This window comes from Pongo abelii, chromosome 9, assembly GCF_028885655.2.
Source record: "Pongo abelii isolate AG06213 chromosome 9, NHGRI_mPonAbe1-v2.0_pri, whole genome shotgun sequence".
Lineage (NCBI taxonomy): Eukaryota > Metazoa > Chordata > Mammalia > Primates > Hominidae > Pongo > Pongo abelii.
This window is the reverse complement of record NC_071994.2, coordinates 61,585,600-61,729,778: the sequence shown is the minus strand read 5'-3', so window position 1 is coordinate 61,729,778 and position 144,179 is coordinate 61,585,600. Positions and strand designations below refer to the sequence as shown.

General features: G+C 42.0%; 1 protein-coding gene across 6 annotated transcripts; it reads left to right on the top strand.

The window, feature by feature from the left end:
* Positions 1-36,205: 36,205 nt before the first annotated feature.
* Positions 36,206-91,395, top strand: LOC112135491 (uncharacterized). Of its 6 annotated transcripts, XR_008511212.2 has the most exons (7): positions 36,207-36,826; positions 47,380-47,832; positions 52,590-52,659; positions 55,000-55,140; positions 71,258-71,352; positions 82,512-82,594; positions 89,387-91,378. XR_008511212.2 is itself a non-coding variant. In XM_054524630.2 (6 exons), exons 2-6 carry the CDS (start codon positions 47,810-47,812, stop codon positions 89,431-89,433), a joined length of 318 nt encoding a protein of 105 aa, XP_054380605.1. In that variant the 5' UTR covers positions 36,206-36,826; positions 47,455-47,809; the 3' UTR covers positions 89,434-91,395. The 6 variants fall into 6 exon arrangements, 3 of the variants coding, with proteins under 3 accessions (XP_054380605.1, XP_054380604.1, XP_054380603.1); XM_054524630.2 differs by lacking the exon at positions 55,000-55,140 and having other exon boundaries at positions 36,206-36,826; positions 47,455-47,832; positions 89,387-91,395; XM_054524629.2 differs by lacking the exon at positions 55,000-55,140 and having other exon boundaries at positions 36,206-36,826; positions 47,416-47,832; positions 89,387-91,395.
* The last annotated feature ends 52,784 nt before the right edge of the window (positions 91,396-144,179 follow it).

Sequence of the window (144,179 nt, the reverse complement as noted above, 5' to 3'; positions counted from 1 at the left end):
TTTACTATTATTACCTTTAGTGGTTGCACTAGGAATTGCAAATTTTTTAGTCATAATCAACCGTGGATTAATATATCACTTCTCACATAATATACTAGCCTTACAAGTGTAACCTCCAATTTACCCTCATCTTTTGCTCTGCTGTTGTCTTACATTTTATTTCTACATACATTATTATCCTATAATATGTAATTAGTTTTGCTTTAAGCAGCCAAATATCTTTTTTAAGAAATTAAATGTAAAAAAAGTTATATATTTACCTATGTATTTTCCATTCCTTGATCTCATTATTTCTTTGTATAGATTTAATTTTCCTTCTGGTATTATTTTCCTTCAGTCTCAAGAACTTCCTTCAGCATTCTTGTAATGCAAGTCTGTTAGTTATGAATTGATGAATTCTCTCAGGTTTTGCTTATTGGAAAATTTTTCTATTTTGCCTTTATTTATGAAAGATATTTTGTCTGACTACAGAATTCTGGGTTGACAGATTTTCCTTTCAGCACTTTAAAGGTGTAGTTTCCATGTCTTCTAGTTTGCTTTGTTTCTGACGAAAATTTGATGTTCATATTTACTCTCAGATGCCTCAGAGTGTGTGTGTGTGTGTGTGTGTGTAATGCATCTTCATGGTGGGTATAGAGCCTCTTGAATCTGTGGGATGATAGTTTTCTTTAGTTTTGAAAAATTCTTAGCCAGTGTTGCTTCAAATACTGCTTCTTCCAAATTATCTTTCCTCTCTTTATGATACAACAAATTCTTCTATGCTAGATCTTTTTAAAAATTCCCAATATATTTTTTGCATGGGGTCATTACTTTTCATTTCCATTTCTCTTTCTCTCTGTGCTCCATTCCACATATTCTACAGATCTATCTTCTAATTTACGAATCCTTTATTGCTTCTAATTAATGGTTAATATTCTGTTAAATCCATCTATTGAATTCTTAATTTCAGATATTACTATTTTTGAGCTTCATAATTTCTATTTAATAATTTTGTATAGGTTCCAGGTCAAAGTTTTACCTTTTCACTTATATTGTTATATTTTACCTTTTCATTTATGTTGTTTCATTTATATTGTTGTATTTCATTCATATATATATTTAAACAGATATTGTGTCATATCTGTTTTAAAAAATCCATGCTAGATAACTTCAAATAACTAAATTATCAATAGGTATGTCTCTATTTCCTTTCTTCTCTTGATTTTTAGTCATTTAGTCATGTTTCCTGGAATGCAATTTAATTTCTAGTTGACACTGGACATGTTTCATAAATAAAAAATGCTAGCATTTGCTTCCTCCAGTGATTTTTCTTTCTTGAAAGTAAAGTATGAGTAAATCAATTTTATCCAATCACAATTTGAAATTATTTGAAGATGTGTTTCAGGAATTGCAAGGGTCAGTTTATTTATGGCTTGTCTTAATCCTTAAGTACAGCTCTTCAGGTGTTTCAGCTGAAAGCTTAGGGTTTCCTTGCTAAGTCTGAACTCCAATTCTTGTGTTTCCAAGGCCATAAAACTGCTGAAACTCTGCTTAGTATTTTAGAGTCTTAGCAGTCATTTTCTCCTTGTTTTCTTAGATTTGGGCCTTTTTCTGGGAATATGTGTGTCTTAAAACTCAATAAATGCTCTTAGGGGGAAGTCAGGCTCACTTCTCTAAGGTTTCTTTTACTTCTGACATTTTGGCTCCTTAATCCTAGTTACCTTGATAGCCTAGGACCCCAATGTTTGTCTTCTGGAATAATGAAACTGCCATTAGTCTCAAGCTGCCACTTGCTTCTCAGTGACTATGCTCCAAACCCCGAATTGGAAAATGCCCCAAGGGGAAAGAGCAAAATTGATTATGGGACCTCAGTGTGTTTCTCTTCTTTCTAAAGTCTTATGTGCTCAGGTCCTGACTACTTTGGTTATTCTCTCCTGCCTTCAAGTGGCTGGATTTATTTTTTGCATTTATTCTGTTTTTATAGTTCCTCTTTGCGGCAGAGTTAGTCAAATACAGGGTACTTTGTCATAGCTGGAAGCAGAAGTCTCTACATTTATTTTTGTCAAAAAATATACTTGAGCCTATACTATGGATGCATCTGTAATTATTTACTACCTTCAACAAAGATGGATAATATCTTTTGTCATCCTTATTTTACCTGCTACCACCAGCTTTAATTGGTATAATATGATTTTACCCAGTTAATTATTGTTAATTTTATAAATTAAGAATCTTCTCTTTCAAGAATTATTTATGACACTTTCATTCTGTTTTGTAACCATATTTACCACAGTTATTTAGAATAAATTATGTGCTTAAATGCTTTCAGTTGCTCATTACCAGTTCTTCCACACCATGACTTTATTATTTATGACTTTTAAATTTTGATTTATTTTTTTTCAGCTGGCTGAAGTAGATGTTGGAGTAATTTTTCAGGAAGAATGCAGGAGTCAAACACTTTGTGAGTCCTTGCATAACTGAGATTATTGGTCTGTTGACTTCATATATGAACCACAATTTTTAAGTATTCAATCATTTACCAAAAAAAAAATTACCTCAAGCAAAGTACTGTGCTGGATGCTAGAAATACAGCAGTAGCAAAACGTGCACCGTTGATGTTTTTATGGATTTTACATTTTAGTGAGAAAAACAGATATTAACAGCTGAGTCTACAATTAATTACCAGTGATCATTACAACAAAGGAGAATCACAGAGTTTTAGTTCTAATCACTGAAGAGAAATGAGTAGAGATGTGGTGTGACCAGTCCTATCTTTTTATTAAAATCACACTAATTCTGCTGTAGAGAATAACTCAGAAAGGTGAAAGATGAAGATGGACCAGCAGGAAGGCTATTTGTTATGGCAAAGGCTCCAGCAAGAGATGATACTAGCTTGAACTAGACAAGTAGCCGTGGAAATTGTAAGAGGTGGGTATATTTAAGACCATGTTAAAAACATCTTTCACTCTTCTATGTCTCACCCATTCAACATTAAATCCACTAGCAATTCTGTACATTTGAAATATATCATTTCTCACCACTCCTTTCCCTTTCACCCTAGTCCAAGTCACCATTATCTTTTGCCTGGACTACTGCAGAAGCCTCCTAACTACTGTTCCTGTGTTTACTTTTGCTCCCCTTCACAGAGTGATCCTGCTAAAACATAAATCAGATTATGACACTTGTCTCAAAACTCAAAACAGTTTCCCATCTCAGACTGAGTGAAAGTTGAAGTTCTAACAATGGTCCACAGGCCAAATATGATCTGGTCTTGTGTTTTCTGGCATCATCCCTTATTACTTTGCTTTGCTTTTATAGTCTAGCCATACTGACCCTGTGTCATTCCCTGACCATGCCCGAGGCCTTTACACTTGCTGTTCTCTTTGCCAAGAACACTCTCCGTAAATCTTTGCATGACTTGATCCCTCATGTTATTCTAGGCTCTATTCAAATGTGTCAGTTTAAGAGACATCCTCCCTGACCATCCTATTCAAGAACTCGTGCTCCACTGTCTATCTCTAATTCTCTTACTCTGCTTTATCTTTTATTGTAACACTGACCTATTGAATGGCTTTGTATTTATTTGTATTGTCTGTATTTCCTCAACTGGAATGTGAGCTTCTTGGCAGCAGATGTATTGCTATGTTGTTGCTATATTGTTACATAATCAAAAATATCCATCATTTGATTGATGTGGTTGGATGAGGCCATGAGGAAAGAGCAAGTACTGGGAACCACTCCTAGGTTCTGTCATGGACAGTAGGGTAGCCTGTAATGCCATTCGCCGAGAGAAGGAAGTTAGAGGAAAAGGGCTTTGAGAGAGATCATGAGTTCAGGATCAGACAGGTTGAGCTTAAGATAGCCATGAGACATCAACTGGAGGTGTCTAGTAACCTATTTGGTAGTTGTCATCCCTAGGGTAACCAATTCATTTCCGTTTTCTTGGGACTTTCCCGATTTTAAACAGTGAGTTTCTTGTCCTGGGGAAACCCTTCAGTTCCTGAAGCAACTGAAGTCATGAACATGGAGGATAATTCACAGAATGAGAAAAGCAGTCAGTCTGGCCAGGTCTGAGCCCTGAGAAGCTCCAGTAATAAAGGCAGAGCAAGACCACTTCATCTCCTGCTGGGCTGTGGACTCCCTGAGGGCAGGCAGTCATAGTCCATGATAGCTGCCCAATCACACTTGTTAGGAATGAAAGGAAAAAAAAATGCTTAAAGGTTGAATAAACAAGGTACAAAGGACACAGTGAGAGAGCTATCAAGTCAAGTCAAGGAGTAAAGGAGAATTTCAAATTAAAATTTTAAACATCATCTCACTCTGTCCTTTGCTCAAAACTCTTCAAAGATGTCCTCTCTCTTTCTCTCACATTCAAAGTCCTTACTTGCAAGGCTCTGCATGCTCTACTCACACCTTACCCCCACTGCACCTCACGTCTACTTACCTTTCCCTGGCTCTCTGCTCCAGGCATCTCTGCCTCCTTACACTTGCTGTGGCTTTTGCTGCCACAGGGTCTTTGTACTCTGCCTGTTATGTTCTTTCCCAGATGCTACCCACAATGCTGGCAGAAGAGGAGACTGGAATCAAGAGGGGTTGTTTCCATTTTTACCTTCTCTCCTCCCTCTCCTCTGCCCTACCTTTTCTTTCTTTTTCTTTTTTTTTTTTTCTTGGTATTATAAGCTTCTCTAATTTTAGCCATGCTAGTGGATATGTAGTGGTATCTCATTATGGTCTTAATTTGCACCTCTGTAACAAGTAACAATGTTAAGTACTTTTTTAGTTGTTTGGACACTTTTTTGTGAAGTGCCTTTTTAAGGCTTTTGTCTGGTTTTCTATTGGATTGTCTCTTTTTTGTATTATTTTGTGCAAATTCTCTTTTCTGGATACTGATATTTTGTCAGATATATATTGTAAATATTGTTTCCTACTCTATGGTTTGCTCTTTCCCTTTTTAATGTTGCCTTTGATAAATTCTCTTTTTAAAAAAAGTAAAATTTTTGATTAATAAATCATAATTATATATGTTTATGAGGTACAATGCTATGTTTTGATATATCAATACAATGTGGAATCATTAAAGTTAATTAACATATTCATTACCTCACTTTCCTATCATTTTTTAATGGTGAGACATTTGAAATTTATGCTCTTAGCTATTTTGAAATATATTTTATTGACAATAGTCACTATGCTATGCAATAGATCTAGAAATTATTCCTCTTTTCTATCTGAAACTTTGTACCTTTTGATCAATAACTCACCACCCTCTCCATTTCCACTCCAGACTCTGGTAACCAGCATTCTACTCTCTACTTCTATGAGTTGAACTTATTATTCTACATATAAGTGAAATCCCATGGTATTTGTCTTTCTGTGCCTGGTTTATTTCACCTACCATAACATCTTCTAGATTTATCTGTGTTGTCCCAAATGACAAGATTTCCTCCTTTTCAAAGGCTGAATAGTATTTCATTGTGTATATAGAATACATTTTCTTTAGCCATTCATTCTTTGACAAACACTTAGGTTGATTCCATAACTTGGCCATTGTGAATGATGCTTTCGTGAACATGGGAGTGCAGACAACCCTTTGACATATCAATGTCAGTTCCTTTGGAAATATAGCAAGTAGTGTGATTACTAGATTATGTGGTAATTCTATTTTTAGCTTTTTGAGGCACCTCCAAACCATTTTCCATACTGGCTGTCCTAATTTATATTCTCATCAAAAATGTATAAGAGTTCCCTCTTCTTACATCCTCTCCAACACTTGTTATCTTTCATGCTTTTGATAAAAACCATTCTAACAGGTGTGAAATGATATCTCATTATGGTTTTAATTTTTATTTCCCTAATGACTATGGATGCTGAGCATTTTTCCAGATACCACCAGATGCTTTTCCCCAGCATTTCTTTTATGAGAAATATCTGTTCAGGTCCTTTGCCCATTTAAAAAATATTCAGTTATTGGTTTTCTTGATATTGAGTTGTTTGAGTTTTTTATATATTTTGGATATTAATTCCTTATCAGATATATGGTTTGCAAATATTTTCTCCCATTCTGTGGGTTGTTTCTTCACTTTATTAATTATTTTCTTTGCTGTACAGAAAGCTTTCAGTTTGATGCTATTCCATTTCTCTATTTTTGCTTTTGTTGCCTGTTCTTTTGGGATCATATCCACAACTTGTTGCCCAGACCAATGTTATGAACTTTTCCCTATATTTTCTTCTAGTAGTTTCACAGTTTCACATTTTCTAGGTTTTAATCAATTTTGAGTTGATTTCTGTATGTGGTGTAAAATAAGGATCTAATATCCTTCTGAATATAGATATCCAGTTTTCCCAACATTATTTATTAAAAATACTGTACTTTCCTAATAGTATATTTATGACACCTTCCTCAAAAATCAATTGACTGCAAATAAGTGGGCTTATTTCTGGGTTTTCTAGATAAATCCTTAATTTTAAAAGGGCTCCAGTGTACCAGTCTTTATGGTTTGTGCTTTACGTGTCCTACTTTTTTTTTTTGGTCTACACCAATGTCATTAAGATATTCTACTGTATTTTCCTCTAGAAATTTTACTGTTTAATATTTACATCTATACCATCTGGGACTCCATCTTTTCCATACTGTACTACCATATCATCTTTCCTATAAATCAAGTGTGGGTCTCTAAATGTGTATATGTGTGAATCTGCTTTTAGATATTTTGTCCTATTTCGTCGGTCTATTTTTCTATATATGGGCTAGTGCCACACTTCCTTAACTACTGTGGCTTTATAAGTATTGATATCCGGTAGTGTGCTTCCTATTTGCTCTCTATTGCAAATAGGAAGTATTTGCAAACCATACAAAAATCATTCTTGAGTAAAGATGCCAAGAGTATGCAGGGAAACTGCCCATTCACCTGCATCTGAAATCAGATGTTGGCTAATGGAATGTGGCACAGGCCACAAAGGAATCTGCTCAACTTATTGTGATCCTATTGCACCTAGTGTGAAATCCAAACTCCTTACCAGTGCCTATGGGCCCATATTCTTCTTCCTATCGATAGTTCCAATCTCATGTTCTTCACTGTCCTAACTCACCACATTGCAGTAGCCTTTCCTGTTCTTTTAAAGATGGACATTTCAGTTTTAACATAATCACACTTACTGTTCTTTCTGTCTGAATCTGTCTTCCTCAGATTGTCCCAAGTTTAAGTCCTTCATACAATTCAGATGTCAGCTCAAATGCCCCTTTCTCAGAGAGCCTCCTATGATCACCTTCCCTAAATAAATTTTTCCGCCCCCACCTTCACTTGCTCGTAGTCTACCTCATTGTCCTGTGCAATTATAAGACTTATTGATATCTGTTTGTACATTTGTTTGTTTAGCATATCATAGGTCTTCCTCCCACAAAAGTGTAACTTCCAATGGTTTTGGAAGTCATCATTTTTTTTGCATTATTGCTAGAGGCTCAGCTCCTAGAACAGTGTTTGGCACTTAGAAAGTACTCAGTAAATATCCAAGAAAGGAATTCGCTTTTCCTAACTCATTGGCCCCAATGTCCTCTGGAGACCAAGTTTTTTGTTTTGCTTTGTTTTTCTCTCTTCTCAGTGAAATTTTCAAGATATCTAAGGACACCAATCACGTCTTCCTGGAATTTTTCCTTCTTAAAATTAAATTTCTTTAGTTGCTTCCACTTATTACATATGGATGCATCTTATCTCTGGCTTAGCTATTTGGTTTATCATATTGTTAGCCCGTGAACACTTTGGGTCAAATCTTGTGCCTTCTATCTCACTATGCATCTATTTCTAACATATACATGTAAATACATCTTGCCTTTCCCAATGCTGGCCATGCCAAGGGACCCAGAAAACATTTGCTGAATAAAAGGCTGAATGAAAAGTGCTATGAGCAGAGAATCCCTGGGTGCTTGGGCCTTGGGCAGTGAAGAAATCAAGCACAGCTTCTCTGCTAGATTTATGACACTCCCTCTCACTGCGTCCCATCGCCCACACTCCCAAGGCCTTTGTAAATCATTTGGTGTTATTTCTTCACGTACACATTTTTTATGACTGGCCTTTTAGGGCCACATAAATCAGATGTCAAATCAGGTTATTAGCAGGAGCTATTTTTTTCTCTCCTGTCAACAACCTGGTATTTTAATTCACTTTGGACTTCTCTATTTCTATTTATAACCCTTCTCTGGGATGTTGGATGCTGGCAGAAAGGTTTGCTTCAAAGAAAAAATAAATGTTAGGCCACAGATTAAAAAATGCATAGTCTTGTAATGATGAGGGGAAAAATGAACCTTCCACCTTTGTCACTGAAAGATGACCATTAAGGTGATCTCAGAGTTAACCTTGAGAATCAGGAGATTTTTCTTACAAACTGAGGAAAAACTAAGGATTCTTCCCCAGCCCTTAGCATGAGAGAAGCATCAACTTTAGAATAGAGATTAAAGTCATTCCTTTATTCAAACATATTTGAGTGGACTCAAGAAGAAATGTAGAGATGGAGGAAGTTACTTGTTTAAGTTAACAGCAGAGTTAACAGCAGAGATGAGTTATAAACCTAGGCCTCTTGGCATTAGCGATTTAAAAAATTTTATGTCAAAAAATTCTGTAAAATATAAATTTTTAAAAAATTCTCCATATTTCTGCCATCAACAATTAAGAGTGTAACATTTTGACATACTTTTTATTTCCTTTACATGTAGAGCCCTTTTAATTCTGAGCCCCTCACCCTCTCCACAGATGTAATACTATTGTGATTTTGTTTTATTTTTAGCCTTTTAAAATATACACTTTTACATTTTTATGTGCATCTGCATAACTCTATAGTATTATTTGGTATGTGTTTTAAGGTTTAAAGTGTGATCAGGTTTATAGCAATTTGCAGTTTGCTTTTTTAACTCAACGGTGTTGTTTTTTTTTTTTTTTTTGTATTTTTTGTTTTTAGATCTCTCTGCACTGATATGCATTGACCTAAATGTTTCTTTTGATTGCTGTATGGTTATCATGTACCCACATTTATTTCTTCATTTTTTTGATTCACATTTGAATTGTTTCTAATGTTTCCAATTACCAACTAATAGTTTTATGAAAATACAGGTAAAGGTCTCAGTGCTTATTACTCCAATTTTGTGACATTCTGGAAAAGGAAAAACTATAGCATTGGTCAAAAGTTCCATTTGCCAGGGGGAGGTGTAAAGGGGTAGGCCTAAATAGATAATTGGGGAAGTAGTTGCTGGGTCAAAGAGTATGCACACTTTTTTGTTTTAATAGAAAGAGTCGAAACTTCTCCAGAGTGACTATACACATTTACATTCCTATTAGAAATGAACAGCAGCTACTCTTTTAAAAAAGCCCTTGCAAACAATATTATCAGAGTATTTTGAAGTTCTTCAATTTGGCAAGTAAAAAATCTCATTTGTGTTTTAATTTCACTGAGCTTGAGTATCTGAAGTTTTTTGATAATCTTTAAATTATTTTATTTATATCATTTGTCTTATTTATGTCATATGTCATATCATTTATATCATGTTTTTATCTTTTTATTATTGCTTTGTAGGAATTCTGGATCTTGAAACTTGGCCGGGTATTAGGCATTAGAAATAACTCCTCCCATTCTATGACTTATTTTTTCCCTGTGTTTATAGGACATTTTATTACATGTATATTTTCCATTTTTAATGTAGTCAAATGTATCATTTTTTTCTTTATTATTTAGCACTGTAGTCTCCACTCATCTGTGCTCATTGGCCTAGGATCTAGAAAAAGCAATGGGTATAATGCAGTGATGTCAACAAGATGGTGACATAGGAGTTTTCAGAGCTCATCTTATCACAGAAACATCTATTTGAACAACTATCCATGCACAAAGTTACCTTCCCAAGAGCTAAGGAGTCTAGGTGAAAGATTATAGTACCTGTGTAGAGCACAGAAGTAAGAAAATACACATTTGAAGAATGTAGGAAGGATAGTTTCATATTACCCATGTCTTACTCCCCTCAGGCCCACACAGCACATCATGAAGAGTGATACCTTCTGTGTGGGGGAAGGACAGTGAAGTGAGCACTCAACTTTAGCATGAACCCTAGCACCAGGCCTACTCCAGTGAACCTTGGCACTATGCCAGTCTCCACAGACCTAGGCTCCAGGCCAGTACCTGTAACTCCAGGCTCCAAGTTGGCACCCACAACTATAGGCACCAGACCAGTACCCAGAGACCCAGGCCACCATCTGGGGATCCATGACCTAGTCCTGCCCACCACCAAGTTGGCCCCTGAAATTTAGCTTCCAGGCCCACACTTAAGGACTCAGGCTCCAGGCCTGCTTCAGTACCCGGCCCACTCCCATGGATTCATGCTTAAGGCCCATCCCAGGTCCAAGGCATACCCTATCTACTAAGGTTTTAGGCTCATCCCCATGGACCTCGGCACCAGGCCCACCCGAGTAGACTGATGAACTAAGCTAGCTCCTACAGCCCTAAGGTCTGCACTATGGACCTAGATTGCAGACCCACTCTTTCAGATCCAAGCCCCAGTTCAGCCCCTGAGGACTCTGGCACTAGGCCTGTTTGCTGGCCCAGATACCAGGCCAGCCTGCCCAAGGACTCCAGCAATAAGCTTGCCCACAGACCTCACAGGCAGCCTGACCAATATCTCTGTAAACACTGAAGCCAGAAGCCAGTCTTTATCGAATGGAAAAGGTGCTTACTTCTTCAGATGAGCAAATACCAATATGAATCCACAAGGATCACAAATAATCAAGGAAGCACAATGGAACAATAACTGAGCCTAAGGAAATGGAGATCCACAAAGTGCATGACAAAGAATTCAAAATAATTATGTTAAAGAATATCTGTGAGCTACAAGAGAACACATAGACAACTGAATAAAAACAGAAAAATAATATATGAACAAAATAAAAAGTCAACAAAGAAATAGTAACCATAAAAAAAGAACCAAAAAGAAATTTTGGAGCTGAAGAACATAAATGAACTGAAAAATCCCATAGCTAGCTTCAACAGCAGACTCAAATAAACAGAAGAAAGAATTAGTAAGCTTGAATATAGATCATTTGAAATTACCCATTCAGAGGAACAAAAAGAACATAGAATAAAAAATAGTGAAGAAAGCCTACGGGACTTATGGGACATCATGCAGTGTAACATATACACATCATGGGAGTCTCAGAAGGAGCAGAGAAAGGAGAAGGAATGAAAGCTTATTTAAATAAATAATGACAGAAAATTTTTTAAATCTGAAGAGGGAAATAAACATCCAGACTCATGATTCCCAAAGAACTCCAGATAGGTTAAACATAAAAAGATCTTCTCCAAGATCATAATCAAATTCTCAAAAGTCAAGACAGAGATTTTTGAAAGCAGTGAGACAAAATTGACTCATTACATACAAGGAAACCCCATTAAGACTATCAGTGGATTTCTCAGCAGAAACCTTGCAGGCTGAGAGAGTAGGATAATATTCAAAGTACTGAAAGAAACAAAACAAAACAAAAACAAACAAAAAACCCTGCTAACCATGAATACTGTACTTAGTAATGCTGTTTTTCAGAAATGAAGGAAAAATAAAGATGTTTCCCCCCACCAGATAAACAAAGCTGAGGGAGTTCATCACTGTTAGACCTGCTTTATAAGAAATGCTAACGAGGGTACATCAAGTTAAATTTAAAGGACATTAACAACATAACCTATAAAAGTATAAAACTCACTGTAAAGGTGAGAATATTGTCCAATTCAAATACCATAATACTGTAATGTTGATGCATAAATCATTTTAGCTTTAGTATAAAAGATAAAATCCAAAGAATTAAAAATCAATATAGTGGCCAGGCACGGTGGCTTATACCTGTAATCCCAGCACTTTGGGGGGCCAAGGTGGGTGGATCACTTGAGGCCAGGAATTTGAGACCAGCCTGGCCAACATGGTGAAACACTGTCTCTACTAAAAATACAGAAATTGGCCAGACACAGTGGCTCACACCTGTAATCCCAGCACTTTGGGAGGCCAAGTCAGGCAGATCACCTGAGGGGTCAGGAGATCTGACCAGCCTAGCCAAAGCATAGTGAAACCCTGTCTCTACTAAAAATGCAAAAAATTAGCTGGGCTTGGTGGTGGGTGCTTGTAATGCCAGCTTCTTGGGAGGCTGTGGCAGAAGAATTGCTTGAACCCAGTGAGCGGAGGTTCCAGTGAGCTGAAATTGCACCATTGCACTCCAGCCTGGGCAACAAAAGCACAATTCTGTCTAAAAAAAAAAAAAAAATTATCCAGACATAGTGGTATGTGCCTGTACTCCCAGCTACTCAGGAGATTGAGGCAGGAGAATAACTTGAACCCAAGAGGTGGAGGTTGCAGTGAGCCAAGGTCATGCCACTGCACTCCAGCCTGGGTGAAAAAGTGAGACCCTGTCTTAAAAAAAAATCAATGTAGCTACAATAATTTATTCATGGGTATACAATATACAAAGATATAAATTGTGACATCAATAACATAAAATGTAGAAGTTAGTGTAGAGTGTTTGCATGCAGTTGAAATTAAGTTGTTATCAACTTAAAATAGACTGCTGCAACTGTAAGATGTTTTATGTAAGCCTCATGGTAATCACAAATAAAAAACTGTAGTAGATACACAGACAATGAAGAAAAAAAATCCAAGCATATCACTACAAAAAAAATCATCAAATCACAAAGAAAGAAAGGAAGAAAAAAGCAAAGAAACTACAACGAAAAAATAGTCAATATAATTGCAAAAAGCAGCGATATTAAGTTCTTAAGTATCAATAATTACCTTAAATGTAAATCAATAAAATTCTCCAATCAAAAGACATGGCATGGTTAAATGGATTAAAGAAACAAAATTTAATTATATGCTAAATAAAAGAGACTCTCTTTAGATTTAAGAAAATAGATAGCCTAAAAGCAAAGAGATGCAAAAATATATTCTATGCACATGGTAACCAAAAGAAAGAAGAGGTGGCTATGCTTACATTAAAGTAGATTGTAAGTCAAAAACTGTCACAAGAGACAAAGAAAGTCATTAGATAATGACAAAGGGATCAATTTATCAAGAGGACATAAAGATTGTAAATATATATGCATCAATATTGGAGCACCTAAATATATAAAGGAAATATTTACAGAACTGAAGGAAAAAATAGATAGCAATACAATAATAGTAGGGGACTTTAATGCCCCACTTTCAACAATGAATAGACAGTCCAGAAAGAAAATGAATAAGAAAACAGTGGACTTGAACACTACAGACCAAATGGACCTAATAGACATAAACAATATTATTCACACAATAGCAGAATACACATTTCTTTCAAGCGCACATGGAACATTCGTCAGTATAGAGCAAAAATGTTACACCATAAAACATACCTTAACAAATTTAAAAAGATTGAAATCATATCAAATATATTTTCTGATGACAATGATATACAACTGGAAATCCGTAACAGAAGGAAAATTAGAAAATTCACAAATACTCCTGGACAACCAATGAGTCAAAGAAGCAACATATTCCTGAACAACCAACAGGTCAAAGAAGAAATCAAAAGGGAAATTAAAAAAAATATATATTGGGACAAGAAAACATGGAAACACAACATACCAAAACTTATGAAATTATGTTAAGGGAAATAAGCCAGGCAAAGAAAGATAAATACTGTTTGTTCTCACTTATACATAGAAGCTTTAAAAAATTAATTTCATAAAAGTAGAGAGAATAGTGGTTACTAGACAATGGAAAAGGTAGGAGGGTTGGTTGCGGGGACAGGGAGAGGTTTGTTAATAGATACAGAATTACAGCTAAATAGAAATAATAAGTTCTAGTGTTCTATAGCACTGCAGGGTAACTATAGTTAACAATAATTTATGATATATTTTCAAATAAGTAGAAGAGAGGATTCTGAATGTTTTCAACAAAAAGAAATAATAGGCCAGGTGTGGTGGCTTGTGCCTGTAATCCCAGCACTTTGGGAAGCAGAAGCGGGTGGATCACTTGAGGTCAGAAGTTCAAAGCCAGCCTAACCAACATAATGAAACCGTCTCTACCAAAAACACAAAAATTGGGCCGGGTGCGGTGGCTCACACCTATAATCCCAGCACTTTGGGAGGCTGAAGTGGGTGGATCACCTGAGGTCAGGAGTTTGAGACCAGCCTGACCAACATAGTAAAACCCTGTCTCTACTAAAAATACAAAAAATTAGCTGGGCATGGTGGCGGACGCCTGTAATCCCAGCTATTTGGGAGGCTGAGGCAAAAGAATGGCTTGAACCCGGGAGTCAGAGGTTGCAGTGAGCCAAGATGGCACCATTGCACTCCAGCCTGGGCAACAAGAGTGAAACTGCATCTCAAAAAAAAAAAAAAAAAAATTAACCAGGAGTGGTGGCGCATGCCTGTGATTCCAGCTACTCGGGATGCTGAGGTAGAGGTATGAGAATCGCTTGAATCTGGGAAGCTGCAGTGAGCCAAGATTGCACCACTGGACTCTAGCTTGGGTGACAAAGTGAGATTCTGTCTCAAAATCAAACAAACAAAAGAAATAATAAGTGTTTGAGATGATGGTTATGCTAGTTCCCTTGATTTGATCATTACCCATTTTATGCGTGTATCAAGATATCACTCTGTACCCCATAAATATGTATAATGATTATGTATCAATTAAGACTAAAAATGATATTCAAACTAAAATAAAACTTATGAGATGTAGCAAAAGCATTTCTAAGTGGGAAGTTTATAGTGATAAATACCCACATTAAGAAAAAGGAATGATCTCAAATAAAAAGCTTAATGTTATGCCTCAAGTAACTTAAAAAGAAGAACAAACTAAGCTGGAGTTAGCAGAAGGAAGGAAATAATAAAGATCAGAATAGAAATAAAAGAAGTTGAAACTAAGAAAGATACAGAAGATCAATGAAATTGGAGCTGGTTATTTGAAAAGATAAACACAATTGACAAATCTTCAGCTAGACTAATCAAGAAAAAAAGAGAGAAGGCTCAAATAAATTAAATTATAAATAAAAAAGAAGAAACTACAACTGATATTCTTATGATATACAAATAATCAAAAGAGACTGTTTTGTAGAGTTACATATCAACAAATGGGATAACCTAGAATAAATAGATAAATTCTTAGAAACATGCAGCCTACCAAAATTGAATCATGAAAAAATAGAAAATCTGAGCAGACCAATAATGAGCAAAGAGATTGAATCAGTATAATCAAAAATCTCCCACAGGCAGGGTGTGGTGGCTCATGCCTGTAATCCTAGCATTTTGGGAGGCCAAGGCGGGCAGATCACTTGAGGTCAGGAGTTCGAAACCACGCTGGCAAACATGATGAAACCCCATCTCTACTAAAAATACAAAAAATTAGCAGGGCGTGGTGGCAGGCACCTGTAATCCCAGCTACTCAGGAATCTGAGGCAGGAGAATTGCTTGAACCCAGGAGGTGAAGCTTGCAGTGAGCTGAGATTGCACCACTGCACTCCAGCCTGGGCTATAGAGCAAGACTCTGTCTCAAAAAAAAAAAAAAAAAAAATCTTCCTACAAAGAAAAATCTAGGACTTCATGGCTTTACTGTAAATTCTACCAAACTTTTAAAAACAAATAAATATCAATCCTTCTTAAACTCTTTCAAAAATTGTAGAGGAAGGAATACATTCAAATTCACTTTCCAAGGCTGGCATTTCCCTGATATCAAAGTCAGACAAGGACACTGCAAGAAAAGAAAATTATAGGCCAATATCCCTGAATAACATAGATGCAAAAATCCTCAACAAAGTATTGGCAAACCTAACTCAACATAACACTACATAATCAAGTGGGATTTATCCCTGGGATAGAAGAGTAGTCAGCATATGCAAATCAATCAATGTGATACACCACATTAAGAGAATAAAGAATAAAAATCATATAATCATCTCAATAGATAAAGAAGAAGCATTTGAACCTCCTTTCATAATAAAAACTGTCAATAAATTAGGTATATAAGGAATGTACCTCAACATATAAAGGCCATATATGAAAAATCCACAGCTAACATTATATTCAATGGTAAAAAGCTGAAACTTTTTTCTCTATGATAAGAAATAAGATAAGGATGCCCATTCCCACCACTTCTATTCAATGTAGTACTGAAAGTCCTAACCAGATCAATGACGCAAAAAAAAAAAAAAGAAATAAAAGGCATCCAAATCAGAAGAAATAAGTTAAATTGTCTCTTGTTTGCAGATAAAAATCTTATATAGAGAAACTCTAAAGACTGCACCAACAAAAACCCTGTTAGAACTAATAAACAAGTTTACTAAAGTTGCAAGATATAAAATTAATATACAAAAATCAATTGTTTCAACATATTAACAACAAACTACTTGAAAAAATTAAGGAAAACATTCCATTTACAATACCATCAAAAATAAATAAAATACTTATGAATTAATTTAATAAAGGGAAAAAAATCTGTATGCTGAAAACTATAAAAAATTGATGAAAGAAATTGAAGAAGAAACAAAAGGAAAGTGATCCAGTATTGGTGGTTTGGAAAAATTAATATCATTGAAATGTTCATGATACCTGAAGTATTCCACAAATTCAATGCAATCTCCATCAAAATTCAAATGACATTTTTCACAGAAATAGAAAAAGGAATTCTAAAATTCATGTAGAACTACAAAAGATCCCAAATAATCAAAGCAATCTTGAGAAAGAAGAACGACACCGGAGGCATCACACTATTCAATTTCAAAAGATACTACAAAGCCATAGGAATCAGAACAGTATGTTAATGACATAAAAACAGACATGTAGGCCAATAGAACAGAATAGAGAACCCAGAAATAAATCCACACATTTACAATCAGTTGATCTTTGATAAAGCTGCCAAGAATACACAGTGGGGAACAAATAGTCTCTTCAATACATGGTGCTGGGAGAACTGGCTATCCACGAGCAGGATAATGAAATTAGACCCTTAGCTTATGTCATTTATAAAAATCTATTAAAAATGGATTAAGGGCTTAAATATGTGACCTGAAACTGTAAAATTATTACAAGAAAAACATAGGTAAAAATCTCCATGACATTGGTCTGAGCAATGATTATTTTGGATATGCTCCAAAAGCACAGGCAACAAAAGAAAATATAAACAAATAGGATTACATTAAACTAAAAAGCTTTGGCACAGCAAAGGAAACAATCAACATAGTGAACAGACAACCTGTGAAATGAGAGAAAATATTTATAAACCATACAGCTGATAAGGAGTTAATATCCAAAATATAAAAGGAACTCAATATTAATACCAAATATCAAAACAATACTCAATGCCAAAAAAAAATAACCCACTTAAAACATTGGAATGAACCTTAATAGACATTTCTTTAAAAAACAGATATGAATGGCCAACAGGTATATGAAAAAATGTTCAACATTACTAATCATCAGGAAAACATAAATAAATACCAAAATGAGATATCACCTCACACTTGTTAGAATGGCTATGATAAAAAAGACAACAGATAAGTGTTGGCAAGAATGAGAATAAAAGGGAACACTTATACACTATTGTGTGAATGTGATTTGATACAACCGTTGTGAAAAAAAGTATAGAAGTTTCTGAAAAGGTTAAAAATAGAACTACCATATGATCCAGCAATCCTACTTCTGCGTATATATCCAAAGGGAATAAAATCAGTATCTCGAAGAGATATCTGCTTTCCCATGTTTATTACAGTGTTATTCACAATAGACAAGACATGGATTTAACTTAAGTGTACACTGATACATACACAGATAAAGAAAATATGAGATATATATGTATTTATATGTGTATATGTGTGTGTTTGTGTATATGTAAGTGCGTATGTGTGTATATATATAATACAATACTATTCAGCTTTCAAAAGAAAGAAATCCTACTATTTACAACAACATAAATGAACCTAGAGGATACTATGCTAAATGAAATAAACTAGTCACTGAAAGACAAAAACTACATAATCTCACATATACATGGAATCTAAAAAAGTTGAGCCAGAGAAGCAGAGAGTAGAATGGTGTTGGTAAGGGCTGGAGGGTGGGTAAAATGGAGAGATATTTGTCAAAAAGCCAAAAATAATTTAAAAAAAAAGAAAAAGGGAAGGTATCCACTCATATGAATAGACTTTAAATAAACAAATGCACACATTTTAAAAAATAATTCATGAGTCAGAAAATAAATTATAATAATTAGAAAATATTTAGAACTAAATCGTTCTAAGTAAGCTACATGTCAAAATCTGTGAGATGTAGCTAAATGATAGAATAAACAAAACCCAAACATTAGTAATAAAAACTTTTCTGACAAGATAGAACAAGGAAAACAATGAGAATGAGAAAGTATGAACGTAAAACGCTACAAATGAAAATGCAGACTAAACAATAAATCCAACCGAGATATAGGAAATTATTAAAAAATACAAACCCCACTATGACTGTCTGCATGGCAAAACATTGGAACACTAGGTCAGTGGTTCTCAACCCTGCTACATTAGATGTATTGGAGGCATTTAAAATTAGTGATTCCTAGACCTCTCCTAAATGAAATAAATGAGAATCTCTGAGGGCAGGTCATTAGTGCCAGTAGGGAGTTATAATGGGCAGCCAGGGTCAAGAACCACACTGCTCTTAGTTGTTACGGGCTCATTAGACAAGCTCGTCCCCTGCTGGGATGTTAGCCCGTGGAAGTAACAGTCATGGAAGGGCCCCTTTCCTCCCTCCAACAAGAGACGTGCAGCAGACTTCACAGAGCTCTAAAATCTGTCATGTGTCCTCCCCTCATCTCCACTATGGTTCAATCCAGTGTCACCATGATGCTTAAACAACAGGAGGCTTCTTTTCTATGGCCAAGATTACACCCACACAAGTGAACATCTTTTGCCTGCTAGTGGTCCTAGGACTGTTTTCTCTTGAGTCAATAATATTTTATTTTATCTGTGTGATACTAACCTCTTTTCAGAATCAGAATCAAGAAGACAAATAGTGCTTTCTTCAAAATAAGTTTAATGATAGTTGCTAAGACAGGCATATTCCAAGGACCTTACAGACTAATTGAGTATAAGGGATTCACATGCACACAAATATTAAGTTGTGTAAGACAGTCTTTGACTAAATCTGACTCTGAGTAGTGGAATCAGTCAAGGTTTGGGGGCAGAAAACAGAAACCATTCTAGCTATTTTAATTTGTGGGGTTTTGTTTTGTTTTGTTTTTTGCTTTTTGTTATAGAGACAGGATCTCACTATGTTACCCAGGCTGGTCTCGAACTCCTGGGCTGAAGTGATCCTACCCTCCTCAGCTTCCCAAAGTTCTGGGATTACAGATGTGAGCCATTACCCCCAACCCCATTCTAGCTATTTTAAAGAGAGAAATTTAATAAAGGAAATTGGGTGTTTACAAAATCAGTGGAAGGGCTAGAAGAGTAGGCTCCAGGTGGTCCTCCAAAGATGATTCTAGAGTGACAATGCCAAAGTGATCCACTGAGAGAACTGTTATGTCTGCTGTGTCATTCAGCAAGAAGAAAAATCAGGAAATTATTGGGCCAGTTGCCAGCCCTAGGCTCATACCCATAGAGCAGCGATTGTGGGGCATAAGCCTTGGCCAGGAGTGTTGGCTCCAAAGCCATGCTGTGACATCTAGGTCCATTCCAGAAGAAAATGGATGCTTCCCTGCCATACCTTTCCCCCTGCTTAACTCACTTCCAAATTCTAGTCTTGCATGAGTGCATTCTGCTGCTGGAAAACTTAGCTTCAAGATAGTCTGGGACATGCAGTTGTTAGTTCTGCAGGCCTCTGAAGTACAGGAAGATACACGGGAGGGAGACTGAGCCAGACAAGCTCCCTTAGGGGTGTCAGATAAAGAAGAGAACATGTGAACTAAAACACTTCGTCAGCCTTTACGCCTTCCTCTCTTGCTTCCCCTCAGGAGAGATCACGCACCAAATAGCTCATCAAGGCCTGTTGATTTTTACTGTATAAAAATATTTCACGTGTCTCCTTTTTTCATTTTCTTCTGCCAGCACCTTAGATCAAGTCTTCATCGTATTTCAACCTGGGTCACTGCAGGAGCCTTCTGACAAGTCTTTCTGTCTCCAGTTTTGTTACCTATAAACAATTTCTTATAGTATTTCTACATGAATCTTTAAAAAATGTAGTCCCTTTATTAATATACTCATCTAACTGTATTGTAATTTCATAATGGTATAAAAATCATCTTTATAGTCTCTAATGCTATTTTATCATCTCTTGGCATATAGTAGATACTCAAAATTGTTGTTAGGTGAATGAATGGATGAATTAAAGAATGAACAGTAACAGCATTTCCCCAGAGTGCTATGTATATGCAAAGTGGGTTAAGGTGTTACATGAGCAAATTATCTTTATTTTAATAGGTATATTATCATAGCAAATATATTGAAAGGTATAACTAGCCTATTAAGTCTATGATATTTTATTGTTTATGATCAAGTTAAATATACAGTATTTAAATTTAAAAGACTGAGTTCATGCGTAAAAAAAGGAAATGTGGGCTACAAATATAAAAATTCATGATAACACAATGTGAATAACCAATGTAGGAAACAACTACCGGCGTCCCTCTTCTGCTAAAAGATGTTCTTTACCTTGAAGATAACATTCAAGCTCCTAAGTGAAACTTGTAAGTCCTCTCTTCTTACCTGATTCCAACTAGCTATCTTTTGCCATTCCCATTCCATTCCCCAAAACGTACAGCCTACACAGCCACATGAAGCTCCTTACCCCTCTCTACAGTGTCCCTTGAATAAAGCCTTTTGTCTCTGCAAATGCAATTCTCTGCCAGAAATGCCTGCTTCCCAGTGTTTCTCTATTGACAGGAGAATTCCTATTCACCCTTCAAAACCCAACTCAAATGTCAACATTGCAACTGCAGTGAGCTAAAATAGAGATGTCATAGATGGGTACAAACTGGTATCCCAGAGAGTCCCACGGTGTCAGGTAATATCTAAATAAGTTCACCAAGACCTGATGAAAGCTCTTCCCTCTTACAGATCCCTGAACTCAATTTTTGTAGATCTATTAGAGCTGATTGCAGTCAGATAGAATGCCCAAAAGAACTCAACAGAATCGAATGCTAACCAGAATTAAATATCATATCCATATATGTTATAATTAAGGTTCTTTCCTTCTCAGTATCTTTAGTGCTGCTCATTATGAGGATGAAGCACTGGTAACTCCCTAAAAACTCTAAACTGCATATCACAGCATGAGTTCAAACAGGCCCTGGCCCTTAACAGGCCCTGGCCCTTTCTGCACTGAACCAATGGCTCGAATACTCCACAAGTATCAGAGCTAAGAATCCGAATCGGCATTTCAGAGCTAGAATAACAGTAATTTTCTTTTGTTATATTTTCAGATTGTGCAGGATACTTAATTGCAGAAAAATGGTAGTATAAAAAAATAAGAAGCAGAAAAAGAGATCACTCATAATCCCATTACCTACAGGCAAAAATATCTTAATGTTTTGGCACATTTCCCCTCAGCCTTTTTTCCACTCCTCCCCACACCCTAACCTTATATACTGTCCTTGTATTCTACTTTGCTCACTTACCATTACTCTTCCATGTTATTAAAAATTCTTTTCAAACATTAATTGCATTAATTAACCATACCTTAACCACTGGGTATTTTCACTGTTTCCAGGTTTTTTATTGCACATAATGCTGTAATAAACATTTTTGTGCATAAATCCCTGTCTGCATTTTAGCTTCCTTCCCTAGGACTGATACCTAGCTATGAAATCATTGGTTCATAAGTTATGGCTATTTTAAAGCCAAACTAGGAATACTCCCGCCTCTGGGCTTCTATTTCAGGGCTCTTTCCACTTCAGCAAATTATTACTTTCCTTTGTCAAAATCCATGTGAAAAAAATCATGGGAAGTTTCCTTCCCTGGCCTGTCACAATATCCTCAGAAACACACAGTTGAAGCCATAGACACTCTATAAAAGTCTCTTTAGAATTTCCCATAACATACCTACTGAGACTCACATGTCCTGATTTGGAAAATACAGGTGTCCATGCTATACCTAGATTGTACCTGCCTCACCCGTTTGCATTAATACCTTGGTGAAACTATTTTTTTCAGGTAAAATCCTGCAGGAAGCCTTGCAGTCAGGGCAGGGCTTGTGATGTTTTAATGTCTGTGCAAATATTTGCAGAACTTCATTCCCTGATTTCCACTGATCTCATTGGAAAGAGTTCATTGCTAATAGCCAGTTACCCTAAGAACCTGGGTCATAAGGTGGCGTAAGCATGCAGCTGATACAGCACCAATTTTATGCAAATTACAACAAACACCTCCTCTGTCTGGACACATGCTTGATGAGTGGACAGCACCTTTTGAGAAAAAGCAATGCACAACTTTTTACAAGAAGATGCAGCCCTGCAACACAGCACGCATTGGAGCTTTGCCATCACTGGCTTCTCAGCTGGGCACCTCAGGGCTGGGGTAATCTACACAGGTAGATGGGAACCTTGACACTGTCTTCCCAGCCAGAGACTTTTCGTGGATTGTCAATATGAATCTACATTTAAGAACCTCCTCTCAATAGTCCATTGATGCAAGTGATGGTATGCTTCTCAGAGGATATCTCTGAACAGCAAAGAACAACTGGATAAGAAAGAAGGAAATAAGATGGCAAATGTAGAGAAATAAAGTTCTTCCCCCTGTTGGTCTGCCAAAGAGAATTCTGCTGGGATTGTGAGAGTAGATTTATCAGTGCTTCCCCTCATTCCCCTGGGCTTTACATTATCGTACCTGACAGCCAACCACCAGCAAAATGCATCCCTTTGCCTGAGGGTTTTCCTTGGTGACTAAACTCTACTATGTCCATGTGCTCATTGGGTCAGAAGTACTGGAGAACTAATGCTCCTTCTCCAGCAGTCCTTAACTAATGAGTAATGAGGATTGATGTAAAAGTAGCGCAGGCGGTTGGCCTCTCAGGTGGGATAACTCTGCAGCAGGTGTTCTACACAGGCTCCCAGAGTTCCCCAGCAGGAATAATGTCAGTTATCTACAGTGGTTATCTACTTGGTAACACATTTTATTAGCCTCTTCCTTTCCTTGTCTTACTTCCTCAGTCTTTTATTAGTGTTTCCTGGGATTACTTCCCAAATAAACTACTTGTTCTAAATTTTTGTCCCAAAATATGATGCAGATGAAATAGCCACTCTAAATCAGTGGATAGAAGAACCTTTAAATTAGAGAGGAGTGGGGAGGGGCCAAAGCATCTTGTTGGAAAAAGGAAGGACCAGGAGGAAGCCCATGTTAAAAATGTCTCACAATGTCTGATATTCTAAAGAAGGCTGGGATGAGTAGAGAATTTACTAGCTTTATACACTGAGGAATATTGTGCATTTTGAATAAATATTTGATTACTGCAAAATATTGTGCATTTTGATTACAAATCTTTCTAATATAATTCTGTTGCAGGAGTTCTTGCAAGATATGTGCTGGGCAAAAATCACCACTTGGTTTAGTGTAATGTATGTTTCCAGGTAAAAACTGTATCCTCCACAAAGCAGTATAATTCACAACTTCTTCATCTAAGCTCCTTGGAGACCAGCAACAGATGACACAGACAGGACAGGTAGATGGTGTTCTTGTGATTTTAACAATGTTTAAAACTAGGATGAGCTCAACCAGTAAATAAAGTTGGAGGTCTCCTGAAAGATCCAAGCCTTGCTGCCCTTGCAGTAGTAAAAATGCTGTGGACCCTGGGCAAATCCTCACAAATGGCAGAAACATACAGAGAAAACCAAGATGGACCCAGAATTCTGGAGCCAAAGGGGCAGCAAGCGGGTAAGCAGAATTAGTGGCTGTGGCTGGTCAGATGCCCCTCCTGTCTCACTGGTCTGTGACCCTGTCTTCCCTGTGTAAAGGCTGAGTCCTGAAGGCCAGGCCGAGGTGCCATCCTTGCAATCAGCGAGCTCATTACCTTGAGAAATGGTTTCTTCTCCTTTCAGCTCCTTTACAGATTTCATTTGCATTTCCCCAGACCTGTTTTCATTTCCATCAGCCTGGGCTGGCAGTCAGTGTGGGCTGGGGCTGGAGCTGCCTCAAAGTCAAGTTCCCCCCGCTTGATATTGCCTCTGGTTGGGCCTGTTTGGGCTTGCTTTGGCAGCACAATCCCGAGTGTCATTCAGGCAATTAAATAAGGTATTTTATTTTATTCAAGGGGGCTGTATCATGCCTATTTCAGGAGCTATTTGATGGGAACTGGGGCAAAAAAATGTCCCTTGAAAATGGCATCCCATCTGCAGCCCGATGCGAAAGGATCACAGAATTAGCTTTTCTTTAACACTATTATATTCTTTCAATAGAGTGTAAAGTTTTAGGAGATGAACTTTCATGCTCCATGTCACGAGAGCAGATTGGTTTTGCATGTGTGACAGAGCAGGCCCTGAGACTCCAGCCGTGGGGGGACGATGCAGAAACACAGAATTCTTAAGTGAGTCAAATGTGTTTCCAAGGCCTGTGTCTGCTTAAAAACTTTTCGTGTCTTCCCTGTATTTGTTTTCCCTAACTTGTTCACTTTCTTTTCATACCAACCTGTGGAGTAACATTGAGCAACTGTTTCCTGTTCTTGTCTAGAAATTCACTTCTTCATTAAAATCCAGGTAGGACTGTAAGTCTGTGTATGTTGTGTGCCAACTCCACGTGTGGGTCATTCTAAGTCATTTTGTCTTGCCTTGAGTTTCCTTGGAAATGATTCTTGTGTTGGCTTAGGCCCATTTACTGGGAGACTGAGGTCCCAGGACTCCCTGTGCTTAATTTCACAGTGACCAGTCTGTGAGTTCATGGTCCCAGCAACTACGAAGTCATGGTTAGAACACAAGAGGCATTTATATTTCTTCCTGGCTCCCCTTTGCCTTTCATCTTTCCTGAGATACTAAATTACTTTTTAAACTACAACTGAAGGAGTTTTGATAGAGACAGTAGTTGGAACATGGAAAAAGCCAGAGTACAATATCTGGAATGGTTATTTGTTCAACCTTCTGAAAAGTGGAACATCAAACAATAATTTATTCATAAAACAAAAACCATAAAATTTTCTTTCAAAACCAAATATCAGACAAAAAGCCAATCAAACAAAAAATTTCATCAGTATACAGGGTGAACAATATTAAACCATCATCTTAGGTATCAAGAGTGACAAAGAGAAAATATTCTAACCAATCTTGAAAACAGAAATTCTGGTACTATTTGAAATCACTTAGTTATCACGCATAAAAAAGTAGAAAGGGCTTGTTTTCTTTCTTTTCCAAAAAATTACATAGCATATCCTGTTATGGCTAACATTTTGTTGGCCTTTAAGTTCTAATAGATTCATATTTGTATGAAGCAAACCTCTCAAACAAGCAATTCGTGGTGAAACACAGTCTAGGTATGAATGTAGCCCTACTATTCAGCAAGCCTTTACTCTAGAAAGGAGCATTGTTGGAGAACCTCTGGGCACCCAGAATTCAGCAGGATAAACGGGGAAGTGAAAAGACCTCAGACAAGATCTAAAAAGATTTTTAAACATAGGAAAAGGCCAGAAAATGGTAAACTAAGACAATAATTTCTTTTTCCTTTATGCTTTTCTCTAGTTTTTCTTAGTGTAGCAAGAATGTAATTCAATTATTGGACATTTCAATGCGTGCATCCAATTAACTCCACTACTTCACTGTCTCTAGTGGGTTAGATGCTCTGGGGACTGGTTTGTGTGTTCTAGGCACCTGAGAGTCCTTCCCATCCCCTGATGCCTTGGATACACCACCAAAACTGACCTAACTGATCACACTTAGGAAGTGTCAATCCATCAATAAGAAATATTGTTGAGATTTCATTCAAGGAAAAGCGTTGCTAGAGATAGAAAGACAATGTTACTGTGTTCTAAGGGATCGTAATCAACTTGAGGAGATAAGACATCACCATTTGGAAAGTTAAATATGAAAAAAATAATCATAATGAGTTACACCATAAAGTACCAGAGAGGGGTGGATAGAACATTCCCCCTCTCCTCATCAGCCAAAGTGACCAACCATAGGAATCAACATTGCAATGTCAAAGGTGTGAAAGCCAGATGGCCCACATCCTTCAGAAGGCCCATCTTCAAGTCCAAATTTTCTGCTGCCCCATCACTTACTGGCAGCTAGCTAATTGTCTCTTCTGGGGTAGGTTTATTAATATTTTTGAGCTTGTGTCTCTTTAGGTACAAAATGAATTTATTTTACTCATCACCTAGAAATATTGAAAATTACTAAAATAATATATGTAAAATCCCTGGTATTAAGTATGACATATAATACATATTCAAGCAGTGTCATTCACCTTCTTACATCTGCGCATATGTTGTCTTCCAAGCTTCAGGACCACAGAGACTTTATGTAGAATTAAAAGTCCTAAGAAACAACAGGCCAGAATCCAGCTACCAGAAATTTTGTAATTCCTCCTAGTCCTGAGATGGAAAATTCTGACTTTTAAAAAAATCCACATTCCATCCAAGTAAAACTAACCTTCACCGACTCCTACCTTACACTTATTATTTTCACACCTTTAGCTGAGTTCAGGCCAAGAAGAAGTACATGTGACCTGACAGCTGAAGTAGGGACACAGGCACTATCCTGGGTATCTACCCCTAACAGACCATAGGATAGAGCAGCTCTGGGAAATGTGCTGCTCCCAGTAAGAGGACGGCAATCCGCTCTTAGTTCTTGCCAGAGAAGTAGGCTCACTATAACACTTCCCTGGCCTGTCTCAGCCTCCAGTATTGGATTTGCCTCCTGGACAATTCTAGCTTGACCTTTGCAAACTAGTACTGCCCACAGACCTATCCATGACCTTCTTCTATAGCCACCCTCTTCCCTGCATTCCAGTCGGCAGTCTTCCTTAGTTTTGACTCTCCTGTCTGACTACATTCCTCTCTGAAGGTTTTCCGAGCTCCAACTGAACCCCAGCTAATGGACCACAGTCACCACTGACCGATGTGTCATGGTGACAGCATTGTAATTGTATAGGTTGGAATGAGTCACCAGCCCTCCTTGATGATACCTCTATTTACTCCTGTCCATATATGAAAACAAGCCACTGTCATAGGTTGAGTGCAGGGCATTGGAAATGTTGGTATCCTACAGGATGAATAGGGAAAGCAAGTCAGTAGGTAGCTGGTGAATCAGATGCACCACTTTTCTGTGTGGAAACTCCCCCAAACATTTCCCATGGCACTTGAGAGAAAAACCAAATTTCTTCCCATGGCCTGCATGACCTGCCTTAGCTGACCCCTCCAAACTGATCTAACACACTTTTTTCTGCACTTCATTGGCTTCAGCCATGCTGCCCTTCTTTCTGTCCCTCTAACTGCTTTTGTCTCACTTGCAGATCAGGGCTTTCACTTCTTGTTGCTTTCCCTGAAATTCGCTTCTCCTAGGCCCTCTCATAGTTGAGTTGTTCTTGTCACTCAAGTTTTGGCTCAAATGTCATGCCTCTTCAAATGGCCAGAGAACTTTTCTGATCATTTTATTAAATGTTACCTACCTACTCCATCACTTTCTAAACCCTTAACCAGTTCTGTTTTCATCATAGCACTTATCCCTCTGATGTGATCTTATTTACAGTGATATACTTATTTCATATTTGTGTCCTCCACTAGAATGTCATCACACTGAAGGCTGGAACTTGTATGTATTATTTACTTTTGTGGTGCCAGGGACTGGACAAGTGAATGGCACACAGAGGGTCACCAAAACATTATCTGGATAGACAACTCACAGTTTGAGAAGCACAGCTGGCCGCTTTAGGTACTGGCTGACACAAAAGGGTGAATCGAACAACTAAAATAGCAGCAAAGATTTCAAATGAAGTGATGGAGAGTTAGACAGGCAAAGGTTATCCAAGGAATTTTATCCTTTGGCAACAAGATTTCAGCGCCTTGGATTAGTCTTGGGGTCTTGAATGGACCGTGCGGGGCAACAAGACTCTCACTCTGAAATAAGGATGACAGTGGTCTCAGCCCACAGGAGGACTGGTATTTAGCAAGGGAGTCAATCAGAACAAAGATGAAAGAACCAAGGTTGAATCATAGAATAAACAGGGCCATCTAAAAGAGGAAAAGAAAGATTTGTCTTAGGCAAGACAACTAACCAACAACTGATGTGAAAGTACAGGTTTCCAGATTTGGTGGCAAGTGGCAATGGTATGAGGGTGAGCAATGTGGAATCTCATCAGTCTTAACTCTGAAAAGAGAGTGACTTAATTCTCAACCTTACCCAAAGGGGTTCCAGGTTAAAGTTGGGTATGAGGGATCAGGAAACCTCATGCTAGTGAGAAGCTAGGGAGAACAGATCCACACAGAGATAGGAGCTGACAGTTTCTCCCAGCAGCCAGCCTTTGCAAGAGTTAATTAGCTCCCTCACAGCTCTCAGAGGCAGCCGAAGATGAATAGTGTGCGCTGTGATTACTCTGCCTTTTAAACCATCCTGTGTCTCCACGTTACAGGCAACACTTTCTGGAGTAAGTAAATCATGCCCAGCATTCATCTCACACATACAGACAAATATGAAATCAACATTTCTCCATGGTAAACAAGATCCCGCTCTTCATCTGCTGCTGGTGGGCATCCAGAATGTCACTACTTTTCTCTAAGAGAATGAATGTCTCAGAAGAAGAACCTGTTTTCTGGGGACTCAGTTTAGAAATGGTTAGGGGCAACCATCTAAAACAGAAACAGACCATTGTGAAATTGGATCAGCTATGCCAATTTTGCATAGTTTTAACTAGTTCAGGTGCAATTCTCTCCATAACAGTACCTGCAGTGAATCTTTATTCAAGCTTTACAGGAACAGTTTTAACCTAATAGGCTTAAAATGATGAAAAATATTGAAATAGTAACCAGTGTTGGCTAGGGCATGAGTAAACAGGCATTCTCATGTACTTTGGTACCAAATTCAACCTGGTACAACAAACTTTCTAGAAAGTAGTTTGCTAGAATAATCCTCATAACAAAATGTCATCTCATTGATGTTTTAATTATGTTTCCTTGATAGCTAGTGAGGTTTAGCATGTTTTAACTGCTAAAACCTTATATATAGTAGTCTATGAATTGCCTGATCTATCCTTGGATCATTTCCTATTGGAATATCCTTTTTATCTTACTGGTTTGTGTGAGCCCTTAAAAGATTAAGAAAACTAAACCTTTGTTTGTAATATTTCTTACAAAAAATTTTTATAGTTTGCCTTTTAATGTTGTTTATGGTATTCAGACGGATAAGTCGATCAAGGCTTGTTTTTGCCATTCACAAATTATAGGATTTTATATAGTCAAAGGCATTATTAATTTTTTCCTTTAAGCCATTGGGTCTGTACATTTTAAGTTCTTCACCATCACAGGATTACATAAATACTTATTTATATATTCTGGCATTGTAAGAGTTTCTTTTTTTTGGTTCAAAATTTTGAGATATCCAAAATTTATTTTTGTAGCTGTTATGGGTACAAAGCTTGAATGTGTTTTTTTTTTAAAGGCCTGTACACTTGCTACCAGTCATATTTTATTGAATAATCCACTTAATAAATAGGTGATTCTTTCCCTAATATTTTAACTGCCACAATTAATGTATACCAAATTATTACACATACTTAGCTCAGTTTCTGGACTATTTTTTAGCTTTATAAATCTGACTACTTTGGTGCTACACCACAGTGATAATTTAATTTCAAATAGGAAAAGTCAATCTCGTTGCTCATTTTTCTTAGTCTTTTCATGACTATTCTAACACAATTATTCTTCTAAATGAACTTTGGAGTCATTTGGTCAAGTTCCAAACAAAAATCTCATCAAATTTTAATTGGGATTGTATTAAATGTATAAATTAATTTGAGGAGAAATGACATCTTTAAAATATTGAAGCCTCTAATCTAGAGACTTGTAATGCCTCCTGATTTATTAACATCGTTTATGTCCCTAAGTCAAGTTTGTGATATTTCTAAGATAGATAGATATTTCTTGTTAAGATTAGTTCTTATTATACTTTCATTGCTATTGTTAATGTGATTATATTTTCTTTATGTATTTTTTATTATTATTTTGCCTCCTCCCCCCTCTTTATATAATTCTAAGTAGCTATCTCTACTGTATAGAGAAGCTACTGATTTTTATATTAATTTGATAACTGGATACTTTAGTAAATGCCTTTATTAGTTGTATTGTTTTTCGAATGATTCTCCTGTTTTTTCTAGACAATCTTAATCCTCAATAAACAATGTTAATTTTATCTCCTTCATAATACTTGTAGGACTTATTTTACTTAAATAATTGTTTTGACACATATGTCTAATATAGGAAACCTCTAGGAGCAGGAGAATTTTTGAAAAACTCATATTAAAGTGGTTCTAATAAAATATAAAATCATTGCTTTTTTTTTTTTTTTTTTGAGACAGAGTCTCGCTCTGTCTCCCAGGCTGGAGTGCAGTGGCGCAATCTCCGCTCACTGCAAACTCTGCCTCCTGGGTTCGCGCCATTCTGCCTCAGCCTCCCGAGTAGCTGGGACCACAGGCGCCCGCCACCACGCCCAGCTAATTTTTTGTGTTTTTAGTAGAGACAGGGTTTCACTGTGTTAGCCAGGATGGTCTCGATCTCCTGACCTCTTGATCTGCCTGCCTCAGCCTCCCAAAGTGCTAGGATTACAGGCGTGAGCCACCGCGCCCGGCCAAAATCATTGCTTTTTTAAAAGTAAATATTATTTGTAACAGATTCAGCTGCCGATTAAATTGTCCCTTTCTCCCACTCTAATTATCAGGGATTTACTTCATACTGAATTTTATTCTTAAATTATTTTAAAATTGTAACAACGAGGAGGAAAGAAAGAAATTGAGATTAAAGTGGTTCAAATCGTAGACTCTGAAGCCAAATAGCCTAGGTTCCAAGCCTGCCTTTGTTACGTATTAGTCATTATTATTTTAGGCTAATTATTTCACTTGTATGTGGTTCTCAAATATGTAAAACGGAAGTAATAATACACAAAGAGCCTCCCTAATCTGAGAATCTGAAATCTGAAATGCTCCAGAATCTGAAATTTTTTGAGTGCCAACATGATGCTACCAGTGGAAAATTCCACATCTTATCCTATATGATGAGTGTGCAAAAATATTGAAAATATTGTATAAAATTACCTTCATGATATGTGAATAAGATATACATAAAATGGAAATGAATTTCGTGTTTAGACTTGGGTCCCATCCTCAAGATGTCTTATTATATATATGCAAATATTAAAAAATCTGAAATCTAAAACACTCCTGAGGTCCAGCACTTTGGTTTTTTTATGTTTGTTTTTTGAGAGGGAGTCTTGCTCCTCTGTCACCTAGCCTGGGGTGCAGTGGCGTGATCTCAGCTCACTGCAACCTCCGCCTCCTGGGTTCGAGCAATTCTCCTGCCTCAGCCTCCCGAGTAGCTGAGATTACAGGCACCTGCCAAATTTTTGTATTTTAGTAGAGACAGGGTTTCACCATGTTGGCCAGGCTGATCTCAAACTCCTGACCTCAAGTGATCTGCCTGCTTTGGCCTCCCAAAGTGCTGGGATTACAGGCATGAGTCACCACACCCCACCAGCACTTCGGCTAAGGAATACTCAATTTATAGTACCTACTGGTCTTCATCTGCTAAGTCTGCTATAACAAAATACCATAGACCAGGTGGCTTAAAGGACAGACATTTATTTCTCACAGGTGTGGAGGCCAGGAAGTTTGAGATCAGAGTGCCAGCATGGTAGGTTTCTGGGGAGGGCTCTCCTCTTAGCTTGCAGAAGGCTGACTTCTCCCTGTGTGATCTCTCGCTTTCTCTTTGTCTTCTTATAAAGGCACAGATTCCATCATGAGAGTCCCACTCTAGCAACCTAATTTAAACCTAATTACTTCCCCAAAACCTAATCCTCAAATACTATCACACTGGGGGTTAGGGCTTCAGCATACAAATTTTGGGGGAACACAAACATTCAACCCATAATATTACCTAACACAGTTGTTGTAAGGGATTACTTTTTTTTAATGGATGATTTTCCTCTCTCTGCAACCTCACAGAGCAGAAGAGATGAGGGATCTCTTCGGGATTCTTTTATATGAGCACTAATCTCACTCATGAGGGCCCCACCCTCATGACCTAATTACCTCTCAGAGGCCCTGTATCCAAACACCCTCACATTGGGGATTAGGTTTCAACATCTGAATTTGGTTGGGGAGCACACAAATAGTCTATAGCACCGTATTTTATTATTTTTTAATGCCAATGCATTCATTTTGTTAGTGTGCTGTAGGATTTCTCATCTGTAGCCATAAATATAATTGTACTCCAGAGTTCTGTTGTTTTATATTTGTGTTACACGTACTGTTTTTGTTCAATTTTATTGTCAAGTTTATGTTAGCTTCATAAAATGAATTGAGAGGTTTTCTGTCTTTTTCAGTGCTTTGGAGAAAAGTAATACATTTCCAATCATCTATGCTCAGTGTGAAAATATATTTAGAACACATAAATATTTGATTCTTTTACGTTTGATAGACCCCACCTGAGAAATTATTGGCTCCTGGAGTCTCGGTTTCTACTATAGTAATTTAATCTACTCTATTTATTTTAATAAACCATTTTTTTTAATGAAGTTTCACTCTATCACCCAGACTGGAGTGCAACGGGGCAATCTCAGCTCACTACAACCTCCGCCTCCTGGGTTCAAGTGATTCTCCTACCTCAGCCTCCCAAGTAGCTGGGATTACAGGCATGAGCCACCACAGCCAGCTAATTTTGTATTTTTCGTAGAGACAGGGTTTCACTATGTTGATCAGTCTGGTCTCAAACTCGTAACCTCAGGTGATCCACCAGCCTCGGCCTCCCAAAGTTCTGGGATTACAGGCATGAAGCCACTGCACCCGGCCCAATAAACTTATTTTAAGAACATTTTTACATTTACAGAAAAATTGCTAAGATAGTACAGAGAGTTCCCATACACCCCACACCCAGTTTCCACTACTATTAACCCCTTATATTTGTATGGTACACTTGTTACTATTAATTAACTAATATTTTACATTATTATAAACTCCATTTTTAAGTCCATATTCATTCACATTTCCCTGATTTTTACCTGGTATTGTCTCAATGTCTCCCAAAACCTATGTGTTGTAACTTAATTGCCAATGTGATCCTGTTAAGAGGTGGGTCTTTTAGGAAATGATTAGACCATGAGGGCTCCATCTTCATGGATGGAATTTGTATCCTTATAAAAGAGCAAGAGAGAGTGAGTTTGGGCCCTGTTTTCCCTTCTGCCTTCAGCCATGTGAGGCCACACTGCTCATCCCCTCCCAATGATACAGTAACAAGATGCCATATTAGAAGAGACAGGGTCTTCACCAGACACTGGGCCTGCCAGCACGTTGATCTTAGACTTCTCAGCCACCAGAACCGTGAGAAATAAATTTCTGTTCTCTATAAATTCCTCTGTCTGTGGTATTTTGTTACAGTGGCACAAGTGAACTAATGTCTTTTTTCTCTTCCAGAATATTTTCCAGGATATCACATTAAATTTGCTCACTATATCTCCTTAGGCTCCTCTTGGCTGTGACAGTATCTCAGATTTTCCTTACTTTTGATGACCTTGACAGTTGTGAGCTCTCATCAGGCATTTTGTAGAATGTCCCTCTATGGAGATTTGTCAGAGGTTTTTCTGATGATTAGACTTGGGTCATGGGTTTTAGGAGGAAGACCCTAGAGGTAAAAGCACAATTTTGATCACATCATATCAAGGGTATATACAATATCAACATGCTTTATAATTGCTGTTATTAACTGTGATCATATGGCTGAGGAAATAATCTTATCAGGAGAGTACAATGCTATGTACAGTTTATTTTGCCCTCGGTCTTATAGACTCCACTTATTTCCAAAACTAGTTAGATCAGCACTTTTTTTTTTCCTATCTCCTTCAATGCAGTTGTTTCATATATTTGTAAAACAGATTTTTTTCATAACATTCTGTGTTCTGTCCTGGGTTTTCAGACCTCCTAAGTAATTTTTTTAAGTGTGCATACATTAAGATTTACTCTTTGTGCTATCAAATTCTAGGGTTTTGGCAAATGCGTAGTTTCTGACATCCACAATTGCAGTATCATATAGAATAGTTTCACAGTCCTAAAACATCTCCTCTGCTTCTTCTATTTAACCTTACCCTTTTATCCTTCCCTATGGCAAACTGAACTTTTGACAGATGCTATAGTTTTTCCTTTTCTAGACTGTCACATAATTGGAGTAATACAATACATAGCCTTTTCAGACTGGCTTCTTTCACTTAGCTATATATATTTAGCATTCAGGTCTTCTCATGGCTTGATAGTTCATTTCATTTTATTGTTGAATAATATTCTATCGTATGTACCAGTTTGTTTATTCATTCACCAATTGAAGGACATTCTGGTTACTTCCAGCTTTTGTTGATCATGAATAAAGCTGTTATAAACATTTGCGTTTAGATTTTGTGAGGACATAAGTTTTTAAATTAAGTAAATACCTAGCAGTGAGGTTATTGGATAGTGTTATAAAGCTATATTTTGATTTATAAGTACAGCCAAACTGTCTTTCAAATTGAGTGTATCATTTCGCATTCTCACAAGCAATGAATAAGAGTTCCTGTTGTTCCATATCCTAGCTAGCAATTGGTATTGTCAGTACTTTGGGATTTTAGCCATTCTAATACAATTGTAGTAGTATCTCATTGTTGTTTTAATTTGCAATTTCCTCATGACAAATGATGTTGAACATCTTTTCACATGTTTGTTTGCCATCTGTATATCTTCTTTTGTGAGGCTTCTGCTGGCGGTGAATTTGCTCAGTTTTTCTTTGCCTGACACAGTTTTATTTCCCTTTTGACAGTTAGTTTTACTAACTACAGAATTCTATACTGATGGTTTTCCTTTCAACATTTTAAATATTTTACTCCATTCTCTTCTCGATTCCATGGTTTTTTTTTTTTTTTTCTTTTCTGTTTTTGTTTTTGTATTGAGACAGTCTTGCTTATATTGCCCAGGCTGGAGTGCAGTGGCATGATCTCAGCTCACTGCAACCACTGCCTTCTGGGTTCAAGTGATTCTCCCACCTCAGCCCCCTGAGCAGCTGGGATTACAGGCGTGCGCCACCATGCCTGGCTAATTTTTGTATTTTTAGTAGAGATAAGGTTTTACCATGTTGGCCAGGCTGGTCTCAAACTCCTGACCTTATGTGATCTGCTCGCCTTGGCCTCCCAAACTGCTGGGATTACAGGCGTGAACCACCGTGTCCGGCCTTGATTGCATGGTTTCTGACAAGAACTTTATGATCATTCTTACCTTGTTCTTCCATAGGTAAGGTAGGTTTTTTTCCCTCTGGTTTCTTATAAATATTTTTTTTCTTGCCTTTGTTTTTGTGTAGGTTGAATATACTATGTCCTGGTGTCAATTTTGGGGGATTTAGCCTGTTTGGTGTTCCCTGAGCTTTTTGTATTTTTGGTTTGGTTTATTGATTAATTTTTGAAGCTACCAAGTCATTACTTTAAATATATCTTCTTTGATTTCTCTTTTTTTTTCTGGTATTCCAATTATGTGTATGTTATCCTTTTTGAAATTGTCTCACAGTTCTTGGATATTCTCTTCTTTTTCATTCTTTTTTCTCTTTATACTTCAGTTTGGGAAGTTTCTATTGACATATCTTCAAGATCACTGGTTCTTTCAACAATGTCCAGTCTACTGATGAAGTATGACAATGTAATGATGATCAAAGGCAGCATTCATTTCCATTAAAGTGTTTTTTATTTCTAGAAATTTTTAAAATTCTTCCTTAGAATTTTCACTTCTCTGCTTACATTACCCATCTGTTTTGTATGTTGCTGCTTTTTCCATTATGGTCCTAATGCATTTATCATAGTTATTTTACATTTCCTGTCTGATAATTCCAACATCTGTGTTATATCTGAATCTGGTTGATGATGCTTGCTTTATCTCTTAGACTGTGATTTTTCTTGCTTTTTGGCTCGTTTTGTAATTTTTTACTGAAAGTCAGGCATATTATATGTTAGAAGCTGAGGTAAATCGGCCTCAGTTTAAGCATTTGCGCTAATCTGGCTGGGAATTAGGCTGTGTTTAATGTAGTTACTAGAGGCTTCAAATTTCTTTTATGTCCTTGTTTATGTCTCTCCCATTGTCTTTGGGTTTCCCTGTGAACACTTCCTCAATTGAGTCAGTTGTGTACAACCCTTTTAGCTATAATCCATTGTTATTACACTGGAGCCTTGTTGGAGTGGTCATACAGTTTAGGGGGAAGGGGAAGGTTTCTATTATCAAATCTCAGTATGTTGGTGGACCTGTGTTCCTAGCAGTGGCCTTCATAAGTGTTTCTTAGATTTTTCTCCCCACTTATGTGAGACAGGAAGCCTAGAAGTGGGAGAAATGCCTTTCCCCAGGTTTGATAAAAGGCAAATTCCTTCCCCCTGGAGAGGAGGCCTTTGTTAAGGAGAATTCACTGTGTGTTTCACAGTGGTTACTCTTCCCTCCCTGTGCCAGAGCCAGGAGATCTTTTTGGTTCATCCTGAGAATCTTGTGGAGTTGCTGGAAGTAAGACTCAGAAGCACATCGGACCCCTAAGACTGTGACCCCCAGGAGTTTCTCATTCTCTTATTAGTTCACATTCACCTCCAGAAATTCATCAAAATTATCATTTTCCTGTTTTTCCCAGTTGTTGAATCCAGCAGCTTCTGCTTCAGGTAAGCTGATCTCAGCTTTGATTCTCTGGATTTACCTGTCTCGCCAAATTTTGAGGCAGTAGTTTCCCCTGCAACTTTATTCCCTGATTTATCTGAGAAAAGCTGTTGATTTTCAGTTTGTTCAACTTTTTTCTCATAAGGGTGGAGGGTAGCATCTTCCAAGCTCTTTACACATTAGAGCTAAAACCAAAGTCTCTATTCTGTTTTTTTAACTTCCTCTTGGTTCAATCTTGTATCTAAATGTTTTTCCATGGAGATGTACAGGGTATTATTAGTTCTTTAAAACTCTTTTGTATATTTAGTTTTACCCCCTCTTCTCATGCCTACTGTTGCACATTTTTATTTTCTATCTTTTTTCCTCCTGATTTGCATTGCCAGAAGGATGTCAATATTACTGAATGAAAAAAAATCTGTTAAATTTGTCAACTCTGTTTTATTTCCTATTTATTTAATTTCTTATTTTCTATACCTTCAGCTTTTCTTAGGTTTTATTTGCTACTTATATGTTTTTTCTACTTAAGTTGGATGCGTATCTTGTTTTATTTCTTCCACCATTATTTAACAATATACTAATAATACTCCTCTCTCTATTACTGCTCTTCCTATTTTCATACTTTTGCGGTAATTTTATTGTTTTTTAAATAGTTTGTAATTTCAGTTTTAATTAACTCTTTGACATAGAAGTTACATTGGAGAAGAGATTTTTGTTTTCCATTTTCAAGTGAATTTAAGTTTTTCCTCTTTGCCTTTTGTGTTAATGTCTACTTTTATTGCACTGCATTGTTAGAATGTAGAATGTATGGTTTCAAATGTGAAGAATTTTTTCACTATTTTTTATGGCCTAGGATATAAATATTTTTGTGAAAATGTCATGAACTTTGGAAAGTAATGTGTTTTCTGTTTGTAGTGTATGCAATTCTCCATTTGATCATTTAAGGCAAATTTTCAACTGATTTTTCACTTTTTTCACTTGCTATTTGTGTCGTGAAAAATAAGATGTGTCTTTAAATCTGTCAATACAATTGTACTTTCATCAATTTCTCTAACAGCTTTTTAAAGTATTTTAATGCTTTGTTATTTAATAGATTAGCATTAGTAATTATAATTTTATTTTAGGTAATCTTGTCTAATCAATATTAAGTAACATTCCACTTCCTTTGTGTGCTGTTCCACGAATTTTAATTTGAGTTCTGATAGTACTATAGGCATTTCTGCCTCTCTTTTTTTTGGCATTTCCCTAATAAATCTGTATTCCTGTGAACCTTTCTAGATCAACTTAGTTTTAAAACATTTGCTATAAACAGTATGTAGATAACTTTTTGTTTTGCATATTATATGCTTTTTAAAAATATTATATTAATTAGAAAAATATCTACTCTCTTTTATACTGATGATTACATGGTTTGTTCTTAAAACATATTAAACTTTAATTTCTCTGTTACAGTGAAACATATAAGCATTATCTATCCAGTCCCCTACCCGGTCATCCTCACCCAAAAACCCTAGTAACCATGAGGAGAGGGATCGACACATAAGTAAATAACTATTTGCTTAACCATTGAAACATACATGTTTTTTCTTGCTATTTCTCCTTTATACCACACGTTTGTGACAGATTATGGGTTTTTTAATTTAAATGCTAAAATTGTAATCCATAATACATTATATTTCTACTCCTTTAAGAATTTTTTTAATTAGCATTAGGCTTTATATTTACCTTTTACAAATATTAAGATGCTAACATTTATATTTGAAACACTACCATCGTTATCATTCATTTCCTTCTTATTACATTTTTCCTATAAATAAGAGCTTCATTTTTCTTAATTTCTCAGACAGGCAGAGAATTGCTTGAGGTTTAGTTCTTTTAGTTTTTTTTTTTTTTTTTCTTAATAAAGACATGCAGTAGTTTTACTTTCTAAGTCATTTTTCCAGCCCTTTTGTATTGACAGTTTTTCCAGGTTCAGAAATTTTTGATCACAATAATTTCCTTTGAAAATTCTATAGACATTGCTACATTGTCTTCTGGCATTTAGAATTGTAGAACAAGAGACCGCTGCCAACTTATTTTTATTTTTACATAAAAATTTTATTTTCCCCTCCTTAATTATTTAAATAACTTTTCAATTAGGTATTTTTTTTTCACCTTATGCATAATGATAATTTGAAAAGCCAAATAGTTCTAGAAGACTTGTAGCTTAATATAAACCCTCTCCCATTTACTGCTCCACAAAGGCAACTACTTTCAAATTTTTTAGCTGATTTTGAAAAATGTACTTCTGTAACTCTAAATAGCAGGCTTATACTGCTATTTGAATTCTCAACACAATTTAACCAGTCCTTACTTTAGCTTCTTAACACCATCCACCCAGCCCCCATACGTGTGGGAGCTACTGATTCCTGAGAGTTTGAGTTCTGTGAGGGGAATGTGTTCTTCTTGGCTTTTCCTGCCGGCAGCTTAGAATCCTGCTTTTGTCAGTCAGCTGTGTCAGTTACACTTCATCTACTGCTCAGCTTCCCAATTTTTTTTTTGGCTACTGACGTTCTATTTTTCTTTGCCATTTTCAATTATTGTCTTCAAACATTTTTTTTTACTATCATTTTAGTGAGATTTTAAGGGAAAGTGAAACTAAAGACATGTGTTCAATTACCCATTTTTAGCCAGAAATTCTCAGATGTTTTTGATCCTTGAAATTCAAATATGTTACTAGATATATCTAGGAGCATATTTTCTTTTATCAGCTTTACCTCGCTGCTCAATCAGGGATTTGGTTCTACAAATCTTAATTTTTCCTTTGTACAAGGAAGTCTGTTTATATTTTGTATTATTCTTCCACATGCTTCATTTCACTTTCTGAAATTCTACTATAAATGAATTATATCTTCTGGATCTATTCTTCACTTTTATCATATTTTTGTTCATCATTTTCATCTACACAAATTTCCTCTGAATTCTGGCATAATTTATCTAAATCAACTATTCACTACTTCGTTATGTTTTCTGTAAATATTTCATAACCATATTTTTTATCTAGAATTTTTTTCTGATCTCAGAAGTTCTTTTATTATTATTATTATTTTATTTTTTGAGACAGTCATGCTCTGTCACCTAGGCTCGAATGCAGTGGTGCAATCATATAGCTCACTGCGGCCTTGAAATCCTGAGCATAAACAATCCTTCTGCCTCAGCCCCCTGAGTAGCTGGAACTACACAGGCATTCACCATCAGGCCTGAGTAATTAAAACAAAAATTTTTTTAGTAATGTATCTCACCTTATTGCCCAGGCTGGTCTCAATTTCCTGGGGTCAAGTGATCCTCCTGCCTTGGCCTTTCAAAGTGCTGGGATTACAGGTGTGAGCCACCCCACCAGTCCAGATGTGCCTTTTTGATAGATGCATTGTCCTTTTAAACCTTAATAAGAGCATGGATTATAACATTTTCAAATTCCTTCTTTGTTAACAAAAATGTATCTATTTAATAGGGAAATATTAATTCTAATTCTTAGGAACAATCTCCTTATATTTGGACCGGTAAATTTTTATATGCATTGATATTTCTTTAATTTATTAATTTTTGAAGAATTGAGGTGTATTTGGGAAGAGTACACTATTTGGAAGTCACTTGGAATGAGTAAAATGCAGAGAATCTTGGGGCACTACATTATAGCTGAGAGCAAAGCCATGATGGGGGAACAGGATGGAAGAATAAAAGTGGCCAAAATTATACCACACCTTTCAGCAGAAAACCACTCTAGCCTAGCCCCGGACCTGGCTGCTCTTGAACATGGCTGATCATTATGGTCTACTTATTTGAACCCCTTCCCTCCCTCATGGCTTAGCTCTAGGTCCTGTCCTTTGACATGTTCTCTAAAAGTTTGACTCTTTCCAGGATTAATGCAAATTCTCAGTTTTCTGTTAGTTTTTACAAGACAACTGCTATGGTTTGAATGTGTCTCAAAATTCTGATGTTGACAATGTGATGGGATTAAGAGATGGGGCATTTAACAGGTCATTAGACCATGAAGGCTTCTCCCTTCTGAATGGGATTTAGGCCCTTATAGAAGAGGTTTTACAAAGCCAGTGTTAGGCTATTGCCCTTCCACCTTCCACCATGTGAGAACAAAATGTTTCTCCCCTCCAAAGAAGTCATCATCAGAGTGCCATTTTGGAAGTTGAGAGGTTCCCTCACCAAACGCTGAACCTGCCCACCCTTTTATCTTGGACTTCCCAGCCTCCTCAACTGTGAGAAATACGTTTCTATTCTTTATAAATTATCTTGTCTCAGGTATTTTTTTATACCAGCGTGAATAGACTATGACCACAACTCAAGGCAACAACTGTCTCCAATGTCATTACTGACACTTGCATTGCTATTAGTTCTAACAAATACTATAGCATTTTAATTAGCATATGGGTAGGCCAGTTCAATCTTCCAGTTTAATTCTAGAGAGAGAATATCTCATCATCTGAAACAGGCGGTTACTGACCTTCCTAAAAACAAAAATGTTAAATGTAAAAAAGGCATATTAGTGTAAAGATTCTTTAATGAAAGTAATATTGAGACTTGTTGTTTACTGTTGTTCAGAAACTCACCAACTTTGTGTCTCTCTCTGAAGATCACATAGCCCAAATCCACAAACTCTTTTCTTAAACACTTGGGACTAGATGTATTCAGAATTACACTTTAAAAAAAATTATCTAAGAACATTGATAATGGACATGTAGTATGTGTTACATGATCAAATGCATAAAAATGTATGAATGCTGACTAAATGGAATAAAGATGATCAGCCTCTCCCAGGTCATGTAATTGCTCAATATGTTTACCTTGCCCGCTGCCTAGACAGAGCCAATTTATCGAGACAGGAGAATTGCAATAGAGAAAGAGTAATTCACACAGAGCTGGCTGTGCAGGAGCCTGAGATTTCATTATTACTCAAATCAGTCTCTGTGAGCATTATGTGATAGGAGTTTTTAAGAATAATTTGGTGGGTGTGGGGCAGCCAGTGAGTCAGGAGTGCTGATTGGTCAGGTTGGAGATGAAATCATAAGGAGTTGAAGTTGTCTTGTGCTGAGTCAGTTCCTGGGTGAAGGCCACAAGATCAGATGAGCCAGTTTATCAATCTCGGTGGTGCCAGTTGATCCATCAAGTGCAGGGTCTGCAAAATATCTCAAGCAGTGATCTTAGACTTTACAATAGTGATGTTATTTCCCAGAGCAATTTGGGAAGGGTCAGAATCTTGTAGCCTCCAAGTGCATGACTCTTAAATCATAATTTCTGATCTTTTCGATAATCTGTTAGTCCTACAAAGGCAGTCTAGTCCCTAGACAAGAAGTGGATTTGCTTGGGAAAGGCCTTTGTTTTAAACTATAAACTAAGTTCCTCCCAAAGTTAGTTCAGCCTACACCCAGGAATAAACAAGGACAGCTTAGAGGTTAGAAGCAAGGTGGAGTTGGTTAGGTCAGGTCTCTTTCACTGTTTCAGTTACAATTTTACAACGGTGGTTTCAGTCAGGTCAGGTTTTGCATCAAAGGAGCTATGAAAAAACTTGGTCAAGAGAATATGGGCCTTCCCTTACTTTGTTCAGTTTTTTTCCATTAGTTAAAATATGGTAACAAAATCTGACACAGGTTGTAGAAATTTCAGAAAGGAGATAGCAGAGTCTCTTAACAAAAAGTTGAGGTTAAAATTATATTTCCTAAAAGATAATATAGGAGAAAATAGAGATGATATTGGGCTTACTGATGACTTTTTACATACAATACCAAAGACAGGATCAATGAAAATAACCCATAAGCTGAACTTTATAAAAGTAAAAACTTCTGGTTTGTAAAAGATACCGTCGAGAGAATGAGAAGACAAGCCACAAACTGGAAGAAAATATTTGCAAAAAACATATCTGATAAAGGAGTGCTATCCAAAATATGCAGAAGAACTCTTAAAACCCAACAATAAAAAAAATCAACAACCTGATTAAAACTGGGCCAAAGACCTCAATAGATCCCTCACCAACAAAGATGTCCAGATGGCAAATAAGCATGTGAAAACATGCTCCATATCATATGTTATTAGGGAAATGAAATTAGAACAACAATGAAATACTGCTACATACCGAGGAGAATGGCCATAATCCAGAACACTGACAACATCAAATGCTGGCAAGAATGTGGAGCAACAGGAACTCTAATTTGCTGTTGCTGGGACTGCATAACTGTACAGCCACTTTGAAAAATAATTAGGCAGTTTCTTATAAAACAAAACATATTTTGACCATATGATCCAGCAATTGCTGTCCTTGGTAGTTAGCCAAAAAGGGAAAAATTTATATTCTACACAAAACCCATACATGCATGTTTAGAGTAGCTTTATTCATAATTGCCAAAACTTGGAAGTAACCAACCTGTCCTTCAGTAGGTGAATGGATGAACTGTGGTATACCTAGATGATGGACTATTATTCAGTATTAAAAAGAAATAAGCTATAAAACTATGCAAAGACATGGAGGAAACTGAAATGCGTATTAGTAAGTGAAAGAAGTCAATCTGAAAAGACTATATATTGTGTGAATCCAACTATAGGACATTCTGAAAAAGGCACAACTATAGAGACAGTAAAAAGATCAGTGGTTGCCAAGAGTTAGGAGGAAGGAAAAGATTAAGTAGGTGGATCACAGACTTTTTAGGGAAGTGAAACTATTTTGTATGATACTATAATGGTGGATACATATCATTATACACTTGCCAAAACCCACGGAATGTCCAACAACAAAAGTGAACCTTAATGTCAACTGTGAACTCTGGATGACAGTGACGTGTCAATGTAGGTTCATCAATTGTAACAAATCTACCATTCTGGTGGGAGATGTTGGTAGTGGGGAGGATATGCATATGTGACAGCAGGAGGTATACAGGAACTACAAACTTTCTGCTCAATTTTGCTGTGAACTTAGAATTGCCCTAACAAAAATTAATCAAAAAACTCATATCTATAGATTAAGAAACATATATGTATGTTTTTATATATATTATGTTTCCTAATATGTATCTATTAGAAAATATTGTCCTATTTGTTTGAATTGACTGTTTAGTTCCAGAAACAGTTTGGAATGATATTGTCCATTATATACCAAGGATATGGGACATCCTGATTGTTATTGGAAGGGCTTTGATCTTCTTGGATTAACAAATGTGTTACTAAGTAAGATGGGGCATGGAGGAGGCTACGCTTTGAGTCTGCAGAGACTTTTTTACTGCTTTACCTTGTCTCTTCTTCAACACTTCCAAAATAATCCTCATTGTTAACAGTTCTAGCTATTAGGCCTGCATGAAAGCTTGGTTCAATTTGCATTATAATTCATTGCCATCCCTGGGGAATGTTTTCCAACAATCCTCATTAAAGCTGTTATTTACAGGTCAGATGGTGGAGAAATGATTACACGTATTTAAGAACCCCAAATGCAGATTGTCAAATTATCCGTGTAGCTGGAAGAGGAGGAAAGTTGGGAACAAAGGAAGAAAGGAAAGAGAGAGAGAGAGAGAGAGAAAGAAAGAAAGAGAAAGAAAGAGAAAGAAAGAGAGACAAAGAAAGAAAGAGACAAAGAAAGAAGAAAGAGAGAGAGGGAGAGAAAGAGAGAAAGAAAGAAAAGAAAGAAAGAAAAAGAAGAAAGAAAGAGGAAGGAAGGAAGGAAAGAGAAGGAAGAAAGGGAGGGAGGGAGAGAAGAAGAGAGGGAGAATTCACAATCTCATTTATTCCTTTCTACAAACAAGTAAACAGAGTCCTGGAAAGTTGAAGTTTAAGTTCTGTGGTTTGGGTTGTGAGCTCAGGGACCAAGTCTTGAGCCTATAGCTTGCTCTCTATCTCTACTCTTCCTTTACAGATATTTCCTTATTTTCTTTTGAGAGGTTAGCAGAGGTAGGGCAATGGAAGGACTTTCTCTTGAGATGTCTCACTGACTCCTGTTCAAATAAAGTTTCAGGAAACAGAGGAGTGGCTTGGGGCTTCAGCTTGCATAAATGAGTTGTTTGAATCTCAGCTCTAACATTTCAATCATGTCACCTGACTGCAGGGATCCTCAATAGTTCCTACCATGTCCAATACTAACACCTCAGAATTAGGAGTCCTCAGGAACCATTCCTGCAGGAAGAGACAAGAAGGAAGACCTTGGTATTCATCTATGTCCTCTTGCAGTCCATCTTGGTCCAAGGGACAGCAAAAAAACTCTGGCTGTAGGGATGGGCTGGGCATGTCCCGCGGCTGTGTGGCTGTGTGCAACAACCAGTCTTTGCTCAGCTTTCTTATTCCTGTCCTGTGCTTGCTCCTGTCTCAAGTTCAAATCCCAGCCCCTGGACCTCTGGACACAGACTCTGCACACAGACCCTGGTTTGTGGTGTTTGGTCTCAGCTCTTCCCTGTAGGCTCTGCCTTAGAACATTGAACTCCTCCCTCTCAGGAAGTCCTTTGCACCCCATTCCTGCCTATGGGAGCCAGAGGCAGAGCTGGCAAGGAGCAGAAAAGACAAGTGCTTCCTGGAGCACATTCTCCAAAGGCAGAATCTCAGAAGACCTCATGGTTGAGCAAAAGTGTTAACAGGCCTTCCCCTCCCCTCACTGCACCCACCAGGATGGAAAGCCTGATGGTGCTTCCCACCCGGAGCCTGGTGCTCCTGTGACCTGCCTCTGCCAGTGACAGGGAAATCCAGACCTTTTCCTCCAAGTAGCACCTGCTGTCAGAAGCGGGAGGGGAGGGCAGAGGACAGGACGCTCTTCCTTCTATGGCTACAAAACAAAGTCGGATGGCTTCCCCCTTCCCCGAGAGAGAGCACAACTGTAAGTGGCACCCTTACACCTGCCTGTATTTTAATGAATATTATCCCACCGTCTATCAACAGCAAGTCAACATGCTTCACACCAGGGGAGAAAAACAATCCTTGCCTTGTCAGCCCTGCCTCTCCCGGAGCAGCTGAGGGTCTCAACGCCCCCTGACTCTCTGCCACCTCTTTTTCCCTGGGGGCTGTTGACAGGGTGCAGTGCAGCATGGAAATGGCTTTGGCCTCAGAAAGTGGCAGAATGAGAACGTGGCAGAATGGCTTGGGATTGACCATGGGCAGGCACAGGCACTCTGTCCCAACTGTCTCAGGACTTTCCAGTCCTCAGAGCAATGCTCTGTGATGGGTATTTCTATCCCCATCTTAACAGAAGGGCCACCGGGGGTTGGAGACATGCAGGGACTCCCTGAGGCCACACTGCTAACATGGGGCAAGGTTAGGCATATGAATGCAGATCTGACCCATGGATCCCTCAGGGTCTTTCTGCCTTGCTTTCCCACAGCCTCTTCGTGAGGATGCTGGTCATCCCACTGGACTTTAGATGTTGAGAGGTGGCAGCTTGCTGGCAGCCCTCGCAGCCCTCACTCGCTCTCAGTGCCTCCTCGGCCTGGGCGCCCATTCTGGCCGCACTTGAGGAGCCCTTCAGCCCGCCACTGCGCTGTGGGGGCCCCTCTCTGGGCTGGTTGAGGCCGGAGCCGGCTCCCTCAGCTTGCCGGGAGGTGTGGAGGGAGAGGCGCGGGCAGGAACCCAGGCTGCATGTGGCACTTGCGGGCCAGCTAGAGTTCCAGATGGGCCTGGGCTTGGTGGCCCCGCACTTGGAGTGGAGCGGCCCCGGGCAGTGAGGGGCTTAGCACCCGGGCCAGCAGCTGCGGAGGGTGCGCAGGGTCCTCCAGCAGTGCTGGCCCACCTGCGCTGTGCTCGATTTCTCGCCAGGCCTTAGCTGCCTCCCCGCGGGGCAGGGCTGGGGACCTGCAACCCGCCATGCCTGAGCCTCCCTCCACCACCCCACTCCCCACCCCCCCCGGCTGGGCTCCTGCGAGGCCTGAGCCTCCCCGACTACCACTGCCCCCTGTTCCACGGTGCCTGGTTCCATCGACCGCCCAGGGGCTGAGGAGTGTGGGTGCACGGCATGGGACTGGCAGACAGCTCTACCTGCGGCCCTGGTGTGGGATCCACTGGGTGAAGCCAGCTAGGCTCCTGAGTCTAGTGGGGACTTGGAGAACCTTTATTTCTAGCTAAAGGATTGTAAACACACCAATCAGCACCCTGTGTCTAGCTCCCCATTTGTGGACGCACCAACCGGATTCTGTATCTAGCTAATTTGGTGGGGACTTGGAGAATCTTTAAAATGTCTAGCTAAGGGATTGTGAATGCACCAATCAGCACTCTGTATCTAGCTCAAGGTTCGTAAATGCACCAATCAGCACTCTGTCTAGCTCAGGGTTTGTAAATACACCAATCAGCACTCTGTATCTAGCTAATCTAGTGGGGACGGTGAGAACTTTTGTGTCTAGCTCAGGGATTGCAAACGCACCAATCAGCACCCTGTCAAAACGGACCAATCAGCTCTCTGTAAAACAGACCAGTTGGCTCTCTGTAAAATGGACCAATCAGCAGGATGTGGGTGGGGCCAGATAAGAGAATAAAAGCAGGCTGCCGGAGCCAGTAGTGGCAACCGGCTTGGTTCTGCTTCCACACTGTGGAAGGTTTGTTGTTTCTCTCTTTGCAGTAAATCTTACTGCTGCTCACTCTTTGGGTCCACAAGGCCTTTATGAGCTGTAACGCTCACCGTTAAGGTCTGCAGTTTCACTCCTTAAGCCAACGAGACCATGAACCCACCGGGAGGAAGGAACAACTCCAGACGCGCTGCCTTAAGAGCTGTAACACTCACCGCGAAGGTCTGCAGCTTCACTCCTGAAGCCAGCGAGACCACGAACCCACCAGAATGAAGAAACTCCGAACACATCCGAACATCAGAAGGAACAAACTCCGGACACGCTGCCTTTAAGAACTGTAACGCTCTCTGCGAGGGTCCGCGGCTTCATTCTTGAAGTCAGTGAGACCGAGAACCCACCAGTTCCGGACACAATGTTACCCCAGATAATCAGCGCCACTTTCTGAAGCTTGAGATGCAGGAGAAGAGGAGTGCTATCCATTAAATGGAGACAGGAAGTAGAAAAAGGTAAGACCTCTGAGAAGTATCCCTGGTGTGGGAGCATGTTCGTACCTATAAGGCTGTGTGTGCTCACACACCCATGGCATCTGTGGGAGTCGGAGCTCTATGTGACTGCAACCGAGAGCGTGTTGATTGGCGTTTGTCTGTGCATGATGGAACGGTGTGCCTTGTGAGCATACATGGGCATGCTTCATTCCAGCCTGCAGATAAGTGCTATAGAGAGATGGCAGAGATGCTCCCAGGCTCCCCTAGTGCCTTGTGAGCACTCATGGGCATGCTCCATTCTAGCCTGTAGACAGGTGCTATAGAGAGGTGGCAGATATGCTTCCAAGCTCCCCTAGGCCTAAATGTGTCAACCTCTCTGAGCCACTTTCCTCATCTGTTAAAGGGGAATGAGGTGATTCAGTGATACGGTGTGTGAAAAATCCAGTATGGTGCTTGGCAAATGGTAAGCACACAATCAATTGTAGATACAAACCAACTCCAAATTCACTTAATTACCTTGTCACCTATCTTTTCCACGAGAATAAAGACTTTGTCAAATGCTTGAAGTCCAGATTTGCTTGCTTTCCAGTGTTTCCACAGTCTCCCAGCCTGGAAAGCAGTGAAAGAAGTGTTTGGTCCTTTGTAGCTAATTCTTGGCAAACCCTCGCCAGGTCTTAGGGATCACTTTCTCCCTCCCAGGTGCTCACAAAGACTGTGCCTTTAAAAGGAGAGCAGGAAATAAATACTGACACATGTGAAATGCTTCCTATTCCTGTAAGAAAGAACCCCACTCCTTCTGGCTCCTCACAAGGATGTTAAAAGGTGCCCTTTCCTGGGCCTACTTTTCTCCCCTGCTTCTCTTCATGAGCCCCTAGGTTCTGGAAAATCTCCATCTGCCTTTAAAGCTGGTTTCTATCATCTCTATTAAAGAAAACCCCACTCAGCTGGGTCCTCAGCTACTTAGTAACAATTGTCCAATTTCCAGCCTCACTTCCTTTTATCATAGAATTGCCAGAGCAGGTGGTCCTCCTCGGCTCCTCTCCTCCTCGCAGGATAATGCTTTCCTTTGTGCTCTGCCTGGCAGGAGAGGCCCTTGTGGGGTGCTGCTGCCTGAGGACTCCAGGGATTGAGTCTTTGCCAGCCCTCGGATTTCTCTCCTGGGTGATTCCAGTGGAGGTGCTGGGCTCCTCCCAAAGGACATAAGCCAGGGAAGTGGATCTAAATGCAGCCCCAGATGAGACAGAAGCCGGAGAATGGCAACAGGGAGGGTAGGGGGAGAACCAGATGATAAGCCAAGACATCAAGAGTCAGGGAAAGGGGGATTCAGCTGTGTCCTGGAGAATATCCCTAGGTTTCTTGATCTAGGTAACAATGGGCATCTCCCTGTTCAGACTTCTTGAACTGTCCTCTTCAAAGAATTAGATCGTAACTCTTACTGCCCATTACCTTTGTAGACAGAATTCTGGTTTCCTAAATTTTACAATACTCTCTGTCTCTTTTTTTTTTTCTTTCCTGTATTCCTATTGATCTAGCTTCCTTGGAAATAGGGAATAAAAATTCAAGTTCAAGGGAATAAAAATTCTTCCTTGAGTAGGGAGATTATCACAATGCCCCTTGGCAGTGCTAAGACAGCTCTGTGCTAGAGCCCAGGATCTGAAAGGACAGAGGCTGTCTAAATGGTGTAGGAAAATGGAATAGAACGGGGCAGAAATTTCATTACAGATAATGGAAACAAGAACGGGCTTCTCTGATATGGATCGTGGTGGTGTGAATGATGGTGGGAGTGGGGCTGGAACAGTGGCTGTCGGGGATACTGACAATGGTGGAGACAATGAAGGTGGTGTCAATGGTGGTACTGGGGAGAGAAGTGGTGGCAATAGTGATAATACTGAGGTTACTGAGGATGGTGAGGGCGCTGTAGAGCTATCGTCTGGAATATTCTTCACACTTCATTTCTAGTCAAGTCCTACCCATCTCACTGCATCATGGAAAGAAGCGGGATTTGGAAGCCAGAATTCCTACTGCTCTTGCAACCTTGTAAATCTTACCTTTTTTGGTCTTCAATTTTCTTATCTATAAAATGTAGGGATTGGAGAAGGTGAATTCAAATAGTCCTGCCACTTCTTAAATTATAGCATTTCAGGATTTCAGGCTTAGCTCTAGCCCTACTTTCTCCCAGACACTCTAGGCCACAAATTTCCTGTTTCTCTGTGTTTGGAGGATGCTTGATGTCTAAACCATCCTCTTGGTCATTAGCATTGACTATTATGCTTATTGTAGTGTCTTGGACTTGGGATTGGGTTCCCATATGAACTATTTTTGGTTCAGCAGCTGGAACAATATCACACATTATAGACATTCAGTACATGGTTGATGATTCCTAGGAATGAAGAATTACTCAACTAACAATTGCTGAACATTTCTGCATTCAGAGCTCTGAGCCAGGTCCTGATATAAAGGCACATTTTCTGACTGTGAGGCCTTGCTAGTGGAAGCAGTTTACCTCCCAGTGTGAACCATTAAGTAAAGGACAATATGACAAGTTTTCATAATCTACATATGAACAAAGTGAAGTTGCTGAGGAGGGGACCTGTGTAAAGTATAAGATAGGATGCAGTGTTTTAAAGGGAATCTTGAAAGATGATTCTTGTCTTTCCATTGACAAGAAGAAAAAGGCATTCAGGCAAAGAGAATTGAAACACCATGTGTAAAGGATGAAAGTACATACCTAGGGAATAGTGGTTTGGCATGAAGGCTGATGCCTGACTGTGAAGAGAGATGAGCTTTATCATCTGGCCTCTATGGAAAAGTTTTAGGCAGGAGTTTCCAGCATTTTCAGAAAAGCCCTATGATGGCAGGGTAGGAAATGGACTGCAATCCAGAAAGATGCAGGCAGGAAGGTATGGCAGGAAAATCTTACAGACTTCGGCTTTATAATGAGACCTGACAGAGGTAGGACATAAGACTGATGGGGCAGAGAGCAATACTCATGGGGGCCTCAGGAGGAGGAATCTATAACTTGCAATGACTTACTGGATCTACAGGGTGAGAGGTAGGGAGAAATCTGGAGTGGTTTTAAAATTTCTTGCTAGGGTAACAGGTCCTATTAGAAAGGATGTAGGGAGGAGAGTTGATGATGATGAGTGGATGAAGATGAGACTATCGTCTTTGCGTCTTTGGTATCAGTGTGGTGCATAAGTGAAGTGGACATTTGGAAAATGAACCTCTGTCTCTCCCTGTCCCTCCCTTGCCCACATCTCAGTGGCTCATAAGATTCTACTGACCAGAGCTCTGCAGAGTCCAGGATGCAGGCTGTGAAGGAGAAAGCAAAGGGGGCCTCACAAGTCAGAGTCATTGGTTTCATTTCCCAACATCCAAATGCCTCTCTCCAATAAGACCTATAACCAATTTCCCAGAGAAGGCCCCCGAAGAGGCCTGAGCTTGATGGAGTTGGGTAGTGGGCTTTTTTTTTTTTTTTTTGGCTTTTTTTTTTTGGACTAAAAGCAATTTCCATTTTATGCCTTTTGTCTCTTCATCCAAGCAAATGCCGGTGGGATCTGGCAACCTGAGTTCAATAGCCAGTCCTTTTGGTCTTTCAAAGGCTATGAATGTAATAAGAGCACTCAACCCTTCTGAAGATATGCAAATCCGTGCATTTAAAAGATTTACATTCATCCTTCACAGGCCCTGAAATATAAATATGAAATACCCAGAACCTTGTCACTTCAGTAATAATTAAGCTGATGGCCTATTATGTTCGATTGCAAATCAATATAGTATCTTTTGGTGCCACTTGAGTTCTTGAGGGTTGGCGCGGGGCCAGCTCCAGTTATACAATTGAATTGCTGCAGCTGCCTGGGAAACTTCGCTGCCGTTCCCATTCACGAAGAATAGGCGGGTAACAATGGTGACCAGCCTCCCTACAGTAATTGTGTACGAGGACACATTTCCAATGGGGTTTTTGTTCAGCAGGTGCTGTTATTTTAGTTTAATTTGAATTCTGAAATATGGAGGAGAGAAGGAGACCAATCTTAACAGCATCTAACCTACAGCTGTTCGAAAGAGGCCAGCAAACAGCATATGTTGCTTAGATGGAAATCATAATTGCTCATTCTCCCTGGGATGTTGGCCCACCAACGTGGAGCCACTGAAATTAGCCGGCATTTTTCCGGCATTTTCCTCAGTGGTGAGGCCTCTGCAGAGCTCAGGAGGAACTATTCTAGAGTGGCTCGCTCCCTGGGAGGCTTTGGTGGTGGTGGCTGCTGCGTCTCCTTTTTCTTCTCCTTCCCTCTTTCTCCTTCATAGTAGGCTGAGGTGAATTCCAAACACTACACAAAACACATCCAGGGTTGGCTTCCTCATTGAAGGCCGCCATGGGGATGCACAAGGAAACAGGCAGTGGCGAGGTCTGGTGGAGCCCCAGGGCCAGACTCTCTCTGAGAGCAGCGACCAACACCCCTGGGTCAGGGTCAGGGCAAGAGGAAAACTCAAATAGTAAGAAGAATAGCATCAACACAGACACCCTGATCTGGGTAAGAAATAACATCCACAAGGCACGCTCCCATCCACAAAACACTTTCACATGCTCTGTGTTTTTCTTTACATCCTCACAACACTCCCTGGAAGGAGGTGATAGTGTTCAGTTTCATAGAGAAGGAGGCTGAGATGCAGGGTTGTCAGAAGACATATCCAAAGCTAAAGCCTGCTGGGTTAGAATAAGTCCTCGAATGTAAAATTCCATGCCCTTCCGTATACCACTGTCTCCTTTTTTGTTCCAGTGACTTCCATCAGCTCCCAGATTGGCAGGAGGTCCTGAGAGATCTACTTCCATCAGCCTCTGAGTCTATGGTAATGAACTAAGCCCGTGACAAAGACCAAATTCTTGAGGTCTCTGTATTGGAAACCCATGTTTACATGATTTGGGGCTGGACTTAGGAAAACTCAGAGGTGTGGCATACTGAATGCCTAGCTTCCGTTCTTTTCTTCCTCCCTTTCTTTCTTTGTTTTTTCCTTCCCTTTCTCCCTCCTTCCATCCCTTTCCTTCTCTTTCTTTCCTTCCTTCCTCCCTTTCTCCCTTTCTTTCTTCCTTCCTTCCGCATTTACAGAGCCCCTACTATTAGGCAGGCATTGGACTAGAAGCTGTGGGGCATGCAAATATGAATAAGGTAAGTTACTGGCCTTCAACAAGCCTAGTCCAGAAGAGATACGCCCTCAAAAATAGAAGAAACAACTTGATTGTTGCCGTATGATTGGGATTTACAAAGTGCTTGGGTCCTGGCATAGACAATGGCTTCACGGGGAGGTGCATATGGAGGTAGATCATGAAGGATGTGTAAAATGCTTGTAGGTGGAGAAAAGGGGACAAGGATCCAGACCTGGCTTAAGTCACTGGTCTCACCCTGTCATGGGCCCTTTTTTTTTGAGACGGAGTTTCGCACTGTCACCCAGGCTGGAGTGCAGTGGCGCGATCTCGGCTCACTGCAAGCTCCACCTCCCAGGTTCATGCCATTCTCCTGCCTCAGACTCCCGAGTAGCTGGGGCCACAGGCGCCCACCACCACGCCCGGCTAATTTTTTTGTATTTTTAGTAGAGGCAGGGTTTCACCATGTTAGTCAGGATGGTCTCGATCTCCTGACCTCGTGATCCACCCGCCTCAGCTTTACAAAGTGCTGAGATTACAGGCGTGAGCCACCGTTGCCTGGCCTGTCATGGGCCCATTGTTAATAGGAAATGGGGGTTACAGGATTGAGGAGAGGACTGTTGTAGCTTGGCGCCCTCAGTAGCATTATGTTAAGGAGTAGCAGTGCTGGAATGGACATTTGATGTGAGACATGGCATTAAGAAGATGAAGGGGGTATGTGGCAGGAGTCTGGCCTGAATGTCTGTTGTTAGTCCCTCCTGGCCTGAGATGCCAAGAACTTGCTGGCTTCTCCTGATGTGGCTAGAGCAGTGCCTTAGCTCAGATGCTGCTGCCATTAGAACTCTGGGCACCTCCTAGAACTCAGTGATCTGAGGTTCATAGTGGGCCTCTGCTCTCTATCAGAAATTTTGCCCTGCCTTTTTTGTCAGAGGCTGTTACTTCCTCAACCTAACCTTTGTGTTCCCTATTGGGGAGTGTTCCTGCTGAGAGGTATAGAGTAAGGATGTCCAATCTTTTGGCTTCCTTGAACCACATTGAAAGAAGAAAAATTGTCTTGGGCCACACATAAAATACACTAACACTAACGATAGCTGATGAGCTAAAAAAAAAAATCACCAAAAAATCTCATAATGCATTAAGAAAGTTTACCAATTTGTGTTGGGCTGCATTCAAAGCTGTCCTGGGCCCACAGGCTGCAGGTTGGACAAACTTGGTGTAGAGCCATCCTTGAAGCCTTGAAGCTATACAAGGGTAAGAGTCAGCTCGCAACACCTGCATGTCTCATAAACCTGCGTCACTGGATTTCAGAGTGTTTACCAATCCCATGATTAGGAGCTGGCTTTGGAATCACACACATGTGGGTGCTAGAAATGGATCTAGAGGGGAAGTATAAGATGGTGGTTATGGTCATGGACTTGGAAGTCAGACTGCCTGGGGCTGGAGCCTAATTTTGTCACTTCTAGATGTTTAACTGTCATTTTATTGTCTCATCTGTAAATGGGAGACAGTAATCTCTAATTGAAAGGGTTAGTGTGATGTTTAAATCAATTAATGGATTTAAAATATTAGTAGAGGGCTTGACACTTACAGCCCACTAAGTTTTAGCTGCTCATAGAGGTAGCAGTAGTAGCAGTAGTAATATGACAGTAGTAATGATGATGTAGTAATCACAGTGGCAATGGTAGTGTAGTAATAATAGTGATACTGGTAATATAGCGTAGGGTGTGATGGTGGTAGTGATAGTATTAGCAGTGGTAATGGTAGTAATGGAAGTAACATTGAAATGCTCCACCACTTATATATCTTGGGAAAGTTTCTATACCTCATCTTACCCAAAAACTGAGGCAAATGGTATTTCTTTCACAGCAGTGATGATGTTAACAAACAATCAAATTCCACAGATATTTGCTGAGCACTTGAAACACACGACAAATTACCTATAACTGAGTCTGTCACATGGAATTTCACCAAAAGTTAGATAAGTTGAAATTTGAAACCCTCATGGGTTAAGTAACCAAGGGTTTTTCTTCATGGTTCTTTCTTTGCAGACAAAGCAATGACCTTGTAGAGGAAGAAAGCGAGACTATAGTGTTAACTGTACAGGGTAAACCAATGGCCAGGACCACATGATTTCTTTTGCCATTGGCTCCCTGTGGCCTAGCACCATGCCCGGCATAACAAGTGTTTAAGTAAGTAATATGTTTACTTATTGAATATTTGTTGAATGCAGAATAAAGGAGTGATGTAAGTAAAAACCATGGGAATCCTAGAAGGCTGTCCCCCACAAAAGAAGGTGATGACACTTTGGCTTTTAGTCAAAAATGTCCTTTTGGTTAGGACAGGAAGGAAAGAAACTCCACACTGGAAGGGGCCTGAGGGTTGCTTTGGATGGAATTGCTTTGCGGCTTCCTTTGTGAATGTGGGAGAATCTGCTATGTAACAGCTCCTCTGTCTCCATGCTTTTACTCTAAGCAAGCCAGACAAACTCAGGATATCCGTGGGTGGGAATTTATTTTGGCAGCTCAAGTGGTGTAGGAAAGCCAAGAGCCTGGGGCTATTCAGTTGAACAACACATGTTAATCTCACTCTATTTTGCATAATCTCAGCAAACATTTTGATGTCAGGAAAGTGTAATCCAAGAACAAGCAGCTTCTATGAGAGGCTTGTTCTTGGCATGGCTCAGTAGTACAGGAGGATAGAAGTGAGGTCTGCAGACAAAACCATTTGTCCAGTACAGGCATGATCACATGCAGAAGCCCATTCTATCCACCAAATTATGATGTTATGGTGTGGAGGATGGGACCCCCAACCTACTAGTGACTGGGGTACAGAGTGACTGCTTTGCCTCTGTAGATTTGAGAGCATGGTTGCTATAGTCGGAATATGTCTTCCAAAACTCATGTGTTGGATGTTTAATCCCAAATGCAACTGTGTTGGGAGGTAGGGCCTTTTGGGAGGTATTTAGGTCACAAGGGCACAGCCCTTCATGAACAGATTAATGCCACTATAAAAAAGGCTTATGGAAGTGGGTTTGCTCTCTTCTGCTCTACTGCCATGTGAGGATGCAGCAAGCAGGTCAACACCAGATGCTGGCACCCTGACCTTGAACTTCCCAGCCTCCAGGGTGAGAAATAAATTTCTGGTCTTTATAAATTATCCAGTCTCAGGTATTCTGTTATAGCAGCACAAAATGGATAGTGGGCATTGGAATTCGTTGCAAAAAGAAAAAAAGGAAAAAGCTGATGTGACTGGTAAGAAAATGGTGAAGATGTCGTGGAGGAATACATTCCCTGCTACGCCCTGATGGGGTGGGGTCATAAAGATGTGGTTTCTGAGAGCAAACTGTCTACAGTGGGAACAAACAGCCAACTCAAGTCCCTGGCCATAGCTCAAAAACCTCAAGGTGACAAAGGTGGATCTTAGGAGGTATTGGCCCTCTGCTGATTGCTGTCTCTTGTGCATTCCCATCATCTCCTCTTCACCATCATCTCCTCTTCACAGGTAACAAATCATGAAAGAATCTGTAATTCTGGCCGAGGTGGGTTTACTGGCCAGTAGACATATATGTGTATATATCTCCCAGTTATGGCATTTTCACATTAAAATGATTTTAAGTGTCACCTAACAACTCCCTTTATTCTAGTCCCCACCCCCACACACAAATTCCATTGCCCCCACCAGATACTGATTCCATTTGATAGGTGGGAAAACCCAGTTGCATGGAGGGGGAAGTGCTTTTTCCAATGGATTCACAGCAACTTAGCGTTAGACAGTGCTGGGCTATGACTTACATCTGTCCGCTCCAGATTCTCTGCTCTTTATGCTCTACACGCTGCCTCCCACACTCAGACTCTCTTATTTCTTGATATTTAGGAAGCATGGCACTTCCAAATCATCTGTATTTTCTCCTGGATGATTTTTACTTGTATCTAGTGGGCTGAGAGTAATGTTAGTCTAGGAGAGAAATCATCACAGGCCCAAGATAAAGGGGATGTTGTTACCATGGACTCCAAGGAAATTAGGCAATAGGATTAAAATGTGTGTGTGTGTGTGTGTGTGTGTGTGTGTGTGTGTGTGTAGATATACATATAAGGAATAAGTATATATAAATAAATATGTAAAAGTACATATAAATATATAAAATGTATGTAAGAAATTAAAGATATAGATATGATATATAATGTCTTAATATATGTAATACATTAACTTCTTGTTTATTTGGTATGGGTTTATGAGTGTAGCATGAAAAGCTTGCAATTAAATCCTGATTCTACCACTCATACGGTTAATGACTTTTGTATAGTCAGTTTCTCCCAACTTTAATTTCCTCATGTTTAAATGAAGGATATATATAATACCTATTTACCAGGGTTGTGGTAAGGGTCATATAGAATCATGTACTGTTTCAGGAATGCTTTTGACTTTAGTGACAGAAATATTCACCCGTACATACATACATACACACATACAGATTTAATGTTCTCACACACAAAGATATCTGGAGGCAAGTAACTGCTAGTGTTAACTTAGCAGTTCAATTCAATGTGGGTTGATGCCTTTGTAATTCTCTTCTCCTCTCCTTTATGGTTGTATTATGGCTGCTGCAGCTCTTTCCATCACATCTGTAATCCAGCAGGAAGTGGCAAGGGGAAGCAAAAATGTCTCTGCCAGAAAATCAAAAGCTTTCTCAGCAGACTTCCAATTATCCTTTCCAGAGCTATGTCATATGGACACCTTTGGCTGGAAGTTGGCAAAGAAGTTGGGAAATGGTCCATCTATTACGTCTGCCAGCAAAAAGCCTTTCCATAGGGCACAATTGTATTCGTATGGAATGAATGCTCTCATTTCTCTTCTTTCAAGAGATTCATGTAAGTGTGCCAGGAGCTCTAGAATAAAGGAAAGATGATGGGGCTGGTGAAATGACAAAAAGCAGGCTGAGTTTCTGGTCATTTCCTGGAAAATGATTATTTGTTGCCAGGCTTGCTTATGCAGGTGACCTCAGTGGTCTGGAAGTCAGCACTACCTGGTGAGTAAGGGGAGAGAGGACTATTGAGGACTAGACAGGAGAAAGACATCCCATCCCACCCTACCCCCACCCACCCTGGCTGGGCTGCTGGACACTTCCATCTGGATATCAGCCCTCAGTCTGGTCGCACTCAACATGTCCACAAGCAAATTGGCATTTGGGGGACATTAAACCATCTTTACCATTGGATTTTACTGTCCATCAGGGGCTGCAACAGCTTCTTTCTTGTTGAGGCTCTAAGGTTCAGAGCCCTCTTTTGACTGTGAGGACTGGATCTTAGCAGGCAACTGGCTGTATCACCCAGAAACAAGGCAGTGCTGGTGACAGGGACAGTCAGACAAGATGGAGGGCAGCAAACTGGAGGGGAGCCCTGTCACTTTAGAGGAGGCAGAGTAGAACACAGAACCTCTGTCATGGGGGTATCATCTGGATAAAAGCAAAATGGGCTCTCATCTCTGTTGCCTCCCCTCTCTACTCCATTTCTGGTCAGGCCAAAGATCTATTGCTTGATCTTCTCCAGTCTCTTTCTTTTTCTCAGCCCTTGCCCCTCTTACATGGATTACAGGGTGATATGGTTTGGATTTGTGTCCCTGCCCACATCTCATGTTGAACTGTAATCCCCAATGTTGGAGGAGGGCCCTGGTGGGAGGTGATTGGATCATGGGGGCAGATTTCTCCCTTGCTGTTCTGGTGATGGTGAGTTTTCATGACATCTGGTTGTTTAAAAGTGTATAGCACCTCCTGCTTTATGCTCTTCTTCCTGCTCTGGCCATGTAAGATGTGCCTCCCTCCTCTTTGCCTTCTGCCATGAGTGTAAGTTTCCTGAGGCCTCCCCGGCCATGCTTCCTGTACAGCCTACAGAACCGTGAGCCAATTAAACCTCTTTTCTTTATAAATTACCCAGTCTCAGGTAGTTCTTTATAGCAGTGCAAGAATGGACTAATACACAGGCATAGCCAGGCTGGGGATCCTTGACCACAGTCTATCCTCTTCCAACCAGGTGATATCCTGATGGTGTGGAAGGAGCACTCACCTTGTTGTAGTCAGGATAGCTGAGTTCTAAGCCTGACTCCTCTCCACTTTCCAGCCATGTGACTGTACTGCTTTCATTCTCACTTAACACATTGGTAAATAATATCATCATTAGAGAGTTGCTGCCAGGGCTGAGCTAGGCAATGTTTGTGAAAAGGGCCTCATGGGCTTCAAGGACTAATTTGATGGGAATTTGACTAAGGAAGGGACAAAAGGAATAGGTGGGCTTTGGTTGTCTCACCTAAGCTTCGACAAGAACAGCTCTTCTCTTTTTTACATGTTGGGCTTCTGGAGAAATATCATGTGGAAAAAAAGTTTTTCTGAATAAATAATAAGGAAACCACCAATTTATGTTAAGTGCATAGCATATATTAGGCTCTTAATAAATACTGCTCACTTCCTTTCCCCAACCTCTTCTTCGAAAAATGGCAACTGCCATTTCCAATGGCTTTTGCTCCATGCACTTTTAAAAGTTAAAAAAAAAAATACACTAAATGCTTGCCACTTGCATCTAATTATGAGAATGACTGGTCCAGTGATTTTGTGTATTGAGATCACAACTCCTGTGCTTATCTCTTAATCCATCAGTTCCAGATCACCATCCAGGGACTCATTTTTCTTTGGCGTGACTTCTTTCTGCAGCCAAAATTTCCTGGACCTGCCTGAACTCCCATCTCCACGCAGCTCCCCTTTCACTTAGCTGACCTGATAAATGGCCAACAAGGTCTGGTTTCAGCAATGGGCACGTTTCACTAGAAAACAATTAAAGTGTCCGAAACCTGCTGAGATCTAATAAATATTCACTCATCCGCCTGAAGAGATGCCAGTTACAGCAGAAGAAAAATTCAGTGTCTGGAGTCAGGGAATTCGCTGTGGTCTGGAGCTCCTAGCACAGGTGTCAAAAGAAATATGATGAAATGAAGATAATCTTGCTATAGAAAGGGCATCAGGGAACAGAGAAAGATGGGGTGCAGGAAGGTAGGTGTCTATGTGAAAGTGATACCCAGAGATCCCACGAGGATTTGTCTCCTTTTAGCAGAGATTGTGACTTGAATATGGCTTCTTAGTAAGATTTGTATAGTAAATCTTTGGGTCCCTTTGTAATCCTCAGAAGAGGGCCTTAAGATTCAGGGATACTTATAGAGCAAGGCTTAGAGTGCTTAGGCTATAGGAGATATGGGAATGCATGACTCACACTTCTGTGATTAGAGACTTTAGCTCCCGTAGGAGGAATGGCAAACTCTAGGTGAAGTTCAGGAAGATCTACATGGGCTAGTGGGTCTAAAGATTCTGTAATTTCAAAGGGGAAATCACCTCTGCCTGGGGGGGAATAAGGAGGCTTCATGGACAAAGTGGCATTTAAGATGCATTCTGGAATATGGAGGTGGGGTAAGGCCATTTGAGGAAGAGTAGATTCTGTGAGCAAAGGCTCGGGGAGAGAAGGAGTGGATTGTGCTCAGGGTCAGCCTGAGGTCCTGTAAAATCCTGTGGTTTGGAGACAGAAGACCAGGTTCTGGTCCAAGCCTCCATCTGTTCATAAGGAAACTCAACTTCTGAGAAAAGAGTTATGTGTCCAAATTCACACGGCCAATTAAAGGCTTCTTATGAAGTTCCAGAGTGACAGCTTACCAACAAATGAAGCATCATTGGACAATACAAGAAGTGCTTTGGTTAATTACTAACTGTGAAAGAAGTTTTTGAGCTCAGAGGAGATAGAGTGCTGTAGGTGACAGAAGACGCCTTCCTGGAGAAGGCACAGAGAAAGTTTCTCAGAGAATAGGGTAGAAGAGCAGAATGAGGGACAAGGAACTTCTAACTGTGGAACCCAGGCACTGGGTCAGGCACAATATACATCCAATTGATAAAAAGGCTAATTGCAGTTACGATTTTTGGTGACCAATTATGTATTAGACATTTTATTTACATCATCTCTAAAATGTAAAATGATCCTGTCAGGTATGAAAAATTATTCCATTTTGCAAATTAGAAAACAGAAGGTCAAAAGAATTACCGAATCCACCCTGCTGTGAGGAATCACGGCCGAGAAATAAAAAGTGATCTGCTCCCTATACCACATTGATGCCAAGGTTGTTTCTGTCCATTTATTTTTTTACCTAACAATTACAAAATAATCACTATCCCACTTTACATATGAGAAAACAGGTTCAGAGTGGCTAAGTAATTTACCCAAGGCCACACAGCAAGGATGTGGCAGGTTCTAAGGGCAGAGCTGATGCTTTTTGCTGGATAACACATTCTTTACCATTGTGGTTTTGGATGGGTCCAAAGGGAATGGACAAAGTGAGAGTACAAAGGTGTGGAGGCTGGAACAAGCACATGAACCTGTAGAATGTTGAGGCCACCTGCCTCCTGTCCATCTGGATCTGTGTGAATCTGAAGGGCACAACATCTTGATCTTGGCTCCACCTTCTGTTCTCAGTTCAAAGACTTCTCAAGCCAGAGTATTCTTTACTATAGCTACATTGTGCTTTGGGTAATGAAAGGTTGAAATTTTGAAATTCTCTGGTTTTACTCTCTGCTCACTATATAGACAAACCTGGCTCCCTAATTTCTGGGCAAGTTATTTCTTCTGTTTGAGCCTCAGTTTCCTTCTCTGTTAAATGGGAGCATCAATCTTCACTTCAAGGATTGTGTGAGTAATAAATTACACAATGTTGATTAAGAGTTTATAACAGGCTGGGCGTGGTGGCTCATGCCTGTAATCCCAGCACTTTGGGAAGCCGAGGAGGGCAGATACTTGAGTTCAGGAGATCAAGACCAGCCTGGCTAGCATGGTGAAACCCCGTCTCTACTAAAAATACAAAAATTAGCTGGGTGTGGTGGCACACACCTCTAATCCCAGCTATTCAGGAGGCTGAAGCGAGAAAATTGCTTGAACCCAGGAGGCAGAGGTTACAGTCGCTGAGATTGCGCTACTGCGCACTCCAGCCTAGGTGACAGCGAAACTCTGTCTCAAAAAAAAAAAAGTTTAGAACAATGTCTGGCACACATTTGGCATTTCATACAGAGCTGTGGTAACAGTACTATTATCAGTAGACGGTGTATTGTTAATATGACCATTTTCATCTGCCCCAGCCACTCAGTCCTCAGCCCCCAGGATCCATCAGACCTGAACCAGCCAGCCAGTATCCCTGCTGTTCTCTCCCAGCTGATACGGGCTTTCAGCAAGACTCCTTTTTGCTATATGGCAGGAAGGACTGAGCTAGAAGAATAGGGGTGGTGTGGGGTATAACTGGGCAGGGCAGCCAGGAGATTTTAAAAATAACTCATGGAAGTGATGGGGAGTCCCAGGGTAGGGGACAGCACATAAAGCAGGCATTGCCCCATGGCTAACCAAGACTCCCTAGGGGAACCAATTTCTGAGAAGAAAATGAAGTCTCTCCTCTCCAGTCTCTCCTCATTCCTACCTCACCTTCCTTTGCCAACTCTGGGCTCCAGCTGGTCTGGGAGGCAGCTCACCTCTGCCTGGTCATTAAGAGTTCATTTGCTTAAATACCCATCATCATTACTGCCAATGGCTCCTCAGGGCACCATTGCATCTCAGGAACGGCAGCAGACATTCTCCTCTGACTGATGGCCCCACGCTCAGCCCTGCTACCTGCTAATGACTCCTGGGCTGACAGCCCAGTTTGGGGGCAGCAGGATGTGGAACACTGAAGGAGGTCTGTGTTTCTCCTGTGAGTTCCTCTGACCCTCATAGTCCTGGAAAAGACTTGGCCCTGAGAATGACAATGCCCCAAATCCTCAAGGAAGAGGGTACAGGAGGCATCCTCAGTGACCACCGTCTAAAATTTCACTTCCTGGGAGCTCGTCTCTGCTCATGTCACAGGGTATCTCTGTCTTCCTTTTGCTTGGAGGGTGTTTCTCCTGAGTATGTCAGGACATGAGATCCAAGAGTAAGGAGACTCCCCTGACTTGACTACCACATCATGCCAGCCTATTTAGAAAGACTCTCATCTCTGCATTTCCAGGCAGGTGGGATTGTGCCCACTTTACAGATGAGGAATCTGAGGCTCATGGAATTTGAGTGAGCTTCCCAAGATCACACAGCCAGGGTGTGGCAGTGTCATTTTCTAAATTCAGTTTGGTCCGAACCCAAAGGCCAGACTTCTTCCTCTGCCCCAGATGTTCAATGTGAGGCAAGCACGAGGATTCTGCAAAATTGATAAGCCAATAGGCATGGATAAATTGAGCAGCTGCCTACCTTACAGAAGCATTTTTTGTTAAACATGTTACTTAGTTATGAAGACATTTTGTGGTTTTGTTTGAGGGGAACACCACTAATTTTCCCCTTCCCTGACTCACTGACTCCTCCCCTTTTCTGCCTTATCTCATAGGATGCTGTTTCTGTTTATTCCGGGCACAGGAGACTGCTCTTAGTAACAACACTGTCTAACTTTTCAATATGCCAAGGGTTTTTTAAAGCTTGACATGTGTTAAGTCATTGAATCTTTACAATAAACCCATGTGGTGGGTCTTGTTCCTATAAGCATTCACAGATGAGGGAAATGAGAACAGAGAGGCTAAAAAACCTTGTTCAAGATCATCATAGCTAAGTTAGAATCCTTAAAGGGCGTGGTGAGAGGCATATCTCTTTAAGGGCATCATTCCTGTGCTCCTGTGCTCCTATCGTTGTCTGACCCTCTTTTTTTTTTTTTTTTTTGAGGCAGAGTCTCACTCTGTCACCAGGCTGGAGTGCAGTGGCACGATCTCAGCTCACTGCAACCTCTGCCTACACGGGTTCAAGTGATTCTCCTGCCTCAGCCTCCCGAGTAGCTGGGACTACAGGCGCCCACATCCAGCTAATTTTTGTTATTTTTTGTGTGTGTGTGTGTATTTTAGTAGAGACGGGATTTCACCATGTTGGCCAGGATGGTCTCAATCTCCTGACCTCGTGATCTGTCCACCTAGGCCTCCCAAAGTGCTGGGATTACAGGCGTGAGCCACCGTGCCCAACCATGGTCAGATCTTCTTAAATCACCTACAGTTTAAGCTATGATATCAGGAGTTGAGGAACAAATTGTTGTGGAGTGAAGCAAGTTTAGAAGGGCCTGAAGCCTGGACATGCTTTGTGGTGGAGTTGGGCATGGGGGCTGACCTGGTGCTGGCAGGAAGAGTACATCTTGCTTAACAGGAGAGAACAATGTCCAAGCCCCTTGTCAACAGCAGGAGATATCAGGGCAGGGACCAGGTTCTATAATAGGTCTGGAAGCTGCTAGAAAGCTCAGCCAGGAGCTGGAGGGTAGGCTTGAGGGAGGCATTGATTGTGGGACCAGAATCAGGAATGTATTCAGAAGAAGGGCCTTGGGCCCTAAGGATGAATTTCTGGTGTGGCTCTCAAACCAGGCAGAATGAATCACCCCCTCCTCTGGCTCCCTAGCATTCGACCACATCCCTGTTGTCACACTTACTTCTTTGTCTAAGTTGCAAAGCTAACCATGTAATTCCTCAGCTTAAAAAATTTTTAATGGCTCTGTAAGGCTACAGGATAAATCCCAAATACCTAAAAATAATTTCCAAGGACACCACCACAATGCAGTCCTGGATGACATCTTTGGCATCATCCATCACCTCCCCTTGTGAGCTTTGTTTCATCAGAACAACACAACTGTCAGTCCACATCACAACAGGTTTCCTCTCATCCTCTTCTATCATGTACCTGTGATTCTCTTTGCTGGGAAACTATCTCTACCTTCCTGGCCACAGCTACACCACATACATTTACACCTATGCCCTGTTGCCTGGAGAATTATTCATTTTTTGGCTCAGATATTGGTGCTGCAGGGAGCCCTTCTTAGCCAACCCCACCCCAATCCTAATGGCCAGGCCACGTTTCAATGCCCTTGCTGTATTTCCTCTTAGCAACCTGTATTTTCCTCCATCATGCACTTGCCCTCTGGACTGTGACGGCTTTTTGGTCTGTGATGGACCTTCGCTCTCACCCCTTGAGGGCAGGCACTCTGTAATTTTCATCATTGTACACCAGTGTCTGACACACAGTATGTGGTTAATCCACATTGCTGAATGATTGAGTGGCCTCCATGTTTTTGCCCTGAGACTGGTTCTTTTCCAGAGTGACTCGGACACTATATCTGGGTTATCAGTAGGACTCAACAGCCTCTCTCAAGATGGACGCAGAGCAGATGGAAGTAGAATCAGACTTGACTGAAAACAACCTAGAAAATCGTGCAGTGGGACCGGCACCTGTTCCCAGACTTCAGTGAAATAGTCAGTCAGGCCCGGGTCATGAGAATGGGAACCAGTGAGTGCTGGGCCCTGAGGTTAGTGTCAGGTTGCAGCCAGGATGGCCTTGCCAAGTCACTCTGTGTCCCCAATAATAGATACCTAAAGTACCACAAGGTGGTGACAGGACTGGTCCCTGAGGCTTGTTTGAAGCTGACCTCTAATTAGTGTCATGTGGAAAAGCTGGGACTATGGGAGCGGAGAAAAGGCAGTGTGTGCAATGAGTCCCCGTGCATGAGCAAGAGAGGGCAGTTGGAGAAAGGAGAGACTGAAATGTCCCCTCGCAGGCTGAGTTAGTGGGAGACTAAGAGCCCCTCTTCCTCTTGGCTTTCTAAGGCTGAGGCTGGACTGGAGGGACCCTCAGCAGGAGAGGTCCCCCGGAGAGGCCCAGTCCTAGGAGAGGTTCACATTACAGTGTGGCCCCAAAATGGGCAGGGACCTTGACTGAGGCAAATCCAAGGAGCTGACTCAGCTGAACAAAGGTCCAAGGTCAAGTTCTGGCTCACTTAGTTGGCCTGTGTGAACCTGATAAGTCACTTCCCATCTATGAACTTCAATTTCCTTCTCAACACAATGCAGAAGTTGAGCCTAAGGTCTGCAATTACCTAACCCACTTAGTCTAGCATCTAAAACCTAGCTGTGTATGTGCCTGCTTTATCCAGTTTAATCCACTCAACCTCAGTAAATGCTTATCTGCATAACATAACAGCATAGTCCCTGGAGTCAGATTAGTGGGGTCTGAACTCTGATCTTGCAACTTGCTAGATGCGGGACCTTGGAAAATATTCTTGACTTCTCCATGACTAGCTTTTTTCATCTCTAAAAAGGGAATAGCATTTGTATCCAATGGGAATAGCATTTGTCATCAGACTCTTAGGAGGATTACATGAGAGAGTGCAGGTAAAGCAGAGGCTGGCTCGTGATACAAGCTTGATAAACATTGGCTAATATTGTCAGTCAGGATCCTCCAGTTTTTGTCAACACACCCAATTGATTTTCACTCACTTTCATTTGCCCTTTTCTCCCCAATTCCTCTCTACTTCTATCCAAACCTAACCTATCCTTCAAAGGTGGTATATTAGTCAGACTTCTCCAGAGAAACAGAACCAATAGGATTAATTAATTAATTAATTCCTTATAAGAAGGTGACTCACATGTTTACAGGGCTGGCAAGTCCCAAGATCTGCAGGGTAAGTTAGGCAGGCTGAACACCCAGGAGAGTCAATGGTTTGGTTCTAGTCCAAAGGCCAGCAAACTTGAGACCCAGGAAGAGCTGATGTTTCACTTCAAGTCCTAATGCAGGAAAACGTCAGCGTCCCAGTTTGAGGGCAGTCAGGAGGGAGGAATTCTGTTACACCCAGAGGGTCGGCCTCTATGTTCTATTCAAGCCTTTGACTAACTGGATGGTGCCCAACCACATTAGGGAGGGCAATCAGCTTTCCTCAGTCAAATGTGATTCTCACCCAAAAACACCTTCACAGAAACATCCAGAATAATGTTTGACTAAACGTCTGGGCATGCTGTGGCCCAGTCAAGTTGACACATACAATTAACCATCACAGGTGGCTCAAGGACCCCTCCTCCTCCTGATAGACCCACTCACGTCTTCCATTGCCTGGGATCTTGAACTCTTCCTTTTCTGAACTACTAGAGGATTATTTCTGGTTGTCCTATTTTTTTTCTTTTTCTTTTTTTTTTTTTTTTTTTTTTTTGCCAATCACTTGCATTATGATCTTCATTATAAAAGAAGAACAATTAAGGCTGGGCATGGTGGCTCACGCCTGTAATCCCAGCACTTTTGGAGGCTGAGGCGGGGGGGGAGCACCTGAGGTCAGAAGTTTGAGACCAGCCTGGCCAACATGGCAAAACCCTGTCTCAACTAAAAATACAAAACTTAGCCGGGCATGGTGGCACACACCTATAGTCCTAGCTACTTGGGAGGCTGAGGCAGGAGAATCGCTTGAACCCAGGAGCAATGAGCCAAGATTGCACCACTGCACTCCAGCCTGGGTGACAGAGTAAGATTCTATCTCAAAAAAAAAAAACAAAAAAAACCAAAAAAAAACCAATTTATTCAACACCTACTGTGTACCAGCTACAGGGTGGTAGCAATTACTATTCCTATTTTTAAAGATGAGGAAACTGAGGCTTTGAGGGTTTAAGAAACTTACCTAAGGGACATTTTGTAACTGAGGGAACCAGGGTCCAAATCTAGATCTTCTTGACCCCAAACTCATGCTTTTTCCAATACACCAAGCTATCTCTCTCACTATTATTTAAGTAATCCACCAACAGGTGTTTTCCCTTTCTCATTGGATTGTAAGCTGCTAAAAGGAAGTAATTTATGCTTCTCTGGATCTTTCACTGAGTTTAACATGGTAACTAATGCTTGATAAAATGGAGACGTATCTGGTTGTGATTTTTTTAAAACAAAAGTATGGCTGTGGCAAAGGAACAAGGGTCATTTGAGCTTGAGGTAGGGAATTTTGAGGGAGTCTCAAGGTGTATTACTTTCATTTCTCAGTTACCATGCACCATGTCCTTGCATTTCATCTGGAGTGGGTGGGCCAGTCATCAGCCCTGCAATCCCCACCCTGCAGTCATTCTTTCACTTCTCCAGTTTCTATCTTCTCCAGCTTCTTAGTCCCCTGGATATTTTCTTTCAGGCTCATTCTTGTCCTCTATATGTGTCTCCATCTTTACCCCTTCCAGTGTCATCCTAGTTGGGGCAAGAAAGACTTAACCTGCACTTTCTCTGTACATCCCCAATCCAAATGCCTAGCTGCTCTGGTCTAGATTTGTCTCATCTCCTGGGTTCAGTTCATCATAGGTTTGGAAGCACTTTGTGTCTTCATAGTCCATTAAATGGCTTTGCCTTCTTATTTTAAGATCTTCTTTTTCTGCTAGTTCCTAGTTTGAGTGAGATTCTGTTACTGCAACTAAGAGATCCCTATCTGAAACATCTCAGTGACTCAAAAAGTATTCTAAATTCTACTTCAGTTCTAAGGTAACTTTCGAAAATAATGATGAGTAAGAATAAAGTTTCTTTATTTTCTTTATTAAAAGCAACACAAATGCTTTAAAGATTTTTTTTTTCAAATAAAATGGCCTCATTGTGTCCAAAGACATTGCAAATCACATTGCAAATAGGTCAGTGGGACTGGATGGATAAGCAAGGTGAACTCATTGATGATTCAGGGAGAGGGACAACAAGGTAACTGTGGAAGGGGGTGGCTTGCAGAAGGGAGAGATTACGTAGGGCTTTGTAATTAGTAAGTTTTACCTTTGTTTTTTATTGTGGGTTTTTAAAAAGATACCTATTTATTGTTTATTTTGAATAAGATAGAAAGTCATTAGGGCAGTCTGAGCAGCAGAGTGACGTGATCTGAGTATACTTTTAACAAAACCTGTCTGGCTTCTGTATGGGGAATTGACGGTGGGGGGGCAAGGCAGGAGCAGGGAATACTGCAGTAATCCAGGTGAGGGGTGGTGGCAGCCCGAGTGGTAGACATGGATGTAGGGAAAGTGAATGGACTTGGCAACGATGATAGCATCTAATGGATTAAACCATATCTGCTTTGTGAGGGCAGAAGAGTAAACTGTGATATCCTAAAGGCCTGTCCCAAACAAAAACCACTACAACTTTATAAATCCGGCAGCTCATAACAGGGGGTTTCACTGGAGGTTGAACTTAAGTATGTGTGTGTGAAAAGGGTTGACAATTTTCATGAGGACTCTAACCATCTTCTTGGGAAGAAAGGATTCAGAGCTAAGCCTCTGGATGTGGGAGATCATGGAAAGAGTACAGTGGATACATAAACATGAGGGTGGCCACTGCACCCAGAACCAGCCTGGCTATCTATCTGGTGGCAGGCTTGTGCCCTAGAGAAGTGGCTGAGTGAGTCAATGTAAAGAGGGGAGCCCAGGCTAGGGGAATGGGCTGAGCAGATCTTAGCGATTAGAAGGTCATCTTCCCTGGCCCCTTGAAGAACCTCTGTGGCTTGGACAGGGCCTGCTCTGGTATCCATGGCAGACCTTGGAGTGGGCTGCTAGGCCTCAAGACTTCCTGCTCACCAGGCAGTGAGAATGCAGCTCAGCCAGGAAGGAATGGTCAGCAGCAGAGAGCGGTGTCTGTTTGGATTGCTCACATGTCTGCCTGGACAACAGATCTCCAGGTTTACACTTCCCTTAATGTCGAAAGGCTAATGCAGATCATGAAACAAATCTCACTCTCTATCCTCCTGAGCACAGCATAATGGCAGAGCTGTCAGAGAAGACACTTGGCAGAATGTATCCTTCTACTTGGCATGATATAATTTGCACCACCTCTACAAACTTTTCCTAACTCTTTCCTAAAAATAGTGCTTCAATTAGAAAGTGACACAACTGCTGTTGGGGAAAGTGTGAACAGCCACAAAATGCTCCATAAAGGAAGGAACAGGTGAGACCCCAGTAGATCATCAAATGCCAAATGATATACTATAATGTATGGTAATTGGTTATTATTAAAATAGTCTATTGCTTATCACACAGTAGCTAAATGGCCTTTCAGTTGCTCTATAATTACCCAGTGATGGGTGATCTGTTTTCTTCTTTGGGAGCTGGGTACCAAGGATATCAGAGCAGCATCTGTCACAACACAGGAAGAGAGCACAGAGAGGGGAGGGTTTCTGCCAAGCTGTGGTTGCGCCAGGTTCTTTCAGAAATCCCCCATGGGGCCAAATGCTCTTAGGAGTTTTCACAGGGCCAGGGAGAAGAGAATGAGGCTCCGTCTCCGCAGGCCTTCCTCTGCCTTGTATCACTTCTTCCTGTCCTGGAAGCTACCTCTTTAGAAGTTTTCTAAAAGTTTTTGCTGCTGGTGGAGAAAAGACACATTTGTGTAGAGTGAGGCAGGGCTGGGAGATCCCATTCCCTGATTCTGCTCCTTCAGTGAAGCCATAGGGAAGCCTGGGCCTCACAGGACATTGCTAATGCTGAGGATCTGAGGCTAAGACATGAGATTCAGTGATCTCAGGGAGACCTAGATCAGATCCCTAGGGAGGTGGAGAGAGTAGCAGTATCTGAGATGAAGACTCAGCCCAGGAAATCATGAGGGAGAAGAAGGCAGGGCCAAAGGGATCCAAGAACTGGAAGGCACATAGCAATCCGTTGGGGGCTGACCTTCCATTCCTTAGATGGGGAAGAAGGACTTAGAGAGGGAGCGGCCCCTCCAGAGCCACATGCTGTGATGACAACCAGAGCTTGGGTGAGAGGTCTGGTCTTCCGAATTCATCCAGCAGGCCCCGAACTGGGTGCACTGCTGAGGCCATTTGTGCTGAGACTAGGAAAACAGGAAGACAGGGAAACGCAGGGCCCCAATTCCTCTTCTCCATCCCCTCACTGTGCTTCAACAGGCCTCACTCTGGCCCTGGGGCAAGATGAGAGGAGGGGGCAGTTTTATAGAAGGACGAGGTACTCCAAAGTCCAGCTGGTTACAGGATACAAAAGGAATACCTGTGACTTCTGGGCTGGTTTGTTTGCTCCTGAGTCGGTGACAGGAGCTACGGTTGGAGTGGAATCTGACCTTAGCAAAAGAGAAATACATGAATCAGGAGGGAATGTCTCAGGAAAAGCCTCTGTCACCTCTTACTTATGGTTCTTTTTTCATTTTTTTTTTTTTTTTTAAGAGAAAGGGTCTCGCTACTGCCCAGGCCAGAGTATAGTGACACAAAGATTGCTCACTACAGCCTCGAATTCCTGGGCTCAAATGATCCTCTCACCTCAGCCTCCCAAAGTGCTAGGATTACCAGCATGAGCTACCATACCCAATGACTGTCTTTTATGTCAATGGTATTAACAGTTATTTTTTTCAACCCAACTAAACCCAAAGCTTCGTACACTCTAGGATAGTTAATGAGTGTTTGCTGAATGAATTTATGAATGAATGGAAAGATATATGAATACTTAACATTGCAAACGATCCATTTCTATTTCCATTTTTTTAGAGCTTAAAGTTTTGGCTTGTGTTACTTCCTTGGGGAGATCTTGCTGGACCACATCAGGAAGAGGAGGGGTGTGTCCCCACAGCACTGTGTACACGGTACGTTGCCATAGTGTGTTGTAAGTATCTATTGGGGGGTCTCTCTACCCCACTACACAGTTTTTTTAACCATTGTATCCCCACTAGTTAGCACAGGCCTGTCATAGAGATGTTCAGAAATGTTCATGGAATGATTGAGTATTCAAACACACACACACACACACTCACACATCTGTTCTAAATTATGGAAACAGAGATAGAGGATTTTTTTTTGTCTGCAAAGCTTTTATTTTCTGTTTCAACCAGATCTCAATTTTTTTGGAGAAATTAATTTTCCCCTGTTATTTGCAATCTTGGTTGAATGGTAAATCCAGATACCTGCTCTCCCACCGCAGAAGTCAAAGGGGTCACTGAGGGCTTATCTGCCAGAACCAGGGGCCAGCTGGTGCTCTCTCTCAGGAGTCTGATTTCTGAGCAAATAATACAAAGATGAATAATACAAAGAGGTGGTCAGAGTTCATTTATTCCCACAGCTCCATGATCTGACTACTCCTGCTATAAAAATATACCTGTAGCTCCTCATTCTGCATTATTTGGTTCCAGCCCACTTCCAAGCCTGGTTCTCCCACTTTTCCAATGATTCATTAAGCTCCTGTTATCCTTCCAATAAATTCCCTTATACTTACATCAGCCAGAGTTAATTTTGCTACTCACAATGAAAAACTTCTTACTGACACAGTCACAAATTAATTTCTGAGCATGAATACACGCTCGGCTGAAGGCCTGGCCCTTCTGTGGAATAAATGAATTATGTCTAGTAGATCCTCACTTATGGCTGCCCCTCAGAAATGTTCACTGAAAATACTTATTTTTCACAAATATCATACAGGCTCAAGGGTTTGAAAGCAAATCCAGATTTCTCTCTTGGCATCTCCCAGATTAGGAGGAATGAAATATAAGTTCTGCAACTTGCCAGAGACATTTGAGTGGACATTTCAACTCTGGGGTGCCTAGGCCCTGCCAACTTAGATGGCCTCTTCTGCCTTTGCTAAGGGAAGGATGCCAGGCTGCTCAAACAGACCTGCCTGTGATCAGCACCTCTTCCCCAGCATGGGCCTTGGTGACAGGGAAAGTAGTGAGTGAGGAGGTGCTCACACCCAGGAAAAGAAAAGGAACCTGAGCATAGAAATTTTCCTTAAGCCAGACCCACTTAATTTTCCAGCCAAGCACTAACAATAAAGGAGCTTAGAAACATATCTCTTCCAAGAGAGAATCTGTCCTGGCCTCCACTGTGGGTGTGGTATGGTGGCTGTTATCAGCACTAATGGAATATCTAGGGAAACACATTTCTTTGTTTGTTTTTTAAAATATTAAATATGTTAGACAGAAGCATCCCATCCTTTCTGTGAAAAAGACGAGACCCAAATCAGATGAGTGTAGAGACAACATTGCTGAAGGGGCCAGCATGGTCTTTGTATGACACGCTGTAACCCACAGGGCTGATGCTTAGATTTGGGTTTCAAGTGCTGGATGATCACCAGGGCTCTGGGTGGAGGTTGGCTCTCAGTGCCCCCTCAAAGGCATTACTGGAAGCCAATTGTTCAGGGAAAAGCAAGTTAGCTTGGAACAGTGGAAGGAAATTATCTCATCTGCTATACCACAACCCTATGGAGTAATAACAATGGTTATCCCACTCTGTGCCATAAAATCTCTATGTCAGCTCATTAAATATAACAGTCTGCAAGACATGTATTCTTATACTCATTCAACAGAAGTAGAAGCCAAGGTCCAGAGAGCTTAAGTGATTTGCCCAAAGTCATAACTGGTTAGTAGGGTAGCTTAAATTTGAGGATTTCTTCTCTGAGTCCAAATCCTGTGCTCTTTAAGACCTGCTGATTCCCTGTGCTTTTGTAATTTTGGGGAAATTGTTTTTGTTTCTGGACCTCCATGGCCTCCTCAGTACAATGGAGAGATTGGTTCAGTCATCTCTGATATCCCTCTCCACTAAAGTTACATCTATTTGGGACCGAAGATCCAGGACCACTGTACCCATGAAATACAAAGCAATCACCTCTGATTTGACTCAGGCACCACAGGAAAAGCCAGCCTTTGACTTACAAATGGACAAAAGGGGGTCTGTCTGTACTCCTCCAAGAAGTAGAAAGGCACACAGATACTAGTCCAAAAGGCCCAGCAGTCTCTGATAGGTATTGCCACAAGGGATTTATGGGAGAAAGAAGATTAATTCTGGGAAGGTTGCATGAGGGATAGAAATGAAATGTAGAATTTTAGCTGGCTCTTAAATGATGGGTAGAAATTAGAAAAGGAAATCAAATTTAGCATTTTAGGCATTGATAATAATAACTAAAATTGAACAAACAATCATCTAAGACTTTTCAATATGTTAATAACATTTAATTATCACAGCAGTCCTCTAAAAGACATAATACTATTGGCCGGGCGCAGTGGCTCACGCCTGTAATCCCAGCACTTTGGGAGGCTGAGGCAGGCAGATCACGAGGTCAGGAGATCAAGACCATCCTGGCTAACATGGTGAAACTCCGTCTCTACTAAAAATAAAAAAAATTAGCCGGGCATGGTGGCACGCGCCTGTAGTCCCAGCTATCAGGAGGCTGAGGCAGGAGAATCGCTTGAACACAGGAGGTGGAGGTTGCAATGAGCTGACATGGCACCACTGCACTCCAGCCTGGGTGACAGAGTGAGACTCCATCTCAAAAAAAAAAAAAAAAAAGATATAATACTATTATTTCCATTTTACAGATGGAGAAACTAAGTCTTTGAAATCTTGAGAAACTTGCTCACAGTATATATAGATGTTAAGTGGCAAGTTTGGTGAATGAATCCACAATGATGTTCCAAGCTTATGCTCAATATTTGAATGATACAGGGGACAAGTGAAGAGGAGGGAGGCAGGTCATATACCCCAGGCTGTAAAGGAGGGGAGTGGAATCAAGGAAGATGCAGCAGAAAAGAAGACTTTGAAGGCACTTAAAAGAAGACTTTGAAGGATCTTAGGGAGCTTGGATGGTGGAACCATGAGAAGAGCACAGAGAAGTTGATGAGGATAATTCCGCCCCTTCTCCATATTCTAGAGCTGACAACTCCAGCTTGTGTCAGGGTAATCAAAAGAAGAGACAATTTATTGCAGCTCCTACCATGTGCCAAGCAGGCACCTACCTAATACCCTAGGGGCATTAACTCTTTTAACCCTTGCAACAGCCCTGTGAAGTAGCTACAGTTACAAGCCCCAGTTTAGAGGAAGAAACTGAGGAACATAAAGGGTAAGTAGTTTACCCAAGGTCTTCAAGCCAATTGAGCATGTATCCAGCTCCAGGGTTAGTGGCATGAGCACGCTATAAACTTCCTGGGCAGGCTGAGGAAGTGAAAGGGACATGATCTTGGGTCCAAATTCAAGCTTCATTACTTCCTCCATGGGGGTCCTCTTTGAGTCTCAATTTCCTTATCTGCAAAGCAGGGATGATACCATCTGTCAAGGGTTTATGTGAGGATTACGTGAGATGACTAAAGGAAACCCCAATCACGGCGGATTTGAGGTAAAAGGCCTCCCAGCCTTCAATTCCTTCCTCTTACTCCCCAGATGGTCTCCTCCCTGCGGAATCTTTGGATTTCAAGTCTCCTTTCCTGGAAAGGAAACACCTTTCTTTCTGGGACTGTTGATACAGAGCTATGTGAGGCATTCCAACCTAAATTTCTCTTTCCCAAACAGGCCTGATTGACATTTTCTTTCCCCACTCAGCTCAAAGACACTCAGAGCATTGAGCAAACATCTGGGATTTTTGCATGTTGCCATGTCTTTTAAAGAACATCCCTAAAATGTACTGGAGACTCCAAGGCTTAAAATAGGTCCCTGCAAATTCACCCATGCCTATAATTGAATAGCAGTTGGAGAGAAAAATAGCTTCAATAATGTTGCATTTTAAAATTATGGTACATATTAATTGCGCCTGAGTCTCCATTTTCATTTAAGAAAGTGGTCTCCTCATAAGTACAGTGTGAAAGATACAAAAAAGAAAACCAAAAATAAGTCAGTTTTTTTTTTTCCCCAAACCACTAAAGTGCAAGGCACAGTCTGTTTCCAGGCAGAGTGTCTGAGGGAGGGACACTTTCCCCCCTTTTGCCTAGGGAGACGAAGAGCTGTTACTGCAATTATTTTTATTTTGTGTAGAACTGAGACACAGAGAAAAAAAAAAAGACCCTTCCAAGACCATAAATATAGCCAATTGTGCAATGAGACTCTCCAGCCCACTGATTTTAATTGTTCCAGTTCAGGTATCTCCTGTTTTACAGATGAGGAAATTGAGGCTGAGGAAAGGAGTCACCCAGGATCCTCCTAACCATATAAACTTGAGTTTGAGTTTGGGGGAATTAAGGTGCCATGGGCTTGAAACTCTGCCTGTTGACCAAGGTCACTCTGGAAAATGGCCACAGGCTATCCTGAAGGCCACCTGTAGTCACCATCTGTTGCTAGTACTTAGGACTTCCCATTTCTCCTGCTTGTCTACAGTATGTTCACAGATATCTGGCTGACTGTCAAGTCCATGGTTAGACATATGGGTAGCAGATGTGCACAGCATTGCACCCAGCTGTGCTTTTGCCAGCTGCAAGATACTGTATGCCAATTTCTTACCCATCAGACATCTGGAGAACAGGGCCCACATGAGAAGAAGCTCCTAGACATGGTGTCCCTCTGGGTGAGAGTCATAATGCCTTCAACACTCATCATGAATCTAAGAAAAAGCTTGAGACAGAATTCTGGCCAACACATTCGGGAAATAATTATTGAGTGCTAACTCTGTGAGAGGCACCATCCTAGATGCTAGAGAACTGGTGGAAACAAGACAGAAGAAAGGACTTCGCTATGGAGGAAGGGGGAAACTGTGATTCCCAAAGCAGTCAGGATGATCCTTTAGGAAACTCAATAGAGTCATGGAATTGCTCACTCAAAAGCCACAGTCCCTACCATGGCTTTACATGAACTGCCTTCCTCTTCCTTTTTAACCTCAACTCCTAACACTTTTCCTCTTGCCCTACCCACTCCAGCCACACTGGCCATTTTGCATTCCTAGAACACACTAAGCATGTTTCTACCTCAGGGCCTTTGCACTTACTATTTTTCTTTACTGTTGGGCATACTACAGGGATTCATAGTTCTTGGTTCCCTTTCTTTTCCTATTGTTCCCTTCCCCTCCTATCCCCACCAAATATTTTAAAAATTCAGAAGCTAGTCATCACAGGCGGTTAAAGAAGAAACCAAGTTCTTCTACAGATTGTCCTGGAATGCCCCACCAGCATCAATGACTAGGTCCTCTTCCCTGGCCCTGAAGGAGTGGGCCACTTTCCAGACACATCCCAGGCAGCAGGCCTGCTCCGTGACACTGTCAAGAAGTGAGGAACCTCAGGAAAAGTCACAGACATAAACAAGATAAAGCCTGTGACCTTCTAGGACACTTTGGCCTGTGGACTACAGAACTGTCAATGGCCCAGCCCTTGCTCTGATAAGGGAGGGCAGAAACATTCCAGGAGATGCATTTGTCTCAAACCCTCAAAGGCTGAGCATCCCTGAGAATCTGGCAGAGAGAGAGAGGACGGGGGAGGCTGGTGGGAGGATCTCTCCAGGGCGTGGAGCCAGCCCCACTGCCTTTGCTATCCCTTCAGCCCAGATATGGGGCAAGAAATTCAGGCCAACTCAGCAAACATGTAACTGGCAGCTCCTTCCTGCCTGGCACTGCTAGGGGCAGAGTGCTGGAGGAGATGGGAGGGCAAGTATCCCAGGTTGCAGGGGCTCAGAAAGGTGCAGGGAGATGTGGATATCAATTGCCTGCATGGAAAATGAGAGGGGACAAAGGACAGGCTTTAGTGCTCTGAGGAAGGAGGCAGTCATTCTGTCTGAGGTTGTGGGAGTCTAGGAATATTTATTTCCTAGAGAATGAGGCCCCTAAGTAGGCCGTAAAGTTAGCCATGACTGTGACAGGTGGAGGGATCAGAGGAGAGCATTCCTGGCACAGATTGGTGTGTTCAAAAGCATAGAAGAAGACAATTGCAGATGTGTTTAGTTCATGCAAGGCCCCTGGAAGGTTGCAATGGAAGATGAAGCTAGAAAGATCAGGGCTGCAGTAGGAGGGGCCTTGACTCCCTGGGAAAGGGTGTGAAACTATCCCATAGGAATAGGAGCCAGGGCTGCCTCTCCAGTAGGGCAGAAACAGTACCAGCTGGGCTTCACATGGAGGAAGGAGGGGTGGAAGGGGAGCAGACAGGGCCAGTGGAGGGGATGTAATATTCCAAGTAAGAAGTGGTGAGGCCTGAATTCCAGTAGCAGCCATGGGATTTCTGGAAAAAGTTGCAGATTGTTTTCTTGCTCCTCTTTTAAGACAGTTATTAGCAGCTGTGGGGCCACCTGAGTGTGTACTGAGCACTTGGGAAACAGGTCCTGATCCAGAAAGGGTGTCCAGGTACAAGTCTACATCCCATACCTTGTCAGGCAGAAGTTAGTAGGAGACCCTGCAGCCCAGCCAGATAAAGGCCTGGCTTCCAGAATGCCCTGGAACTGCCTGGGTGATCCTTTTAAAACATGAATATAAACATGTCCTCATCCTCCTTAAAACCCTTCGCTGTTTCCACGTCACTCTCAGAATGAAGTCCAAGCTCTTTGGCTTGGTGTTTAAAGCTTCGTCAAGCCTGTGCTTATACCTCTGTCATCCCATCTCTATAGTGTAGGGCAGGGGTCCAAAAACTTGTCTGCACGTTCAAATTCACCTGGAGATCTTTTAGAATGTCTAAAGCACAGCCCAGCACCCAGACCAATTAAACCACCATTTCTGGGATGGAACCTAGTTGCTCAGGTGACCCCAGAGAAGCTAGAAACCCAGGTATAGGGCCTACATCCTAAGCTCCAGTCATACCAGATGTATTAGCTAGCTGTTTCCATCACAGACCACTTCAAATTCTTGGTGGCTTACAAAAAATATAGATTATCATGCTCACAGAAATGCAGATCAACTGTGATTTGGCAGGTAAATGCTGGTGGCAGCTCTGCTTCACGCTTCAGGCTCAGCTGGGTTTGACTCTAGGCTGACTCTAGACATTGCATTCTAGACATTGCATTGAGGGAATTCTACAGATCTCTCATATTTCTGGGAGCTACATCTTTCCCTGCAGCAAATTTTCAAGGTATTGATAGAAGTGCAAGTGCCCCTTAAGATCTTAGATTTTAGCTGGCAACCCGTCACTTAACTCACATCCCATTGGTCAAAACGAGTCCCATGGTCAAGGCCAACAATGATGGGGCAGGAAAACAGACTCTGCTCACTCTCCTGTTCTGCAAGTCACATGGCAGGAAGGAGTGAGGAACTAGAATAATCCACTCCATCTCACAAGTAATCTTGTGACCTTGAATGGGTCGCGTCTATGAACCCCAGTTTCGTTACCTGGAGAATGAGATCGTTGCCCTGGATGCCCACATACATGACCTCCCCTCCCAGCTCTTCTCATCCACAAAGACCTTTGCACATGAATGCACAGCCACCCACTTGTGCCCATACTACACATTTAAATCATGACTATTATTTTGAAATACTTGTTGATTTTCAAAATGCTTCACATACTCACATAGGCCATATACTCATCTGCAGATACACATCCTTGCATTCTCAGTCCTACACATACATATATACTTACTTTTCAAACACACGCTTTTACGTGCACATGTTCCCACATTTATACAAATGCACACAGAGGTACCTATGTGCCTCTGTGCACTAGCTCAGCCATACTCACACATGCCACATGGATTCTCAGACATGTTTAGTTACAAACAGTCTCCCCCACCCTGCTCACCCTCACACACTGGCTCACTCACACATATATTCTATACCTCTCCACACAGCTGTTTAATCAGAATCAGGGCCTGCTGATGAGGCTGTTGTCTGGCGCTCAGGGAGCTGCTTTAACTCTTTGCTGCCCCCATAAAGGCTGGCTGTACTGTGTGCCCTCCATCTGCAGACCCCGGGGAACAAAAGGGCCACAGAGGAGTCAGGCAGAGATGCTTAATCTGCAGGACTGGAGCTTATCTGGTGCCACAGGGCCAGGGAGAGGGTGCAGAAGACACAGGCACAGCACTCTGGACCCTCTGAATTCACTCTGTGCTTTCTCCTCCTGGCTGCATCTCCCTCCTCATGTCCCAGGTATCTTCAGTAGGATAACCAAAAAAAAAAGAGTCATCCAAACCAAGACAGTGTTGAGAGCAAAAGGGACACTAACAACAATTACACTGAATTACCTGAGATCGTCACAGGCAAGCAGCAATGCCTAGTCCCTACTCATGAGAGAACAGATATTGTGGACTTGCCTTGAGCTCCTGTTTCAGCCCAACTCAAGGACAGTCCCGGTTGAAAGGAACTTTCAGGTTGAATCGCCTCATTTTGCAGTTGAAGGCCCAGAGAGAAGCTGGGACTTGCCTGAGGTCACACAACAAGTTAGTAACAAAACAGTGTACAGAACAAAGTTTTTCAGTCTTCCAGGCCAGAGTTCTCCCTGGTCTTAGGTGCAGCTCCTGGGAAGCTGGCCGAGACTGTGGGATTAGCATGCAAGGGTTCACTGAGGAGTACTTGAGGAAAGAAAGCAGGACAGAGCAGAGGGACAGAGGCCTCAGCAGAGGTCATGGGGAGCTCTGGAGCTGAGAGAGTTCTTCAAGGTTGTCCCAAATGAATCTATGGGCCGAGGCTTTGTGCCTCCAGCGAGAGGATGTGATGTGGGGTGGGGCAGTACCCTGCAGCTGAGAGCAACCCCCATGGAGGGATGCAACAGCCTGTCAACTAAGGGAGACAGTGCCTTGGTCCTCCAGGGGAGATGGGCAGCACACCATGGCATCCACCACATCCTGCTGTTAGCTTGTGTTAAACAAGCTACCTGCAGCCCCAGCCCCCCGGAGGCCTGCGTGTACCTGGGCAGCAGTTGTATTGGCATTCATTTCACTGGCTCCACAGGGGGTCGTGGAAAGAAATCGCTGGGGAGGAGGCCACCTGGCTGAGGCTGCTCCTGAGACTGACCAGTGTGTTCCTTGTGGAGCCCCAGCTTCCTGCCAGCCCCAGCACGACCATCTCTGCAGCTTTGCAGCTGCATTCTTCACACCCATCAGAAGTCACTGTTACTTACTTTATTTTTCCACTTCTTCGATCCTTCTACATGTGGTCCAAGGGAGTTTCCTGTCTAACTCAGCCAGGGAACAGGGGCAGCTAGCAGAGAGCCAAAAGGGGGCACCTGGGCATGAGTTAAGAGGGCATCTGTGGCAAGCCCATTACACAGCTAAAGAGAACAATCTCAATGAGAAGTCTCAGGCTTCTCTATGAAGAAGGGACACATTTCCTATGGGCTGTGGAGTCCAGCAATCCTGACTTCCATTCTTAGCTCTGCTGCCTACCTACAGAGGCACTTTACACACACTTCCAGGCGTGAAAAAAAAATTTCAGCAAATTAAATTTAACAAAGTTTAGTTGAGCCAAGAACTATTCGCAAATCGAGCCCCCTCAGAACCAGGAAACGGAAGTGAGGCACAGCAACAGCTTCACTGGTTACAGCTCAGCGTTGGCCGTATTTGGATGTGGTGTGATGAATTGACTGCCCGTGATTGGCTGAACCTCAGCGTCTGTTATTGGCTGAGACACAGCTACTTGTCACAAAAAATACATACTCCTAAATTAGGCTTTCATTCTGTTTACATACTAAGTTAGGTGCAGTTTGTTATGTAACTACTCAAGGTACGGAGGCATCTTCAGGCCAAGTTTAGTTAAATTTAACACAAGCTACTTAGAACTTAGGGATGGCTCTCTATATACAATAGAGCATTGTGAGAATGTAATGAGGTAACCTGGGAATAGGAAAGGGATCTGCAAAGTGCCAGCACTCTGCTAAGCACACAGCACCCACAGCCTCCCTTATCCCTATCACAAGCCTGTAAAGTGAGTACCCAGGATCCCATTTTACAGATAAACAAGCTTGCCCCAGGGCCCAGATCCAAGCTCAACCTGACATTGTATGATTGGTTACCAGCATTCTCTGCAGATTAGTCTTGACAAGGGCCAGTTTCTTACTCCAGTAAAGCAGGAATTAAAAAGAAAATAAAAAAAGAAAACACTGGAGCAGTGCTTGACATTTCACTATGTTTCCATCATATTGGGTGCAGGCATCAAGAAGAGCAAAAATCCTCCTCCTTAAAAAGCCAAGAATTTCAGTGCCAAAAAAATGACTGTGGAGTTTTTCCATAAACACACACACACACACACACCGTGTTAGAGTTTTTTCCTGAGGATCCTGCAGAATTGCTTTTCACAAAAGAGGGCTAACAGCACAGGGCTCTTCTGGAGAGCAGATTAAATGAATTGTCCAGTTTTGGGTGGAGGGCTGTCCAACTTTCCCAATCATCAGTGGAATGCTGGCTGGGTTGATGTAGGGGTTACTTGGGGGTTATTGACAACTCATCAAATGAGTCTAGCAAACTCGTTTGTGCCAGGCTCCAACTAGGGAGCTCACAGTCTCCTGGGGAAAATGGACATAAAAACAGGAAATTACAATATGTAAGTAATATTATAACAAGAAGTAATAGAATCAAATACAAAGTCCTCAGGTAACTTGGAGGTGGTGTCAGCTCTGCCGTGGAGGCTCAAGGAAGATTTGCTGAAAAAAGTATCACAAATCCAGGTTTTGAAGGATGAACAGGAGTTTTTAGGAGCTACCACCTACTTTTAATGATTTCTTTTTCTATTTAGAGAGTGGAGAAAAGAAAGAAGAGGAAGGGTGCTTATATGTACTACATGCTATTTGCCAGACTGCATTCGACATTTTGCACGTTTGCACATTTAATTATCACGATAACCCTGTCAGATGGGGTTTTCATAGGGAAGAAACTTAGGATCAAAAAGGGTAAGGTGAGCAATTTACTCAAGGTCACACAGCTACCAAGTGCTGGGGCCAGAAATCCATCCCAGTTCTTCTGGCTCCAACTGCCTGGCTCTTTCCCTGCTGCTGGCTTCTGTAGCCCATAGGAGCTGTACATTCATGGAGTTTATTTGTGGCATACTGTGCAGTTTTTGAGTTGGTTAAAATAATGTAAAATATTTAGGAACTGATTTAGCAATTGGTCTTATCTACAGTCAACCCTACAAAATTCCCTCATCTGTTTACAGAAACTACAAGTCTTCAAAGTACTGTCCCATCTACCCATTCCTCAGCCCAACCCTGCAACTTGAGCAGGAAGGTCCGTTGCCTGGTAAGTCAAGGGCAGAGCCAGGGGGACTAGAATCTTCAATTTCTTGGTTCCCACTGCAGGGCTCTATGAGTGACACTATGTTATACATATCTTGTCCCTTTCATATCTCTGGTGCTGTAAGGAAATACCTTGAGGTACTCCAGATCCTGGGTACCTTCTGTATCCTCCTTAACATAAAATGTCACTTAACATAGGACTGAGATTGAGTGTGTTTCTTTCCATAAAGAGGTGTGGCTTGAATTCCTGTGCTGACCACTCCTGACTTGTGCGACCTTGAGCCAAGTTACCTAACCCTTTAGACTTTAAATCATCTGAGAAATAGGGGCATAAGTTTGGAGAAGACCTATCTTTGTACAAAATAATTGGGGCGATGTTTTGGCACTTACTAGGTACACAAAATACCTGGTACTTACTAGGTGCTCAGTAGATGTGAGTTTACTTTCCTTTATCCTTTGAAGAGCTGTACCTGTGTCCAGGTTTACCTCACTCTATCAGGACCTAGACATCCCTACAAAATTAGGGATTTTACTTCCCTTTGTGGTAATTAACTATATATTGTACATTCTATATCCAAAGTCACAGAGCAGATCCACAGTTTTCAAACTGGGTTCGAAGAAGCCCTGAGGTCCTGCGAGGCGGTTCAAGGGTGATGGATGTCAGTGGTCAGGCCTTCAGACCACCCCCTCCTAATTCAACAAAAGCAGAATCTCTTTTATATCTTTTATATGTTAGGCTCTCAAGTAGAATTTCATTTTAAGAATGAAATTGAGTGTTGAAAATAGAAATTTGCAAACCTCTGTTGGAGAGTAATAGAAAGTTTAATGTGTGATCTTTGCATTGCAAACCAGGTTGCTTTCTCCCTTATGTCTCTTCCCTCCTGGTCTTTTTTTTTTTTTTTTTTGAGAAGGAGCCTTGCTCTGTCCAGCAGTGGTGCCATCTTGGCTCACTGCAACCTCCACCTCCCGGGTTCAAGCAATTCTCCTGCCTCAGCCTCCTGAGTAGCTGAGATTACAGGCACATGCCACCACCCTCGACTAATTCTTGTATTTTTAGTAGAGATAGGGTTTCACCATGCTGGTCAGTCTGATCTCGAACTCCTGACCTTGTGATCTGCCTGCCTCAGCCTCCCAAAGTGCTGGGATTACAGGCGTGAGCCACCACGCCCAGCCCTTCCTGGTCTCCTTAATGACAAAAGCCCAGCTTCTACCCTGCTCACTGCCCCACCCCCAACATGCAGACCAGTCACAAGAAGGAAAACCAGTTAACAAGGACCTGGAGAAGCTACAACATACTTGGACTTTCAGTCTTTAAATGGACCATTTTTGTCTCAACCTGGCTATGAAGTCTTGGCTGATGTGGGCTAGAGACAGGAAAACAAGGTGATTTAGGGCCTAAACTGACAAAATGAGGGCAGAGAAAAGTGTTGAAAATGAATGACTGCAGAAAGGAAAGAAATCTTCTGAGATGCTCCTCTTCCTATCTGACACCCAGTGAGATGGAGAACACGTAGACTTTGGAGCCAAGAAAGCTGAGTTCAAATTCTGAGCCTGCCCAATGTGTAACTATGTGATCTTGAACAAGCCATTAACTCCTTCCAGTCTTGTTTCCTCATCTACAGAATGGGAATAGTATTGCTGTCACAGGACTAATATGAGTGCATATCACATGTATGTAAAAAGCATATGTGAGATATTGAATGAAAAACAATTGGTGCCTGCTAGCTGTCACTCAATAAACATCAGTCTCCCTTCTCCATCCAGCTACCATATTTTCCAGCCCATACATTGAGACACTGAGTTATGGTAAAGATTGAATTAAATGATGTAAATCAAATTCCTAATGCAACTCTTGGCACACAGTAGGTGTTTAATAAGTGCTATCTTCTCCACAAGCTTCCCTCCTTCTGCACAGCGTATTTGCAGCAACTGCCATCCTGATCACCTCATGCTTGGGCTACTAACTCAGCCCCCCTAGTGGGGTCCCCTGTCCCAGAGCCCTGTTCCTGTCTCCCCGGCATGTGCAGTCACCCTAGTCTTCCCCTAAACAAATGAACAAAGCGAGACAAATGGCAAAGCTCCACTAACAACAAGCTATTCAGTTCCAGCATTATCTGATTTAATTCTCCATTTTCCTTTCAGACCAATCTGTAAGGTCAGTGTTAATAGCGCTCCCTCCCCCTTGTAATGATAATCTCAGGCTCAAAGAAATAAGCAATTTCAGCTCCTCACCTTGGTGGGGGCATAGCTAAGGTGTGAGATCCCATCAGATCTGTCTGCAACCAAAGACTCTTCTGCAACATTAACTGTTCTCTGAAGTGGTCTGGCTGGGCACTGAGAGTGGAGAGACCTGGATTCTAGCGCTGGCTTACCATTGGTTCATGGCGCATGAGCCCATTTCCTCCTCTGAAAATGAGAAGAGTCCCTTCCTTTCTTACCCCATATGTCTGCACTCAGGTTTCAGGGCCAATTTCAGATGGGCCATATGCTCTCTGTCCTCTGTACCTTTGCCCAAGCTGTCGCCTCCTCCTCAGTCACCTCCCTCATTGCCCTGTGTCTACCTGGTTAAGAATTAAGCTCTAGGATTCTACTCTATCATCCCTCACCTCCTTCAGAAAGCCTTCCTAGACCACCCCAGGCAGAATCAGGTGCTCCCTCCTCTAGGCTTTCATAGCCCTGCATCTAAACCACAACTATGACCTTTTTTTCCTGGTATATACATTTGATTATAGGACTGTCTCCTAGTAGATAGACTGGGAGCTCTCGTGTAGCTCATTTATCTTTATACCCATGTCTGTCACAGAATAATTGCTCAGATAATACTTATGGAATGAATGCATTAATGAATGAATGAAGAGAGAGAGCAAGGGAGATCGAAAGAGCATCATTGAATGAGTTCAGGGTTTTGTTCGGTCCCAGCTTCAGAGTCCATGACTTAAGAATAATTAATTCTTGCAGTTCTTCCACTACTGACTTTATGCCTCCATGGGGGTCAATGGCCCTATGCCCTAGCATCTTATCCCTATACCATGTAATCTGGGTCTGATGCTGGAATTTGGGCTTAGAGCTTGGCTCCAAGTCTCTGTGACAGGGCTCTGCCCTGCCTCCAGCCCCCATCCAGGACATGGGCCCTCTCTTACCCTGGCCAGCCTGTTCCAGGTCAAGGAACTCCATTCCTCTCCCCAGCTCCTGTTCTCTCCCTCTCACCTGCTTCCCTGGCTGGTGATAGGGCCTGCCTCCTGCCCATCAGGGCTTCTTAGATTACAACTATCAGCCTAATTTCCCCACTTCTGTGTCCCACCCACTTACTAGGTCAGCCTTCCCACTATAGCTGGGAGATGGTGACATCCTCATGTGTCAGGCTTTTCCTGATATCGGGAGCCCCTCATATCAGCTCCTATCCCTGGGTCAGATGCCCTGACATATGCCCAGCCTTTCAGACAGCTCCAGGTCAGTGTCCAATCCCTTTCTGCCTGCCAGGGAGCATCTGGACATGCCTAGCCAAATCCTGAGATGGGCCGGGAGAAGGCAGTCAGCCTTGGAGATCATTTCCAGTGAAGGCCCAGCCTGCAGGTGGGCACACGTGGTGGGTGTTCAGGTTTGACGAGGCCTTGGAAAATGAAAGATCACACGTGGTGCAAACCTCAGGCTATGTGCCTTTGGACAACTCATTTTATCCCTCTGTGCCAAAGAGTTTTCATTTGCAAATTGGAGATAAGAACACATAATAGCTATCTCAGAGGACTGTTGTGAAGAATAAATAGGATAATGCATATCAACCTCAAGGCCTGGTACATAATGAGCCCTCAGTAAACGTGAGCCCTTTTCCATGTCACTATAGCTGTTGTCATTATTGCTCTTGTTGCTGTTATTGTCATTAAGAAGAGTGGGCTGCATCCTCAGGTACATCTCCTGTGCTGTTTCTTTTCCTCAAACCACTCATTAATATTCTGAAGACTAAGTCAGGGAGGCAGTAGCAACACACCAGGCTTAAAATTAATCAAGTTCCCTTCAGTCCAAATGAACTTTTCTCACCGATTCTCAGATCTTCGGCATCTTGCTACTGGGTGCATTTTTTCTACATAATGAAGTTTGGGCAGTGCTGGCTCCTGCCTAGTCCCTGACTGTGACCTCTATGCAGTCACAGCTGTTCTCAGGCGCTGCGCTTCAAGTCCCCCACCCCACATCGTCTGGCTACCTTCTCATCTGGGGTGATGCGACCCCAGCAGATTAACATGATGTCCTTGTAATTCTGCATCCAAGACACATGTCACTTTCCTTCAACACATTTGGAAGGAGGGCAAGTTCTACTTTGTAAGGACCGTCACTTATTTTGAACTGGAAGAAAATAATTTATTTGGTCAAAAGTTGTTGTGCTTTTCCATTAAGGGCACATATTACCCTTTTGTAATGGGAAATGGGGCCTTTTAGATCCCACATAGTCTGATCTCCAAACTCACTGCAGCACAGGGCTTTCTTCCTCATTTGATTTCAATCAATCAATGAATCCAGCAACTAAGGAAATGCATTCAAAAATTAACCATACCAAGTGAAAGCAGAGGAAGGTATGTTAGCAGGAGTCTCCCATCTCAGGTGTTTCTGTAAGAACCATTAAAATACCCCTTATCTGAGTGGAAATTCATTTCTTTCTACTATGGGAAGACTCCAAGACACTCACTCTAAGACTTGGGCCTGGATCTATATGCAGAAACCCTGCTGAACTTTGCAGTGTCACCTGCCACCCAACTAAGAGGGTCTCCCAGGACTGTTTTCTAGTTCCCAGCCTGGGCTGTCTGACATGGCACCCCAACCTGGGTACACATCTTAGAGGCTCAGCTTTTTGTCAATGGCAAACTGAAAATTTCACCACTTAAATGGAACCACGAAATCTTAGGCCTTGAGAGAGTATGTGTGTAGGGCCATCTTGGTGTGCACCTCTCACTAACCATCTTCAACAGATGCCAAGTTCTTGGATCTGGGAATGTGGCCCTAGTCCCCATCTTCAGGCTGTGTAAATGGTGAGCTTGAAGGCCAAAGAAAACTGCTTCAGACTTTGATACCTTATCAGTATGACTCAAAGAGAAGAGAGAGGTTAAGTAACTTGCTCAGAATCACACAGGCAGTAACTAGCAAAATTGGATTTTGACTCCAGGTTTGCATGACTTTATATTATGCCTTTCTGCAATGCTGCTGCCTGGAAGGCAGGCTTAGTGCTGCTGAGATCCTGGTAGATATCTGCTTTCCCCAAAGTGGTGAACTTTGCAGGCTACTGCCAGATCTATGGCATCTGCTCACTTCCGAGGGGCTTCTTCAAATCCCACCAGGTGACCTTAATGTCCCAAAATATTCTTGCCACTGAAGCACTCACTTGCAAAGAAAGCTGGACCCCAACCCCTGTATTGGTCAGACCCTACAGGAAGTTTCCTGAATAGCCTAAGGAGCAGAGACAGAAAATGAAAAATCACTAAGGTAGTGGTAGGCTTACATCCCAGGGAGGGAGTGCCATGGCGCACACCTCCTGCATGGGCTGGGGTTTGCATTTGTGTTTAATAACAACTTTGATCTCTCTGCCAGCAGCAGCGGTCATTGAGAAATCCTGACATAAAGAAGGTATCTGGGAGATAAAGTTCTGCAAGCGATGATTACTAGCACTTAAGTTCTCTTTTTGTTGAAAGGAAGAATCCCAGATTGAACAGTGCATTGAATGATATGACAAGCAACTACTTGATCCCTGTCCAGCTGGAGGGGGGATTGTACCCATCAGCAGCTTTTTAGCTAAGGACGTCTTTATATTTCCCTTCTTTGTCTGGGCCTCTCTAGTTCCTCCTTTTACTTCATGTCAGCACTATATAGTAGGTATGCCAAGTGGTTTTGAAATTTAAATTACAGTCTCTTTTTCAGATGTTATTGGAAAGAACATGTAATTTATAACCACGTGTTAGGAGTACAGGATGTTCATGGTCCACTGCCAATTTTTCTTTTGTAAAGTTAATAAAACTTTCATAAAACACTTATACACTTGTATATTTCATGGTAAAGATTTTTTTTATCTCATAGGCTAATGTAAAGATTTATTAAAACCATTTTTTTGTTAAGAGGAGTGTCAATAGTTTGCAGCTGAGTGTAATTTTGAATCCGTGGAAGATGACGGTCTGATAGAAAATGACAGTAACAGCTTTGTTGATTTAGCACTAAAAATAAAGGAGCCTTTCAAATGAGAGAATGCTCTAATATCCAGAGTGGGCTAGGACGCACTCAGGCCAATGGAGACAAGCTGGAGGAGCCGGCCACCAGCACTCCAGCCCCTGGCAAGAGCAGAGCAGGATTGGATGGAGCCCAGGTGGGAGGCTGAGCAGAGCCCCAGGGGTTAGTGGGAAGGGAGGCTCTTCTTGCAGGGGAGGGAGGGAGGGGCCAGGAGTAGTGTCTGAGTTTACTTCTTGTGGCAGAAAACTCTGGAATCTGCCTGCCCCCACAGACACTCTTAGCCTTTTCTAAGCTTTGGTGGATTCAGTTTTTCCTGAATATAACGAGCGGGTAAGATCTGTCACACCTCCCTTTCCCCACTCTCTGTCACCTTTACCAATCCACATCTACCCCAAACTGGTTCCCATTGAAGAATCCTTTCAAGGAAACTCAACTTTTTTTCTGAGTGTAAATCCCAGCTTTTTTTTTTTTTTTTTTTTGTGGCTGGTAAATTGGTTTGCTCCCCTGTGTAGAGGTGAAGAGTAGATGGGTTATAGATTCCATGATTTGGAGGAGTAAATAGACCTTTTTGAACTTTTGTTTTCTTCTCCAGGAAATGCAGATGATAACTCCTGCCTCCAAGGCCCCTTTCTGAGATGATTCTGAGACGACGCATATAAATGGGCTTTGCAAACTGTGGGCAGTAGATGTGAGAACTCATCTTCCAGACAGGATCCAAGGTCCTTTGGAAGGGACAGTGAGCGGACTGCATCCTGCTTGCATGAAGACCCTGATTCCCTCAAATGTTGAAAGAGGTTGAATTTACAAATAAATTAAGAAATTAAGAGCAAATGAAGAGGAAGGAATGGTTATTAACCGTGTGCCATAGATCTCTGCATTAGTAAGCCTTATGGTCCTTGTTTTATAGATGATGAAACTGGGACTAAGAGAAGTGAAGTAATCAACTCAAGATCACAAAATGAACGGGACAACCAGGTTTCAAACTTAGGTTTATTCTGACACCAAAGCTTCCATATTTTTTTCCATTCTAGAATGTTAGAAGCAGTGGACACTCTGGAGTGTTCCCACATGCTAAGCACTATGCTTAGTGCTCTATAAGTATTCTCTCTCTCAATCCTCACAGCACACCTGGGCAATCATGATTACCTTCATGCAAGGTGAGAAGTGCTGAAAGTTATAATTCCCTGCAGAGGAGGGACTGAATGTGCTTCCCATGGAAGGCTGCGGTCTAGCAGTGCCTTTGGTTGGAGGGAGCAGGAAGCTTCAAGCTCTGCCTGGGGCCACTTCTCCCGCAGTTGAGAATTGAGGGTTAGCTCCTGGAATTTGATTTAGAAATGGGATTGGTAATTGTCTCATTCCTCTCTACAGGGGTCATCCCCATCTCCCTCACTCTGCCCTCTACTCCAGCCCTGCTCTTTTTGGCCCCTCTTTCAGTTCTTTCCTCTCTCCATCTGCCATTCTCTTCTACATTCCTTTTTCAACCAAGTAGTCACTCTTTATCACAGCATTTCTCCTAGTGACCCTCCCTGGTGCCACTGAGGTGAGGGCCAGCCACATGCCTGGCTTAGGGTCACTGTTTTCTTTGTAGGAATCCTCTCCAGCACCTCCCTCCACCCACTTTCTGGCTAACTCCTATTCTTCGCTGAGGTTTCTGCTTAAATGTTACTTCTTCAGACCATGCCTGACACATCTGACTAGATCAGTCCATCTGTGTGTACACTCTCTAATCATTTTGCATTTCCCCATTACTTTTCACAATTATAATTAAGTGATTGTTTATAAAACTTATTTGTTTGCTATCTATGTTGCCTGCTAGACTACAAGCTCCAGGAGGGGAGGAGCCGCATCTGCCTTACTCATTGCTGCATCTTCCATTCCCAGTAGAGCACAGGGTCAGTCCTCTCAACCTCACACCATGGCAGTGTTCCTCCCCTTCTAGGCAAAAGGCCAGACAGCCTCCTGACTTCACACCCTAGTCCCATTTGTAACTGTGCCAAGTATCACCAAGTGTCATACAAGTGTCACAGAGTCTAGTTAGGAGAGATTCTGGTGGCAGCCTTCCCCTTTGCCCTTTGGAGAGTGAAGATGCACATTCCCACATTGTGAGAGGTGAGGAAAGAGCCAACAGCCTAGCCTGCTTCTACGTCTCGACAGCTCTGAGATGTGGAGGCATAGGAAGCTCTGGGATCCTGGAAGAAAATGTAAAAGAGAAATTGGGACCCCAGGACAAGAAGTCCAAGAGAAATGGCAGAAGACTCCTACACAATCTCCATCACTGCCGTAGGGGCAAAGGCAGAGTAATTGGGACCAATGACCCCAACTAGGAACATAGCCTGGAGTGAGTGAGTATGTGAGTGTGTGTGTGTGTAAGTACATACGTCTCCTTTTCATCGGGTCTGGGAGAGGGCTGTGGTCCAACTGAGCAAGCCATTTCCAAATATGCAGGTTTGTTCATTGCTGTTGCTGTTGCATTTGTAACTATTGTTGTTGCTTTTGTAGCTACTGTTGTTTTTAGATGAAGCAACTGTGGTTCAGCAGAAGTTGCTGCCTCTAGAGTCAGAGGGTGCAGGCTTGGGTGCTGAGCACCAGGGGCTGGAGCCCAGGCTATTCACTGAGCCTCCCGAGTGGTGGACAGAGCTCAACCAGGCCGAGTCCCCTTAAGTGGGATCATCTGGCTCCTCCCAGTTTTGCCTATTCAGGAGAATGTGGGCAGGGCTTGAGGATTCACCCATTATCCAGCTATCTAGCTTGAGACAATTCTGCAGCGTGGTTAAGAGTTCAGGTTCTGCAGCCAGACCCTCAGCTTATTAACTTTGTCATCTTGGGGAAATTATTTCATATCTCTACATCTCAGTTAAAATTATAAGCAGAGCCTGTTTCATGGGCATGTGACCTGTGTGTTCCCCCAGGGCTCCATCCTCATAAAGGCCCTGCACTTGGTTTAACACTCTGTTCTTACTGTCTTGAAATTCCCAATTATATTTTTTTTAAGTAGCTCTGTATTTTCATTTTGCACTGGACCTTGCAAATTAAGTAGCTGGTTCTTATTATCAAATACCAAATAAATATTTATTACCAGAACATATACTCAAGGAGAGGAACAGTGAGATAAGGCAGGTCTGTACTTGGCACAAATTCAAGGCCTGACATTACGGGACATTATTATTATTGCCTCTTGGGTTACCTACCAAGAACTAGACACCTCCCCAGCATTCCAGCAGCTAGTTGGTTAGAAAGGACAGTACTAGTCTTCCACGACAGTCAAAAACAAGGCCCCTTAATGCTTGAATAAGACTTAGACTGAATAAAGAATCAAGATCTTGGATGACTTCATGGCACATTTTTCCAGAAAGCCTATGGGGTGTGAAGTAGGATCTACATGTGGTAGGCTGCAGAGAGGTGACCAGGGGTGACTGGCTGCCCTACAGTCAAGTTCACCTTCTCCTCTCCTTGGTGACCCAATAGCAATGCCACTCTGCGATCCCAAAGAGTTTACCATTTCTGATGCTGGTCTGATTTGGTGAGGCCAGTTGCTCATTAGTGGTCTCCCATGTTCCAACCAGTGACTAGTTATGCTTCCAAGCTAGGCACATGCAAGGTAACAGACACAGGCAACAGAAAAGTTGGCTGCACTCTGATTCACCTGATGAATACACTAGATTGGCTCTATCTCTGTCCAGACCTCTTCGATCACCTCTGGCCCTTCTAACACATATAGCCATGGCCAGTGCTGACACCTTCCTTTGCTCTCCCCATCTCTCTCCTCAACTCATTCCTTCACCTCTGTCTTCATCCAAGTGCTGGAATACCTTTGTCCATCTGGTTATAAAAATATTATCACCATCCCATTCCTTTGATGTGTCTTCTAGAGAACAAAACCCCCTTGCTAAAAGGAAGCATTTTCTATTATATTTGACCAAAATCTATTTTTGAACCTTTATTTGCAATAGCTGGCAGCATAGTGCAGCCCCTAAAGCTTCTCATAACTCCAGATATTATGTAATGGGGGGATGGGCCAGGAGAAGCAGGAGGTCTCCTTAACCCTGGGGTATCTGAGGAGCCAGGGAGGCATAGCAGGTATTCGCAAAGTGAAGCTTTGAAATAGTGTCTCTGAAATTCAGCCCAGTGCTCTTTCTTCCTGCTGTGTGATGTTGTCTCTATTGAAAGATTCTCTTTCCCCAAACATAGAGTACAATAATCCCATTGAATGCATTGCCAATGATAAACTATGTATGGACAAATAACAACAGTGATAAAACCGCGTACAGAGACAAGGCAGTCTGTGTTGGGGAAGAAAGAAAAAAAATAAATGAAATTAACAGTGGGAGACAAAAACAGAGGAAAACCCAGCAATTAGATTAATCATAGACTTCCAGGAAATTGGCCCAAATTTCTTTAAAATCTTGATTGTTATTCAGATTGAAGGGTTCCCTGCAAGATTAGCCAGAGCCCACTAAGCTTGCATACCAATCTGCTACATCCCGCATGCGAGCTGCTCAGATCCCAGGGCTGTGCTCCCGCTACAGTGGATCACCTGTGTAGCGGTGAGGTCCAGTAGACAGAACCCAGGACTGGGGGTCAGGGAGTGGCATTTCTAGTCCAGCCTCTCAGCCAACTCACTTTGGGACTTTGAACAAATCATGTAACTTTCTGGACCTCAGTTTCCTCATCTGTTAAATAGGCAATTCTGCCAGCCTTTCTTAAGGCAGTGGGTTTTGAGAGGTTGAAGACAAAATATAGATGTGGAAATCCTTGGACAGGCTGAAAACACGATGCAAGCATAACATAACTTTTTGAGTATTTTCAGGGTCAGAAACGAAGTAGGCTATTGCTCAAGGTTCACATATCCACCCTCCGAACACCGGAGTAGAGAAAATGCAGTGGAGCCCTAGTCATTGCTTACAAAAATGTTCCAAAACCTTCAGATTCAGAAAAAAGTTCAGTACATCTTTACCCAAATATTCCTCCCTCTTTTATGATCTGCATTTAAAAGAAAATTGAATGACCTATCTCTGGATTTATTAATGCTTAAATCATTAGTATCTTGGCTTCAGAATGCTCCTGGGTTGCCAGCAGGATGTCAGAGCTTTCAAATGCCTGGAAGTTGCCCCTCACCCAGGGTAAAATAATCCAAGCATAAAATGGTTTGGGTTTGGTTTGAAGGATTGAATGCCTGCGTTCCTCTTAGAACTGAACTTTTCAAATATGACCATTTTTGGCTCAAGGTTAAACAAAGTTACTGGCTGACTACTAGGTGCTAGGCTCTATGCTAAGAGCTTTACATGCATTATTTAACTTAATCCCTACAACAACCTAGTGTGGGAAGTTCTATTAACGCTCCTATTTTAGGGATATAAAAAGCAGGACCCCCCCTTCAAATATTATGGAAAAGATTTTGACCAATTTTTCTCTTGGCTTCTGTCTTTGAATCTGTGAATCATATGAAAAGAATAAATCATCTGAGAGCTGAAGTAAGCCACAACAACCATCTAGCATTATATTTCCCAAAATATGTCTCTGCTAGATTTGCTAGGTGTTAGCATTTGGGCATCAACTAAGCTTGAGGACAAGAATCAAGGAGGCTTCTTTGCTGCAAGACTTCTCAGGGCCTTTAAAATGGATGCTCATTGTGACTCTCAAAGGAGAGGATGATGCAGGCAGCATTTTCCAAATTACTTGGTGACAGATCTTTTTCTATAGGATCCTAATATTCTTCAGAAAATTATTTTAAAAGATGAGATAGATTGTCATATTATATTATAAAGGAAGACACCAAGGCCCAGTCAGGGGCAGTGGCTTGCTCCCAAGTCCCAGGATGTTAATAGCAGAGACAACAACCCAGTTGTGCTGAGTTCAGACCTAGGCCAGGTTCCATGTTTCACTACAACAAAGGAAGATGTGGTAAGAGGGCCAGTGTGGGCTTTCCACAGATTCATGCCACAGGGACCACACCTGGGATCACAGATCACAAATCACACATTTGCAGAATCAAATGGTCATGGGTGCTTTAAGCAAGAAGAGTGGGTTTTATTTTAGTCAACTCTTTTATGCTTGAAGGAGCTGTATTAGTCAGGATTCTCCAAAGAAACAGAGCCAGTAGGATGTGAAAGGAGATAGAGAAAGTGATTTAAGGAATTGGCTTATGAGATTGTGGGGGCTGGCAAGTCCGAAATGTTCAGGGTAGACCAGCAGGCTGGAAACCTAGGGAAGAGTTGATATTGCAGTCTTGAGTCTAAGCGGTCTGGATACATAATTCCATTTTCCTCAGGGGACCTCAGTTTGTTTTCTCTTAATGCCTTCAACTGATTGAACAAGGCCCTCCCATATCATAGAAGGTAATCTGCTTTATGCAAAGTCCATTGATTTAATGTTAATCTCATCTTTAAAATACCTTCACAAGAACATTCAGACTTGTGTTTGATCAAATATCTGGGTATTGTGGCCTAGCCAAGTCCACACATAAGAATAGCTATCCCTGGGTCCATGTTCCTTCCTTCCCTTAAAATGCTATTGACATTTCTCTACATTTTCATCCTCAGCCGCAGAATGGGAGAAGCATATCCAGAGATCGCTCACTGCTCTGAGTTTCAACCTGCACCTTCTGTGGTACCATGGAAGTGCCTTGTGAGTTCCCTCATCAGTGAATGAGGCTAGAGGCAGGGGCGAGGGAGGAGGGCTGAGCTGGATAGATTCAAGGTTCTACCACACTCCCCTCCTTCATCCAAAACAATTCAATTTCTATCTGTTACATATGAGACTTCCCTTTAAACTGATGTTAAAATCTGCTGGAAATTCTCCTGGTCTACACAAGAACACTAGCCCTTCCAACACTTTTCTACTCAAAGTGCATTCTCCGGACCGACAGCATCAGCACAACACAGGACCTGGTTAAAAACGCAGAATCTCAGGTCCCACTCTTGACATATTGAATCAGAGTCTGTATTTTCACAAGATCCTTAGATGATTAGTAAACATTTTCAGGACTGAGGAGCAGTGCTCTGGAGCTCAAACTTCTAGAGCACTGACCAGCACATTGCCAGACACATCATAGAAAGTTAAGAATTGGTTTTTTTCCTGAATAATGGCTTGACTTAAAAAACTGAGGCCCAGAGGAAGAAAAGATGACACAATTAATTACTAGAATATTAGTTAAATCTTATTAACAGAAAATAAGATTCTCTGATCATATATGTGTTCTTTGTACAAGAATATGCCTCTTTTCTGGAAAGACCAAGTCATCATTGAAAATTCTTAAGTTTCCAGTCTGAGCATTTCAGAATTCAAGAAGTTCCACAGAACCATCTAAGTTATTTGTGTTTATAGGACAATTTCTTACAAGGAGTTTTGTTCAGCAAACAAAATCACTTCGCCAGAATGAGCAAGCTCCCTTGAGAGGTCCCATTGGAGTGGATGAAAACTGAACTATGTGTTTACCTGAAGGTACATTCAAGCCGAAATAAAAATCTCCTCCTATGCAATCTAGGTTCATTTCAGCTGCCTTTTCTGAAGGGATTTGAAAAATTCTGAGCAAATGATCAGTCAAGGAGTTAATTTGCTGTTGTGCTAAACTGCTAGCACTGAGGCTGTCATAGGGGAGAAAGAGAAGCAAGTGGAGAAATCTTTGATCCTCAGTTCAGCCAACTTCTTCCAGAAAGTGGAATGAGAGATCAAACATGAAGAGCAGTGTGGGCTCTGGGATCTGTCCAGAGCTATAGGAATCCAATATTACAATAATCATCCAACTTCGACAGAAGTCATCCCAGGAAGCTTGCCAAGAAAAAAGCTTGACGAAGAAGACAGCTGAAACTATGACAAACGAGGGAGAGGGAGTGAAGGTTACAGACGTCCTTGGGTTGTCTTCATTGGAAAACTCCTTCTGTGTATCTCCTCCCTTATGCAGCCTTTCTTACAGAACCCAAAACAAAGATGAAGCTGAATAATCATCTGCATTTCTATACTCGCCTAAAAGTTCAAGGGTTCGGTCTTGGTTTTTCTGGGCTAAAGATTCACACAATCTCAGCCCAGCAGAGGAGCTTACTGTTCAAATAGCACTGTGTACCAAGGGTTTCACCAGCACTTCTGTTCAGATCCTGTGTGATATTCGCCATAAAGGCCCTCATGTTTGTGTAACACCTTGTTACATAGTGTTACAAAGCACTGTCACATTCAATTCATTTGTCCCGAGGTGGGGTCTGTGTGCTCTGGGATGCAGGACTGATTGCTGGCTGCCTCCTCATCCCATTTTCTCTCCAAGAATCCTGGTCATAAAGGATGCACAGGACAACTTGACCAAAGTCCAGCAAATCCTACAAGTGTAGTCACTTGCAGCTACTACAAATGCAAAATCTCATTATGGTCACTGGACTATAGCCCGTTACACTGATATTTGGCAGAAGGCTTGGCAGATAGTCAGAGCAGCACCCCTCATAATTTTCTGAGTGCCCAGACTATTACCACTTTACCTTGACTTGTGGCATGGAGCAGATACTATGTAAAAGCTGTACCTTAGGACATAATCTCTACTCACAGGCTTGGTCTTGAACCATGCCCTGCAGCTCACCTAGCTTTCAAATATCATGGCCACCTGCTGCAACACTGATTTCCCCTTTCCTTCCTCCCCCCAAAATATGCCCCCTCACCCTGCCAAGATGTGCCTTTAGAACCCTGACCTCTTAACATCAACCACAACCTCACTACCCCATACTTCAGTGTTATTGTCTTCTTATTCAACCTAGCCCAAAGGACACTGTGTACCAAAGGATAAGCAAATCAGTCTTTTGGGGGAAAAAACCAAAAATCTGAGAAAAGCTTCATAAATTCACACTGTGCTATAGTTCACTGCAGAGCCACCCAGTAAAGGATGCTGCAATCTGGAGAAGAGAAACTAGCAGAACCCAGTGGATTCTAGAGCTGTTAAGTGTGGTAGGCTACAGTTCACCCATCATCAAGTGAGTTGATAGAACTAATACTTATGGGTAATAAAACATAGTCCCTTCCCTCAAGAGATTTAGAATTCATCGAGGAAGACAGACATGAAACATGCAATTACAATCCGGGGGGATGTTGTTGTGATCCAGATTTCCCAAATGCTCTCGGAGGAAGTTACTGGTAATTGCTGCATCCAACAATTTCAGGGGGGTATATTCACATTAGGGATAGCTAAGAAAATCCAGTGATCTGGAGAAGCTTTTGACATTAATTCTATAGAAGCTGACCATATTATTAATGTTTATAAAACATGATTGCCTCTGACAAAGATTGAGATTTTATCCTTTCATAATGAGGCTTCTCAGCCCAGTAAGGGCCCCCAAGTCTCCCAAACCCAGGGTAGCTGCAGAGTGACTCATAGAAAGCAATAGTGGTCCAACATCTGAAGGAAGTGGTCTTTGCACAACAGGCACAGCTTGGAATTGATCTGATAATCAATCATCAAATCATTCCAAAAATAATACTGAGCAACTATTATTATCTGCTTAAGTTAAATCATTCTTAATATATAGATGAGGTATAATTTTCCAATAGTTTTCTCACCCATGAAACAAGGATAATAATTCTGACCCTAGAGAATGAGTGTGAGGTTTAAATTGGACACTATAGGTAAAGTATCAATAGTTCTGTTATGTTTTAAGCCTTGTTTAAGGTTTCAGCCTGCCTTGAACAAGAGAAGGAAGAGAAAACAAATAAATTGCATTTGTTTTATCTAGTATTTTAAAACTCCAGATTATTTAGAGTGGATAGCCTGAAAGTGTTCAGAAGTCTTGCTAGAACCCTTTTAGAATAGCTAGAGACATCAGAGATTGGGAAACCTTTCCTTTTGCACCAGGTGGTGAGGGGCTAGATGTCTTAGAACTAAGGTGCAGGCGACTGGGTGTCTATTCCATCTTTCCCTGCCCACCCTAATAGGAAGAGGACAACTCAGGGGTCTATTCAGAAGAGACAGAACTGATGGGAGGGGGCCAAAATGTTCAGTTCATGAAAATTTTGCCTTCTGAGTCAAGTTTAAACTGGAGCTTTATCTGAGTCCCATGGCAAGAACCTCTTGAGATCCTATCTGTTAACAGTTTACATTTCACTTTAACTTCCTCCAGGGGGGTAGAGCCATAAATACTAGTGAGATGGTTTTGTATGATAGCCTGGAATTCTTATAATTATTATTGTTGGCAACAGTGTTTGGTTTCATGGCAGTAAGCTTTGCTGGTTGCCTGATATCAGTAGATAGAAAGACGTCTTTAACTTCAACATGTTAATGTTATGATTATTTAGTTCTTTCTGCATATCAAGTGGAACCCACGCCTTAACAAACATCCCAGAAAGGAACTAGAGTTCCAGAAAGACAGCTTTGAATTAAAATCCTGTAGTTGCCACTCGTAAGCCATGTAACCTTGGCCAGTCTATTTGGGCTTCTGTTTTATCTGTTGAATGAGAGGCAAAATTTCAGAAGGTTCTTCAAAGGTTTAAATGAGAAAATGTTTCTGGCACATTATGGGACTAGAAATACATCTTATCCTTCCCATTGTCAAAAGCAGACACTCTGGGGTGAGTCTGGTTTATATCCCGGCTTCTTGACTATCTAAATGTAGAATCTCAAATGCCTTTCCACTTTGTAAAACAGAATAACAATATTATTTACTTCACGGGGTTGGCTAACCCTCATAAGATAAATTGGATGAATAAGTACAAGTTATTAATATACGTAAAGCACTTAGAATAGCACCTGGCAAATAGTAAGTTCTGTTGTAAGAGTTAGCTATTTTTACGATTTCTTTCCTTCCTCCTTCTCTCTCTCTCTAGTTTCTTCTCTTCCACTGCGCTAATATGACAGAAGAGCTCTTCCTGACAACACAATCCATTTGGAATCATCAATTTTCAGACTACTGATCTCCTTTCAGCATCAAAAGAGTTAAGATTCTTTCAGAACCAGATGCCTGAGCCACATACTGCTCCCTCTCCTTTATAGAGGCTAAGGCCTTGATCATTTCTTAATGTAACTACTTCAGGAAATTTGTTGCGCTAATAATCTTAATATGCCTTATTTCTACACTGCTCACGCCCTGAGCTCTCAATCACTTCAAAACACAGTGATTGAAATTTTTCAAAAGTCTTTGATTTCGAAGTTGTTATGTAGAACACTAGTCAAGTATAAATATGGCAGAGTGATTTAAGGCGGTTGGAGCAATCCAAATGTTTAAGCTTGTTTCAAATAATTATCAATCTTTCTGCTCTGCATTTTCAATACCTCCCTTCATTTCAAGGAGTGGCCCTCAGTGAGGCCTGGAGCATGCTGTTGAGGCTGCTGAGTGCCTCTCTGTTTCCCACACTATGTCACCTTGTCATAATCATGTTATTAAACCCTTAATGGCTTGTGCCGCTCCTGGTGTCTGATTCGGGTCACAGAGAGAACTGGTCACCTTGGAATCAAACACTCACTGCATGACTGGATTCATCCAAGCATAGTCCTTTTAGGCCACAGCTTTGAGGATGTGCAGCCTAAGGGATAGTGCCTTCTGATAGCCTTATATCAGTCAGTTCAGATGCCCACAGGGATGCAGGCTCTGGTGAACATTTACCTTGAATTCATGAGCTCCAGATGGACCAGATGATGCTTTTATGGCCCAGACATCTCCTGTGCACCGCTGTTTATCTGCTCAGTCCCACTTCTTATTCTACTCCAGCTCCTCCCACCTCTACCAGTTCTGCTTGGATCTTGACCAGATTCTCTCCAGGGTTACCTGACAGTGCTTTTTTCACCTGGGTGCACATCATGTACTCCCTCTCCTGCCTTGGGGCTTCTCTGATTGAAGGGGAGAAGTAACCATGGGCCCTGCTTAGCCCTATGCATGTGCAACTGTAAATGCAGGCAAGTAAATTACCCAAGGGCTACCCTTGACCAAAGGAAGTGATAGATAGATACGTTCTCCCTTCGTACTCCTAGTTGACAGTTTCAAGACACATTTCATGCAGCTTCTCCAAAGGCCCTGTGAGATAAGCATCAGTTGCTCACAGCAGCAGCCAATTCCCCAGCAAATACTTGCACTAGCCTTCTCTCCTTTGCTATTCTACTCTGTCACCTCTCTTTCAAGTGTCCTCCATTCCTAAATAAAATGCAATTGCATTTGCTTCAGACTGTTTCCAGGGAAACTCAGGAATTGCCTGCATCCAGGATCAATGGGCTCAGAAACATTCCAGGCCCAGAAACATTGACTTAGAGGACCAGAGCACATGAATTCCTGAGAACAAAGGGAACGAAGCCAAGGATGCCTTTGTGCAGAAGGGCAAGGTGACCCAGTTACCCAAGCACAGACTAACCAGGGGGCAGAGCTATCTCAGCACAAAGTGTTTGCTTGACACATTATTTTTTCAGTGCCAAAGAACCAGTGGACAGGATTACTTTAGTAAAATTAGTACAGATGACAGTTACCACAGCACAAAGGACTAGGGGCCTGGGCGCAATAACACCAATGAACACAATTACTTGAGATAGAAGCTTCAGGTATAGACTGCAGTTGCCTCCGTGTAGATGGACCAAGGCCTGGGGTTTGCTTGGCACAGAGTAACAGAGCCCCACGTGGCTGGGGTGGAGACTGGCCAGCCTTTTCCCTTCTGCGTTCTGCACCCCCACACACAGTGGCACCGACCATTGCTTCCACTGTTACTTGCGGAGTGCACATGAAGAACAGCATGAGATTTAGGCTCAGAGGGTGGGAGTTAAGGCCCCTCTCTGCTCCTTCACTGCTTGTGTGACTTGGGTGATTCACTAAAACTGTCCAAGAAACACTTTCCTCCTTTATAGATGGGAAATAATAAATATGAGAGGATGGCTTCTGAAGTCCTCTGCAAAACTGTAAAATATACACTTGAGTTTGATAATACCATTCAGTATGAAATAGCTGTTTTATGGAGGCTAAGAGGAACATAAATTGATGATTATCGTTATTATTAAATAATATTTACTTTTGCATAGCTCTGCTTTACAAAGTGTTTTCACTTGATCCTGTCCAAAACCTGCCTGGCAAGTTGTGTCATTATGCCTCATTCTACAGAGGAGGAAACTGCCACTCAGAAAGCTCGACTCTCCCAAAACACTCAGGCAATGAGTGGCAGACCTGGGGAACAAAGCAGGACTTCTGGGCCCACGTCCCTTGCTGTGTTTCCACCCTGACATGCCAGAAAGGAGAGTTGGGCACCATGGTTCCATGTTTTCCAGCTTTAATTGAAGTGATGCCGGGAGATAACTCCGCTTAAGAACGCTGAGATGATAGTGTGCTGTCTCCCTCTTCCCTGGGGCCATTCCTGGGTAGCACTCACATCACGCTGTCATGTAGAGAAGCTTCTCAGGCCTATATTTAAGTAATAAGACATGACAGGCTGTGTATTTCTGGGACATTATTACATGCCTGGGGTGGTGGTGGGAGGCTGAGGCTAAGGAAATTTCTTTGAGTGTCGCTTTGGCTATTATAAAATATCATGTATAAATCAAGATGGGGTGAGGGCTAGTCAAAGAGGCAGACAGTCACTTACACGCGGTGCTGGCATGGCTGTTACATCGCTGCAAGCCAATCCCACTGCTCCTCTTTCTTGCCAAATCCCCCAAGTGATTTGATAATACGAGACTTACAAGGCATTCAGGTTCAAAGTCATCCTCAGGATTCTGAGATTGTCAGGGTTTGTGGAGCTGAAGGGTCAATCATCCCATGGGTGTCCATCTCCATTCAGTGGAGGGTGACCCAAGTGGATCTAGATGTAGAGGTTCTGTAAGAGACGGCCCTCCAGCAAACCCATACTTGCCATTGGGTAATTGCTGGATTTGCACGTCTCAACGTCTTATGGGTTGTGGTTGTGGTTTTACACTCTATTTGGGGGATAGGCCTTTACTCTCTGCCAGTCTAAATGACTAGCAGGCATTAAAGATGGCTGCCAGGCTGATCAGAAACAGACTTCTAGGCTGTTTTGCAACTAGATCCCTGAGCTCTGATGTTTCAGCCAAGGTTAGGCAAATCCAGGCCACAAGCCTGGTTTCTGTGGGGCGTTCTCGTGTGTGGTGACCAGGCTGTGATTAGGAACAGCAATATTTTCCAGAGATTTTGCCCTCAGGGAACTGACAATCTGGAAGAAGGTATAAAACAAATATACTCAGATAAATCCAGTATGGGTAATAAAAAAATTACTAAGACCAGGTCATATTTAGCTATATCCTTAGTGCATGACACAACATTGAAGGTAACAGACTCTCAGGCAATGCTGGTTGAAGGGATGAAAGTGCCCTAAGAACCCAGAGTGCTAAAGATGTCCAGCTGCTCTAAGCTTCAATTTTTTAGGCTGAATATAAAGAAAAGTGGAGCTTTCTTTCCCAGCGTTGCTTGCAGGGTTAGAGTGAGAATTAAAATAAGAGACTTTTATTGTAAGCTTTAAAGCACTACCCAGTTTTAAGTGAATGCAATGTAGGATGTGATCACACATCTGTCTAGCAGTAAGAGAGACAACTCAAAGAAAGGACTCTGGATGGTTTGGGGGTACATAAACATATCCAGCCTTTTTCTCCTATTCCCTCTTTGTCAGTGACTTGGACTAGACCTAGGCTGCAAAGAGGCTACATCTATTGATCTTTTGGAAATGTCTGCCTCATATACTAAGTTGGGCAGGATGGTGAGATTTCACCTGGGTCCAGATGGATCCATGATCCAGTGGAGCAGTGCCATGATCAATTAACAATATCTACCATGGACTTTGTTCACGAAATAGCAGCATGTTTGCATTTGTTTTGCCATTTTTCACCTGGACCCTCATTTTCTCATTCCAGGTAACAGCCTCCTAGTTGGTCTTCATCTTCCATTGTCACACATTTCAATCCATTCTTACTTCTGCCACTGAAGTCGTCTCCTTCCAAAACATAAATGTGACCATGATATTCCCCTACTGAAATCACTCAGGGATTTTCTCTTTGTTCCAAGAATGTAGCCGAACTCCTCAGCAAAGCCAGTAAAGCCCGTAGTAACTTGATCCCTACCCTGCTAAATCATCTCTGGCCTGGAAGCCCAAACCTTACCCTCTAACCATACCAGGAAGGCATAGCCAGCTTTCTCCCCAGCACACTCTGAGCAACTTAACCAGCCTGAAATCTTCTGCTCAACCTTACTCTTTAGTGCATTTATTTTCACCTCTGTGAAATCTTCCGTTATCACCTTCAAGTAGAATTGATCTCTTCTCTTTCATCCCTGTTGCACACTATACAGATATCTGTTATAGCATTTATCTTGTGTAAAAGGTATTTATTTGCTTGTTTATCTCCCTCACTAGACTGTGAACTTTGTAATACAGGAGATTATGTCTTGTGTATACATCTTTGTATTTATTCTAGGTACTGTGCTTGGCATAAATATATGCTCAATAAATATTTGAAGAACAAATAAAGGAGATGAGGAATGTACTGAACTGGACTGCCATACATAGAGCCCTTTCTATGGGCTCCTTCCTCGTAAGTCACCAGCCTTGGATCTAATTGAATCTAGGGAGGGCACAGACCCAAGACAGCCATTCTGGAAGCTGGATTGTACCTTGTGAACTGCATAGGAGGAGAACTTTGATAAACAAAGTTCACTAACATGTTAGTAATGAGCAAACAAATATCTGAACTTGAGATACGGAAAGTCAGTTAATAGCAAAAGATAAAAGACACAAGGAGAAGGCCAACTTGGTCACCATGAGACGTTAGAAGCTATGAGTAAACAGAAATGAGCAAGACAAAGATGAAATTTGCATGGAGTGTAAATAGGGTGATTAGATGGCAGCAGCAAGAGGGTAGAAGCAATCAACTCTGGTCTCTGAAAGACAGTCTCTAGAGCCATCTTGGATCCCAAACAACTTTCTGGTTTTCACATTTATTGCATTGTTCACTATACCAAAACAACAGAATGTGTTTCTGCTAAATCTAGAGGGTCTATTTGGGATGGTCTAATTTAAACTACAAAGTACATTATTCAATCAATGGTGCAGATAGGATTCAAAGGCCAGAGCTCTTTCTATTCAACAGTTGGACCTCAGAACTAACCAACGTTGGTCAAGAATGAAGCCCACTGGCTTTGGCCCAAAGTAAGGCCCACAGCAGCAGCAGCAGGGGTCAAATATTGGTAGAGACAGAACTACTGCCCAGTCTATAATACCAGCTTCTCCAAGTGCCGGGCCCAAGCCTTACTCATGCAGAACTCCTCCAATATGCAGACATTGCTTTCTACCTGGAGGTTCCACCTCATCACCAAACTGGCCTGGAGAAGAAAAGATTAACCTCAAAAAGCTGAGTAGCTATTCAAATAACTGCAAAGCTGCTGTTTATGAAATGAAGAGCAGACATACACTGTATAAGTACTTCTGAAACTTAAATGGGCACACAAATCACCTGCAAATCTTATTGAAATTCAGATGCTAATTGAGGGAAAATGGGATGGGCTCTGAGATTCCTTATTTCTAACAAGCCTCCAGGTGATGTGATATGCTGGCCTGAGGACCATACTTTGTGTAGCTAGGCTCTAAGTAGCCCCTGAGGGAAGAAAGAAGAGCCCTTTGGCAGATGCTAAAGTACAGGAGTCCTAGCTAAAGAACTTTCCACCTGTTCAGAGTTGTGTGGAAAAGAATGTGATGGTTCAGTATCATGACAGACCAAGCAAAAATTCGGCAACAATTTGGCAATTGCACATTATAGAGGAAATTTTTGCTCTGCATGGCAGATAGATTATCACAGTAAACTTCAAACTTTTTCATTTATGTATGCCCTAAAATATTTTGACAACTATGTACCTACTTGACCATTTCTACATCACATGTTTAAAAGTATTTATTTATTAATAAAAGACAGAAAATGTTAGCGTATTTAAAATGAAATGAAGATTGACTAATTTAAACAAATGCTGCATTAGCACCAGCAGGTAAGCTCCAGAAGGCAGGGAATTATTTTTCCTGTATTGTTCACTGGCGTGTACCCAACAGGTAATAGGTACTTGATCAATGTTTGTTGAATGAATGAAGGTACCCCAAAGCTGAAAGCAGACATGTGAAAATTTTATCCGTGAGACTTATCTATAGTGTCTCAAAATTTGGTAGCCCCACAAAATATTCCAGTTATATTTAAAAAGTGATTTTCTAAAAAATGTATCTTGACCTAAACTGCTCAGGCTCTTCTAAATTCAGTGCATCCCAATCTTGGACAAAATACCAATGTTTTAATGTTAAGTTTCATATAATACCTAACAGAATGATGATCAAGGCAAAAAAAGATTTTTAAAAACCTAGAAATGTAAATTGTCTTCCTTAGTTTCTTTTTTTAATAACAACTTTTATTTAAACAGCATTAGACATCTCAGGGCTGCCTCCCTGATCAAAATCTGTCTGAACCTCCATCATCTTGTTCCATTTACACATCAGAACATTCTGGGGTCTGGGTTAGGACCTCAAATGCCAACTACATCTCTGAAATACCATAGAGTGCCTATTTTCATACTTTCTGGATGCCACATTCTGCCCACCAGTGGAATTTCTCCTGATGTCCACTCTACCTACAGCGGACAGACCAATCTCAGCTCTGATAACAACCAGCACTTTTCTTCCAGGATGGGCAGGCCTTTGAGCAGTGGCTGGTATCAACATGAGGCAGTGTCACCTGGCCCTTTGAACACAGCAGTTTTTACTGCCCTCTGACATCTCTCAGGCTCTTAACCTCCCCTTTTAGGCCATCACTCTTACCTTTGGTAATCACACTGGCTTTCTGAACCCTGACCCTTTGGCCAATAGACCTATAGGTGAGATCTGCCCAAGTGGTCTTCTTCCTGCTTCCACCTGGACCCACTTCCAGCTCCTGTCCTATTTACATTACAGTGCAAACCCAGAGCTCCAGAGCTTCCTTCACACTCTCCTCCCCTCTCATCCTAATGAAGACCCCACCTTTGTCCTCTCTCTCCCCAGCCTTCCCTAAAGTCAGAGTTCTAGAAAAGCATCAGGAGCTTCCTGGACCCAGCCTGCTCATTGCAGTGTCAGTGTCGTTAGAGGGGAGATCCAGCCAGCCCATCACTGCCTTTCTTTTCCTCATTTATAGCCCATTTCTCTAGGCAACAGGTCAGACTAAGACCCTGATGGAGTGTTCCTCTGATAGACGGAAATGGGACTGAGACTGAACCCTGGCCAAACAAAAAATATTTTTGACTGTGCTTTAAAATTTTTTTTTTTTATACACGCCATAACTCATCAGCCTAAAGGAAAGTGGTGATATTCCAGTGTCCGATAAGCACATTAGACCAGCCCACAGATCATGGGAACCAAGAGAAAATGGCACTGCAGGGTTACATGAGCCTCGGACGTGTTCCCGGACAGAACAAGTGTTATTGTGGGATGACACAGACCAGACCTCAAAGCAGATGCTAGTTAGTCCTTTTCTCAGAGGAAAAGCCGACTGGAAATGGAGCTTTGAGACAGGGTCAAAAGCAGCAATGCTCTTTCTGGCTGGCAGCCCTCATCCCAGCCTTGTCTCCACAGAATCTCACTGGGAAAAAGACAGAACCCAGAAACATCTATGTGACTGTCTTTAGATTTAATCGTGATTGATATTTGTCCAAGGAAGTGAATGGATCCAGGATGGGTAGAGAGATGTCTGATCAGAAGGCTGAGTAGGATATTTCCCAAATTTGCTTTCTGGCTCATTAAAATCTCATCAGGATAAATCTTTTGGGAGACCTAAGACAGTCACCCTGGAAGCATTTGGAACAGCAGATAGCTGGGCAAGAAAGAGGGTGTCAATTTAGATGTCTTCCATTGGATGGGGATAGTGGCAAGAACAAGACAAACGGAATCATCAGAGCTGATAAGAACCAAGAGGTCATCAAATTCAGCTTCTTGATTTTGGCGAGAAGGGGAGTGGGGCACAGAGAGAAAGGGGGGCATGCCAAGGTCACACTGCCACAAGGCGTGGAGGAAGGTGAACAAGGACCAGCACTCAGCTCTCCTGATGTCCAACCCAGGTGTTTTTCCTTGCACTGAGCCTTGAAGGACAGCCCAGGTATTGGCGAGGACGCTGCTTCCCTTTGCTGCTGCTCTGGAGCTGGGGAGAAATGGGCCAGGTCCTAAATGCAGCTTTTAGGGAAGTCTCTAGCAGGTTGTCAAGTGCTCCTGCCAGTGCTGAGCTGGCAAAGGAAGGTGGGGAGAAGTGCTTAGAAATCCTGAGCACTGAAAGGTGGCCTGTAATTGTAAAATTCCATTTCCTTTCAATTAGCAGCTGATTGCATTTGATGAGCTGCAACATTGTTTCCTCCGTGTAGATTAGGAGTCAGAGCAGTCAATGAGCTGTGAAATTCTCTCCCTGCTGAAACAATAGACAGTGATTAAAGCGCAGCTAATCCGATCATTATAGCCAGAGCCCACTGAGCATTAGCTGCTAACCAGATCCCAGAGAGCAGCTCCAGCCCAGGCAAGGCGGACTGGATGCAGCAGGTAAACACTACCAATATGCTGCCTTCCTCCTCCCCATGCCCAAAAGTCTCTGGTGGACCCAAGGGTTGGGGCGAAAAACTGGGTGCCACAGTGGATACAGGGAATGAGACTGCTAGGGGCAGCTTGATATCAGAGAGACAGCCAGGACTTCAGAGGTAGAGGTAACAGATTTGGGATCATGTCCCAGCCCACCCCTCACCTCCATCCCCCAGTTTGTGTTTTAACCCTACAGCTGGCATCAGTTATTTACCCCAAATCCTTTATAATGCCTTCCTTGTGTGGCTGTTCTGAGGAATTAATACCACAGCCTAGGTAAGATCACTGGCGTAATGCTAAAAGTCGGTAATAACACTAACTAACATTTTCAAGTGTTTGCTACGTGCCCAGCACTGTTCTAAGGGCTTTGTATAGATTAACTTGTCTAATCCTCATAACAGCCCTGATACAGTAGATGCTATTATTATCCCTGTTTTTTCAATGAGGAACACATAAGTTCAGTAACTTGCACAAGATCACTTAGCCGTAAGAGACAGAGCTGGGATTTAAACCAGGCAAGCCAGCTCAGAGGCCCTGCTATAAACTACCCCACTTGGCTGCTTTAAAAAAAAAATGTTAACACTCATTGTCTCCCTTTGCTAGCCCTATAGTTTTCAAACTTTACTGTGCAGAAGACTTAGTCAGAGAGATTGCTAAAAATGCAGATCACCTGGCCTAAGCCCCAGAGATTTGGATTCAGTAGGTTAAGGAAAGGACCCAGGAAGCTGTGTGTTAATCAGCACCACGTGCAATGATGATATGGTGACCCAGGACTTACCTGCAGAAGTGCTCTAGGTTCTGGGGAGCAGCTGTGTATCGTCCAGGACCCACACCCTCCTACCTCACCCAGGGCTACTGCCCAGCGCCTGATGAGGAAAGCCACAATTGCACTCGCAGAGGATGAGAAAGAGGCAAAAAGCAGAGATTCTGGAACCACATGAAGTAGGATTTGAAAATCTTTTCCTTTTCTTACAGAAGTGGCCATATAAATCATCATCCAAAGCAGGACACTTCTGAGAGTAAAAGGGAAATTAATAATTATTCTCAGACAATAGACATAAACTGAGACCGTCCCAGGCAAACTGGATGTGGGATCATTGTAGCAGATGCTGATGGTGACTTTGGTTCTCTGGTGCTGAGAGCTGCTTACAGCAAGCACTTGTGGAGCATGAGCAGCCTGAGCACAGGACAAGCAGGAAGGGTGGAGGGTTAATGTCCCTGAGGCAGCATCAACCAATGGCAGATAAGGGATCTATAGATGAACACCGTAGTGTTCTTGCCTCTAGGATGGAATAATAACTCCTAAGAGTGTTCCGCTCTATCTCCGAGAGTTCCCCAGCAAGACAGAGCCCCAGTCGCTCATCATAAGTAAGTAGCAGGATAACTCAACGTTTATCTTCTTTCCATTCTGTATTTCATGTTTCTCATCTTTACTGGTTATTTCATGGAGTCACCTCGCAAATGAATTGACACACAGATCCTTTGCTCAGAGTCTTCTTCTGCAGTCAGAACAGTCACCTTACCACTTAGGAGCCATGTGACCTTGGGCAAGTACTTACATTTCAGCTTTCTTAAGAGTAAAATGGAAATAACAGTAGAGAATGCGTGTAAAGCATGGCATATGGCAAACACTTGATAAATGTCCAATTCCAGTGTTATTATTATTGAATTGTTATTGCTCTGACTCACGTCGGAAGCATTTTTTCTCTGCTGTCTTGCTGTTGCCTCTTCATCTCTCCTCCAGATTGTTGCAATCCTCTCTCATCTGAGGTGGCTTCCGCACCATGGCCAGGGTGCTGACCCCTTATTTCACTGCTACCAGTGGCCTGCTGTATACCAGGCAAGTGCCAGGCTTTGAGAAATGGTAATATTGTGTTTTTTTTAATTTGTCTTGAAAAACGATTCAGAGTGGCTACTTCTAAAAGAGAACACATAACTTATTTACCAAATACAGAAGTCCAACACTTATATTGAAGAGCAATACACACTTAAAGAGTCCTGAGCTAATCATCACTTCTCCTTTCAAATACCTTCCTTTGCCTGACACTGAACAAAGTCCAAACGTAGCATTCAAGGACACATCATAACCTTTAGCCTCCTGACAGGTAGGCTGACACTGCTTGTGCTCAGAGGCCTGTCCCTACAGGGAAAATGCCATGGAAACCCCTTCTGCCTAGGTCCCCCTTCTTCCTGCTTTTCTTTCAAATGAAACAAATGTGAGGTATGATTACCTACTCCTTTTAATTTTTTGCCAAGCACAGTTGAGCAGCTGATTTTAGTCATTTCTACCTATGGTTTCCTCCTTAGAGCTAATTAGTTTCTTTTCAAGTAATTGCAAATAGTACATTTTCCAGGCCCTTGGAGTAGAGGCTGACAACTAGCTCGCTGGAGTGGGCTCTTATCAATAGCTCACGGAAATTAGACACACAAACATCGCACTGGGGCCCTGAGGGCTGCTCTAAGTTGTTTAGAAGAAATAGCTCATGAAAGTCCCACGGTTCCTTTATGAATGGACTCGCTGATACAAACTCTCTGGGATGGGGTGGGCAACAGGATAATCGGAAGCTTTCCTAAGCATCAAAATGGGCTCAGCTCTACAAAAGATCATGATTCACTGTGCCCCAGGTGCTGTGCTTGGTGCTGTGAGTGAGTCAGGAACAAGGGTTGAGGCTAGAGGCAAGGGGGAGAGAAGAGAGTGGGAAGGGCTCTCTCTGCAGGTTTAAAGAAGTGGACAATGATGTTCACTGGCAGAGGAGACACGCACAGGCTTCGTGGGATTATCATCATTATTATCAATCATTCCCCTGCACCAGAAAGCCAGTCCCAGTACCCTGTCCTCCAAGAACCAAGAAAGAGATCATGCTTATAAGGTTCTTACTTTGGTCTTTAGAACACAATGAATGCTTACTTTCAGGTCCGTGATTTTCCATGGAATCTGGTTTTATATTTTGAGAGTGTTTCTTTTCTTGTTCTCTCCCTTCAATTTGAATATTGTTGTTGTTGCTGCTGCTGCTACTGTTGTTGTTTTGAACCTTAGATGAGAAGAGCTGAGTCATTCAGACTCCTTGGTTCGTGGCATGTTGGTTACCCCCATCAGTCCCTGTGACTCCCTCTACCCTTGTATGAGTTTCCCGTTGCTTCTGTAACAAATTGCCACAAACTGAGTGGCTCAAAGCAACACAAATGTATTACTTTACAGTTTTATAGGTGGGAAGTCCAACTCAAATCTCACTGGGATAAGATGAAGGTATTGGCAGGGTGCACTCCTCTGTGGAGGCTCTAGGAGATGATCTGGGGTAAGATGAAGGTATTGGCAGGGTACATTCCTTCTGTGGAGGCTGTAGGAGACAATCTGTTTCTTTGCCTTTTCCAGATTCTAGAAACTTCCCACTTTCTTTAGCTCATGACTCCTTCCTCCAACTTCAAAGCCAGCAACTTCGGGCCTAGTCCCTCTTACACTGTCTTCTCTTAGTCATATCTTCCTTTGACTCCTGTTTCCCTCTTCCATTTTTAAGGACCTTTGTGATTACATTGAACTCATCTGGATAACCCAAGATATGCTCTCTGTCTGATGATTAGCAACTTTAATTCCATCTGTAACCTTAATTCCCACTCGTCATGTAACAAAACAGCTTCACAGGTTCTGGGAATTCAGACGTGGACATATTTGGAGGAGGGATGTTATTCTCCCTACCATAATCCCTAATCCTACACCTATTCCCTGTCCTCATTGACATCTACACTAACGTGCTTGACATATGCCCTGAAATATGCACTTTTCCTTGTAAATATGCCATTAGTGTATATGTTTTTAATTGACATATTGGTATTATTCTATGTTTAATCTATGGTGTTCTCACATGCTTTTCATTCAACACTATGTTTTTAAAGTCTCCCATGCTGTTCTGTACACATGGAGTTTGATGCTCCTAACAACTGCGTATTATTTCATAACATCTACTTCATTTTACGTATCCAGTTTTCCACTGATGGACTCTTGTATTGCCTTCACTCTACTCTGAGCTTTATCATGACAGACTTCCGAGCTGCTCAGGGTCCCAGTTGAACCCACATAGGAATTTTTCTAAAAACTGAACTAAGGCTAGGATTTCTGGGTAACAGGGTAAGGACTAGGATTGCTGGATCGCAGGATATATCCCTACTTAGTTTCACTAAGCTCTCTTGACTGGTTGTACCAGTTATACTTGGACTAGTAGAGTTGTTAAATCTCATTACCATGATGCTGATGCAGTGTCTTCTTCTGTCCAACCTCTTGCCTGGGAGCAGAGCTGAAAGCCTTTTCTGGATCTCTCTCCTGTATATTTTTGCTTCCTAGACAAGCTTCAGAGGCACTAAATACACTTTCCTCCAGCTAGCACTTGCATCTCCCTCCACTCCTCTTTTCTATATGTTAGCACCGTGCTGGGCACAGGCCTCCATCAGAGTAGTCTGTTCTTTGGCTATGCAGGCTCAGAGTTTTATTTCCATTCCTTCTCTTCCATCCTCATGCCTCTGGACTCTGGTTTTATTAATTTAACAAGGTGTTCTGGAGCACTTACTGGCTCAAATACATTACCCCCTTCTCCCCACCCTAGATATTGGGGATATCAAAAGAACAACTAAGGGGCTTACATTCTGGTGTCCTGTCAACTCAATTGCAAAAACTTAGCCAGGATCCATTCACTTCTCCCCAAAACCTACCTAGTACAAGCAAACAGCATTTTTCACCTGGACATTTGCATTTGTCTCCTACTTGTTGGTCCACCTGCTTCCACTCTTACCCCATCTAGTCCTTTTTCCACACAGCAGCCAGAATAAACATTTAAAAATATAAATCAAATCCCATCACTCCTTCATATCTGTTAATAGTCCATTGCCTAGAGAATGAAATCCACATTCCTCAGCCTGGCTTCCTAAGCCCCATGGCAGCTGGCTGTTCTCGGTCTCTCTGAACTCATCCCATGTCACTCTTTCCTTCATTCATCATATTTCAGCCACATTGGCCTTTTTCCATTCCTGGGACAGGTCAAGCCTGTTTCTGCCTCTCAGCCTTTGCAGTAGTTGTTGCCTCTGCCCAGAATGTTCTTCCCTCCAAGTTGCTCAGGACTGGCTCTGTCCCATCATGCATACATTGATCCTGTTTTAATTCTCTGGATGGCACTTTTTATTTGCTAGCACTATTTATTTATTAATGAGTACATTGCCTGTATTCCCCTGTAGTGTGTGAACTTCATGAGAATGATTTTCTCTCTCTTGTTCACTGCTCTGTCAGTACCTTGTATACTGCCTAGCACAGGGGTGGAGTTCAAAAATGTGTGGGATTTTTTTTTTTTTGAGGAATAAGTGAGCAAATGAGTCTAAAGCAGTGGTTCTTGATCTTGACTACCCATTAGAATCATTTGCACAAAGCCAAGCTCCACATAGACCAATTGAATCAGAATCTCTGGGCACAGGGCTCAGGTATTGGTGCTTTTTAAAGCATCCAGATAAACATTCACCTAAGGCTCTGAAGCAACACTTTGAAGATGACAGCCCATCTCAAGCAGGGCAACTTAGAAAACTTCCTTGGGATTTTGTATGCAAACTTCAGAAAGAAAAATTTTCTTTTTCTTTCTGGTGTTAGCCGAGGTGCTGTAAGCCTCCAGCTGTCTGCCGCCATGTCAGCCGACACCACCACCATTCTTGGGTGCACGGAGGAAGCCAAGCTGTAGGAGGAAAGAATAGGACCAACTCAACAGAGGAGCTGAGCCAATTCAAAGGGGAGGGAAGGCATGGCAGGGAGGGGGAGGAAAAGTGCTGATGGTGTTGTGGGAGACCCTGGAGTCTCCGAGTCTAGCCCCACTTAAATTCTCTTCTCAGCTCAAGTTGGCAGGGGTTAGGTTTCTGTCATTTGCAACTAAAAGGATCCTGACCAATACTTGATCAAAGCAAATAATTGTGGGTCAAGAAAAGATGATTTAAATGGAATCCAGAAGACAGAATATTAAGGCAGTGCCTTTATCAATAAATCCATAATTCCAAATATAGCCACTTGCTAAACTAGAAGGAATCCTTTGCTTCTCTTATTTCAGCCAGTTAGTCTGTTTACAAAGTGTCACAGTTAAGCACTTCCACAGCCACATGAAAAGTATTAGATCACTTACCCTTCTCAATAAAGGGAACAAATTTGTGATGGGCTGCACTGTGCATTCATCACAGGACACAGCATATGCCAAGCTTTCAGTCCTGAGGGGCTCCTCTCCCAGCCGGGATACTGAGAGAACTCAGCAAAAATGGTTGAATGCTGAGACCTCTATGATTTCTCTGTCCACCCCAATTCTAATCACAGGGCTCCTTTTGAGCCTTCACAGGGATGCTGAAAGGGTAGAAACTTTGGCTACAGAGGCCCTGACAACCCTGTAAGGTTCCACCTTGAGCAATGGAGAAATAGATCAGTAGGAAGTTGCCCAAGATGACAGTCTTCAAGGAGTACCAAACGGAATGCTAAAAGGTTTTGAGAAATGGAGGGAAATCAAGAAAATTGTATTGGAGAGAAGTCCTCTCAAAGAGAATACTGTATATGATTGAAAGGCACAAAGCTATACAGAGAAGATACGAGGCCTGGCACACACTCTTGGAAGTGCGTGCCTAAACTCTTTAAGCCTTTGAGACTGACAAGCCCTGCTCCACAAAATCCCACATGCCAAGATGCTTTATTTCTGCAATCTTTCTGCATTTCCCCAAAGATAAGCTATATAAAAAAGAGAAATAAATGGTAACATTCCCAGGAAGATTTCCTGCTGGCTTTGACTTTACTTGGAGGCACTGAACAGGGATGGGGCACATAGAATCACACAGGGAAAGTATGTAAACCGGGTCTCTAAGCTAGAGGAAACACCCAGATATTCTATTACCATTTTGTTAGGCTCCTGCCACAGACATCTGCTGTGTTGTTTAATAGAGTAAGCCCTAGCATTAGCCCAAGTTAGAAGGCAACTGTAGCTGATTTCTCAGACTTCTGAGGCTTCCATCTCTCTAGGGCGATAGGTCAGTGGCTGTGTTGTACTATAGAGAGCTGTTGAATTGGATAGCAATCTGCAGGGGGCAGCAGCGAGACAGATATACCTTAGGATATCTCCAAAACAACAGAATACTTGATAAGCCTCTCAGTAAAGCGTAGGACCTTTCCCAAAGCCCTGTGCTGAACAGCATACTGAGAATAGTGGGTTTGGTTAGCTGAGGGGCTTCATTTTGCTACGGGAGGTACGCACATTTGGCGCTAGGCGGAATAGTTCACTGTGGTAGAGGAGAAGCAGAGCCCCACCCCTGGTAGTCTGCACTCTTCACTCTTTACCCTGTAGTGATCAGCTTCCCCAGTAAGTAAGGGTTGAACGAATATTTCAAGTCTGTGGATTTGAAGGAAAGTCAGAATCTTACCTGCATGCAGAGCCCCGTAATTTGTTCTGTCCTACTCACAGACATTCAACAGCCTCCTCACACCTGAAGCCTGGTGTAGAAGGGAAGGGAAGGTGCATTATCATTCTTCCTAGGACAGACACAGTGAAGAAAACTGCACCTCAGCATATCTGATTGTCTCTTTTTTGCTTTTTTTATTTCTTATATTTGAACCTGAAATTATCCCTTGTCTATTACCACTGCCTTCCTGTAGGTTTTCTGTTAAAAAAAAGAAGTGGTTGTATTTTGTCAGGGCTAAAACCTGGGTAAGATTGTCCACCATTAACCAAAGCCCTAAAACTAATCTAATATAGCCCTTTTAATTTGATAAGCTCTCCCAGACCTAAACCCACATCATATATTCTATGATCAATGAACTGTAATGAAATTCCAAATAAGCCCCTCCCCATGGAACACCAGCCTTCCAGTTTGGAAAGTAGTGATCTGGTGGTTTCATCATTCTCCATTGTTAGCAGAGGATGCTGTAGCTCACTTCCCACATCCTGACACCATATCTTATGCTCACTCCCTTGTTTAACACTAGATCTCTAATGTGCACATATACACACACACTTGCATATATAAATCAGTACAGATAAAGATCTATACAAAACAAAACTATAAAACAACTAAAGAATATGAAATTATTGTTTAAAAATCATGGACATGCGATATTTATTTCCCTCTTTTCCCAGTGGGATCTAAATATCCTCTACCCCAGGTCTCTGGGGTTGGCCCTGCTACTTGCTTTCCAGTAGAATGTTAGTAGACACGACATGAGCAAATACATAAAGTATTTCGTGCATCAGCAATCACCATGAAGATAACATGCCCAGCTAGTTCACTGATCCCAGGAGGACAAGGGCCACCTAGAGCAGAACTGATCCCAAGCTACAGCTTAAAGCAAAGCCCAGCCAAGCCCAAGTGGTATCAGCTAAAACTCAATCCTCAGACATATGAATGAGAATAAATGATTGCATTTTAAAGCCACTACACTTTTGGGTGGTTTGTTATACAGATTTATTGTGACTATAGCTAAATAAGACACAATGATATTTTCTGAAGCAAGCTATGAAAGTTCAAAGTCAGAAGAGAAAATGCTGACGGAGGTGACCATGTCTATTTTTAAAGCTGTATATGGATGTTTAAGAAAACAGCACCATAAATAAGCTTAAAAATTAATCTGAGCCAATAATTTAAAAAGTATCTTTAGCAGATGAAGGTGAGATGGAGGAATGGGCAAAGAACAGGATGCATAAAATATATCTGTAGTAATGAACTTTGTCCCTTTCATTTGTGGAACATCGTGTCACTGGTAAAAGGAATGAAGTCAGTCATTCAGGACTCACCATGGAAGGATGTTCATGCTGAATAGAAATTTCAGGATATGTGATTAGTAAGACAGTATCTTGAAAAGGGATTTGAAGGGAAGTCCACTGTATTTGTTGCCCCTAGGGACTGGAATTGGGGGAAAGACGGTGAGAATGGGGACTTCCAATTTGGCTATGTCTATATCTTTGCATTCTATTCTAATGACCATGTATTAGGTGGGTGTTTGGTCTCAGATATCCTTTTGCCTAAAAGCTCAATATTGTAATAGCACCATTATTATATGGCGATCCAGCCATATATATAGGATCTCCGACAGGGACAAGAAGCCTACTACCCTCTGACATAGACCTTTGGATGGATTTATTTTTTAGAAACACCTCCAAGTATTTTCATATATTTACATAAAATCTGCTGCTCTTTCTCCTAACTTCACTTTAACTTTCCTAAGATAGAGACTACATCTTATTTTTTCTTTATTTTCAACAAGTCATGTATAGTTGAGTATATTTACTGGAGCATACAGATATGAGGGCGCATACCTTCACTCTATAATTGTTGACTCTCAGAGGTTCAGGGGAGATCATAGACCATCCCATTAAATCCCTAATGCCAACTATTTCACAGAAAAGGAAAATGAAGCCCCAGAGGGACAGGTCTCTGAGCAGTGAGATCAAAAGCAGGACTCAGAAGAACTAAGCCAAATTGCAGCCCAGTCTTCTTTTCTTTCTTCTACCAGCTAGCTCCATAGTCCAATTCTTTTTATTTTTATTTTATTTATTTTATTTTTTTTTGAGACAGAGTCTCACTCTGTTGCCCAGGCTGGAGTGCACAGACATGATCTTGGCTCACGGCAACCTCCGTCCCCCAGGTGCAAGTGATTCTCCTGCCTCAGCCTCCCAAGTAACTGGGACTACAGGCACATGCCACAATGCCTGGTTAATTTTGGTATTTTTAGTAGAGACAGGGTTTCACCATGTTGGCCAGCATGGCTGGTCTCAAACTCCTGACCTCAGGTGATCCGCCCGCCTCAGCCTCACAAAGTGCTGGGATTACTGGCATGAGCCAACGTGCCCAGCCACAATAGTCCAGTTCTAAAGACTGGTTGGTCTAGGGTCTGAGAAGGCAGCAAGATAGCAGGATATAATGACAAGAGCATGAGCTTTGGAATTAGACAAACATGGGTTCAAATCTCAGTTCTGGGATTTGCACAAACTGTGCCATTGGCCAGGTTGCTTAACATTTCTGAGTCTTTATGCTTTCCCTTATAAAATGGGAGGGTAATAGCTATTAAACAGAGTTATTGTGAAAAAAAATGACATAAGATTTATAAAGCACTCAGCTCAGTGCCTGGCAGAGAGTAGGAGCTAATTAAATGTGAATGTCATTCCCTTCTCTGTGGAATATCTCAGTAGCTAAAACACTTCTTTATGCATCAAGGAATTAACACCACTGTTAAGAGATTAATTCACAGCAATGCACATGAAAACAGTGATTCAGATCATGGCAAAAAACTATAATTAAAGTATCTGGTATTGTTTGATTACAGGGTTGGCTTCACTGACTTTAGCACTTTGTGGGCAGAGAGCAGGCAGCTGAGAGGCAAAGCGTGGCTTTATTTTCTGGGAGGTTTCTGACCACTTCCCAGGTCAGGGTGGGGATTACTCTTCTGATCCTTGTTTTGCACTGAAGAGTCTAAGCCTTAATGGGTTGACATAGAGAGGGGAACTTACATTTACTAAACATCTACTGTGTGCCAGGCCCTTTAAATACTCATTCTCACTTTATTTTCCCAGAAATCCCAAAAGGCCAATATGTACAACTACGTTTGATAACCAAGAATGCTGAGGCTCATCGGTAAATTCAGTAAGTTGCTTAGGATGTCATCCCCAGTTAAGGATGGAGGTGGGGTTTAATTCAAGTCTGCTCAACTCCAAAGGCTATGTTCAATTCAGTACAGAGGCTACCTCCTATTTTGGGCACAAATTTACAGCTAAGTATGTAACAGGCACTGTTGTAAGTACTTTGAGTGGTACAGCTAAGACTGCTAGTTAACTATCCACTTCCATTCTCCCCTTCTTTACTAATAAAATCCCAAGTTTTTATTGTGAGTAGCGAATGTCTAACCACAGATCAGCATTTCCCAGTTTCCTTGGCAGTTAAGGAGGACCCAAAAGATCTAAGGAAGTGTTGGTTGGAACTACCAGGAAAAGTCCTGAAATAACCCATGTGAGAGGTATGACTTCATGTCCTCTGTCCCTCCACCTTTCTCTTTTTTTTTTTTTTTGGAGACGGAGTTTCGCTCTTGTTGCCCAGACTGGAGTGCAGTGGTGCGATCTCAGCTCACTGCAACCTCTGCTTCCTGGGTTCAAGCGATTCTCCTGTCTCAGCCTTCGGAGTAGCTGGGATTACAGGTGCATGCCACCACGCCCGGCTAATTTTTGTATTTTTAGTAGAGACAGGGTTTCATCATATTGGCCCTCCACCTTTCTTTCTGCTTCTGGTCTAGAATGTGGACTGAGAGTTGGTACCTGGCAGCCATTTTGAACCATGAGGTGCATGAGGTGACCTTGAGAATGAAAGTCAGTGCTAAAAATGGTGGAGAAGAAAAGTAGAGGTAGCCTTAGGCTCCTGACAACCGTGGAACTGCCTTGTCAATACTGGATTGCCAAACTTTAAAATTATTTTAAATGAGGGAGGAATAAGCCTCTACTAATTTAAGTTACTTTTCTGTTGCTTTTGTGATTATACTTGAATATAATCATAACTGCTACACCTATAATTTCTTATTTAATCCTCCAGTAGTTTTATGTGGTAAGTATTATTTTTATTCCTAAGTTTTTCAGGTGAGATAATTGAAACACAGAGAGGTTAAGCAACATGCCCTAGATCACTGAGCTAGTATATAAAAGAGAGTGGATTTGAACCCATTCCAACTTCTGCAACACTCATGCTCTTAATAATCATATTAGACTGCCGAGTCAGACTAGACATCAAAGACTGTTTTCCCCAAGCTCAAGAACTTTCATGTCTCAGTGGAATTTTCCTTCAGAATCAAACTTTATTTCTGATGGCTTGAGCCCTATTTGCATCTGGCATGAGGTTAGTTTTTCACTTTGTAAGAAATAACATTCTAATGGGTTTTTAAGGGCCCAGAAGACTTGTTAGCCGTTCCCTGGCTGCCGCAGGACAAACTCATTAAAAACATCTGAACAAAACCAACAGAACTTGCAGGGCAACAAGAAAATGAAGACACTCTGGGGGTGGGGTTAGAGAATCCATATGGTAAATCACAGATATTAAAGGGTCCACTCACTCAACTGGAGGTAGAACTCTGTGACCAAGACATTTCACCTGTTTGCATTACAGGGTCTCATAGGTTGGTAACAAGAATTGCAGTCACTTACTCATCTTATCAGAATTTCTGTCAAGAAAACAATTTGGATATCCCTAGAGTTTTCTCTTACTGGGATTTTACCTCTGTGAAAAAGGGTTTGATAAGTAAATGAATGACACAAACAAAATTGGAGGAAAAATGTTTACTGAGCTAAATTATTTTGCAACCCTGGAAAAGTACCAATTACAGGAAAATACGGTTTATCCAGAGTTCTATCTATTGGGGTTTACTATTAATTTGATCTGTAAAATGGGGATAATCACACTGATGTCTCAAGGTGGTGGCAAGGAACATGCTAAATACACCATATGGAGGTGACCTAGCACAGCGACTACCACAGTGATAAACATACATTGAGATATGCTTGTATTCTTTTATGGGGCTCTGAGGACCGAGGACTGGCCATTGTGTTTTCTCTTCCAGCCTTTGGGGAGCAGTCTTTAGAACATACAGAGACCTTTTAAAAAATAATGAACAGAAAAAAGCAATAAACTCTCCAATGCCCTAAACAACCCAGGCACAGAGCAGGAAGCATTGGCTCTAGTATCTGCAAATAACCTTGCAGATTTTCTGACTACCTGGTTTTCAGAAGCCCACCTAAGTAAATCTCCTAACCCCTGGATCAAGAGGCAGCACAGCACAGCAGTGAACATCTTGGCTCCAATACCAGTTGACCTGGGTTTAAATTCTTGCTCTTTACTTACTTGGCCATTTTAGTTAAATATTTGTAAAATGGGGTTAGTAATACCTATAGTTGACTGTGGTGAGGGTTCGATCAGATAATACACGTAGGGGGCTAGAAGAATGTCTAGCACATAGTTAGTGGTTAATAATTAGAGGTCAGTGTTAGTGATTATAATTATTAGTTCAGAGTATGGCATAATTTCATTATTCCCCTTCCTTCTGTGACAGCTCCATCATGGTGGGTCTCAGTCTTGTCTGGTGGTAGCAAAGTAGGCTTCATAAGGAAGTCAGGAGCCTAGCCCATAGGCTCTATGGAGATAAAGACCCTGATGAAAGATCTGGTAGGCTTCCTAGAAAAGATTAGAGCATAAACTTTGGAACCAGGCCCACTTGGGTTTAAATTCTGATTTCTCTGATGACCAGCTGGCTCTGCAACCTTCAGCAAGATCTCAGGACCTTAGAATGGACATGTACTGTCATGTATTGCATAATCGCATTTTGGTCAATGATGGACCACATATACAATGGTGGTCCCATAAGATTATAGTACTGCATTTTTTACTATACCTTTTCTATGTTTAGATATATTTAGATATATAAAACTTACCATTGTGTTACAACTGCCTACAGTATTCAGTATAGTAACGTGCTCTACAGGTTTGTAGCCCAGGACCATAGGCTATACCATATAGTCTAGGTGTGTAGTAGGCTATACCATTTAGGTTTGCCTAAGTACATTGTATGATATTCCTACCATGACAAAATCACCTACTGATGCATTTCTCGGAATATATCCTTGTTGTTAAGTGATGCATTTAACATGGTTATTAAATTTTTACTAATTGAAGAGTAAAATCTCAAGTAAAAGAACTCTTCCTTGTTTAGCTTTAAACTTTGTAACCAGTGGTCTTGTCAATTGCAAGGTTACTCTGAGCTGACAGGCTAGTTAGAGAAATGGTCCGTATGCTTTTATTTGGAGGAGGACTGCATAAAAAACCATCCCAAACTTTAGTGGTTTAAACCAACAACCATTTATTTAGCTGATGACTCTGAGGGTTGCTAATTTGGTCTGGGCTCAGCTGGGCAGTTCTTCTGCTACTCTCAAATGGGTTCACTCATGTGTCTGCAGTTAACTGCCAGTCAGTGAGGTGACTCTGTTTCTGGGGATTAGCTGGCTATTGGTGGGGCCATGGAGCAACATTCATCAAGCTAGAGCAGGCAGTCATGGGAGCAGGGGTTATGGGAGATGCAAGAAAGGATGTCTCAATACACAAACACTTCTCAAGTTTCCTCTTGCATCACAATGGCCGAAGCAAGTCACACAGCCACAATAATAGTATAAAGGGAACTTCCCAAGGGTGTAGGATGATGTGAACAATTCGAATCCATTACTGCAACAATCTACCACAATCACCATAGAACATGTTTTGGGAGAAATAATTCATTTCTGAAATAGGCATCTTGTACATACACATGAAGCCAAAGTGACTTTCCTCTTAATATATTCCAAAGAGAAATTATTCACTATGACCCTCTGGACAAAGGCCGAATAAAGAATGTTCCGCTTACCAACCAATTGAAATGCTATTTCTTGCATAGAGATTTCCTGATTTCCTGTGAATTAAAGCTCCAGAATAGGGGTTTTCTAAGTCTCTTTAAAAGTTGACATTCTATGAATCTATACTTTTCAATTCCAATTTGAGAAGAGCTGAAGCCCAGGACAAGAAAGCCCTGTTTCTTGTCCAGTGAGGCAGTCAGGAAATTTCAGCCCAATGCAAAGAGCAACTGGTCAACAATGAAGACTGTGTGACATGACCATGGATTAAAATGTCTCAAGAAGTAGTGAGCTCCCTGTTACTGAAGGTGATCAAGCACAGACTGGACAGCCATTTTTGAAAATAATCAAAAGCTGTGGTTCTAATTGTATTTGTGTAAGGAGACATCAGAATGTTTATACTGCTTCCAGGAATTCTGATGCCCTCCCCAAGACAGGCCATGCAGAAAAGTGGAATCTGTCCCTGTATTAGGTAAAAAAAAAAAAATATATATATATATATATATATAAAAAATATGCATTTAACAAGTGAGCACTTACTATAAACAAATTAAAGTACTTTCACATCTTATACCTTCCTTTACTCTAGTGCCAATAACTCCTTTTTACAAAGGGAAAACAAAGGCTTACAGATTTTGCTGAAAGTCACTCCCAACTAGTAAGTATCTGAGTGGTTCCTTCACTTTCAACTCTTGTGTTTTTTTCATGTTCTTGGCGACCTTCTTTCTTTCCTTCCATCATTCATTCATTTGTTCAGTCTGTCTGTCATTTGATCTTCATCCTTAATGAAATCTCTGTTAAATGTGGGGAAGGATAGGCATATACTAGCATCTCAACTTACAGACCTTAAGATTGGGTGAGAATTAAATTAGATAATATATGTAAAATTCTTAGAGCAGCATCAGGTACCTGAAAAACACTCCATGAAGGCTAGTTAATATGATTACATGGGGAGAAAAGGCATGAAGCTTTTGAAATTGAGCCTGAGTTCAGAGAATCTGAGATGTCAGGTCAGAAAGAAACATGTAAAAAGGGTGAGAGGGCAATGACCACAGCCCCACATCCTTGAATCCTGTGGTTGTTTCAGGAACCCCGAGGAGCATGAGGACATCCTGAACAGAGGCCACCTCAGGGGAGCTGAAGGAGCAGGAGAGCAGCCCTGGTACACCCTGCCCAGGCTCACCTCCTCCTGCAGAACTAAGCCAGGGCTGAGAAGTTCCTTGAAAGAGGCTGCTCTTTGGAAGCCTTGCACATTTCTGAAGGCTGCCAAGAAAGTGTGCGGCTGAAACCAGAGTGAGGACCCGTGCTTCCTTGAGGTGGAGCCCAGGGTAAGCATGAGATAGAGAAGTTAATCCTTTCTTCCTGCTTTGTGCTCCCACACCCACTCCTGATGGCCCTCTTGGGCAAGAGCTGAAACAGCCCAACACAAACTGTCTCTCATGAGTGGCTGACATCTGGTCTCTAGAAAATACTCAAGTAATACTTGTCTGGCAAACTCCTGGAGTACAGGTCACACCCAGCAGCTGACCACTTTCTCCTTGGCTCTGAGGCCATGACAGCTAGCCAGTCTAGTGTGGGCCCATTTGAATTCTAAAGTGTGTCAGCCCTGGCCACCCTACAGCAGGGGATGGAGAGCAGGCTCTTGGCATGGTCTTCTTCAGACCCCTCTCCCTTGTCTTGCATGCATGTCCTCTTGGAAAGATGTGCTCTGTGAGCAGGTTGGGGGTGGGTGGGGTGGGAGAAAATGGAATATTTTCTGAAAGAAGATCCTTTTCAGCAATTGTTTTAAAGTTGAGCCAGGTGTGGTGGCTCACATCTGTAGTCCCAGCACTTTGGGAGCAGGAAGATCGCTTGAGGTCAAGAGTTTGACACCAGCCTGGGCAACATAGCAAGACCCTGTTTCTAAAAAAAAAAAAAAAAAAAAAAGAAGAAGAAAGAAAGAAAACTTAGATGAGCATGGTGGTATGTGCCTATAGTCTCTGCTACTTGGGAGGCTGAGGCAGGAGTATCACTTAAGTCCAGGAGTTCCAGGCTGCAGTGAGCCATGATCACAACATTGTGCTCCAGCCTGGGTGACAGAGCGAGACTCTGTCTCTAGATAAATAAATTAGTTAATTAAAGTACTATGTGGATAAGGCAATTCTTAAGACAATACTAAACAGAGGTTAGAGGTAGTGAAATGAAATGTATCATTGAAGCATCCAATGAAAACCAAGAGACAAGTGGAACAGGTGGTCTGCCTTTGAATGTGCTTGCACTTGGAATAATCCACAGTACTGGCACCTGCTGATGCTGAAGGCTGGCTCTTCCTGGGCCTGGACCCACATGTCCAGGCCCAGGTCAGGAAAGAAGCATCTGCTGGAGTTTCCCCTGAACCTCTGCACTTGGCCACCTTGGAGCCACTGCTATTACAGAGGCAGTTTTAAGGACCCTAGATAAAATATTTGACAGAAAGGGAAGAAGCATCAGTATCCACAGTTGAGCCTGTGCTTCCCAGGGTGCCAAGGGCTTTTTATATAGAATTTCTTTTCAATAGGAAGGCAAAAAAGACAATTTCATGCCATCCTCAGTGCAGCTTGATGTCTTACTTCACCAGATAATATTTTTTGCTCTTCTCTCTTCATTGTTCTCTCTGCCTTGAATGTCCTTTTCCTGGATCTCCACATTTCAAACCCCACTGTCCATGCAGACTCAATCCAAACCCCTACCCTTTCCATAAAGCCTTCTGTGGTTCCTCCTCCACCACTACTATGAGCCACAGTCAGAAATAACTTCACATACTTATTCATTCTGTGCCATAGCTTCCTCATCTGTAAGATAGGCATAATAATAATACCAATTCCATAAGATTATTGTGGGAATTAGGAAGAGCACTTAGAATTAAGCTTAGCATATAAACAAAGTTTAATAATGATAATGATAATAATAACTGTAGTTGTTGTCAATAGATATAATTTATCTCCTTTGCTGCACTGTGGGATTTTGGGGACAGGGCATGAATGAGGTCTTATTCATCTCTGAATCCAGAGGCTAGCAGTCAGCCTTGATGCCCAACAGATACTCAGGCTCAGTAGAATGTTTGATGAATGAGAGTGGAGAAGTGTCAGAGGCCAGCAACAAGAGCGATCTTTGAGCCAACAGACTCCCCACTCATTAACCCTCCATCTGCCTGGCCATCTTTATGGGCCACCTATCACTACTTGGCTATTGTTTAAAGCTGGCCAAACTATCCTGGTGCTGGCTGCTGGCAGCCTCGGCTTCAAGCAGCCGCCAGAGAGGCTGCTGCGTAGGCTTACAGCATCATCGAAGCTGCCTTTGGGGCTCTGCTTCTCAGGGACTGGTACAGATGAAACCTGTGCCCCTGGCGAAGTGGGGGCCTGGTCTTTCTGCAATCCCAGCCCTGCTTGGACAACCATTATAGCAATGAGCACGGCGCATTTGACTTTTTGCCTTGTCTCTCACACTTCTGAACACGGACGGTTCGTAATGGATGTCAGACTTTGAATTTCTTATCATGTTGTTTATATCTAATAAGTGAATTGCCCTGTTTTTTTAAAAGTCAGCTTTTAAAAATACTGTGTTTGAACATCTGTCAAGGGCTGGGGATTAGCTGAATAGGCACTGGATGCCAGGATATTATATTCTCTCTTATCCTTTATACTGTAATTATCTTGATCCTCAAACAACTCAGCACCAGTTACAACCACTTTCGCAGACTTGTTGTTGCTGCAAATTCAAAAAATTATTTTATTTGAATCTAAATTAAACTGATATGTAACAAGGTTTTTTTTCCATGCTAAGTCTCAAAAAACAGTATCTGCAGATGATTAAAAAACAGTAAAACACGGACAATTTCAAAGTTTATTTCAAGAATAAACTCATGAAAATTCATCTAATTATGCAGCAGTGTACCAAAAATAATCTTTTCCAAACCTAAATTTGTTTAACAAAACACACAGTCAGCTAAGCCAAATGAAAGCAAACGTGTGTTTATGCCATAGTCACCCCCTCCCCCTGGCTGCTCGAGTGGGCACGAGGGCTTGGCAGGGTCCTGAAGCCTGTTGGCGGCTTCTGAGTCCTGACACTTTGCTTGCTGGTGTTTCCAACGAGCGGGCCATTGGCTCCACTGATCACAGAAATGGACCCTGTTGCTGCTTGTGTAAGTGGTCTCTGTTTCTGGAATGTGGAAAGCTGAAGCGGGGAGGACAGAGTATTTTACTCTCAACAACTCATGGGGAAAAAGAAACTAGTAAAGCATCATGCACATAACTGCAGGCAGAGTGGTGCTGTGTCTGCCAATGATTAATAGTAATAGTGAGAATAGCTACTGTTTATTGAGCCCTTGCGCTGCACCAGGTATTCATTTAAGAGTCTCACATTCTTCATTTTTTCAACTGACCCATGTAACAAAATAACTGGGAGCCGGTTGTCATGACTCCTACTTTACAGATGTAGAAACTGAGGTTTAAAGGGAAACAGCCTGTCTAAGATCACACAAGTAATTGGCTGAGCTGAGATTTGAATCTGTCTGACTTCAAAAGCCATGTGTTTCAACTGCCATAGCATACTGTGTTGTCTCAGCCCTGGGCTTGCTTCTGGGAAGGAGAAATCCAGGAATCCATGGGAATCCCAGCTCTCCCCTTCTAGTCAAGTTCCTGGTTACTTTCTGGATCTTAATGTACTCACCTGTAAAGTGGAGAATGCAATACTTAAGACATAGTAAAAATTCAAAGTCATAAAATATGATTATTCAGTTAGATGATACACCCTCAGAGGACAGGAAGTATGTTTATTTTGTTCATAATGGTAACCCTAGTACCCCCCATAATAATACCTCACAGTGTTTGGCATATAAGAGAGTAGAAGTGAAATCATAGCTTCCTTCCTATAACTTGTTTACAGCTTATTTGGAAAGAAAAAAATGACGAGTGTGAGCAGATGAGAGAATAACATGTGAACATGTCATCACAGAGATGTTAATTAACTGCCAGATTGGTGACCTAGCAATAATGTCATATTGGAATTGTCCCCACCAGGCATTAGAAAATCAGGTTCTGGCCCCAGTGCCACAGCTTCCTAACTGTGCAGGTTTTTGAGCTTCTCTGAATTTCTGTAGGAGAGAAATCGTAATGATCTAACCTTTCTTTTCTCCTGTACTGTTGTCAAGTCCAGAAAATACTGTCATATGCTTTATGAAATGTCATGACCATCGTCATTTTTGGCAAGGAGAGCAGGGAAATGAGGCTGAACTCACTGGAGGAAATGGCTGAAGGTCCCAGCCATGAACGAGGAGCCACATTTTGCCATAGATTAGAATGTATTCCAGAAGGAAAACTAAAATCAAGGATCTATGTCAAGTTCAACTCCTGTTTCCAGAGGCCTACAGCATCCTGGGGATTCTCACTCACTATCACTTGCCAGTAGCAATATTAGGCATTCACTAAATATTTTTAAAGTCAAGTTCATTTGTCCTGATTGGAATAATAGAATTGAATTGTATTGAATGCAATGGCTTCAAAAAGCCCTATTAAAATCCACCTGCCACCCAATCACATAAAATCACCAAAACAACTTTCTTCACTAAGTTCCATGGTCTGTGCTTCTGCTGTATCTTTTCTCTAACTGAGGCAGAGTGCAAGAGGAAGGCATGGCTTCTGGAAGGGAACGGTAGGAGGGCACATGCATGGATATTAGGAAGAATTTTTCTCCCCCAGGAGCAAGAACCTGGGATTTCTAGGGAAACAGAAAGGAGGCCTCACATCCCTCAAATTTACTGGCATGTGCTTCCCTAAATCACCTTAACAAGTGAAGCTCTTTTAACCTCAGCATTCATCTCTTAATTCACCAGACATTTTTGGTCCTTGCTGTGTGCCTGGCACCATTCTAGTCTATGGGTCTTAAGGCTTTTCAGATTTTCTATTTCTGTTACTTTGGGCAAGTCCCTTAAACTTTCCTATCCTCAGTTTATATATCTGTAAAATAGACATCATTTGTTATGCCTCCCAGAGTTTGTAGGAGGAACAAATAAGATTAAAATACTTCACAGGCTATCTAACATTTAACAATTACTTTAAAAGAAATAGTCATTAAAGAACTAAAGATGTTTTTAAAAAAGAAATAAAGGTCTCTGGATCTAATAATGTGATGTCATGGAAAGAACTAGTTATAGTTGGAAGTTGGAAGTTGAACGTAATGCATGCACGTGTAATAAAAGGACCTGATTGTGCTAGTCCCCTGCTCCCCTGCCTGAAAACCATCCACTGCCCACCATCCACTCTCAAAGAGCCCCAAGTCCTGAGAGCCTAGCCACCTCTCCAGACCTATCCCTCATAGCCCTGCCCCCTGGCCCCTGCCCCCTGCCCCCTGCCCCCAACATATACCCTGCTCTTCTGCCACACGTGGACTTGATTGAATAGTTCTTGAAGAGAACATATTCTCTCAGGCTGCCCTGCCTTTGCACAGGCTATTCCCTCTGCTTAGAGAAGCCCCAGTAATTTGGCAAGAGCTCGCTCGATGTCAGCCCCTCTGGAAGACCTCCCAGTCTTGTCTTTTTATCAGGACTGAGTTTTGTTCTCTCCTCTGATCCCTGCAGCACTTGGGCAAACAGCTGATAGGAGTTCATTTTGTGAAGCTGTGACGAGTCTTTCAGTAGACCATGAGCTTGCTGATGGCAGGAGCCTGCCTGTCCTTGATCCTTGTTTCCGTGGGGTCTATCCCAGTGCCTGGCCCAGCGGCTTTGGAGATGGAAGGAATAGAGGGAGGTAAGTGGATGGGCAGGAGTTCAAGTGCTCTATTCCTAGAGGGGGTGTGGGGGTGGGTCTAGGATTGGTCACTATGAATAACCTGGAGAAATTCAGAAAACGAAACAAAACAAAACACACATATAGTTCCTGCCTCCCAAGATTCTGCTGTCGTATGGGCCCCAGGCAAAAATGGATTTACCTTGCAGCTAGTGGAGTTTATACTTCAAGACCCTTCACTTGCACAGCTCGTTCCAGAGACTTGGGAGAAGCTCCAGCAATTCCCTTTTTTTAAGACAGGGTCTTGCTCTCTTGCCCAGCCTGGACGGCAGTGGTGCCATCTCAGCTCACTGCAACCTCCACCTCCCGGGATCAAGTGTTCCTCCCACCTCAGCTTCCCAAGTAGTTGAGACCACAGGTGGCAATTTCTTATTCATAACTTTATATGTATACTTTAAAAAGGACTCTCTATATGGAATAAGTTCAGGCCCCACAAAACCTGGATCAACCTCTGGCCCCAGGATCCACATTTTCAATAAGCTTGTCAAGTGATTCTGATACACAGCCAGATTGGGTGATGACTTGCTACTCAATGGGTAATTCACAGACCAGAAGCATCAGCAAACATCATGGGTGGGCAAGTTGGAAATGCAGAATCTCAGACCCCATCTCTGACCTACTCTCTGTGAATCTGCATTTTAACAAAATCTCTGGGCTGATTCATGTGCAAAAATTCATATTCAAAGTTGTGAACCATTGCTGTAATGATTTCTCTGAGAGAAAAACTATTTCCAGCTGTAAAATCACAGAGGCCTTCTTGGAGGAGGTGATCTCTGAACTGAGACCTAAAGTAGAGGCAGTATTTGGGTATGTGAAGTATTCCAGCAGAAGCAGCAAGCAGCATCAGTAGAATCCTGGAGATGGGGAGTATGATGAGGGGTTAAGTAGACCAGGGTCTTCTGGCTGGAATCAGAGAAGACAACCACAGGCAAGTTGACTCAGGTAGGAGGGAGAGAGGGAGGGAGGCTGGGGAAGAGCCCACGTGCTGGGTTAAGGCCTTTGGATTCTAATTAGGTAAGAATGTGGAGCCTTGGAGTTTGGGTCCAGAAGATATAAGAGATCCAGCTGCAAAAGCAAAACATCCCCTGGGAGAGGGAAGCCAGTCATAGTGTTTATTCATGCTCAGGTACAGATTATTTATGCCCAAGCCTTGCCTGGAAGAAGTCAAAGAAGGGAAGGGGCAGGAAGCCAGAAGCGAGGACTGAGAATTCATGAGAGAGGTACTCATATTTTTTCCCACTCTGCAGGGTTGCTGAGAGTCTCAACAGCACTCCCATCCTTGGCACTGTGCAATCAGGATATTTGCTGACTGTGGTTTACAGAGGGGAAGGAGCTGGGTGTGGTCCAGGTTGAGTCTTGTGAATTCCCATCACTCCTGCTCCCTGCAGGCTCTACTTCTGCAGCTTCCTGTGTTCAATTCATTCCTGCAGCTCCAACAAAACCTACCTACAGGGTAGAAGGACTAAAGGGCTTAATATAGCAAAGTACCAGAAATATATTGGGACCTGAAAAAAATGCATGTAATCCTTTGAAGCTTGTGTCAGAACTCATGGTTCATCCACTTCCCTATGCTATCATGGGGTTCAATTTCTAACAGATGAATGCTTAATCATAAAATGCCCCAAATACCAGCTAATAGGAAATTCATCATTTGGTCTTAGCGTGGGTTTTGTCAAGGCTTGATGTTATATACACACTTTAATAACACACATCAATAGTAATTTAATGAACATTTACTACATGTTGATCACTGTGCTAAGCATCTCATTTAGTCCCATCGTAAGATGACAAAAGGGAAGCTTGGAGATGTTCAGTGTCTTGCTCAAAGTCCCGTTGCTATTAAGAGGCAGAGTAGGAGATAGAAGTCAGCACCAGGGTGAGATCAAAGCAAGTACACACCTGCGAAGCCTCGCATGGGTGCCACAGGTGAAACAGGTTTCATTTGGGAATGTACATTTGGCTTCTTTCATCCCCTTTTCAAATACTAGGAAAAGTCAACATCACATTTCATATAGATGGAATTGTAGACTCAGAGTCAGAGACAGAGAAAACATAAGGATGATCTAGTTCAATGCTGCTCCCTTACAGATGCAGAAATGGAGGCGCAGAGAGGTTGCTTGACTTTCCCACGGTAAAACAGGATGAGAGTGTCTTACTTCTTATAGCTCATACACTAAGATAAAAACAAACATATAAAAACACAAGATTATCTTGTTTTGTTCTATCCTCACTTCTTCACATCCTGTGCCGGGCATCAGCTCCCTCCTTCTCTTTCCTTTTTCTTTACTCATTTATGTATTGGTTCAACAAATGTTTATTGATGCACTATTGTGAAGTTACATTCAGGGAAGAGACAGGAATTTAGGAAGAATAAGTAATACAGAGCAAGAGAGAAAAAAGAAAAGTAAAGAGAAGAACAAAAAAAGTAACAGAGAAAGAAGCAGAGAGAGAAATAAATACAGAAAGAGAAGGAAGAAAGGAAGGAAGGAGGGAAGGAAGGAAGAAAGGAAGGAAGGAGAGGAAGGGAGGGAGGGAGGGATGGAGAGAGGGAGGGAAGGAAAGAAGGAAAACATCAATTGGCCACTTTCTATTGGATAGGCACTTTTCCAAGCATTTTACATGTATTAACTCATTTAATTCACCCAGAAACCCTATATGGTAATCACTATTCTTATCTCCAATTTAGGATGAGGAGCCTGTAGCACAGAGACCTGAAATAAATCACCCAAGGTTGGAGGGCTGGAAGGTAGCAAGGCCAATATGCAAACCTGGCAGATCTGGCTCTAGAGGCCTTACTTGGGATCTATGCATGTAATCATGTTGTAATGTCCCCCATTTGCCCTGATGGCCACGGAAGTGGATTAGATACTTACAGTAAGAGCAGTATTGCTCCTGAGAGTCTTTATCATCTTTTCTCAGTGGAGAACCCTCATCACGATTTGTCATGGACCATCAGTGCCTAAGATGTGAAGGGAGAAATGTATTGCACATAGAACCATCAAGCAGAGGAACCTGTAAGGGAAAAGGATCATGGAATTTAGAGCCATGGGACCCAGGGTTTAGCTGTGTCCCTGCCACTCCCTAGCTATGCCATGGGATGAGTCAATCCATCTCTTCAACTGTCTGGCTCCTCATGTGGAAAATGGGAATTATAGTTGATTTGACCCTGTCTACTTCAGAAAATCAAATTAAGGTGAAAGTAGTTTACAATATCAAAGGTCAAAACCAGTGTGAAATCAAACACAACCACCAGTCTTTCTCTCCTTAATTTTGTGTAGATGTTTATTAAAATAGAAAGAAAGAAACTCTGTGGGGTTGGGCAGTGCTGAATTTAGAATGAGGATGATGGAGAAAACCCAAAAAGGAAGGCTTAGGTGATGAGCTTCCAGTGGGTAAGGGGAAGAAGATGGATTATTTGGGAAGAAGCAGAAAGGGCCCTGTGGATAGTTAATTGTCTTTGGATAAATGGATGGTTATAGTCATTCATTCATTCATTCAATTAGTATTTATTGAGTGCCTCCTATGTACCAATGACAGTGCTAGATACTGGGGTACAGTGGTTTAGAGAACAGACACAGTTCTGGTCCTCATGGAGCTTGCAGTCTGCAGAAAGTCAGACACTGAACAAAGATGCACAGAATTTAAATGCATAATAATAACCTGTGACACATGCTATGAGACCAAGGAAAATAAGAATTTTCTATAAGACAGAAAAACAGTATTGGGTAGGTGAGGACACACGGAAGGACTCAATGCCCTAATTAGTCAATGCTATAATTATGGAAATAATTCCCATTCTTCCTCCCCACCACTCACCAACTACTATTTGAAAGGTCATAGGTCTCTGCTTCGTACAGGCATGTACTATTTTAATTCAATGAGCAATCTTTTGAGTGCCCAATAAAAATATGTGGGTATATCCCCAGGCGTCAGGTGTCAACCTGCCTTCATAGTCAGCCCTGGCTGCAGCCCGCTTTGATAGGATCCTTGCATATCATTTTTATTCCTATTTTACAGATTTTAAAAATGTTCACAATAGTTCAATGATTCATCCAAGACAAGACAGCTAGAAAGTCCAGACCAGGATTTAGGACTTTTGATAGCAAATCAAGGGCTTTTTCTGTTCACACAGAATAAAATCCTAACCCCACCAGGTCCAGGATGTCATGGCTTTGCCTCATCTCTTGCTACCTTCCCTCTTCTTTACCCTGCTTCATCCACACAGGTCTTCCTAGGATGCAAAAAGATTTTCCCTGCTTCAGAGGCTACGCATCAGCTCTTCTTTCCTATGTCTGGAATGCTCTTCCTTGATTTTTTACTTGGCTACCATCTTTTATTTTTAAATCAGCTTTATTGAAGCATAATTATAATAATAATAATTATTATTATTATTTTTGAGATGGAGTTTCGCTCTTGTTGCCCAGGCTGGAGTGTAATGGCGTGATCTCAGCTCACTGTAACCTCTGCCTGTCGGGTTCAAGTGATTCTCCTGCCTCGGCCTCCCAAGTAGCTGGGATTACAGGTGCACGCCACCAGGCCTAGCTACTTTTTGTATTTTTAGTAGAGATGAGTTTTACCATTTTAACCAGGCTGGTCTTGAATGCCTGACATCAGGTGATCCACCCACCTCGGCCTCCCAAAGTGCTGGGATTACAGGCGTGAGCCACTGTGCCCAACCTGAAGCATAATTTGTATGAATAAAATTCACTCCTTTTCAGGGTTCAGTTTGATGAGTTTTGACAACTTTGTAAATATACTTAGGCAACCATCGTTACATTTCCATCACCTTAGGAAGTTTCCTCCTGCTCCTTTGCAGTCCATCTTTTGCCTATACCCCAGGCATCCACCAGCTTCCTCCTTTTCATCTAAGTTTCAGCTTAATTATTGCCTCTTCAGAGGCCTTTAGAAGTAATACCTTCCCTGACCATCCAAAAGCTCTCTTCCATGCTCCTCCTCCTTCATTCTCTTTCAAAGAGTCTGGCTGTTCTCTTTCTAGCACTTACTACAAGATGTACCCATTTTATTGGCTTAATTGTTTGCTCTATTTCTGTCTTCTCCAAACAATATAAGCTCCATAAGGGAAGGGTCATTGTCTTTATTAATACTTGTAACCCCAGGGCACAGTGCTTGGCACATAGTAGAATAAATATTTATTAAATGCATGAATGAATGCATAGATAAGTGGTACTGCATCCTTCTGTGTGCAAGTAGCTGAGGATTCATGGCTGAATCAGACATGATTTCTACGCTTATGGAGTTCACAATCAAATGGAAGTCTTGTGACAGGCACACAGATAACACTGACACAGATAATCCCTAATGCTTGGATAATGCACTACTATGCACGTATAAGGCATTTACTGTGTGCCAGGCCTTGTTCTAATTCCTTTGTATATATATATATATTCACTCATTTTATCCTCATGACAACCCTATATGGAAGTTACTACTGATATTGCTGGTTTAAAGATGAGGAAAACTAGGCACAAGAAGGCTGCGTCACTTACCCCAGATCAGCCAGCTTGTGAGTGGAGAAGTCAAGATTTGGGACCATGCTTTTTTGCAGGGCTGCCTGATCCATGCCCCAAGAGAGGGTCACATAAGGGATCCAGAGAATACGGAGAAAGCTGAAGGCAGGCCCAGCTCAGACTCAGGTCAGACTTGCAGGGCAGGCGAAGTTCTAACTCTGGGAACTGGAAACAGGCACAATTGTCTCTGGAAGCCCTACATCAGGTCCAGTTCAAGCAGCCAGAGGCAGCCCTCCAAACCCAGGGGCAAGATTTTCAGGCCTCTAAAGGGGACTATAGCCGGATGGTGAGGGAGGGGCTTGCCCTAGTGCTCCTGTGTCCCCAGAGGTCCAGTTACCCCAGTGACAGTGCAAGCCAGAGCACCAGGGCTTCAGGTGGCTAGCTGAGTTGTTCCCACAGGGCTGCAACACGTATCCGGAACACACTGGGAACTGGGGCTCCAGGCCGAGGGGTCTGAGCGCCGCCTGGGGATCTGGTCCCTCTGGGTGCCAGCTTCCCAGAGGCCTGCCGCGCTCGGCCTGCAGTTCTCCGCTGCGGACGGTAGGTGGCAGTGGGTCGTGAGAAATGGCCCTCGCCTGGCCCTGGCTGCGGAGACCCAGCCTGGAGAAAAACGTGGCTGGGCTTCGGCCGCCGAGCGAGGGAGAACCGCGCCCCCGGGGTGGGGCTTGGGGGCCGCCCTGGGACTCGGTGGCTTCTGCCCGAGCGGAGGTCAGCGAGGACCCGGGAGGCAGCGCCTGGATGGAGCTGGACGGGGAGGGCTCTGCTGGGGCTCCTGGTCCCCATGCGGCTGTGCTGTCATGGGGAGCCCTGGGGACCCTGGCACCCTCGTGAGGGCCCAGCCCGCCGACTCCTTAGCCAGAACTTGTGCCCAGCGTGGGAATTTTCTTCCTGAGCAAACAACTTTTTTTTTTTTTTAACTGAGGAAGAAACTGCCCTTCAGAGAGGTTAAGGGACTTGGCTGTGGCCACATGGCTCGTGAGTGGCTGTGCAGGGATTAAAACCTGGTCCTGTCTGACGAGAATCGTGCTTTTTTCCACTGTGCCAATACCCAGTGGGGGATTCCCTGGTGTGAGCGCCTGGGGATAACGGGGGTGTCTTCTAGTCTGCATTTACAGTGAGGAACTCGGCTCCGCCAGGGTGTGGCCATGGGCCCCCTCTCCCAGGCACTGTGCAGTGAGGGGGTGGCTGAGACGACCGCTGGATGGCCTTGGGGAGCCCTAATTTCCTCCCCAAGCCCTAACTCTCCAGGCCCCCGGCCCTGGCAGTCTCTGAGCATTAAGTCTGACCAGAGCTGCCCCTGCAGGGTCTGAACTCTGGACGTCCCCCACCTCTGTCTGCCTCCTCTTATTGTACTGGATCTCAACCTGTCCCCCCACCTCTGACATTTGAAAGCACTTTTACTCTTGGGAATTCGTTAGATCTTTACAATCACCCCCTAAGGCAAAAAAAAAAAAAAAAGGGATGTTTACATTTACAGAAGAGGAAACTGAGGCCTCAGAGAAGTGACTTGCCAAAGGGTACCAAGCAAGTTCGCGGCTGAGCCGGGTCTTGAACCTCAGGTCTTCACAGCTGCCTCCTGCGACAAGGCGGGAGCAGCGCTGGTGCTGAGCTCTGGAGCGGCCGGCAAGCCGAGCAGCGGAGGCCCTTCCATGCCTCTTCCTCTCCCGGAGGCAGACGGGGAGCGGCCGACAAATTAATTCACGCTATCTTTACATTATGCGGCATGATTTTATTTTGCTTCATTCCTGAAATCTTTTATAGTAATTAGTAGCCGAGTAAAATATAAAAATTAATGCAATATAACACTTTAATGGTAATAATACACTATCCTGTCTAATTAATAAAATCTGTTGTTTCCAAGCACGATTATTTATTTGACAAATTGATAGCACACATCCTGTTCATACCCTCTTTCCTAGCTCCCATCCTTTCAGTTTATCGAATAAAACTGTAGCAGGAAAATAAACAGATTGTCTTCCGACCTGACAAGCAAGTGAGAAATAAACCTCTCACTCATACATCCCTAATTGTTCTCAGCAATATCCTCTAACACATGTCCAGATTGGTTAAAAATGTATCTTGATTCCTCCCCACTTTCTTTTTTATAAAAAAAAAAAATGTGTCTCCTTATTTTAGAGAAAAGAGACCTTTCCTCCCTTTCCTCTGGGTAGTGTTTATATCGGGGCAGTTGGAGGGATATAAATTTTGTGACTGTGTTCAGAAATTCTGATGGCCTTGCTAACAGAGTGAAGCGATTGTTCAGGCCATGCCAGAGAGAGAGAGAGAGAAAGAGAAAGAGAAAGAGAGGAGGTCCGGACTGCTCTGAGCCGCCGCCGAAGAACACTGAACCCATCGCAAAGGCTGCAGGAGAGGATCAGCAAGGGAGCAGGGAGCAGTGAGGTTGCAGGATTGTCATTGGGAGTTGGCAAAAACGAAACTGGGAAAGGGGTTAGGGCAGGATACCCAGACCTGGCAGTATTTGCAGGTAGTACTAGGGAATAAGGAACAAGGTCCAGCATCATTATGTGTGGAACTTGGGATGAAACAATGATCTAATTACAAACCCAAATGCATGCTATTTTATGTAATACGGGGGCATTTTACATGCCAAGTGTGAAAATGCGAAAGCATTTTAAGCTATAAATAGGGCCTCAGAGACAGAGATACAGAGAGACATGGAGAGAGATGGAGAAAAAGAGTCAGAGACAGAGAGAGCACGCAAGAGCAGGACAGAAAGAGAGAGAGACTTACCATCTGCAGGTTATTTTGCAGCACTTTTCTCTGAAAGAAAAATTATGTGATGTGATCTGTGTTCGGGGAAAAGCTATGCTATCCCCAGCTTTCAAGCTACATTTACTATAATAAAAAAGGAAAAAATCTCCAAGTGCATACAGGTGAAAAAAGTCACCCTCTCATGGAAACTGGCTTCAATACACAAAAAGAGATACACATACACACACACACACAGCCCTGCTTGCACAACCCATGGATGAGTCTCCAGAGTCCTTTCTTTTGTATAGAAAAGTTCTACGATCTTAATGTGCATTAGGTTCAACACACACACACACACACACACACACATGCACACAGGCACAATGCAGATATGTGCACATAACACCACTACATACACACCCTGCTGAGCCCAGGCCCTTGAATCAGTGCAGTCATGCCCCATTGGTGAGACTCCCCAGGCCACTTCCTGTGCCACCACAGTAATCCCTACCTTCCACTGAAGTCTGAATACTCTGATTTTATTACCCACCCCCACCTTTTTCTCTTGATCCATCTCCCCATCCCCACCACCATTGTGCTAGTGCATTATTTTAATAATAAAAATAATAATTTAAATAAAATTCTTCCAGGCTGGGCGCAGTGGCTCACGCCTGTTATTCCAGCACTTTTGGAAGCTGAGGCAGGTGCATTGCTTGAGCTTAGGAGTTCAAGAACAGCCTGGGCAACATGGTGAAACCCCATCTCTACCAAAAATACAAAAGATTAGTCAGATTTGGTGGTGTGTGCCTGTGGTCCCAGCTACTCGGGAGGCTGAGGTGGGAGGATGGCTTGAGCCCAGGAAGCAGAGTTTGCAGTAAGCCGAGATCATGCCACTGCACTCCAGCCTGGGCAACAGAAAAAAAAAAAAAAAAAAAAAAAAAACTTCCATAAAATAGGTGCTGACTCTAGTTTTTGCCAGCACACAGGTATACAGAAGGTGACCAACAAGTTTGAATACTTTACCTTTCTTAAAGTGCTCCCCTATGAATTGTTTAAGGGCAAGGGTTACTACACTCACTTTATAGATAAGGAAACAGGTCATTTCTTTCTGAGGGGAAACAACTGGGATGTTCAGTGAAAAATCTTTACTGAACACTATGGGTGGGTCAGGTACTGTTCAAATGCTTGATAGGCATTATTTCATTGAATCCTCAAAATAACTGTATGAGATGGGTCCAGTTATTACCCTCAGTATTATAGATGCAGAGTCTGGTATTCAGAAGGTTTATGTAATTTGAGAAATTACACAATTATACAGTGCATATATAATAGCACTGGAGTTTGAACCCACACCTGTCTGGATTTGAGGTTCCTAAAGCCATGTTTTAATTCCAGCTCTGATATTCACTGGCTGTATTATTTTGAGCAAGTAACATTTCTGAGACTCGGTTCTCTTAACTATAAAATGAAGATGAAAATTCTCACCATTGATATGAAGGTTAAATGTGACATATATATACTGCCCAGCAGAGAGTCTCAGCAGGGATTAGGAGTTTAATGAAGTCTGCTCTTCCCTTCATTTTTACTTTTGTCCGTCTTGCATTAGCCACTCCGCAGAAGTTACCTGAAAGATAACTCAGTTTGTTGGGGCTACACCCAGTTGACAGCTTGGGGCTTCAAGCCTTTGTTTCACCATTTGCAAGATAAGGAGATAACAGCTATTCATGAGGATAAACTGAGTTAAAGCATAAGCAGCCAGCACAGTGCCTGGCACATGGACGGTGCTAAAATAAATATTTGTGAAAGAAAAGAAGGGAGGGAGGAAAGAACCAGGATAATGGTGCCCAGGTATTCAAAAAGAACTTGCACTCAGCAGCTCTTAGGGCCCGGGGACTCGTCCCACCAGCCTCTGCCAAAGGGTGAGTAGGAATGTTCCAGCAGACGGTGAATGTCCTGTGGACCTGCTCAGTGCCATTGATCAATATGTTTTATGATGGATCTAATTAAGCTCTCTAACGAGGGATCACAAGATAACAATTTATCCCAGAACCATCACTCATTAAAATGCCATTTCAGGAGATGACATCGTTCCAGCCTTAATTGGCAGAGTTCGCGTGACTGGAATCCCTTGGGAGCAGAGATGCCCCTTGTCGTTTACTTGTCACCTCTGTGGTGAGGGGGCTTAGAAGAGCCCTGAGAGGCACATGAATTTGTCAGGTATTGCCATAGCCCAGGCTCCACCTACCCTGCTGCAGGTGGCTTTCTGGAGTGGGTGACTCAGCAGGTCACTGACAGGAGCCTGCGGCTGTGCAGAGGCCCGGTTTTGGAATCAGAAACCCAGAACTTTAGTCAGCTCCCGGAATGACGAGGTAGGAAGCCTTAGGAAGTGACCATTCCCGTCAGGCTCAGTTTCCTCTTCTATAAAGAGGCCTTCCCTGCCTGCCTCCTGGGTTGGTGGAAGATTTAAGGAGATCATGGAAAGGCTTATAGAGCAGTGGAAAGAGCACAGACTTGTAAGTGAGATTCTCCAGGTTCATATCCTTGTTCTACACCCACTGGCTGTGTGACTATAGACAAGCTACTTAGTGTCTCTGAACCTTGGTTTCTTCAATAATAGTGCCTAACTCAATAGGATTCTTGGGAGGATTTTAAGAGCTTTATAATCAGCTTGGTTTCTGAGGATCCCAGGGACACAGAGATGAAAAGACATGGGGGTTTTCTGAGGGAGCCTGTAACGCCTTAGTATCAGAATAATATCTGTGTCAGGACAGATTACAAACCCAAAGAGGACCAGAAAAAGCTATGGTGGCTATACCCACAAGGTAGGAGGAGGCATTTGAGCTAGATCTTGAAATAGAAGACCTTTCCTAGTTGCAGAATAGACTAAAGGGCATCCCAGGATGAGTGAGCCCTCAGCATAAATAAGCAAAGCACCTGGGGTTGGAGAGAGTTCGTGTGTTCAGAATGCAGTAGTGCTCCCTTCTCCGTGGAGAATGCCTGAAACCATGGATAGTACCAAACCCTGTATAAAAGACATTTTTCCTATACATATTCCTATGATAAAGTTTAATTTATGTATTAGACACTGTAAGAATTTAACAACAACTAATAACAAAATATAATGATTATAACAACATAATAAAAATTAGGTGAATGTCATCACTCTTTCTCAAAATATCTTATTGCATTGCACCATAAGTTAAACAAGGGTTACTTCAACACAAGCACTGTGACAGTCGGTGTGATAACCCAGAGGGCTGCTAAGTGACTATCGGGCAGGTAGCATATGCACTACACAAAGGATGGTTCATGACCTGGGTGGGGCCAAGATTTCATCACGCTGCTCAGAATGGCATGCAATTTAAAACTTGGGAATTATTTATCTCTGGAATTTTCCATTTAATATTTTCGGACCACAGTTTACCATGGGTAACTGAACTGTGGAAAGCTGCTACGTCATCCCATTGCGGAAAGGCAGAAGGGCAAGCAAGCAGGTGCGGAAGACATAGCAGTGCTCCAGAGCTCCCTTTTTACAGCAACCCACACTTCACTTCCGTGGTAATGGCATGAATCCATTCAGGAGGGCTCCACCCTCATGACCCAATGACCATCTAAAGGCCCCACCTCGCAGCACTGCTGCATTAAGAATTAAGTTTCCAACACATGAACTTTTGGGGGGCCTATTCAAATCGGAGCACCTTGCAAAGTATTGGATTTCATTATGAAGGTCACTGAAACCTCATATCGGGTGAGTTTAATGAAGTCTCATTATAGAGCTTGGACCTCAGAGGAGAAGGGAGGAAGATGCAGGTGCTTCTGCCAACAAAGGTGGCTTGGAGCCTTTAGAGCAGACCTCATGTTTCCCAAGACCAGGAAGAACAGGGCCCCCATGTCCTAAGTGCTATAGACTTGTCAGGAGCATTTGTGGAAACCAAGATGGCAATGGTGCCTTGAATTTTGGACTGCTTTCCTCCCAGAGAAGGAGACTGGGTGTGAGGTGGAGAGAATTAAAACTTGTAGAGCTGCTATCATGCATTAGGGGATGTAGCATTCGATTCTCACAACACTCACCATCAGATGTGATTGTCCCCATTTACTAATTGATGTGTTTGAGTCTCAGAAAGGGTTAGTGACTTCTCCAAGGTAACCTGCTAATAAGAGCAAAGTCAGGATTTGAGCTGTGGTCAGTTCGTGCCAAACCAGTGCTTCTATCACTTCATGCTGTCTCACTAAACATTGTCACATTTAGGACCTCCATTCCTCAGGTTTGAGATGTGGGTGATTTAGCTCCATCTTTCAGAAGGGGAGCTTGAGACCCAAAGAATTCTTCAAGAAGCACCTTGCCCATGGACACTCTACATGAGATAACTTTCTGAAAGAAAACAGAGATGCAGTTTTGATCTGACAGCAATGGTATTGAGGAATGTGTTTTTCCTGGAACTCTGGGATGGATTTTATGGCCTGATTCCAATTTGCCTTTCCAGAGGCCATTAGCCTCTGCTCATTCCTGACTCCTGGGGCAGATGTGAACACTCCTGGATTTTTAATTTTTGAGAGGGTGTAGGACGGGGCTGATGCCATTTTCCTATTGCATAATAAAATTATTTCCTTAACAAAAAAAGGGGGATCCACAGTTTCCAATTCAAATGCTTTTTTAAAAAACGGGGAAAAAGTAGCAAAAAATAGTTGAAAGAATGCACCCCTAAATGTGAAATTGTTCAGAAATACATATTTGTAACAGGATTCAAAGTGTTCGTGACAGCTACTACTTACAGTGTTTAAAAAGTTGCAATTAGTACCAAAAGGCTTGGATGAAGAAAACATCCTATCATAGGCATATTTATAAAACAACTTCCATCAGCCAAAGGAAAAATGGACAGAACTCTATTACAAGCTTTTTATATTTGAAGAGCAATTTCTAATAATATATCTAGAAGCCATTTCTGAAATTGACTTAGTGTGCATGATCTGGGATTAATGTTTTCTGCAAAATCACATGCTCGTTTGAACGTAAACATTTTGCACTTCCGTTCCACCTCCTGGTTCAGAAGAATGCACCTCCAATGTGTAAAATGATCTATCAAAATTAATTGTGAATGCCCTAATCCAATCAAGTCCACCTCATTAGGCAAACATTTAAATTATTAAGTTAAATAGTGGGATATTTCAATATAATCTTGTTATGCTATTTTTATGGCAGTACAAATACTGTCTACAGATGGGCTCTGCTTCCCAGCCTCCTTGCTATTGTTGATAAGCTCGCCACCTCTGTTGCTGGATTTCACACGTGTGTGATATTGATCTAGTCACAATCCTGCATTCCCTCACTACCTCAGCAATTACTGATGGAGCTCCTACTATGTGTTAAAATTTGAAGGCTAAAAAAGACCTTCAGGATAATCTAGTCATCACTTTTGCAGATACAGGAACTGAGATTCTGAGAGGTTGGGTGCTTTTTTATGGAACATGGAGCAAATTTGTGGTAGAACTGGTAGAACCCTCTCTTCTTGATTCTGCATCCAGCCATCTGCTTCCTTCTTCTTCCCTTGTCCATTTCTCTCTCTAATTCAAACATAAAGATGTAAATAAAATAGATCAGATTCGTGCTGTTCATATTTTATATCATTAGTATTTAGTAAAATTATTCTTTTTCCCCCCGTTTAATAAAAGATATATTCCCAACCTGGTTGCTCTTCACAGAGCTTTAAATAGCTTGTCCTTTCTAAATTCCTCCAGCCAGCAAACAGCTATTCATCATTCGATAGTTCCTTGAAGGCCAGCCCAACAGAGACATGTTTGGAAGAAATAAGATCTTGACGTCTCAGCCTCCAGCCCCTAAATGAGTCTCTGGGTATGTGCATATTGGGAGGAGGAAGAACAAAGGAGTAAACAAACAGGAACTAAAGCAGGCTTGAGGTCTAGCCATGACCAGGGTCCAGATGTCCATATTGGGATCCTCTTGGGAGCTAGAGAACACAGTCCTGTCCTCAGCAGACCCCTTGCCCTACACCCCAAGGGAATTATGTCTATGCTGTCTAAAGATTCAGATTTCACACTGACTCTGAAGGCAGGTCTAAGGAACCTTTAGACTTTACCCTACTTTTGGGAACAAGGTGAAATGAAGAACTTCCCAGTGTTCCCCTTTTACTCTCTGGTTCAAATGTAGACAGGATTATTTATACCCTGAGGCATGGCTGAGACAGGGATAGAACTATCAAAAAGATATTCCGAAGGGGAACTAAACTCAGAAAGTGCCATGAATTCAAATTATCCACTCTGCAGGTGGCGTAGGCCCCAGGGACACAGTATGACCTTAGTGGGCCCTAGGTACTCTTATTTTCATGGGCTCTTTCTTCCATTTAGATAAGTAAATAAACAAATTATATTTTATGACTACATTAATATAAAGAAGAAAATATTAATAGTATAAATTAAAGCATTTT

Excerpts from the sequence above, each read along its gene's own strand:
- LOC112135491 (XM_054524630.2), top strand. The coding sequence starts at position 47,810 with ATGGAGACAGGAAGTAGAAAAAG. Across the intron at positions 47,833-52,589 it reads GAGACAGGAAGTAGAAAAAG|TGACTTCCATCAGCTCCCAG; the intron begins GTAAGACCTCTG and ends TTTTTGTTCCAG. Across the intron at positions 71,353-82,511 it reads CCCACAGCACTGTGTACACG|AAACTACAAGTCTTCAAAGT; the intron begins GTACGTTGCCAT and ends ATCTGTTTACAG.